Source organism: Osmerus mordax, chromosome 9 (genome assembly GCF_038355195.1).
Source record: "Osmerus mordax isolate fOsmMor3 chromosome 9, fOsmMor3.pri, whole genome shotgun sequence".
In the NCBI taxonomy this organism is placed as follows: Eukaryota; Metazoa; Chordata; class Actinopteri; order Osmeriformes; family Osmeridae; genus Osmerus; species Osmerus mordax.
In genome coordinates this window covers 14250933-14381958 of record NC_090058.1, presented here as the reverse complement: position 1 = coordinate 14381958, position 131026 = coordinate 14250933, and the positions used below count along the sequence as shown (strand labels likewise).

Genomic DNA, 131026 nt, shown 5'->3' with positions numbered 1-131026 from the left:
AGAGAGGCAGGGAGAGAGTTTGTGCGAGAGAGTTTGTGAGGGAGAGAGGCAAGGGAGAGAGTTTGCGCGAGATAGTTTGTGAGGGAGAGAGGCAAGGGAGAGAGTTTGTGCGAGAGAGTTTGTGAGGAAGAGAGGCAAGGGAGAGAGTTTGTGCGAGATAGTTTGTGAGGGAGAGAGGCAAGGGAGAGATTGAGCAGGAGGAGAGTTAGTGAGGCTGAGGAATAGAGAGGCAGGGATCGAGGGAGACCATATGGGAGCTGACAGGAGTGAGTTACGGACACAGGCAGACCAACATTGTGTTCAGCTCCTCAGGTATGCCTGGATCTGAGGCTGCACGAACAGCCATGATGGTTTCATGTCCGAAAAGCTTCTCCTGACTCTAAATCTTAGCTACATCTTTAAGAGCTCTGTCGAGGTCTAGCTAGCTGTGTTCAGGGGAGCTCTGGGCCCTCAAGCATGTTGTTAGGTGGAAGTGTCCCTGAGATATTTATTGTAGACATGCACTTTCATGAGGGTGTGTGTGTGTGCTGGGGGGTTAGAGTGTGTGTTTGTGTAAGGGGAGTTAGAAGGTGTGTGTGTGTGTGTGGGGGGGGGTACATTGTGTGTGGGGGAGGGGTGGTTAGAGAGTGTGTGTGTGTGTGTGTATGTAGGGGGGTTTACAGTGTGTTTGTGGGGGGGGTAGAGTGGGTGTAGGGGGGGTCACAATGTGTGTGTGTTTAGAGGGGCTTTAGAGTGTGTGCGTAGGGGGGTTAGAGTGTGTGTGTGAGGGCGACAAGCAAGGCAGGGAGGAGGGGGAGGGACTGGGGGAATGTTTGTGCGCTAGTGTGTGTGTATGTATGAGGGGTAACAGGAGGAGGGGCACTGCTGGGAGAGGCTGCTCCACTGTCTGGTGATGGTGGCGGGAGACACCTGGAAGTGTTGTGTCTTGGAGCACTGCTGAGGGTGATTAGGGCGGTGTTTATTTCTCAGTTGCGTGGAGACTCTGTACCAGGCCTGACGTCTACCGGGAACCAGGGTCATTCAGCATACATAGGGATAGCTCAGTGGTGGAGCGTGACTAGAGAGAGATTGACTGCGCATCGAGAGGTTACAGGTTCACATCCCCCCTGTAAGGATGAATGAATCCTGAGGGAGAATCAAGAGCGGGCAGCAGCTCAGGATTCCAGCCACACATGACCCCTGGGTCAGACACCTGAGTTCAAGAAAACACGCCCTTTCATCGAATCAATGATTACGTAATGATTGAGTTACATTATTCAGGGTGTAATGTAGCATGCTTCTGACACAGCAGGACATAACACGGTTCGCAATGCAGGTGTTGATCCTCGTATTGCTCTCGCTCACGGTGTTCTGTCCGAACAAGGAGAACCCATTCAGCATTACACGGACGTCTCACTGTTTAGGTCTACCAGGAACCAGTCCGGTAGGGTTCTGTTTTGATGGGCAGCTGCAGAACGTGTTCATAAATCACCTTCGATAAATTCAGAACAATCTTCAGCCAGCACTGCTCATTAAGTGTCCATGGAACACACACACAGGGCAGCTGTACCAACCTGCAGCAATGCTGTTGTCCCTGTGGCCCTGTGTGTGTGCTTGAGGATGTTTGTGTGTGCGCTTGAGGATGTGTGTGTGCGCTTGAGGATGTGTGTGTGTGAGCACTGTTGGTGTGTGTGTGTGTGAGCACTGTTGGTGTGTGTGTGTGTGTTAAGAGGCCTGCCTACTCTCTTGTCCTCCCTGTGTCTGTCCTGGCCTGACTGCCTGTCATTAGTCCAGTATGAATGGGCTCCATTATGGCCCAGTCTGGCAGTGAGGTTCCCTGGTCATTACTAGGCCTGTCCTCCCAGACTCAGAGCCAGCAGTAATGACCCTGCACCACTTGGGCTTTAATTACCCCTGACGTCAGGCTGATGGGCTGGGCTGTGTCTGCCGAGACACACTGCAAACCACTCACTGTGACGGTCCAGGCGCCATTTAGCTCCACACGGGGTTGAAAGGAGATAGGTGTAGCTCAGCGGCGGATCAAGAGCTTGTTCAAATCCTTGCTTGTTTGCTTCGTAAACACTGTGCCTGCTTTGTGGGAGGATGGAGCGTGTGCGGGTGACGCTGCGCACCCTACCCACAATGCAGCGTGGGATGCACTGTGCGGATGGCAGGCCGAGCTCAGCTGGTCTCCCTGGTTCTGGTTGCAGGTCTGCAGGTCTCCTCTCCTCAGCGTGGCGCTGCCCCTCGGCAGCTCCTGCAGGGGGGACCAGGACTCCAGAACCAGGCAGACCCAGGTGTCTGTCTGAGCTGGGCCCCAGGCGAGGGGAGGCCTTTCACAGGCAGAGAGATCTGCTTACAGCTCTGGCTGTCTGGGGGGGGGGGAATAGGGGGGGGGGTGCTGTGAAGGCTTTGTGTTGTTAATGGCATAGATATCTCGTCCTTGTTTGTGTGTGTGTGAGTATGGGAGATAGATAGAGAAGGAGAGTGTGTGTGTTGTGTGTGTGTGTGTGATAGACAAGAGAGAGTGTTTGTGTGTGAGCGAGAGAGAGAGAAAGTGTGTGTCGGGCCTCACAGAGCGTAGAGACATGGAAAGCCTGGTAATTGCTCGTCCAATTCAGACACCAGCTATCAGAAGACTCAACAGAGAGCTGTCTGTGCTGCAAGAACCAGACCTGCAACATCTAGAATCGGAGCTTACGTCAATGTTCACGTCTTCCTTCCTCCACTGGGCACAGAGCTACTCAGTTAACTAGGATTAGGAGGACAGCTATGAGAGTGGGAGCAGGTGTAAATCAGTGGTAGAAAATGGGACCAACAAACCAAGAGGCTTCAGGTTTAAATCGGCCACCTGTTTGCTGAAAGTGTCTGCTAAGTGCACACATTACTTTACATTATGAAGAAGACAGCGGTAGCATTTACAGTCTTGAACCACTGTGTCAGTGTTCAGTGTGTGGACTCATCATGAGGAAGATGCCAGATCTGAAGAACTGGTGTGTGCTGAGGAGCGGAGTCAGAACACACACACACACACACACAGTTACCATGTTCTTTCTCTTTACACACACACACACACACACAGTTACCATGTTCTTTCTCTTTACACACACACACACACACACACACACACACACACAGTTATCATGTTCTTTCTCTTTACACACACACACACACACACACACACACACACACACACACACACACACACACACACACACATATGTTCTATGTTCTTTGCATTCACACACACAAAACATGTTGAAACACTCAAACACTGTTCATCCTTGTTTCTTTGCACACATGGCTGGACATTAATGCATTTAAACACACACACACACACACACACACATGTTCCCCAGGCTCTGAAGGACCCCCTCTAATCCACCCCCCCCCAGCCTCCCCTATAAGGACAGCTCCAACTCTCCCCCCTCAGAGACATCTGTAAGCAATCTGGGATCTTTACCCATCCTCCCATTCTAGACTTCCCTCTCTCTTCCTCTGTCTTATTCTCCCTCTGTCTTTCACTCACTATGTCCCTCTCTCTCTCTCTCTCTCTCTCTCTCTCTCTCTCTCTCTCTCTCTCTCTCTCTCTCTCTCTCTCTCTCTCTCTCTCTCTCTCTCTCTCTATCTCTATCTTTCTCTTTCTCTCTTCTGTACAATTGATGGGCCCAAAAGGAGTCCCATCCAGTAAATGTGACCCCACACTGCTCTAGCCCCAGCCCCAGCCTCAGCCCCAGTCCCAGAGTGCATCCTCAGGCCTACAGCAGTCTCAGACCAGTGTAGCAGTACAGGTCCTGAGCAGGATACTACTGGGTCTTCCATGTCACCACGGTAACAAGATCCTCTCTGCATAGCTCTGCTTTGCTAACTGATGCCAGAGTAGACAAACAAGATTGAGACTCGCTGATTGAGAGAGAGGAGGGGAGGGAACGAGAGAGGAGGGAGGGAGCGAGAGAGGAGGGGAGGGAACGAGAGAGGAGGGAACGAGAGAGGAGGGGAGGCAGCGAGAGAGGAGGGGAGGGAGCGAGAGGAGGGAAGGGAACGAGAGAGGAGGGGAGGGAGCGAGAGAGGAGGGGATGGAACGAGAGAGGAGGGAGGAGAGGAAGGTAGCACCAACCACAGAGGATGTCGGTTTGCCACATGGTTCCTGGAAGACGCGCACACGCACGCACACAGACGCACACACACATGCGTGTCACACACAGGCTCATAAGCATATACACACGCACGTTTCCACAAACAGATACACACACACAGATACACACACACACGTTCAAACAAACTGAAAAACGGTATTGTGTCCTGCTGTCTCGATGACCCGCTGCCTCTCTCCATGCTTGTCGCCTCAGACACTGTCTCTGTGAGGGACCAGGGACTCGTGCGTGTTCATGTGTATTCATATGTATGAAGTCTATGAGTCTATCACAGCTTTTTGTGTGCCAGAGGGTGTGTGTGTAGGTCTGTGTCTGTTTGCGTGTGTGTGTTCCCGCATGTGTAAGCTTGAGCATGTCGAGGAATGCTGCGTCTTGTCACGCAATGGTTGTGTGTGTGTGTGTGTGAGCGCATCTGTACGCTGGATTCTGACTAGGCCCCCCCCCCCCCCTCCCTCATCTGTGTGTGTATTCCCAGTAGGGCGTCTGGTGTAAGGAAAGAAGGTTCCAGAAGCTGAGAGAGGAGAGCAGAGGGCACAGAGGGAAGACATCTTTACGCTCTCTGACACCAAACAGACAGACGGAGAAAACGAAGGAAGTTTCTGAGTGTAAAAAAAAAAAGAGAGAAAAAAAAGAGAAAAGAAAGAGCGAAAGAAGTGGGGCCAAAATGTTTGCACTTTTCCCTCCCGATGGTCCACGTCTCATCTGTTTGTAGGAGATTCCGAAGTCACCCGACGTGACTGGAGAGGTTTCGGGGGACAATTAAAGCATTTCTGTCTAGTAAAAAGAATCCCCTCTGATTCTCCACTCGAGAACCTTTCTCACGTTCCTGAGAGGGTCCCGCCAGCATTACCTGTAGCTACATCCATCTGCTCTTTCGCTGTGGCTATTGAAGATTTAAAGCGCAGATGCTAAACCATCTCCCGCCTGTAGAGGGGGCTAGTTCCAGTGAGCTACAGCTGTTTATCCTAACGCCCACCTACCCATCACCTTACAGAATTACAGTAGTTTTCTGAAGCCTTTTTAACATTGTTTCCCTCTATAGAGCATAGGAGGAGTGGAGCTGTAGTGAACCAATGCGAATGTTTGTTTTTCCTTCTTTTCTTTATCTACGTTGTTGTACACAAACTGCAATCTCGTTTGGTGAGCCTGTGTGAAAAGCATCCAGTCTGAAGCATTCAAGAGTCTCCTGGCACTGTGTCAACAGAACCATCGACACAAATCAAATACAGTTAGTCATCGCACGAGGAGCGGACGAGACTTAGATCTGAGCATGTTGTTCGATGCCACTCTGCTCCTCCATCACACGCTTTCTTTTTATTTCTTCAAGAGCTTAGGAGGGTATATCTCACCAGCCATACCACACCATAACCTTTTAATTGTTTGACTTTTATTTTTTCCAAAAAAAAAAATCATTACAAAACAGCACAAATAAACAGACTGAAAGGAATTTGTTTTCCCTCACTTGGAAATGAATCTGTCTTAATTGGAAAGCTGGGATGTTTGTTTGGATGTTAGTGTGTTTGTTTTACGTACATTGTTGATTGCTATGAGCTGTTGTATTGGCTCATGGAGGACGAGAGAGAGCTTTCCTTGTAAATATAATAGTCTGATCTGATACTCATCTGGTCTCTTCATCACTATGGGCCTTGGGTTTCCTTAAAGCAGTATCGGCTTCAGTTTGGCTCGTGTGTGTGTGTAGAAAACATTTGTTTCACTTATCTACAGCTATTGCTATTTTGCAGTGTACTGCTATGTGAGAGTGAAGAGTTTCTGTGACTGGTGTGTCTTCAGCAGTATGGGTCATCGTGTCCTGGCCTGTGCCATGCTAGGATCCTAGATCCTGTATACAGTAGTCATGTCATGTCTATACTGGATCCAACCTGGGGAGCACTTCCTTCTCTCCAACCACACCTGCTCCTACCCCCCTACCACACCTCCTACCCCCCTACCACACCTCCTACCCCCCCTACAACATTTTACATTTACATTTAGTCATTTAGCAGACGCTCTTATCCAGAGCGACTTACAGTGAGTACAGGGACATTCCCCCGGAAGCAAGTAGGGTGAAGTGCCTTGCCCAAGGACACAACGTCATTTGGCACGGCTGGGAATCGAACTTGCCAACCTAGCCCGACTCCCTCACCGCTCAGCCATCTGACTCCTACCCCCCTACTACACCTCCTCCTACCCCCCTACTACACCTCCTCCTACCCCCCTACTACACCTCCTCCTACCCCCTTACCACACCTCCTACCCCCCCTACCACACCTCCTCCTACCCCCCTACCAAACCTCCTACCCCTCCTACCACACCTCCTCCTACCCCCCTACCCCACCTCCTACCCCCCTACCACATCTCCTCCTACCCCCCCTACCAGACCTCCTCCTACCCCCATACTACAACTCCTCCTACTCCCATACCACACCTCCTCCTACCCCCCTACCACACCTCGTCCTACGTCCAGGTGCTGGTGAGAGAGGGAAAGAGAGAAAGGAAAAGTGAGAGAAAGACAGGTAAGAAAGAGAGAAGGAGAAAGAGGGAGAGAGTATTCCCATGGCATTAGGTCAAAAGCCCTTGTAAATGGTCAAATGACAGGTACTAGTTTCCATAGTTACTGCTCTACCCTCCCTGCTGGGTGTGTGAGGCCGGGGGCTCTCCAGGCAGAGCTCATTACTGACACCCAATGGTCAAGATGAGGCACTGCATTTTATAACTGTCACTAAAACCCAAGATTCTAGTCACCTTACCTTTTAGACAGGTAAACATGTTATAACATAAAGAGTTTACACAACATCTTTGACAAAGCCGTAAAATTGTAATAAACATTTCTAAAGAATAATATGTTTTTTTTGTTGCCTTGTATCTGTACAAACATCATAGTAGGCTGTCTTTCTTTTAAATAAACACAATTAAAATCAATATCAATCTGTGATCTGCCAACTAACACATGGAACCAGGATGCTCAGACTGAATGTTTGGAGGTGGTCTCAGTTCCCTGCATCTGGTTTGTGTGTGTATGTGTGTGTGGGGGGGGTGGGAGGAGGGTGGGAGGGGGAGGATGGAGTAGGTGGTAGGTGGTACAAAGGTGTCAGACATGCTGTTTCAGGGCAGTTATAAGGAAATAAAGGGGATGGTCGCAGAAAGGTGGTGGATCTTGTGTGATAGTGGTGGTGGTGGGGGGGGGGGTAGATTGGTGGAGGTGGAAGGAGGGAGGGAAGGAGGGTGGGTAGATTAGTGGAGGTGGAGGGAGGAAGGTAGGGAAGGGGGGGTAGGGGTAACCAAGATGAAATAGGAGCGGGGAGGCAGCTGCAGTACATCTGTCTTGCACTGACGCATGTGGCATTTGACTTCCAGTGTGAAGTTCAAAAGAGTTTTATAATGACGCAGCTGGTTAGGGATGTGTGTGTGTTTTCTCCTCTTTGTTGAGAGGGGTTGGGGGAGGGCTGGAGGGTAGCTCAGGGGGGCTCCTAGGTGGATAGGTGAGTTCTGGAATGTGAGGGGGTGAGGGTGTGTGGAGAGGATGTGGGAGCACCACAGGTGTCTCTGTTTTTACATACAATTTTTACAAGCTTTTGTACAGCCTTACATGTGGTGGAAGGTTGGACAGATGATGTATCTGTTAGTTTCATGCCCTCGACTCATCCTAAACAATGTTCGAATCAAAGTTAATAAAAAATAATAATAATGAAATTGAAATAGTATAAAATCATGACACAATAAGCCACTATCAATTACACGTCACAAATAATCGCCTCAGGCATCAGATGTGGATGGTTGGGCGTCATTATGCTGCAGAGCTAAAGGAGCATAGAACCACCATGACTCCGCTAAGAAAACAAGCCTTTTCAGATCAGTTAGTAACATGACGTAGTCCATTTAAATGCCCCTAGTCTCAAAGCTTTTCTATATATTCCCAAGATTTCCTTGATTCAGATGTCAGAAAAAGTTTGGAACGAGTCCCAACTGGCTCACACAATAGAACAGCTACCAGTTTCTGGTTTTTAAACTCATCATATGTAATTGGAGGAAATGACTGTTTGGTCATTTTTCTCCTGTGTGTGCATTGAAACGCTTAAAGACACATCAAACGCTATTAAGTATAATGGGAGCAGGGGCCCTTACGGTCCTTGATAGTGCTTAGCTCTGTGCTGGGGGGTGGGGTGAGGGGAGGTGTCCGAGGCAGGGTCGGAGGGGCACGGGTCCGAGGCCGAGAGACATTGTTCCCTGATGCTCTCCTCGTCTGCAGCAGCACCTGCCTGGCAGCTTAGCCTAGGGTCAGGGGTCAGGGGTTGAGGGTGGCCTGCCGGGAGGCAGAGGGTCAGGGGTCATGCGTATCCACACGCTGATTGAGAACTCAGCTGGAGGAACACAAGATCAGAATGTGCAGGTGGACAGATGTCCTCCCCCCCCCCCCCCACCCCCAAACCCTAAACCTCACCCCAACTCCCCCTCACAACCCAAACCCCCCACCACCACCTCAAAGTCACACCCAAAGGGTAGTGATCAGTAGACTATGAGAAAGAGAGAGAGAGAGAAAGAAAAAAAGAACAAAGGGAAGAAAGAAAGAAAAAATATATAGAGAGAGATAGAGAGCCTATTGTTTGAGACGTGTGTATGCACTGATATACAGATATAGAGATTTATTATAATGGTTGTAAAGTTGGGGGATTTCCATGGCACAATAAAAAACAATAGAGTGGAGAAGGAGTGTTAGGCAACCGCTTTAAGAACTGTTCTCAGTTCTCAACCCTAATAACATTGTCCTTTACTGAATATCGAATTATTACACATTTCAGTTGTAAAACAAACAGGACTACAGCCAGGACTCTCTTCTTCCTTGGTGTCCAAGATCAGATTACGATGACAAAAACATTGAACAAGCAAGAAGAAGAAGCACTACAAGAAAGTATGTAAATATTCCTTTTGGAAATGTGATTGCTGGATTATTCGAAAGTTTTTTTGTGGTCCTGGTATTTTAGAGATTTTGTTCCTGTCACACCAACAGTAGAATTTTACCCCTGAGGATTAAACTAAATTTATACTACTCTACTCTAATCTACTCTACTCTACTCTATCATACTCTGCTCTGTTCTGCTCTGCTCTACCCTCCTTGACTTGACTCAGCTTGGCTCTGACCTATTCTACTCTGCTCTATTCTGCTCTACAGACTCTATTCTACTCTGCATTATTCTGCTCTACAGACTCTGCTCTGCTCGTGTCAGGAGTTACCTCATCATGTTGTGACAGGCCTATGGCAGCCAAGCAGAATTGCCATGGAAAAGGCGGTTTTGGATGACCTGGATGCTCAGGAACTCCAATTCCCATAGGGTAGTTGGGCAGCATTTTATTGTGCTTTACTTTTTGTAAAACATTTTTATTGTAAGGATTTCTTTTGGAGCCAGCAGTGACGTGGTCTGGTCTGAGGAATGTCTCCATCGCCAGCCTCATCTTCAGGGCATGTTCCTCTGTTTGTTTACGTGCTTTCATCATGCAGGCTTGCAGTATGTACCATGACAACCTCTCTACCTCCCAGGAGACGTGGGAGGTGGTGGTATAGTGGTGTGTGTGTGTTTGTTTCTGTGTGTGTGAACTCCTGCTGATTCTATATGAACATGAGTTCCTACAGACATGACTCAGTACCAAAGCCTCTCAGAACACCCTTTCCTCAGCCAGTCAGCCAGTCAGCCAGCCAACCAGCCAGTCAGCCAGCCAGCCAACCAGCCAGTCAGCCAGTCAGCCAGCCAGTCAGCCAGCCAGCCAGCCAGCCAGTCAGCCAACCAGTCAGCCAGTCAGCCAACCAGTCAGTCAGCCAGTCAGCCAACCAACCACAGTCAGCTAGTCAATCAGCCAGCCAGCCAGTCAGTCAGTCAACCCAGAACTGAGTCTACACAAGCAGACTAAGATTCAAACAATGCATGCTATGCTATGCAACTATAAACCATGTACGCTGCCACTGACACACATATATGCATCGGACAGATTCTGAGAATGCGATCTCCCCTCACTCTGGACATGGTGCACAAACAATTATACCCTCGTGCACTGACATTGTCACATCTTAGTGAGGTGGGTGGAGCCTCTTGTTGCTATTCTAATTCCCAGAATGCACCTGTGAGCGTGGTCACAACAACGTCCTTAAATTCAAAGAACTGTAACCTGCATTGTGTACTGGTGAAATAATATAACAGACAACAACATTGGATGTGTTTACTATAAAAGCTTCAGTTTTGTCGCTGTGACGATAAATACTTTTTTTTTTACAATAGAAAAAAAGCTTTTATAAGAAAACCCATAAATGGTTTCTGCTGGAGAAAACTACAACATCATATACCAGCACAGTGTTAAACAGACTGCTGTCTTTAGTCCCAAGTAAGAGAATCTGGATGGTCACACAGATGGTCCATTTGCTACATGACAGTCTTGGCTAGTGCAGCTCGCTCGTTTACCAGTCTGGCAAGGTGTTCTTACCATGATGGCTGCCCACAGCGCCCAGAGGCCCAGGACGACCAGGGAGGCTCCGCTCCTCAGGCCCACCACGACTACAGCAGGCCCATGTCTGCCATTCTCTCAAGCCTGCCCCAAATTCACCAGACGGGTGTGACTTCATCACGGCTCTCATGGGGCCAAGGCTGCCAGGGGCATGGTCGAGTGCAGATTTGAGGGGAGGGATATGGGTAGAGAGGTTGTGTGTGTGTGTGGGGGGAGTGGGGGGGGGCAGCACGGGAGCTAACCTGTTGCTACTGAGGAGAAAGGCTCGACAAACTCCCAGATGAAGACAGGAAGCGTGCAGCAGGTTGAGAGGACGAGGGAAGACGACGCTCGGATTAAATAAACAAACGGATCAATAAAGGTGTCATCTGACGTCAACCACGGTGAGGTGAGCTGGAAGTGGAACTGGAATTATTATCATTTTTACATCTGTTAATGGTTTCTAATGTCCATGAGCATCTTATCGTGCAGCTTAAAAAATAGAAGACAAAAAAACAACAGTAAAATGAATGTACAGCACTTCTTAATATGTCAGAGTTAGTCATGAAACATTCAACCGGAAAATATGAATTTGTGACAAGATTTCTACCCCCAAAATCTTTTAAGCACATGCCATGAATGTGGGTGTTTAACTGCAACAGGTTTTGCATAGTGTGTTGCGTATGTATCACATGGTGTTTGTGACATGTTTTCAGGTCTTTATGCATGATGGAACGGCTACAGCCTTTTGAACCCTAATTTAGATGATCACATGATCACAGAGCATTCCATTGACAGGCTGAGTGCCAGCACGTTCTTACTTGTAAACTCTGATTCCCAGACGACCATCCTGTCATTTACACAACGTAATCTGGTCTTCCTGTGGGCTGTTGAAGCCTAGAGAGGAGGCCGACGGTAGATGCCCCTCGACCGACCCCGTGTGACATCACGTCCTTGCCAGATCCATGGCTTCTAGGGAGGTAAGTTCACGTCGGGTTCTCTCTCTCTGTTATTAAACGATTCAACTTCCCAAAGATGTGTGACAGGTCAGTGTGCTGTGCCTACACTGACCTCTGACCTGGCCTACTGTATGCACCCTGTAGTCACATGTCACGCTAACAGCCAAGGTCATTGGCTGTTGTGGGATTTGTCGCCTGTCTCTTACAGACTGCAGAAGCAAGGCTCAGGGTCATTGGCTGTTGTGTGATTGGACCCCTGTCTCTTGTTGGTTGCAGAGCCAGTTGACTGCCACGCTCCTGACCTCCATCTTGGCGGCGGTGTTTGGCTCACTCCAGATTGGCTACCACACAGGCAATGTCAACGCTCCCGCCAGGGTGAGGAGAGAGGCTGCTGGCAAGCCTGGTTCACTCCGTCCACATGCAAACATTGCACTGCCTCTATAAAACATTGAATAAACTTAACAATCCCATGCAGCTTTCCAGTCAAGGCCCGGTCTATTCCTCCCTGGCTGGGCTGGGGCTGTGTTTGCACACAGGTACTTAGGATAATGGGATCCATTCTGCTCACTGGCCGCGTGTGTGGGCTTTTCCGAGGCATGCAAGGTTCTAGATTTAGCCTTAATGATTAAACGTGGTTACAGGCAGCTGTAACTCATTTCAGTGGAGACTCCACACTTGATTTTGTAGTGAGCAGGTACAACGCAAACTACCACACCCCCCACTGGGTTAACACCAAGTTTAGTGACTTCAAATTCAGATTTAACTGGTTCCCCCTGTGAGTAAACAGCAGGCAAATACAGACCCTGAAAGACGCAAAAAGAAAATCCTTCCCTTCCCGTCTTTCTCAGATCATTGAGGAGTTCTTCAATGTAACCTGGAGGTCCAGACATAACCAGTCGATGCCCGATCACAGTCTGACCTTCCTGTGGTCCCTCTCGGTCAGCATCAAGGACTTCGGAGCCTTGCTTGGGTCCCTCGGGGTCAAATACCTGGCTGACTCCTACGGAAGGTAATGGATGCACTTTATCCTGGACTTGATGAAAACATCAGCCTCAATGTGTTTGTTTTTAATCCTGAATGGAATTGAGACCACACAATAAACTCAAACCACACCAATGTTCAGTTGAACAGAGAGTGTGACTCCTCCCCCTCCCCGTGTGACTCCTCCCCCTCCTCATGTGGCTCCTCCCCTTCCAAGGCGTAACTCCATCCTGATCGTCAACGCCCTTTCTGTGGTGGGCGCCTGTCTGATGTTCTCCTCCAAGGCCAGCGAGTCGTTCGAGGTCCTGATCGTGGGCCGGCTGGTGTTCGGCCTGTTCTGTGGCCTGGTCATGAGCCTCAACCCTCTTTACATCCAGGAAGTGTCGCCCACTAACCTGAGAGGGGCGTTCGCCACCCTCAACCAGGTCTCCTTTGCCACAGGCATCCTGCTCGGCATGGTGGGTCTGACTCTAACAGAGAAGTATTCAGAAGTGGTTCACCTCGTGTTTCTGAAATACTTTCTATTTGATTCAACCTGTAATTTGGCATGGTGAAACCAAAACTTACTCCATGATAGTCATTGTGTATGGACCCATCTGTATCAAAAAGGCAGCAATAAGTGAACACATACAATGACACTTGTTTTTTAAAGGTCCGTTCTTTAAGGTAGAATAACTACAGATAGAGGGATATGATCTGCAGTGAGACGCTGTAACCACTGAGCGGTCCCCATCCCAACACGTGTGTTTGTGTTGTAGCTGGCGGGCCTTGAGACAGTGCTGGGAACCGAGGAGTCCTGGGCCATGATGCTGTCCCTGTCCCTTATCCCTGCCCTGCTCCAGTACCTCAGCCTGCCCTTCTGCCCCGAGAGCCCCCGCTACCTGCTCATCAACCGGGGGGAGGAGAGCCAGGCCGAGAACGGTGGGTCACACACTGCTCTCCACACGGGGTGGAGTGGTGGTGGCTCTTTGTGTGTGTGTGTGTGGAGGGAGGGGGGGGAGGCGGTATTATGCATGATATTATAATATTGCATAAATGTAGTGGGGGGGGGGTCTCTGGTGATAGATGTGTGAGTTCGACAGTTACAGTAGTAAATGTAGTGAAGGGGGGGTTCTCTAGCCAAGGCACAGTGGTGTGTGTTTAAGTGTGTGTGTGTGTGTGGGGGGGGGGGGATTACAATGGTATCTGTAGTGTAGACTTGCAGCCTGTGTATTGCTGTACATGTTCTCATGATGTATGTCTGTGTAAACGTGTCATTGCCGGTGTGTGCAGCCTTGCTGAGGCTCAGAGGAAGGTCAGACAAGGTCTTCACAGAGCTGGAGGAGATGAAGGAGGAGGCAGCTCGCACCCAGACAGGGGTGACCATCAAGGAGTTCTTCATGAAGCGGAGCTACAGACAGCCAATCATCATCGTCCTCATTGTCAACCTGGGTAGCCAGTTGTCAGGCTTCAATGCGGTAAGTTCAGGAAGTATTTGGAAATCTGACCAGTCGGTCCTCCTTGGATGGTGTAGTATTCAGTTATATCTCTATTAACCCACTGGTTCTGGGTGCAGTGACCCAAATCTACCATCACTCTAGTCAGATCCAGTCAGGAAACAAAACCAGAACAACATTTGGATGTGGTTCCTGACTCATCTGATGAATATTCATGTGCATATTTGTGGTACTTATGTAAATAATTAATTCTGTGTTTTCTGAAACTCAGTGCTTCCCCTCCCTCTCTGGAGCAGATTATCTCCCCTGTCTGTGGAGCAGAATCTGGGGCAATCTGTCAAGATCAAACCCCAGGCTCCGTAGCCTAGCCTGATAGTCCTGATTGCTCATACAAAAAATAAAAAACGATTGTAAAGTTACTACAGAATTTGTTATCAAAATGTATTTAATCTAGTGTAATTATACATGTTGACAACCAGCTATACAGATATACAGACCTAAATCCACGTAGAGGGCCAATTCTGGCTTATCTTGCCATCCACCATAATTTAGTCAGTTAGCCAAAGCTGACCCCCATGTCGGTGTCCTGGAGCTTTTTTAATACAAAAAGGGTCATGGGGGATGAGTCAATGTGTCTCATCCTGCATATTTTCCTCCCAGACTGTTCTGCCCTTATTTCCTTCCAGATCATCAACTACTCCACCAAGATGTTTAACCAGTCCAGGATGGATGAGGCCAAGTACTTGACACTGGGGGTCGGGGCGGTCAACGTGACCTTCACCTTGGTGGCTGTGAGTGCCGAGCTCTTCTACAGTTCACCAGCTCAGTTACATTACGTTTTACATTTTGTCATGTAGAAGACGCTTTATCCAAAGCCACGTACAAATAGTACCGATAGAAAGAACAGCAGAAAATCAAGGATCGGAACAGAATGTGGTGGTCAGAGTGAAGGAGCGGTTTGTATTTACCAACACACTGCAGGACACTGCTGGTACCATATCTGAAACACTGGGTCACATACAGCAGCTTATTGAGTCAGATAGAGTATTTTGATAATCCATATAGTTATGGTAAGTCTTCACACTCAAATGTTAAGGTCAATTCCCTTATTTTGACAGTTTGTAAATTCTCCAGACTCAGTTGCAACGGCGTGTTATGGAATATGTTTTGTTTTTGTCTACTTCTAAAGACTATCTTCTTTTCTGTCTATGAGAGTCTTCTCTGAGGGTTCAGGTCAGTTGTAGGATCTGAGTGCATCTGTGATGCCCTCTGTGCTTCTGCTTGTAAAAAGACTGTAGAAACCGAGTGTGATCTGATTGGTCCCCTCTAGTTCTTCCTGATGGAGCGGGCGGGACGCAGGAAGCTGCTGCTGACTGGCTTCATATCTCTGGCAGCCTGCAACCTGCTCATGACCATCACAGACTCCCTGCTGGTGAGAGGACTTTACTGTGCAACAGTTTTATTCAACCATACTCTTCATGAGAGGACAGAGCACTCATCACTTCAGCCAGTTAGGTCAGCCTAGTGTACAATAACACTGCCTGATTTATTTTTTATTTTTTTATTATAAATTATTGTGTTTTTTTTTACAAATGATTTCCTGTGTCTGTGTGTATTTTATTTTTATTTTATTATATATATATAATTTGGCTAAATATAATTTTTCATCTTTTTTATATTTCCTGCTCCTGCTCCTGCTCTGGATGCATTAGTTTATGGTCCCGGAGCTGTGCAGCCTGCAGGTCCTGGTGGTGTTCTTCCTGATCTCGGCCTACGAGCTTGGCCCCGGGCCCATCTCCTGGTTCATAGCTGCCGAGCTGTTTGACCAACCAAGCAGGCCCATCGCCATGTCCTTCACCAGCATGCTCAACTGGGGAGGGAAGTTTCTGCTAGCCCTGCTCTTCCCCCCACTGCTGGTACGTCTTCAGCCACAGGGGCAGTAATCCTTCATATCACACCAACAGCGGTGACGCAAGGCGACAAGTTGCAATCTTTGTCAATGCAAAGTCTGTAATAGTTCCCGTAATATCTTTTTTATTTATTTATATATATTTAAACTGTCTGGTGTCATCTGAGCCATCATCACACTTTCGTCTAGATTTTGTAAAACAGACAATGCAAGGACCTAAATAGCTAGCTAGCTCTCTAGCTGCACGTTGCTTCCAACATGGTCAACTCCCACATGGATTTTATTTCATGCTAGCATTTCAGAGTGTGAAATTGCCACGCCGCAATGCTGTGGGTGTGAATGCCCTATTAAACTTCTGTCTCCTCTTGGATAGAAAGCATATTACAAACAAAAAGACATTTTAACAACGACATTTTAAGTTTGTGGACAGCCTTAAAAGAAAAGAAAGGAAATTCAAATGACCCCCATGACCCTAACTCTACTGAAGCAGTAATCATGCCTGTCCTTCTGCTGTGTCTCTGTGTAGAAAGTGTGTGGTGCCTACGTCTACCTCCTCTTCATGACGGTAGCCATCGTGGCGTTTACCTTCACGTGGCTACGCCTCCCAGAGACCAAGGGCCGCACCTTCGACGACATCGCAGCCGAGTTCCGCGGGGCTGAGGGCATCCCCCTGCACAACAAGACTGGCTTCAACACCTTCACCTGACCACCTCCAGAGCCTGGCCCCCATCCCACTATCACCACCACCTGACCCAGCCTCCCTCCAGCCTGGCTCCCATCCTACTGTCACCATCCTCCCCAGCCCACTCACCCTTCCAACCCAACAGCAGACTGGAGGTCTAGACTGGAGGACAAGCGTTCATGCAGTCAAACATGGACACCTCCGATCTATATATATACATATACACACAGAGATAGATATATAGTTACTGTCTAGATATAGATATAGATAGATATATACATGCTGTATATACATATACTTATAAACATAGATCTATTACACTAAATACTATGTGATTCCTACTGAGGCATTGTGTTTTTCTTTTCTCAGAGAACAGTACTTTAGCACATAAAAGATCGATTTTTCTGTCCCCTGAGCAGCAGCACTTGCAGACATAGCTCCATGTGGCACTCAGCCCAGGTGGACACCAGGTCTCTCCACCAGGTTTCTCCAAGTCACAACAGCTCTGGGAGATCTGCCACCCCTGTGTGTACATTGTAAGACAGGAAATGGAGGCCTGCCAAGTGATAAATAAATGCTGTATCCGATGTGTTCTGTTGTGGCTGGGAGGCAGTGGAGCTTGGGGGCAGTAGTGCTGCGGGGTGTGTGTGTGTGTGTGTGTGTGTGTGTGTGTGTGTGTGGGGGGGGGGGGCAGTGTAGTCTAGGGGGTGGTGGCAGTCTAGGGGAGTTAGGGGGGGTGGGGACAGTCTGTCTGCTTGTATAGGGGAGCGAAGATGAGGATGTGGCCTAAGGCTCGGCCTTGACCATCAAGTCTATCAAACGTACTCCTGTACTAGTAGTCCATCCTACAAGCAACATCACCTCAGGCTTCCCACTCATCTACAGATGTCCACAACATAACTCTCAGAAGGTTATAAAACGGACAGTCAGTTATCAGGAAAGGGAAGTGGATTACTGGGTACTGATGTGTTCAGCCTCCTAATGTCAATCACTAATCTGTCTCTGTTTTCTCTTATTGTTCTGTTGTTGCCATGATCATGTCGTGTTGATGACAGCTTGGATGTAAATACACATCTCTAGATGTGAGTTCACAAACTGCCACATCGTTGTTTGTTTCAAAAGAACTGCATAGAATAAGGAGTTCTTAAAATAGAGGTTAATCTGTACAATAAGAAAGGTTTAAAAATAGTTTATTGAGGACATGACACAGTGCACAGACAGTGAACTCAGAAAACACTGGATGTGTTCTATGTACAGATGCATGTTGTCTGTAACAAGGCTAACTAATTACTTAGTTACAAGAAAAGGGGGATTTTCTCATTAGCAGTGGAATCTATTAAACCAAACAATAGAGCTATTAGCACACATCTGATTCTGGAAAAATACAAACAGACCAAAACAAGACTTTAGATTTTTTTTACTGCTCAATTAACCCGACCTGTAAAAATATTAGTTTTTTTAACAGGTATTTTCCAAGCGTCCTTTCAAGTCTGATAATGAAAACCGTGCCTTCCTATCACATGGGTTCCATGAGGACAGTCCTCACTTGGTCTCCAGACATGCTGATAAACTCTTGTCACGCTCTCAGAGAAGGAGGGGTGGAGGGATAGAAGTGGAACAATGGGGGGATGGCGAGAGATGGGCGGACGGATGGAGGGAGGAATCGTAGGGAACGGAAGGATTGACGGAAGGATGAAGGGAGAGCTGGAGGTGTGGAAGGGTGGCGAGATGGAAAGACAATGGATGGAAGGATGGAGGGATGGAAGAAAGGAGGCGCAGGGGGCTGGAGGGATCGAAGGATAGAAGAATGGAAGGAAAGAAGGATGGAAAGATAGAGGGTTGGAAGAATGGAGGGGTGGAGGGAGAGAGGGGTGGAGAGATGATGTGTGGGGGGCTGGAGGCATAGAGGGATAGAAGGATAGATGGGTGGAGGAATGTAAGGAGGATCTTGCTGGTAAGGTTGATCTGGCCTCCCAGTCAGAGCATGTGTGAAAGCAACAATCCTAACATACCTCACCACACAGGGGACAATTAGAGCGCATCTGTCACTGAGTTCACAAATTCACACACACACGCACACACAGACACACACAGTCAAACACATGCAGGCACACACGCTCACACGTACATACATACACATGAACACAGACACATGTTTGTACTCACACATTCATACTCTCTCTCTCTCTCTCTCTCTCTCACACACACACTGATATTCCTATTACTCTAACTGACTTCTTAAAGTGTGCCCACAACGCCACCCACAGTGAGCAGTCATGTTGTGGAGTAGTGGCTGTAATACTGTAAATGTAACTGGTTCATCTTGTTTGCTGGTCTGTTCCTGTGATCACACACTATCATCTCAGTCATCTGATACAAAACGGCTGGAATATATACAGTACTGATATTCTGATGCGTTTCTACACTAGAAAGTGATCTGCTAGCATGCAGTATCATTAGTTCGAGTGAATACTATATGCAACACTGTGGAAACTATTGTTCAACAGCCTTTCTCGTTGAATGTACATTGAGGGGTTTACACGCCAAAAGTGGCAACTATTTTCAATCAAGCCCCACCTCAGCTGGAAGCGAAGGCCCAGGTAAATCTTGGGGGTATTGCAGCCAGGAAGCATCAACCCCCGAGGATGGGTTAGGATCTGGGGGTGTGGTGTCTGTGTGTTGAGGCAGGGTGAGTGTTGAGTCATCCTCTAGGTGTTCCAGAGACCACAGCAGCATCACACAACTCCAGCAGTCAGTCTATCTGTGAGCTTGAACAACTAGTGTCTCTGAGAGGCAATCTCTCTGAACATGGCTCTGAAAATGGCTGCCATGTGCCTTCTTCTCCAGCTTCTGCCACTAGATAAATATACAGGCCAATTAAACTTCATGAACAAAATGTGTGTGTGTTCAGGGTTCTAAAAGGGGATTACAAACGGCGCAGCCTCTCCTCATGCAGGTAGTTTGGATTTAACCGTTAATTCTGGAACATTCCTTTCCTCAGGTTCTGGGGTGGAACAGCCTCCAGGCCCTGCGCTGCTCCCAGATCAGCACCTCCTACAACAGCATACTCTGGTACCTCCAGAGACACGACCAGAACCACCTCAACCGGTGTCATGCAATGGTTGCGTGCATTGCCACAGTCTACCACTGTCCCTCACGGCGGGAGAAGGTTGAAACCCACCCTTACTATCCTCCATCTTGGACACAAAAGCACAGGCAAAAGCTGCAGTGTTCATCGTGTGATACCCTGCACCCATAAGAGGGAGGAACTTGATTGCAGACAGGTCTACATTGAGATTCTAATGAGCATGGCTATTGCTCAGAGGATCACTTGGAAGAACCATTGTCTAATGGTATGCAGACGTACCCTTGGTTAGCATATTCCTGCTACTTAAGTCCTTGTCCTGTTGCAGCAGAAAACACTTGAAGGACAGCATTTGGTTAACATTGAAAATGGTAAAGTTTGGAGTGGTCTGGTGTCTGAGAGAGTCAGATTGGATACAAATGGAAATTAGTGAGACAGTGTCCAAAAACTCAATGGAAAAAATAGGTGAACAACAGTCCTCCCTTTTGATAGATGAGAGGTACACAACCATATCATCTAGCATAGATTAAAATGGCAATTAAAGCAAAACTGTGTTCTTGGGTCAAAAAATAAACAAAACACAAATTAAACAGCAAGGATAAAAGAAATACAAGTTCAAGCAATCTACATTTACAGGTCAGGAGCCATTATGAGTTTAGTTAAAGCCTAGAACATTTACCATCAACTAAAACACACAAAGGTACATACTGATCCACAATACCTTAACTCATCCACTCAAACCAACATAGAAACCCATGGATGGACAAAATCTCCCAACTTGGCCCTGAATTAAGTAAATGTTAGATAAAATCGTACCTACTCTACCATGATCAATGTAAATCAGAGAGAAAGCAAGAGATGAGCAAGGAGTAGGACAGTAGGACAAGGGAGAAAAATGTATTACAATTACCTTTATACACAAGACCAACCAATCAAACCAAATCTTTACACAATGGGGTGTGAGAGCCATCAAGTAGAGAGTCCGTCCAGAAACTCCAGACTTTAGCATATGAGCGGTGGGGGCAGGTTGACACCCACCCTTACAGCCTCCTCCCTCTCAGTTAGTAAGCAGACTTCATGTGAACAGCACTTTTTGAAACATTACGAATTGCTTTAACTCTACCTTTATCAATCCAACAAACCAACACAGAATCAAAGCAAGACCCAGTAAAGACAACAGTGGTCCAGCAGTAACAGGTCAGAACAAGTCCCTGATTATCTGAGTGAAGCCTCACTGGTAGAGCTTCAGCAGAAATGATAATCCTGCTCATCAGCATATCCATTCATGCTGTCTGGGCTTCAGGTGAGTTTACATTCATACAATTGTTAATTCCTTTCCTTTTCAAACCGTTACAAAGTGCTGTATATTTATCAATCCAACAAACCAATATATTTTCCTGACTGTGTGACAGATAAAACAAGTTTCAACATAAAAACAAAATTACACTGCAGTTAACAAGGCTTCAATTCTTTAAAGAGAAAATAACTTCCTTGAAATATAACAATAAAAAGGCTTATAAAGGTGTCCATAGTCAGAGTAAAGGCCGTACTTCCCGCTAAATAGCATACGTGTAGCCTATGCATTCACAGGATGGCTGTCGCATGTATCCTGCGTTCAATTGAAAAAATATTATTGGGAAAAAGGAACGAGCCCAATGCAAAAAAGTAACCTACCTCACCACCAAGATCCATTGGGACTTTTTCTGAGGAGCTGAGGGTGGGGGGCTTGGCTAAACATGACAATAATTGCAATATGTCGACCGTTATTAGTTTACATTTATTTCCTCCAAAGCGACTTCTAAGAGAGAGCTTTACCAAAAGTGCATAGGTCTATGATCATAAACAACAAATGGCCGGGTTTCCCAGATTAGTTAAGAAGCTCTTAACGCTATGAGCTTCTTAGGAGCGTTCTAAGAGCGTTCTAGAGCGTTCTTAGAACGTTCCTAAGAAGCTCTTAGCGTTAAGAGCTTCTTAACGAATCTGGGAAACCCGGCCATTGTGAAAAGCAAATAAGTGCCAATGGGTACAACCAGAAGAGCATGTAGTTAAACAAATTACAATTAAACAACATGATCCTCAAAAGTGCAAGGGTTTACCTGGAGGAAACCAAGCAATAATATAATTCACAGCGAGTACAAGTAGTTAAATCAGTTAACTAACCAACAAGTGCAACAAGTCCCTCAATAAGTGTCATTGTGTTCCTGGAGGAAATAAACTAACATCGGATCTTTCTCAAGTACCGTTGTACTACCGGAACAAGTGCGTCTTTAGCCTTTTCTTGAAGGTGGAGACTGAGAGACAGTCAGTATCTCTGATGGAGGTGGGGAGATGATTCCACCATTGGGCAGCCAGACAGGAGAAGAGCTTGGGTTGGGAGCGGGCGCTCTGGGCGCTTATTACATGTAGTCAATATGAGGGGGCGCCGTTTATGAAACCCACAGGTGTAGTTTCTGAACATCCCCAAGAGTGTCTTCGCCGCAGCAGAACGCAGAATGAGGCGGGGTTGGATGAATGGTGCAGTAGGATGTCCGGAAGGCAGTCACCAGACTACGTGTCTCTCAAGGTATGTAGCTCTACTCCTGTTTAGTAAAGTTTTTTACTTTTACCGCTGTTGTTTTCTATTTTGTAATTCTACGTTTTTTAATAGAACTTGAAACACACGCAATAGAGACAGAGTATATTATTATTGGATTTAAAAATGTGCAATTCCAATCCAAAGTCATGTTATGGTTAATTCGCATATAATGCTTATTGTGTAGGCTAATCATATAGCCTATAAATATGAAGAAAAATTATTATAAAGAGGAGTTGTATGCCAAATAAGTTTTTGTCACAGTGTTGTGTTTCTCCAGTAAAAATAAACCTGAGAAACATACACCTCTCATCAAATGATCAACATTACATATGCAAAGTCGCCCATTATGACAGACAAAATATCTCATTCATATGTGAAAGCTGCAGATCTCCTACTGGCCAATCAAGAAGACACCTTAAGGCTCCAGAGAGACTACAAAGACTCAACCAGAGAGACTGCAGAGAGAGACTCAACCATAGAGAGCCTCAAACAGAAACAGCAGTAACCAGACAGAGGATCAACCAGAGAGAAACAAGCTTCTAGATACAGGATCCAGAGAGACCAGACAGAGAACAAAGAGAGAGCTGAATTATGGAGACACATCACTGTGATACATGTGGGAAGAGCCTTTCCACATCCAGTCACCTCAAGAGGCACATGAGGATCCACACTGGAGAGAAGCCCTACAGCTGTGACCTCTGTGGTAAAACCTTTAGCCAGGCTAGCAGTTTCGCAGTTCACTGCAGGATCCACACTGGAGAGAAGCCCTACAGCTGTGACCTCTGTGGTAAAACCTTTAGCCAGGCTAGCAGTTTCGCAGTTCACTGCAGGATCCACACTGGAGAGAAGCCCTACAGCTGTGACCTCTGTGGTAAAACCTTTAGACAGACTGGGGATTTAACAGTTCACCGCAGAATCCACACTGGAGAGAAGCCCTACAGCTGTGACTTCTGTGGTAAAACCTTTAGACAGACTGGGGATTTAACAGTTCACCGCAGAATCCACACTGGAGAGAAGCCCTACAGCTGTGACTTCTGTGGTAAAACCTTTAGCCGTAATAGCAGTTACACAGAACACCACATGATCCACACTGGAGAGAAGCCCTACAGCTGTGACCTTTGTGGTAAAAGCTTTAGCCACGCTAGCCATGTCACAGTTCACCGCAGGATTCACACTGGAGAGAAGCCCTACAGCTGTGACCTATGTGGTAAAACCTTTAGACAGACTGGGGAATTGACAGTTCACTGCAGAATCCACACTGGAGAGAAGCCCTACAGCTGTGACCTTTGTGGTAAAACCTTTATCCACGCTAGCCATGTCACAGCTCACCGCAGGATTCACACTGGAGAGAAGCCCTACAGCTGTGACCTCTGTGGTAAAACCTTTAGCCAGGCTGGTAGTCTCAGACATCACCGCAGGAAGCACACAGGAGAGAAGATCTAAGCAGCCCGCACTGACTATGTATGTGAAACAAATGACCTATTGAAGAGTTTCTTGCATATCTATGATAGAAAAACAAAAAGGGGTGAAGTTGTCCCAGCAGTCATCACCTGAGAGAACTTCTGTATGACCCACAGCTGGAAGAACAACTGGCCTGCACCTACTGGGACAGCACATTAACACAAGATCTACAGTCCAACATGACCAGACACAGGGAAGATACTCTACCCCTGTAACAGTGGAGGGGAAGCTGTGTCAGACTGGGTAGAATCTTGGTAAACACCGGCTGACACCTTTCAATTTTGAAGAACACATTTGTAATTTCATAAGAAACCCATCAAGGTGCTCAATATTAATTTCTGGTTGACCTCTTTATCTCTGCAGCCCTTTAGAGTGTCTGTGTTTTTGACCCATTTGTTGAGATTGGTTGGTTTGTTATTCTTTTAACTACAAGACCTGTTGAGGCTCGAGCAGGTTGTTCTTGAAACTGTATCTGTACTTTAAGGAATACAATACTTGAAGTAGTTCTGATGAAGACGGATAATTGTGTCAATACTGAAGGATTGTTAAGGATTTTACCATTAGCACCCCTATGCTTTGGAAAAACCTGTCTGAGGACTTTACATTATATTTCATTCACTCGATGTCAAGCTAAATACACCAGATAGTGCACATAGAAAGTACAGCAGAAGATCAAGAACCAGAACAAGCAAGACAGGCAAGAATTATACCTTATTTTTGTATTGTTGTTTACTATATATAATGTTTATAGTTTCATGATCGTGTTTTTATTGATTATCTAATTAAAGTCTTCATTTTGACACCATACTTTGCGTCAAGTTCCTCTATGGGTACAATGTTTTACATTTACACATTTACATTTACATTTAGTCATTTAGCAGACGCTCTTATCCAGAGCGACTTACAGTAGGTACAGGGACATTCCCCCGAGGCAAGTAGGGTGAAGTGCCTTGCCCAAGGACACAACGTCAGTTGGCATGACCGGGAATCGAACTGGCAACCTTCGGATTACTAGCCCGACTCCCTCACCGCTCAGCCAACTGACTCCCTATTTTACAATGTAATATAATTTTTTGTTAAGCTTGGCAACTGAAGTGTTGAGATACACAACTCATTAATGATTCCCTCTTTTGCTTTGAGAGGATTATTGAGTGTCCCAGCTGTGAACGATTTTATGAGGCAAGATTTACCCCCCAAAAATGCTCAATGCACCCCTTCAGCCCCGTTATGCTGGTGTCCTGAGTGCTCGAGCCAAGGACACTGGACATCAGGTAATAAGCGATAGATGGGTTCTGCCGCTTCCTCATAAAAGGAATAAATATTTCAAATGGTAATTTTAATCTGCGATACCATTGCGAGGTACATTTATGTAGGCAAAATACATTGAATTATGGAGAATAAAACATTGTGGTCTTTGGTCAAATTGCAAAGTAAGTTATTTTACCTGTGGCAGTTATTTGTCGCTTGAATTCTGCAATCTCTGTTATTGCCGCGACTAAACTTTGGATACTTTTTTCATTGTTTTCACACAGAATGCATTAAATGACTACAATTGTTTTAGTTGAAATCACTACAGTTACATTTTGTGAGACAGCTAATCCTGCCAGGACAATTAGCTCTCGAGGATCCTTATTGTTTTTGACCCTTTACCTCAGGGGTCCCCAAACTTTTTTCTGCAAGGGCCAGGAATGTTTTCATTTCTTTAATGTGGGTCCGGGTCGGTCTGTAACAGAAAATTGCATGGGCCGGAGTGACTACCAGTATTATTGTGGAGATTTTATTATGATTTTAAATGTATTTATTATGCTAGATTATAGTTTATTATTATTTTATTTTATTATTATATGCACCGTACATATCAAGGGATATATAGCCTATTAAAAGAGCATTATTACCATCGTAATGACCTTTTTTCATATTCATTGCTATTGAAATCAAAACATTTACTTACTTCTGCATATTTAAATATATATATTAAAAATAAATCTCTGGCATTGTTCAGAGGGCCGGTCCAAATGCGTGGGCGGGCCGTATTTGTCCCGCGGGCTGTAGTTTGGGGACACCTGCTTTAACTCATGTCAGATTTACATAACGATTTGGCGGCTGGCACACACCAGCGAGGAACACAATGTAGACTTACAATGGCCGGGCGTTCTAAAGCGTTCTTAGAACGCTCCTAAGAAGCTCTTAGCGTTAAGAGCTACTTAACAAATCTGGGAAACCCGGCCAATATCAATTGGTGCGTGAGTGTTCCCTATGAATATAATTCACAGCACAGAAGAGATTCTCAATGAGTTGACAGTGAGTAGGCCTACATGATCATATGTTGCCGTCTAGTGGCAGACTGTGGTAATGCACGCAACCAGACCGTGTACTGTACTGTCATGTGTGGAATAAATTATTTATGAAACCCCCACTGAGCAGTATGAAGTGCAGTGGTACACGTCCCATCGCAGCACCTTAATATGTTCTAGAAGAGGGGTCTCTTGTGTTGGGGTCTCTTGTGTTGGCCTCAGGGGCATGTATACCAGCACATGAAGTCAAGGCATCATTCTTCATGTTGAATTAACATTCACACAGAGAAGCCTGACTCACCTTCTGAAGGGTATGACTTACCTTCGTTCATCAGCTTCGTAGACAGAACCCAGTGACACTGCTGTCATGTTTTTATTTTTATTGAGTAAAAATCTGACATGAACACGTGCAGACTAAAAACCAGTGTAACAAATTCACCACAATCCTAAAAGGTTTGGAAATCAAGAGTCTGCATACAGCTGTAAAAAATATGGTTAATCTTTGCGTCTACAGAATACGGCTTTAGAAGAATGCAAGCTTGTCCAAATCATAGATCTAACAAACACAACCCGTGTAAGTTGTCTGTTATAGTCTATTTTTGCTTTTATAAATCAAAGCGTTCACAATACATCAGCAGTTTAAACCTTCTTTACACTGTAAATGTCATTTCCATAGTCAACTAATAACTTTACATTTATTTTCATACAATCTTGGCAGAACACTGAATCAACAGACGAAACATTGAGCACCGACCGACCAAGGCTACCATCATCGATGCAATCTTGGAAAGACTGACCGCGAGCGAGACCGCGAGCGAGACCGCGAGCGAGACCGCGAGCGAGACCGCGAGCGAGACCGCGAGCGAGACCGCGAGCGAGACCGCGAGCGAGACCGCGAGCGAGACCGCGAGCGAGACCGCGAGCGAGACCGCGAGCGAGACCGCGAGCGAGACCGCGAGCGCACAAGAGGAAGTCTTGTGTGCCCCGCCCCCGCCACTATTGCTGCGGCGACCCGGCGGCTTAGGTTTGCTGTTGTCGTGGTGGCTGGGTTTCGGCTTGAGGTGGGGTAGCAGCGGCGAGGGCGGGTGCTGCTGCGGCAACGGGCTGCGGCTGCAGGAACGAGAGTGGGAGCTGTAGGTGCCCGAGCAACTGCGTCTGCTGTTGTAACTACGGGGGAGGAGGGGGGAGAGAGAAGGGAAGACAGGAGAGAGGCGGAGCTTAAACAGGCCTACACCCAACTCATCTACATCAACTCCCAATAACCTCAGGTTAATGATGCAGGAAAGTGTCTTACTGTCTGCGGGGAGAGCGGGAACGCGTGTGAGAGCGTGTTCTGGACCGGGAGCCACTCCCACTCCTGCTGAAAAAAAAATATTATTATGAATTATTATTATCTTAAATACGTTTTTGTGCTCTAACGTGAGAGTTTGCAAACGTGTCTGTTAGTGACAGATGACAAACAATTACAGGTTTAAACAGTTTTAATATCCAGTGTCGCCATACACCTTTAACCAGGGGCTGTTCTACACAGGGGGCTACAGGGGCTAGTGCCCCTGTAAAAATGTCCCTGGCCCCCCCTGTGGCCCCCCTGAGCTGACTGAATTTTATTGTTTTTTTAAGTTGTTTTTCTTCTTCTTACATTTACATTTATTCATTTAGCAGACGCTTTTATCCAAAGCGACTTCCAAGAGAGAGCTTTACAAAGTGCATAGGTCACTGATCATAACAACAAGATAGCCACAAAACATTGCGAGTAGCCAAAACATGAAGCACACATTGTGACCAACCAAAATAAGTGCCAAAGGGAAGAACCATAAGAGCATGTAGTTAAACAAGTTACAATTAAACAACATGAACCGCTATAAGTGCAAGTGTACCTGTGGAAAAAGCAAGCAACAATAATAAAAACAATATATCACAGCGAGTACAAAAATTTAAGTCGGTTACCACTAACCACAAGAGCAACAAGTCTCTAAGCAAGAGTCATTGTGATCCTTGAGGAAACTAACATCGGGTCAAGCGAACCGTTCCTAAGTACCGTTGTACTCCCGGAACAAGTGCGTCTTGAGCCTTTTCTTGAAGGTGGAGAGACAGTCAGTGTCTCTGATGGAGGTGGGGAGTTGATTCCACCACTGGGGGGCCAGACAGGAGAAGAGCTTGTGTTGGGACCGGGCGGTCTTGAGCGGTGGGACCACCAGTGGTGGTGACTGAAAGGAGGGCAGTCTCTGTGGAGTGGCCAGTCTTGAAGCCCGATTGGTTGGGGTCAAGCAGGTTGTTCTGAGAGAGAAAGTTAGACAGTTGGTTAGATACAGCATGTTCAATTGTTTTTGAAAGGAAGGGTAACAGTGATACCGGTCTGTAGCTCTGGAGAACGGCAGGGTTAAGGGAGGGTTTTTTGAGTAGAGGGGTAACTCTAGCCTGTTTGAAGGCAGAGGGGAAGGTGCCAGAGGTGAGAGAGGAGTTTAGGACATGGAGAAGAAAAGTTATGATGGAGAGGGAGATGGTTTGAAAGAGAGGGGAGAGTATAGGATCAAGGGGACAGGAGGTGGGGCGATGAGAGAGAATGAGGTCAGAGATCTCTGCCTCAGACAGGGGAGAAAAGGAGTTTAGACATTTAGTTGGGTCAGTCATGGAGAGTGAGAGGGTAGGAAAGGTGGGTTTAGGGAACCGACTGCTAATGTCGGCGACTTTTTTCTCAAAGAAGGAGGAGAAGTCGTCTGCTTTCAGGGTGGAGGGGGGGGGGGGGGGTGGGGGAGGTGGGTTAAGAAGGGTGGAGAAGGTAGAGAAAAGTTTGTGGGGGTTTGAAGCAGAGTTAATTTTGTTCAGAAAGTAGAGGTAGTAGTCTTCTAGTAGTCATCATGAAACGAGGAAGGGACATTGCAGCCTTTTTTGCCCCAGTAAAAAGTGAGAGAAACATATCAAGGTATTGAGAGAGCTGAGGAGCTGGAAGAGGGAGAGTCCGAGCCATTTGTATGATTTTAATGTAAAGCTAAATTATTCAATGTTTAAATATCTTTTGTTTCCGTTTTTTAATAAGCCCCTCTGATTAAACACTGACCCCACCTTGGCCCCCCCAGTAAAATTTGTCTAGAACTGCCACCGCCTTTGGCCGCGTTTCCCAGATTTGTTACGCTCTTAGAACGCTCCTAAGAGCTTCTTAACGAATCTGGGAAACGCGGCCTTTAGTCTGCCAGTAAAACCAAAACAGAAGAAGTAGGTAGTTCATTTCATGGCGCAGATTTCAGTTTTTTCATTCATTCAATATTTTGTATAATAATAAATAAATGTGTTAATTGTTATTCAGTGAAATTAGTGATTTATTAGCCAGGGGGTTTAACACTTTTGCAAGGCACTGTATCCATGTCACATTCTCATTGGGGGCTGAGCCCCCCTAAAGGTCTGATCCTAGAATCGCCCCTGGCACCTGGTGACCTGTCCAAAGTCCATATTTGGTTTCTTGGGGGAGGGCCGAGCCAACTCACACACACCCAGTCAGACGAGTAGTCGAAACTCGGAAGAGAGCCATAACAAATCAATGCATTTTTAAAGACATTGTGGTTTAGGTATGATTTCATTTAATAATTTAATAATAATTGTTTTCACACCTATCATAGTCAAAGTCATAGTTAAAACTCTCTTCAGTCGTGTACGTCATTTCCCGAATTTCTATCCGGTGGTGTCCCAAGAAACGTTACCTAAGTTATTCCTGTGTTTCTCAAGGTATGTAGCTCTGTTCTGTATAGTAGAGTTTTATTTTACCGCTCTCGTGGTCATCATAAAATATTGCTGTATTGTTTCAGTGGATCTAATATGAATTGAGTGCTAATAAACCTTCTGTAATATATTTTCTATTTTGTAATTCTCTTTTTGAAATAGAACGTCAGACACACTATTTAAAACTTTGCAATTTCAATCCAAAGTCATTTTATTGTTAATTTGCATGTAATACGTGACAAAAAAAGTTTTTGTCCCAGTGTTTTGTGTTTCTCCAGTAAAAATAAACCTGAGAAACATACACTTCTCACCAATGATCAACATTACATATGCAAAGTGGCCCATTATGACAGACAAAATAGTTCCTTTATATGTGAAAGCTGAGTTCTCATTAACTTGGAACTGTTAATGAGAACACTGGATATAAGACACCTCAGGTTAAGCTGAGCGGAAAACACCACACTATAGGGTTGTCTTGACATTTTTGCCTCTCAGTGAAAAACTGAGAGAACATCACATATTTACTAAATGCTCACAAGAGATAATGAGAGGCACCCACGAGAGCTCAGACCTTGTACGAAGAACAGAGGGCAGGCCAAACTGACATTTTAGGGGTTTAGAAGATAAAACACACCATGGCAGGCTAAACTGCCATTTAGATAAGGGGCGTTCTGTGCACTATAAATGCTGTCTGTATTCAATTATTAAGTAGGCTCTCTATCTTGTGCTCGGAGAGACCTAACGTATGTTGCCTTTCTGACTTGATCAATAAACTTGCCATTGCATCTGAAAACTTGGACAGACTCCCTGCGTTCATCCTTTCGCACCTGTTCGGCTAAAAAGCTAGCCACCACATAGACTTTTCTCTGTTACATTACGTCATTTAGCAGACGCTCTTATCCAGAGCGACTTACAGTAAGTTTAAATGTACTTACTTATGCATATTAATCAGTGTGAACTTATTTTTTTTAATAAATAAATAAAATAAAAAAATTCTGGCATTGTTCAGAGGGCTGGTCCAAATGCGTGGGCGGGCCGAAGCCCGCGGGCCGTATTCATAGTTTTCACATGACATCATGTTCCAAGGGGCAAGCCCCCTTGGAGGGAAAAAAAGACAAAAGCAGAGAATGTCTGTGACAATAGTATGAACCAGAGCCATAGAAAAATATTTTTATTTCAGTGGTCCAGCAGTAACAGGTCACAACAAGTCCCTGATTATCTGAGTGAAGCCTCACTGGTAGAGCTTCAGCAGACAGGAGCACCATGATAATCCTGCTCATCAGCATATCCATTCATGCTGTCTGGGCTTCAGGTAACTTTACTTTCATGCGATTGTTTATTCCTTTGGCTACTTGTTATTTTTTTATGAAGTCAATAACATCTTGTCTTCCCTCATCTGCAGGTTCGTCTCTGAGTGACCAAGTTCACCAGATTCCTGCAGCCTTGCTCAAGGATCTGGGAGATTCTGCTGAACTGAATTGCAGACATGATATCCAGAATTACAATGTTATCCTCTGGTATAAACAATCCAACACATGAGAACTGGTGTATCTGGCATACATGCTAGGGACAACTGAATTTCCTGAAGCTGGGGTCAAGATGAAAGGAAGTGCAAACCAAGGCCAAACCTGCACATTAACCATAGAGCAGCTCTCTTCAGACAGCAGTGCAGTGTATTTCTGTGCTGCTAGTCTCCACAGTGGTGTAAATCCCCTCTGGTCAATACAAAAACGTCTCCCAGACTGCGCTGTCTGTGTGGTAGGACTCCTCCACACATCTGCATGACGCCACCGTCACCAGCTTTGATCCAGGGCCAGAACTCTGCTCAGCTATAAGGAGAGGAGGAGCTTTGAGGTGCAACAACACCTCAGATGATGCAGGTGGGGCCTCTGTAATGCCGCCCACCTCTTTCACACACACAAACACACACAAACCCTCCTGCCCTCCCAGTCCTACAGAAGATCAGTTTGGAGAAGGTGCACCAGTGGTTGTGTTCAGAGCAGCTCTCTCCAGATCTCGAGGGCCAGCATGACTCTCCAAGCTCTCATCTCAGTGTCTCTCTCTCTACTCTGGCTCACAGGTACTGTAGGGTCAGTGGCTACATAGGAAACATCTCCATGATAGACTAGATAACGCTCACACAGTGTAGATGTTTACAAGAGCATCACTTCCACTCTGCTATGATTATAATCTCCATCCCACAGGTCACTGCCAGAAGAGTGATGTCACACAGCAGCCAGGAACGATCTGGAGTCTTGCCAGGAAAACTGCAAAGATGAACTGCAGCCATGAGAAAGGCGTGGGTTACAATCAGATCAGATCAGATTCAACTTTATTGTCATTACACAAGTACAGGTACAAGGCAACGAAATGCAGTTTAGGTCTAAAAGATGTACTGGTTCAGACAGTGTCCAGGGGAGTCCATGATGCTCATCGTGTTCACAAGCGTTGGTCTGCAGCTGGACTACGGAGATCTCAGTAAAACCAAATACTCAGCTGTTAAATCTGTAGCTCAAAACGGAGCGTTCACTGTGAAGGACTTGACACCAGAGGACAGCGGGCTGTATTTCTGTGCTGTCAGCCAACACAGTGATACAAACTGATTGTACAGCTGAACAGAAACTGGTTTGTGACAGCCTTGGGTTTGTTTTCCTGCATCATCAGAACAGATGTGGTGTCTGTCCTGTAGGTGGAGCTACAGCTCAACAAGTCCTCCAGCACCAGGCTGGGGGTGAAGTCTTGTTCTGGATCACACCAGAGCTCAGAGCTCCTCAGTGTCCCTGAACATTTCTGGACTGGGAGTCAACATGATCACATGTCTCATACTCACAGTGATTTTCTTCATCCTGACCGGTAAATGTTCTACTATACTCAGAGTCATTACTGTTTAGATATGCTAAATGTGAATGATTTCTATATTGTAAAAAGTGTTTTTAAGACTTTTCTTGTGTGTCCACGTGGTGGTAATATCTTCTCTCTGTCTGTCCAGGTGTGTGTCAGACTGTGGAGGTCCACCAGACTCCCTCTGATCTCCTCAGCAGAGATGGAGATACTGTGCAGCTCATCTGCACCCACAGTAAAACAGATTATACAATGATGCTCTGGTACTTCCAGAAAACAGGGGACACAGCCCTCACACTCATCGGGTATTTGAGATATGGGACTCCAAACTTTGAAGGTTCAAATGAAGAACATTTCAGTTTCACTGGGGATCTCAGCGGTGAAAAGGCAAAGAATGCCTCTCTTGTCATTAAGAACCTGAGTGTAAACAGCCACAGTGCAGTTTATTACTGTGCTGCCAGCTATGCACAGTGCTACAGATCCCCTTTGTTCTCTACAAAAACCCTCCTCTCTCATCCAGGAGTGGTTTGTGTGTCAGAGTGAAACACCTGCATCTGAGGTCTGAATTAGATCCAGCAACATCATATCAGCACAGTCGGCTTACATCACTTCCTGTTCGTGCTCCAACTCCAAGAAGTGATGCTAAGTCCTCAGTTGGTCCTCCAGGCTCAGCACTGATGGTCAACATGATCAGACTTCTCACTATCTTCTCTGTTCCTTTGTTCTGGATCACAGGTAAGCCTGCTGACCTTAAAGATCATTACATTTTGATGATGCTACTAAAATGCCTTTAAACTGTAGTGTAGTAACGTTACATGATTAATCAAATCTGTGTGGCAAAATTTAAGGTTGTTATCATTCAATGTTACAGTAATAGGGAGTCAGGTGGCTGAGCGGTGAGGGAGTCGGACTAGTAATCCGAAGGTTGACAGTTCGATTCCCGGTCATGCAAACTGACGTTGTGTCCTTGGGCAAGGCACTTCACCCTACTTGCCTCGGGGGAATGTCCCTGTACTTACTGTAAGTCGCTCTGGATAAGAGCGTCTGCTAAATGACTAAATGGAAATGACTAAATGGAAATGTAATATCCTCTCCTTCTCACTCCACAGGAGTGTCACTCAGTCCAGAGGTGAACCAGAGGTGACTCCCTCTACTCTCCTGCGGAAGCCAGAAGAGAAGATCCAACTGAGCTGCAGTCATAACATTCCTGATTACTACACTATACTCTGGTACCAGAGTACCAAAACAACAAAAAAATACTAAATGTACCAGCGCTCAGTCGTAGACATTGCCCTGAAACTAATAGCCTACAGTAGCTCACAACATTTGTATGAACATTTGAAAGCCCTAGATCTGGGGACTGGGGCTCAACTGCTAAACTTCTCCAGCTGGAAGAACTGCCCGAAACTGAACCACATCAAATCCTGCTCGTTTTCTGTGCTGTGAACATCAAAACTAAATGTTAATAATAATAATAATTGTGGTTAATGGATTTTGAAAAGACCCAAAATAAAGGAAATTAAAATGGCCACAACGACCTTAACTGATAAGATAGGCCTACAGCTAAAGCCAGTAAGTAATAGTAGTGTAGGAACTGTGATGAACTCTGAATGATTAGGCCTAGTTCTTGCAAAAATAGAGGTAGCCAGAATGCGAAATATCAGATGTCTTGTGTTTAAGGTCAACTTAAACTGCCAAACAGCCTGTACAATTCCTTGCCAGTGGCGAGTATTTATAACGTGAGTTGGTGCTTTGTGATGCGGCAGACATGTTAGCGATTGTGTTTTGTAATTTTGAAGTGAAGTGCAGACAGGACCGGTCTGTGTCCTACAGAGTCTAACCAATGGTGACGCATTCTAAACTTTGTCATTGTGACGTCATGAACCTCAGAAGTTTTGCAACATTATGTTGTGCCAACACTGTGTTCTACTGTCATTTCAGAGAAGATTCAAGTGAATGTAGTTAACTTTTGCTACTAATGGTTTGTGATCATGATCAGGAAGATGGAAGTATTGAGGTGAGGACAAAGACATTAAGTGGCACAATTGAGACATTTCCTATTAATAAGCATGTTTGCTTGGGGAGAAAGGTTTAAATAACAATATGGCAGACCATGATGGAATGGATAGACAGAAAAACCAGAAACAAAAGAAGCTTCAAGTATAAAATGTATAAAAAATACATATGAACAAATATGTTTAGTTATTGCTAAGGATTTGGGATGCACACTCAATAGTAGGCTACAACTGACTGTAAAGGGGAAAAAATGTGCAGCAAGATTTAAACCAAGTCATATGCTGTATGGTGCTGTAACAATAATGCTGTTCATAATTTAGCGACTAATGACTTTAACAATCAGCCTGCTCTTCCACAGCAACTCACAATGCTGCTTACTGACCAAGATCAACATTTTCATGCATTTATGTATTTAGTATCAGTGACCTGTTGTTCAGTGATAAGAGCAGTAAGCTCTGATGAATACTTCACCCTACTTTCCTAGGGGGGAATGTCCCTGTACTTACGGTAAGTCGCTCTGGATAAGAGCGTCTGCTAAATGACTAAATGTAATAACATTAAAACTAACTTATAATAATAGTTATTGTGATTAATGAATTTTGAGAAGCCCCAAAAGAAAGGAAATTTAAATGGCCACAACGACATTAACTCAACAGATGACTAAAGATTAACTTAAACTGTAACAGGTGTAATAGTAGCATCGGTACTGTAATTAACTCTGATTAGAATATTAGACCTAATTGTAATCGCGCAAAAATGGAGCTTGCCAGAAACAAACGTAAACACAAACTGACAAACAGATATGTAGGTACAATTGCTCGCTAGTGGCGGTTTGTTTTTTCAACTTGAGGTGGGACTTTGTGAGATGGCAGACATGTTAGAGCGATTGTGTGTAGTAATTTTGAAATAAAGTGCCGAAAGAATCCATTATGGACGCGGCGGTCTGAGTCCAACAGAGTCTAACCAATGGCGGCGCATTCTAAACTTTGGCATTGTGACGTCTGAACATGACATGAAAGTTTTTTGGCATTATGTTGCATTCTACTGTCATTTCAGAGAAGATTCAAGTGAATGTAAATGACTTTTGCTACTCACGGTTTGTGATCATGATCAGGAAGAAGGAAGTATTGAGGTTAGGACAGAGATGAGTATTTCCTACTAATACACGTTTGCTTGGGGGGAACGATTTACATAACATCAGGGGGGTGGGGGGGGGGGTGTTGGTGATGCTCTTATTGACATTTAACTATGTATATCTGACAACTATCATATCGGCAGACATCTTCCCTCGCCTGCGCCTCGTCCATTGATTTTATAGCGGGACTAGTTATCCCTTACTTCTCAGCGTGAGAAATGTTTGACAATCGTGTGAAATACAAGGTGTGAGAAATGTGTGAGTCTCACGACGAATGCGTGAGACTTGAGAGCCCATGGCAGACAGACCAAGATGGAATTAACATACCAATAATAATGTATTTGTTAAAGACAGGAAAACACAGAAACAAAAGAAGCCTAAAGCATTAAATGTTACAAAATACGAATGAACAAATACGTTTTAAATAATGATTTGCTAAGGATTTGAGATGCAGACTAAATAGTAGGCTACAACTGACAGCAAAGGAATGTGTAGCAAGATTTAAACCATGTCATGCTGTATGGTGCTGTAACAATAATGCAATTCATAATTTAGCAACGAATGACTTGAATGTACCATTTATTATTAAGGGGAGTTTGTATTGCTCATTTAGCTTAGACATAAAGTTGATGCTGAAACCTTGTTGCTGCTTCCTGTATCTTGACCTTCCTGTGTTTTATTTGTTACAGAACAAAACATTTGATTTGGTATTGACTTTCCCTTGTCATGTGTTTCTTTACAGAGAAGGGAAAACATGAATTGAAAAATGCCAAGGAAGATGTAAGTTCTTTCTTACAAAATATTTCTGAGATGCTATTTTAGATTCTTTCTGTTTTTAGACTTTAACAATCTTTTCTAGTTACGATGAATCATGTTGTCTAAGTTGTTGTGTGTATGTGTGTTGAAACAGAGAAAAGGTGGCTCTCTACTCTGGGGAGTTACCTAAAGCTCTCTTTTGGAAGAGGGGGAGTCGAAAGTAAGTCCCCACTAAAATAGAGTTAATACTGCAAGCCTAGTAGTTGTCAGGTCAGGGTTTGGAGGTCTGATGTGTTTTAGTTGATTTATTACAAGAATACAGAACGTTCATTTGGATGGTGTGTTCTTCCAAATTGTACATTGAGTGCAATAGACTGTTGATGTGTAGACCTCTATCTGCATGTCACCTGTGTACAATAACACATGCTGGATGTGTGTGTTTCTCTCCACAGGGCTGATGAACCCTCCTCCTTCAGAGCACTCTCACCTGGACAGATCCCAGACATGAGGATGTTGAATAACATACGGTAAGACAGGGTTGCCTCAACAGGATTGTAGGAATATCCGGGCGTCCAAATGACCGCTACGTTTAGGGTTGAAGTTTGGGTTTGATATGATGGTTTTAAGGCTGGCCAGAGACTAAATGCCAGTATTGTCTATTTTGGAAAGAGGTTAAAACACAACTGTGATGTGATGTCCGGTCTGTCGTGTTTGAATGTGAGTTGATAATCTGCTGCCTGTGATGTGTCCATGTTACTGCAGAGGGGAGAGGTTCTATCTTGGAACCATCACTCTGGGGCTCAGTGACTCTGAGAGTTCCTCTGACGAGATCTCTTCCTTCTCGTCTGAAAGACTTCCCTGTCAACTTCCTGTAGCCACAAGGGGGTGTCCTCAAATGAACCAGTAAGTCTCCTCTTCACAAGACACACACACTAAATGGTACAAAATTATTATGCATAAGAAATATTAGGAAGGATTGCTTGACATGTAGAGTGAACTACAAGGATATTGACCATGTTGTAATGGGTCTCATTCAGCGGGAAGATAAAGGAGCTAGAACACCTGGTGGAGGATTTGAGGAAAAACATAAAAGAGCTTAAACTAAAAAATCTTTGTTTGACAAACTCGGTTGAGAAATTCCAGCGAGTTAGAACCAAGAACAAAGCTGAGATGAAGAATCTCAAGATGGAGGTATGACAATGTTACTTACTACTTCCTCACCACATACCCAAAGTTATGCAAAATAAACAATAATCTCATTGTGCTCTAGCATTGTTAGTTGCAAGATTCTTTAAGGTTGTAAATACAAAAGAAAAAGTTACCATAGGGACACACGGAAGAGTTACCATGGGGACACATAGGTGTCCCTATTCAGTTTTTGTCATTTGTGAGTTCAATGCTTATAGAGGACAGCATAGGCCACCTTGTGTATAGTGTTTCATTGACCTTTTACGCATGCAGGTGCAGACACTCAGACAAGCAGCATGTAATGGTGCTTGTCATAGAGGTCTGGACAGGAAGAGGGTAGACAACAGTAGAGAGAGAGTGACCAAGAGAAGGGAAGAAAGAGAGATGTACAGTGATGAGATGTACACAGAGACAAAGGTTGATAAGCAGACAAAGCAGGATATTGACAAGAGGAAGATAGGGATAGACAGCTTGCGAGAAAAGGAGAAAGAGACACTGAGTGATGTGGAGGAACTGGACAACATGAAGAGGCACAGAGACAAGCTGCAGTGTGAGATCAAGGGGCTGAAAAGTGAACTTCTGCAGAAGAAAATGAAGAGGGAGAAGGCCCAAGAAAAATATGAGAAGGATCAAATAAAAGCAAGGCAAGATGAAGAAAGAAACACACCAGAGTCACAGTGCCGGGCAGGAAAACGCAGAGAAGTGTTGGGAAGGGGAGAAATGGAGAGACGGTTGAAAGAGCAATCGTTAGAAAAACAAAGAGAGCATGAGACACAGAGGGGGATGGAAAGGAGAGAAGAAGAGCTGACACAAAGAGAGGCTGGGAGACAAAAGGAGAGACCAAAAGCTCTGGACACAGAAGGGGAGGACCTGCAAAGAAAACTAGAAAGAGAGCATGATAGACAGAGAGATATAGACAGACAGCGAGCGCAAGTGAGACAGGAAGAGGAGGACAGACAGAAAGAACTAGAGAGAGCGGGGGAGGATGCAAGACAAAAACAAGATCATCAGAAGGAACTTGAAAGACAGAAGAAAATTGACAGAAAGGCTAAACAGGAGTTGGAGGAGGCAAGAGAAAAAGAAGCACTGAAAAGGGAAGTTGAAAGACTTGAAGAGATGGAGAGACGAGAGAAGGAGAGGGAGAGACAGAGAGAACTAGAAAGAGAGAGTGAGGCAGCAAGACAAAAAGAGGATCTTCAGAGGGAAATTGAAAGACTTAAAGAGAATGTAAAACAAAGCGACATTGAACGTCAACAAGAACAAGAGAGACAAGAGGAGGAGGAAAAGAGACAGAAAGAACTACAAATATATAGGGAGGATGTAAGACAAAAAAAGGCACTGAAAAGGGAAGTTGAAAGACTTGTAGAGATGGAGAGACAGAATGAGACTGAAAGACAGCAAGAACAGGAGATACGAGAGAAGGAGAGACAAAAAGAACTAGAAAGAGAGAGGGAGGATGCAAGACAAAAAGAGTATATTGAGAAAGAACTTGAAAGACAGAAGAAAATTGACAGAAAGGGCAAACAGGAGATGGAGGAGGCAAGAGAAAAAGAAGCACTGAAAAGGGAAGTTGAAAGACTTGAAGAGATGGAGAGACAGAAAGAGACTGAAAGACAGCAGGAACAGGAGATACGAGAGAAGGAGATGGAGAGACAGAGAGAGCTAGAAAGAGAGAGTGAGGATGCCAGACAAAAAGAAGATCTTCAGAGGGAAATTGAAAGACTTGAAGAGATGGAGAGACAGAAAAAGACTGAAAGACAGCAGGAACAGGAGAGACGAGAGAAGGAGAGGGAGAGACAGAGAGAACTAGAAAGAGAGAGTGAGGACGCAAGACAAAAACAGGTTCTTCAGAAGGAAATTGAAAGACTTGAAGAGAATGCAAGGCAAAGAGAGAATGAAAGTCAACAAGATAAAATGAGACTAGAAAAGGAGGAAGAGAGACAAAAACAGATGGGCAAAACGAGTGAGGAGGCAAGAGAAACAGAAGCACTGCAGAGGGACCTTGAAAGACCGAGAGAGACAGAAAGAAAGTACCATCAGGAGAGACAAGAGGAGGAAGAGAGACAGAAAGAGATGGAGCTAAAGATGGATGCAGCAAAACACAAAGAAGAGCGTCAGAGGGACATTGAGAGTTTTGACGGGCTTGCAGAACATCGACAGATTGAGATGAAGGGAGAACAGCTGACGGGGGAGAGGAAAGAGAAAGGACGAAAAGAAATGGAGAGAGCAAAGGAGGAGGCCAGACAAGAAGAAGACCTGCAGAGGGAAGTTAAGAGACTGAAAGAGACTGAAAGACAGCAAGAACAGGAGAGACGAGAGAAGGAGATGGAGAGACAGAGAGAACTAGAAAGAGAGAGGGAAGATGCAAGAGAAAAAGAAGCACAGAAAAGGGAAGTTGAAAGACTTGTAGAGATGGAGAGACAGAATGAGACTGAAAGACAGCAAGAACAAGAGAGACGAGAGAGGGAGAGACAAAAAGAACTAGAAAGAGAGAGGGAGGACGCAAGACAAAAAGAGGATATTGAGAAAGAACTTGAAAGACAAAAGAAAATTGACAGAAAGGGCAAACAAGAGATGGAGGAGGCAAGAGAAAAAGAAGCACTGAAAAGGGAAGTTGAAAGACTTGAAGAGATGGAGAGACGAGAGAAGGAGAGGGAGAGACAGAGAGAACTAGAAAGAGAGAGTGAGGATGCCAGACAAAAACAGGATTTTTGGAAGGAAATTGAAAGACTTGAAGAGATGGAGAGACGAGAGAAGGAGAGGGAGAGGGAGAGAGAACTAGAAAGAGAGAGGGCGGATGCCAGACAAAAACAGGATTTTCGGAAGGAAATTGAAAGACTTGAAGAGAATGCAAGGCAAAGAGAGAATGAAAGTCAACCAGATAAAATGAGACTAGAAAAGGAGGAAGAGAGACAGAAAGAGATGGAGCTAAAGATGGATGCAGGAAAACACAAAGAAGAGCGTCAGAGGGACATTGAGAGATTTGACGGGCTTGCAGAACATCGAGGGATTGAGATGAAGGGAGAACGGCTGACGGGGGAGAGGAAAAAGAAAAGACAAAAAGAAATGGAGAGAGCAAAGGAGGAGGCCAGACAAGAAAAAGACCTGCAGAGGGAAGTTAAGAGACTGAAAGACAATGAGAGACTACAAGAACAGGACAGACAAGAGAAGGAGGAAGAGAGACAGAAAGAACTAGAAAAAGAGAGTGAGGCAGCAAGACAAAAACAGGATTTTCGGAAGGAATGTGAAAGACTTAAAGAGAATGCAAGGCAAAGAGAGAATGAAAGTCAACCAGATAAAATGAGACTAGAAAAGGAGGAAGAGAGACAAAAACAGATGGGCAAAACGAGTGAGGAGGCAAGAGAAACAGAAGCACTGCAGAGGGACCTTGAAAGACCGAGAGAGACAAAAAGAAAGTACCATCAGGAGAGACAAGAGGAGGAAGAGAGACAGAAAGAGATGGAGCTAAAGATGCATGCAGCAAAACACAAAGAAGAGCGTCAGAGGGACATTGAGAGATTTGACGGGCTTGCAGAACATCGAGGGATTGAGATGAAGGGAGAGCGGCTGACGGGGGAGAGGAAAGAGAAAAGACAAAAAGAAATGGAGAGAGCAAAGGAGGAGGCCAGACAAGAAGAAGACCTGCAGAGGGAAGTTAAGAGACTGAAAGACAATGAGAGACTGCAAGAACAGGACAGACAAGAGAAGGAGGAAGAGAGACAGAAAGAACTAGAGAGAGAGAGGGAGGAGGAGAGACACAAAGCAGACCTGCAGAGGGAACTTGAAAAAAAGGGTGAAATCCAAGAAGAGCAGCGGACTGAAGCAGAGGACCACAGACTTGCCATGGAGACAGAGCAACAACAAGCGGTCACTGAGGAAGAAAGGGGTGAGGTTGGAGAAATGGAACAATCTGAGCAAGACAGCGAGCAGGAAAGGAAAAGGCTGGAGACGGAAAGGCAAGAGGAGGAGAGAAAAAGAGAGATGGAAATAAAAATGGAGGACAGGAGGCAGAGAGAAGAGAATAGAAAAGCCATGGAGCTGAGATGGAGACAAAAAGGAGACAGGAGATGGAAAGAGAAAGAACTGAAGAGACAGAAAGAGCTTGAGAAAAAGTCAGAGGAAGAGGTAAAACAACATGAGGAGAAAGGAGACGAGGAGAAAGAGAGGAAGGAGGCGGAAATGGAGAGACTAAGAGAGAGGGACAAAACCCAGTTGGCCAAGTTATATGACATGAAAGAAAAAGCTGCAGATAACTTTTGGCTCCAAACAACATTGGACAAGCAAATAGAGTTAGTTAAAGATAGGGAGAGAATTATGAGAGAGGATGAGAAAATGAAAGAATCAGAGAAGAGATGGGAGGAGGAGGATAGACAACGGCAGGAATGCAGACAACAGTCAGATGAGGCAACACGACAGTGGCAGGAGAAGCATAGACTAGCAGTCATGAGGAGAAAGGAGAAAGAGAATAGGAGAGCCATCGAAGAAAGGAGTCAGTACAGGAGAGAAGAGGAGCAGAGAAAAAAGGAGATGGAACAAGAAATGAAGAGGGAAGAGAAACGTAAGGAGGAGAGAATAGCAGATACCAAGGAGGATTGCACAGAAGTTAAGGAGGACGATGCAGAAATGAAACAGAAAAGCAGAGAGAAGGTTAAGAATGCGTGGGAGCCAGAGAAGGAAGTGACAGAAAAGGAAGTGACAGAGAAGGAAGTGACAGAGAAGGAAGTGACAGAGAAGGACGTGTCAGAGAAGGAAGTGACAGAGAAGGAAGTGACAGAGAAGGAAGTGTCAGAGAAGGAAGAGTCAGAGACAAGTAAGAACATTTTCTTGTGATGTGAAAGTGTACTATATAATATCTCTAATGCTCAGAAATAAACAAGGCCACGTGCAGGACATTGTAGCAATTGAAATATTGATTTATAACACTTTTCCAAGTCATGTCAGAATGATTTCATTGAGACACTGTTGTAGGCTATTAGTAGTTAGACTGTGTGCTCTAGACCACGTTGAAGTACTTAATGCTTGTGTCTTGTAAACAGAGAAGGAGAAGAAACATGGTTTCTTGAGCCAGTTCTGGCAGAAGGTAAAACCAAAAAAGAAGGCAACAAAAGAGGAGAAAAAAAGAGCCAGACTGGCTGAGATTGAAGCGTATGTGGACAAACTGAACAAGGAGGCTGACCGTAACATACAGGCCTTTGAGGATGAGTAGTCTACACCTTCAGTTGGGGCCTCAGATCAGTCATGGCGACCGCCTGAAGGGAAATCAACATAGGGTAAAATAAAAAATGCCTGTATATAGATCTAATGAGGAAAATGTAATGGGAGAACCCTTCAACACATTTTTTGATGTAGCTCCTAAAAGAAGGGATACTAACCCAATGCTCTCCCCTGCTACAGCTCTATATCGTGTCTAGAAGGATGGACGACATTCTGCTGCTGACCGTGATCAACGGGAACTCTGCAACCTCTCCACTACATCTACAGAATTTTCCTCAAACATGAACCTTATCAACCTTGAACCAATGAACCTTAATAAAGTTGATGTTTTGACCACATGCTTCTACAGTGCAATGTTGATTCAAAGTAAAGATTTTATTGATGCATGGCAACAACAACAAAGAACATCATCAACCGTTAACCTACGCTAACCAACACTTCCTCCTTCAGGGTCCATGAACTACCATGTGATGACACAGCAGGAGTTGGGTTTAGCTCAGTGGAAGACAGCCTGGAAGAAACCAGGCTAACCACATTGTGGGAGCTCACCCTCTCCCTGAATGTGCTGCTTTGGATGTAAAGCTGTTAAATGTTAGATTGTGTGTATGTAATGAGGAGATGGGTTCAACACTGAGTCAGCAGGGGGAGACAGAAGTAAATTGATGATTGAGGATGTTGGTACTGAGGTGACAGTTGTGATGTCACTCTGGTAGCCCCGCCCTCCTCCTCTTCATGTACAGGACCATGCTGACTGCCAGCAGGTCATCAGGTCGTCACACAACTGAAGACTGTTCACCATGATCCTAGCCTTCATCCTCTGCTCTCTCTGTCTGTCCTGCATCAAGGGTGAGCAGAACAACATTTCAGAGAGAAAACAGAGAGAGTTATAGTTTTAGTTTTTCTCATCACCACTGTTTCTCTCCACAGGTTCCTCTGCCAGTCCCACAGTTCAGCAGACCCCCTCTGCTCTGATCAAGAACCTGGGAGACTCTGTTGACAAAGAGATCCTTTGTTCACACAGCATTCAAAACTATGATCGTATCCTCTGGTACAAACAACATGTAGATGGTGCTCTCCAGCTACTTGGTTATATGAATGTAAATTTTCCATATCCAGAAGAAGATGTGAAAGGACAAATCAGCTTTGAGGGAGATGGGCGTAGCGAGGCAAAGCTCTCCATCTCCAAACTCTCTCCAAGTGACGGAGCAGTGTATTTCTGTGCTGCTAGTCTGCACAGTGATTCACCCTCCCTCTCTCCTCTACAAAAACCCTCCTGTGATAAGAGTGGTGATCAGTGTGTGTGAGCAGCCAGTCTGAGGCTGGCTCCCTCCCAACACCTGGGGCTCACGTCTGCCAGGGAATCAGGAGCAGCACTTTGATCCACGCTCACACACCACCACACTGGTGATCTGCTGATAAAGGTTCAACTGCAGTCTGACTTGTTCTGAGGACACGTCTGAAGAGCCCCACAGACAAACAGCATCTAACCTGGTGAGGAGGTGACAGGACTGGAGGTGGAGATCAGGAGGGCTTCTTCAGCGTCACGTCATTTCCTCCCTCCAGAGAGAGAAGCACAGCTCAGCCTTTTTCCTGTTCAGTTGCTGAGATGTGTTCAGCTCTGACGTCCTCATCCATGATCTCTCTTGTCATCCCAGTGTCTCTGTTGCTACTGGGGGCTGCAGGTACTGTCCAGGAACTGTTCTCTCTGCTACAGTGTGGAGAGATTCATTCTAAGGTCTAGTTGAGCTGGTGGACCTCAACGGAGGGTTATCAAGTCGTCCTCATGTCCTGGTTTTGGTCTCTGTGTCTCCAGGTCTCTCTGAGGGGAGTGATGTCACCCAGACCCCAAGCATCCTCTGGTCAATCAAGGGGCAGCCTGCTGAGATGGACTGCAGTCACACTAAGGGTGCTTCATACTACCAGATGTACTGGTACAGACAGCTACCAGGACAGGGCATGAAGCAGGTTGTGTACAGTGTGCCCAACAGTAAGCCTGACTATGGAGAGTTTGGTGAAGTCAAATTCTCTGCAAACAAGACTGTAGCAGAGAGAGGATCTTTCACAGTGAAGAACTCTTCACCAGAAGACAACGGCATGTACTTCTGTGCTGTTTATGAACACAGTGATACAGACATCATGTGCAGCTGCACAAAAACCCCCAGTGAGTTTTTTTCTTAATTCAGAATGATGAACCATCTGATGATGTTTATCCCCATCATGGACTGTAGGGGGCTCTCTAGTTCCACCAATCCTCACGTTTCTAACGTTGTTGCTGTTCTCTTAAAACTTCAGACTTCTCATGAAAGGCCCTGAGTGACGTCATGTGAGATGACAGTGTGTTCTGCTGACACTCCCTCCATCCACCTCCTCTGGGCAGAGTCACTGTGACACAGCAGGGGGGGGTGTAGCTCAGGGGTAGACAGCCTCCTCCCTCTCAGTTAGTAAGCAGACTTCGTGAACAGTACTTTTCAAACCGTTACATAGTGCTTTCCTGTACATTTATCAATCCAACAAACCAACACAGAATCAAAGCAAGACCCAGTAAAGACAACAGTGGTCCAGCAGTAACAGGTCACTGATTATCTGAGTGAAGCCTCACTGGTAGAGCTTCAGCAAACAGGAACACCATGATAATCCTGCTCATCAGCATATCCATTCATGCTGTCTGTGCTTCTGGTATCTTTAATTTCATGCGATTGTTAATTCCTTTGGCTTCTTGTTATTTTTTTTAATAAAGGTAATAACATATTTTCTTCCCTCATCTGCAGGTTCGTCTCTGAGTGACCAAGTTCACCAGACTCCTGCAGCCTTGATTAAGAACCTGGGAGATTCTGCTGAACTGAACTGCAGACATAATATCCAGAGTTACAATGTTATCCTCTGGTATAAACAATCCAACACAGGAGAACTGGTGTATCTGGGATACATGCTAGCAACCTCAGACAATCCTGAAGCTGGGTTCAAAATCACAGGAAATGCAAACCAAGACAAAAACTGCATATTAACCATAGAGCAGCTCTCTTCAGACAGCAGTGCAGTGTATTTCTGTGCTGCTAGTCTCCACAGTGGTGTAAATCCCCTCTGTTCAATACAAAAACGTCTCCCAGACTGTGCTCTCTGTGTGGTAGGACTCCACACACCTGCATGAAGCCACCGTCACCAGCTTTGATCCAGGGCCAGAACTCTGCTCAGCTATGAGGAGAGGAGGAACTTCCTGATGCAACAACACCTCAGATGATGCAGGTGGGGCGTCTGTAATGCCGCCCACCTCTTTCACACACACACACACACACACACACACACACACACACACACACACACAAACCCTCCTGCCCTCCCAGTCCTACAGAAGATCAGTTTGGAGAAGGTGCACCAGTGGTTGTGTTCAGAGCAGCTCTCTCCAGATCTCGAGGGCCAGCATGACTCTCCAAGCTCTCATCCCAGTGTCTCTCTCTCTACTCTGGCTCACAGGTACTGTAGGGTCAGTGGCTACACAGGAAACATCTCCATGATAGACTAGATAACGCTCACACGCTGTAGATGGTTACAAGAGCATCATTTCCACTCTGCTATGATTATAATCTCCATCCCACAGGTCACTGCCAGAAGAGTGATGTCACACAGCAGCCAGGAACCATCTGGAGTCTTGCCAGGAAAACTGCAGAGATGAACTGCAGCCATGAGAAAGGCGTGGGTCACAATCAGATGTACTGGTTCAGACAGCGTCCAGGGGAGTCCATGAGGCTCATCGTGTTCACAAGCGTTGGTCTGCAGCCGGACTACGGAGATCTCAGTAAAACCAAATACTCAGCTGTTAAATCTGTAGCTCAAAACGGAGCGTTCACTGTGAAGGACTTGACACCAGAGGACAGCGGGCTGTATTTCTGTGCTGTCAGCCAACACAGTGATACAAACTGATTGTACAGCTGAACAAAAACTGGTTTGTGTAAGCCTTGGTTTTTCCTGCATCATCAGAACAGATGTGGTGTCTGTCTTGTAGGTGGAGCTACAGCTCAACAAGTCCTCCAGCACCAGGCTGGGGGTGAAGTCTTGTTCTGGATCACACCAGAGCTCAGAGGTCCTCAGAGTACCTGAACATTTCTGGACTGGGAGTCAACATGATCACATGTCTCATACTCACAGTGATTTTCTTCATCCTGACCAGTAAATGTTATATATTCCTCTTAGAGTCATGACTGTTTAGATATTCAAAATGTGAATGATTTCTATATTGTAATAAAGTGTTTTTAAGTCTCGTGTGTCCATGTGGTGGCAATATCTTCTCTCTGTCTGTCCAGGTGTGTGTCAGACTGTGGAGGTCCAGCAGACTCCCTCTGATCTCCTCAGCAGAGATGGAGATACTGTGCCACTCATCTGCACCCACAGTAAAACAGACTATAGATTGATGCTCTGGTACTTCCAGAAACCAGGGGACACAGCTCTCACACTCATCGGGTATTTGAATTATGGGACTCCAAACTTGGACGGTTCAAATGAAGAACATTTAAGTTTCTCTGGGGATCTCAGTGGTGACAAGTCAAATAATTCTTCTCCCCTCATTAAGAACCTGAGTGTAAACATCCAAGTTGCAGTTTATTACTATGCTAGCTATGCACAATGCTACAGATCCCCTCTGTTATCTACAAAACCCCTCCTCTCTCATCCAGGAGTGGTTTGTGTGTCAGAGTGAAACACCTGCATCTGAGGTCTGAATTAGATCCAGTAACAGCATATCAGTAAGTGATGCTAAGTCTTCAGTTGGTCCTCCAGACTCAGCACTGATGGTCACCATGATCAGACTTCTCACTATCTTCTCTGTTCCTTTGTTCGCAGGTAAGCCTGCTGACCTCCCCACTCCACTGAGTTGGACATTTGCGAAAGAGAATTTCTAATATCTGACTGCAAGCGAATGCAGCACTAGACGACTCCCCCCTCCCCACTCCGCAGAGTCCGACATTTGCGAGAGCGAATTTCTAATATACAAGCCCAAACTTTTTCATTTTCCACGGTTATTCAGATTGAAAATCTGCAGAATTCCGACAGCCTTCCTGTTCTTGTGTTGGAGCGACCGAAGTTGTTCCACAACAGTTTCACGCCGAATATGAATTAATGTTGACAGACTTTGCAGAAAACTAAGTATTGATCCATCCTTATAAAGATCGCCTGAAAACTCCCTGGCCCTGTCTATTCCTGTAATTTTGGTTAATTAAGTGTTTCTGAGTCAATTCTTCAGGGCTGAATCTGGCATTTTTGACTAACGTTTTAATATTGCCTACGGTAGCTGGTGTAACGTGAACGTTACTGTATCAGTTTCAGGGTTGACAGACTTCTGCTATCACAGACCTACTACCTACACTGGTGGCAATGGGCTCTATTTACAGGCTAAATATTTCGAAAGAATAGAGACGTAATGTATGGAGGACTAAAAGTGCCACAATGAATTAAATAAATACACCATTAAATAAATACACCATTAAATAATTACTTAAATGTGTCATGAATTAATTAAAATAGACATTAAATACATAAATGTGTTCTTAAATGTGTCATGAATTAATTAAACTACCAATTCATTTAATGTAAAATACATATATAATTATTTCACTATTTAAGTATTTCATGCTACATTTCATGCTACATTTCATGCTACATTTCACAACGAGTTGTGTTGCAGTGCTTCATTAATTGTGTTATCTGTCAAACTCGCCCATCAAAGTCAGTGGGTGGGGCTAGCGCGAATCTAGTCTGATCCATTGCGTTGGTCTGAAGTAGAGTGCCTGGATGGAGACGATGGAGGATCTTCATGAACTTTCTAGGGAGTTGGTGAGAGACATTTTAGACTTAGCTGACGATGTGGAAGCAGGACCTGCTGACCCAGAGCATGTAGCGAGTAAAGCAGAGGAACTTCTTCGAATATTCGAAATTCAACAAACATTCATATTCGTACCTCTCTGTCATATTTAGGGACCGGGGTAAAAGAGTAGAGAGCCTGAATGCCGAAAAACCTAGCAGACATTTGAATACACACAATTTTTTGTGTTTGTTCAATATCTTTGTCAAAATCGATCATACAAACTTCAAACTTGTTGCACATTCTTCTACTACTAGTTGGCTAAGTTGTCCAACCTTAGGTTTGGTGACACCGTTTATTATTGATTAACCTGTAGCCGATGTGTATCGGTGAAACTCACTCCTCAGGTATGTAACAGGCCACCCGTGTCAACGAATTGCTAGCTTTTCATTGGCGTAGTTGGTAGTGGTGGCGTAGATTTATGTGAATAACACCATTAATATTAATACATTTAATATAACTGTGCCTACTAATAACATCAATTCAATATTACCTGTGGTTCAATAAACCAGACTCCTCTTCTCCTAAAATCATTGTCCATGCAGGTAAAATCAATGGTGTAGGCACTGTACACTGGCATCCGATATCTTGTGGAATATAGGGAAGCGTAGTAGTCGGTGCTGGCAGATTTTTTCAGCATTCTGATCTATGCCTGTGGGTTCAGTGTTTTTGTAAAAGAATTGCTTACATGTTGAAAAGTCTTGAACCACACGAGCTTCTAAGCCAAGAGGCCAAGCAACAAGTGCTGAGAAGAGAAACAGAACCAGAGGAGCCATTGAGAAATAGAAAACCCTGCCTGTCATACTGACACAACACTTTATATAGTCACTCGGTATCCCACATAAGATGGCCTTGATTTTCTGTTATTGTACAACTTTGTCTAAGCCGACTGGTTATGTATGTTTATTCTAGTTTGTTAGCAGCTGTGTAACTGATGCATTAGGCCAAGAATAACATGAAAACACAAATACATGGTCACTCTACAAACACATTTTCAACACGCAGCAAAATCAAGAAACTCCCAAACAACCTTGCCTCTTAATCAGCCTGTAGCCCTTCCTCACCTCCCTGTACCTCACCTCCCTGTACCTCACCTCCCTGTACCTCACCTCCCTGTACCTCACCTCCCTGTACCTAACCTCCCTGTACCTCACCTCCCTGTACCTAACTTCCCTGTACCTCACCTCCCTGTACCTAACCTCCCTGTACCTCGCCTCCCTGTACCTCGCCTCCCTGTACCTCGCCTCCCTGTACCTCGCCTCCCTGTACCTCACCTCCCTGTACCTCACCTCCCTGTACCTAACCTCCCTGTACCTCACCTCCCTGTACCTAACCTCCCTGTACCTCACCTCCCTGTACCTAACCTCCCTGTACCTAACCTCCCTGTACCTAACTTCCCTGTACCTCACCTCCCTGTACCTAACCTCCCTGTACCTCGCCTCCCTGTACCTCGCCTCCCTGTACCTCGCCTCCCTGTACCTCACCTCCCTGTACCTAACCTCCCTGTACCTCGCCTCCCTGTACCTCGCCTCCCTGTACCTCGCCTCCCTGTACCTCGCCTCCCTGTACCTCACCTCCCTGTACCTCACCTCCCTGTACCTAACCTCCCTGTACCTCACCTCCCTGTACCTAACCTCCCTGTACCTCACCTCCCTGTACCTAACTTCCCTGTACCTAACCTCCCTGTACCTAACCTCCCTGTACCTAACCTCCCTGTACCTAACCTCCCTGTACCTAACTTCCCTGTACCTCACCTCCCTGTACCTAACCTCCCTGTACCTCGCCTCCCTGTACCTCACCTCCCTGTACCTAACCTCCCTGTACCTCACCTCCCTGTACCTAACTTCCCTGTACCTCACCTCCCTGTACCTAACCTCCCTGTACCTAACCTCCCTGTACCTCGCCTCCCTGTACCTCGCCTCCCTGTACCTCGCCTCCCTGTACCTCGCCTCCCTGTACCTCACCTCCCTGTACCTAACCTCCCTGTACCTAACCTCCCTGTACCTAACTTCCCTGTACCTCACCTCCCTGTACCTAACCTCCCTGTACCTCGCCTCCCTGTACCTCACCTCCATGTACCTCACCTCCATGTACCTCGCCTCCCTGTACCTCGCCTCCCTGTACCTCACGTCCTGCTGACTGGATTGACCAAGATCTGTTTGTCTAAAGAGCAGTATGGACAACTGGGCTGTATCAAAACTACATATTAAAGGCAAAACAAAGTGACAACAACCCATTATGATTTGTCATGGAATTCCATACAGAAATGTGAAACTATCTCTGTTTCTCTTTGCTGTGTTAGATTTTCACTGTTTTATACACAGTATCAATGGCAATTCCTTACCAAAAAGCAATTGATTTATGTTTATGTTCAATTGTGGAGAAACCTCGTGATTCACCTGAGATATAATTTTTTTTTTGTTAGAAGTGAGTGAGAGCGCAGTGATTTAATAAGCAGAGTAAGAGAGCAGGGATTTAATAAGTAGAAAGAGCAGTGATTAAAAAAAGTATTGATCGCTAACGCACAAACATTGTTTGCGTAAAACATCCTCACTAAACCATGTAGCCAATTCCCAGCAGAAAGACGTTTGATCCCAGTCTAAACATTTTTTTCTTTACTACACTTCAAACAAGGTACAGATGAAACCAATACGACCTAATAATAGAGATGAAAAACCAACAAGAAGGAAAATGGGGCCTCTCGTGCAGCACGGTGGCTCAGTGGTTAGCACTGTCGCCTCACAGCAAGAAGTTGGAAAGGTTGACTGTTGTGTCTGAATGAATGCTGGAATCTGTAAAGCGACCTTGAGTACTCTGAGTAGTAGAAAGCACTATATGAGATCAATGATATATATAGTGGCCAACAGAACTCCACAACCCTACCCCGTCCACACACACACTTCTAAGAATGGCTCCTGACGTTCCTCCCAGGACGATCAGGGCGACACTCCCTGATCAACTCGGGGTCCAAGAAGTCCCAGGAAGAGACCCAGGAGTGCTCCTATGGGCCATAGCCTTCCCAGTCCACCAGAAACTGAAGAGAACTCTTATCAATGATGATCCAAAATCCAATAAACTGTGTACGCAGGCCAGCCTCCAATGTTTCGAGGTGGAGGTCTGACTGCGGGAGCAAAAGGAGACGAGACAACAGGTTTTAATAAAGATACATGTATAAAAATATGATTGGATTTATTCTTAGAGACCAGGGTTTAGTATAAACAGCAGGTAACCGGAAATACCATCGGTGTGATGCAGAAAGGACCAATGAAACATTGAGCCAGCTTGCAGGACTCCACATGCAGCGGCATGTTCCTAATTGAAAGCCACACCTGTTGGCAGGTGAGTATGTTAATTACCATCCCCAATTAACACACACACACACACACTTGTCCACTGCATCTGTCAAACCTGTAGAGTGCTACAGGTGCTCTAATCAAAACAGAATCAGTTGCTTTTTTTTGTTCTTTGAATTTGTTCTGAGAATCTGAACATCTTGTTAAACTAGCTTGCATCGTTCCATTTGACCTCCCAGGGATATTCAGTTTATTTAACCGTTAACCGGCCAGCTGTCATGATCTGGAATAGTGGCTGTGTCATTTTACTGTGTCTATGCCTATGTGTTTCTTGTTTTATGTTTATGTTGTTGTTAGTGTTGTAACGTATCTATTGTTTTAAGCTATCAATCTGCTAGGGACTGCAGATGAAAATTAGCCTGTATGGATAAATATGGCACATTTACTGTTGAATGTTGAACTCTGTGCTCATGTTGATTAATGTGCATTGTCCCTTTTAAATTAGCTGTTTAATCACTTTAAATCAATACTTTTCGGGAATAAAATGATTCTGAGGATCTAGTCCCAGCTCAGAATGACTGTAGGCTAGTTTCATTGTTTTCATCCTTTCATTACTCTGTAATTATTGTGAAATGAAATAATATTTTGATTAACTCTGTTTTGACTGTTTTTAAGTATCCACCTTTATCTAGTATGTCGCTTAGGATAAAAGCACCTGAAAAATGAATACAATTTAAATGCAATTTCATGTGCATCTGCACCAGTGCTACGTTTTAGAAGCGTTCAGAAGGGAGATACCACCTGTTACCACTAGAGGTCCTGCGAGACCCTGAACCCAAACCTGTTCTAACCATATTCCAGATAGTTTACCCATAAGTGTAAACAGTCAGTCATTCAGTTCCCCTGGACCAACTATGAAGACTCTTCTCTGTTTCCTGCTGCTTAAATGTGAGAAAACACATCCACTTTAATAACCATACCAAGTAGAGTTTGTCTGAAATCCGTACCTCTCTCTTCATCAGTGTTACGTTAACTCGTCCCTCTACCCCTCCAGACATAGAGGGCATGGACGTCCAGCAGCATCCTCCCAGCCAGGTTCTGTCTCCTCTCTCCCCCGTGAAGTTGGATGGGTGTAATGTATGTGCTCAAACCAGTGTTATTAGCAGTGTAGAGTGTAGTACACTGGTACAGTGTCACATGTAGAAGACGGCTGTGTGAAACGTGTGGTACTCTGGGCCGTGTAACACAACTGTCATCTCAGGAATGGAGCTTGAGGCCTCATTTATCCTTATCTAATACTGTAATATGTTGTGTTCATTTAGGAGGCACTTTTATCTAAAGCAATATACTGGGAGGGATTTGAACCTGGGACCTCTGGATCTGCAATCAAATGTTCTAACCCCTTAGCTGTACCCATCCCCATCTGCCTCTCCCTGCCTCACCTTCCTTGACTCACCCTGCCTCTCCCTGTCTCACCGGCCCTGCCTCACCCTGCCTTTCTCTGCTTTACCCTGTCTCTCCCTGCTTCACCCTGCCTCTCCCTGTCTCACCGGCCCTGCCTCTCCCTGCCTTACCCTGTCTCTCCCTGCTTCACCCTGCCTCACCCTGCCTCTCCCTGCCTTACCCTGCCTCTCCCTGCCTCTCCCTGCCTCACCCTGCCTCACCCTGCCTCTCCCTGCCTCACCCTGCCTCTCCCTGCCTCACCCTGCCTCTCCCTGCTTCACCCTGCCTTACTCTGTCTCTCCCTGCTTCACCCTGCCTCACCCTGTGTCAGCCTCCCATACTGTAATTGTTTCTGCACAAACCTAGTGGGTGGAGGAGCAGAGCTGCGTGGCTGCAGGTGTGTGTGTGTGGGGGTGGTGAGGTGCAAGGTCACACACACAATGTTTCTGTGCACATGGGCCTGAGGCTATGCTGCACTCTGTGACCACTTCCTGACCTTGGCTGGCGCTCGACAGGAAGAGAACATCTTCTTCCTGTTGTCAGGTGCGACTCTGTGCTAGATTCACTACGACAGTCATGTGCATGGCAGTCTCAAAAATATGTAGATCACTAGCTGTTCTACAGATCAACATTCAATATACAGATCAACATTCAATATACAGATCAACATTCAATATACAGATCAACATTCACTATACCTATCAACATTCAATATACAGGTCAATATTAATTGTGGAAGAAAAGTAATCTGTTCTCCACAAACACATTTGTTATTCTCATATTATTCTTGAATAAGTCCAGAACCTAAACTTCAAGTTTCAAGTCTTTTATTGTCAGATGCACAGAACAACACAGGGTCAGACTGGGCACTGAAATTCTTAGGACAAGACAATGCAAAGCAACCTGGCATAACATAACATATAAGTACAAAGAACATAGATTACATCTGAAGCCACACTGTTAATGGAGACTGACCTTTTTTCTTCCACAATTATTCAAATCAACATTCATCATACAGATCAACATTAGTTTATTAAATGGCTAGATTCCTATTTCTTAAGAAACTCGGTGGGACTTCATGCACAAGAGCACGGTATTAGACTAGAGTGATGTCCATTGTTGGCAACAATCATTTTGTCTTTGACTATCAAATACAGTTAACCTGACATAATATAACCTAGAGTTTATGTAATGAAAGAAAAGAAAATGCACGGGACAGTGCAGATATTAACCTAACTTATCCACCCCTGGAAAAAACTCAGAAAAGATTTGTTAGGGGGCCATACAATGTGTTTTGAATGTAAGCAGGGTTTGAGAGAAATTCTAAATCTTATGAAAGTATTTAGCAGCACCCCAAGTTATGTCATGGGACATGGGAAAGCATGTCCTAGAGGGGACGTTGTAGGGATGACTGTAGGGCAACATTTCATTTTCTTCAGTGGGATTTTTCTTCTCTCTATTGCAAGAGCACTTCATCATGTTTTCTCACTTGGAAGGGCACAAAATTGGGCACGCTTTTCTCACCTGTAAAAGTACCCTATACCGCACTGCACAGCCCCCCCAGAGTACACCAATGGTACAGATCAAATATTCATTATACAGATCAATATTTATCTATCTATCTAACAGATTATCATTCCTTAACTCATGTCATTTTCGTTTTAATACTGCTGGTGAAATGGAAAAGATATGTGGTGATGAAAACACAATACCCAAACTAAATGTCAGAGATCCAGTTTAGCTTAGTGGAAAAAGTCAGACGAGCAATCGTGCCTCGCAGCACTTTGCAGCACTTTGCAGCGCTACCAGGAAACCGCATCGCCGTGTGGGCGCTGAGCAGGGCATGTTTCTCAGAAACGTAGTCACACATCAGAATGAGAACATCTGCTCTGAATATCCTGCTCTCAGGTGCACTTCCTGTGGAAATACTGTAATACAGCTTCGAACACAAGTTGAAGGAGTACTACTTTCCTTCCAGTGGCCTTTGTATAAGTTTGAACTCTCATTGTTGAATTGAAAGTTTCACCCACTCTTCATTCATTTTAAAACGGTATTATTGACTAAATGTCTGAATAACAATAATAATAACTATCACTCAAAATGTATTTGACAACTTTATTAATGATGAAATATCTGAATATTAATTATGCTAGCAGATGCAGCTGCTATGTTGAATACAAACATACACTATTATGGTTAATTCATTTCAAAAAGTTGGAGAACAAACGTTTGTCTTCACAATGTTCTTTCTATAGAGGCTTGAGGTTATTTCAGAAATCCCTATTAACAAAGCCCTCTTTACTCTGCAATCATCTCTATATACAGTACATGTCGATTGTTGTATCACTTCTTTATGAACTGTGAGATTTTAGGTTGACAAGCAGGTTTTATTCTATTTACATTACATCTACGCGTCTATGTAAACTGCAGAACACTAGTTGATCTGAAATGATGGGTCATCTAGGGAGACATATTATATGCATATTCTGCATATTATAATCCCACATCAGCAACGCCACACCATCCAGACCATCACCATCCCGGTCAACACAGGTTTCCTGTTCTGGCCTCAGGTGAAATGCTTCCCAGATTTACCCTGTGGAGGAGAGAGGAGACAGGTGGCAGGCACACACCGTCTGCTGTTACTTTCAAAACATTACAGAACCTTTTATCAACTGCCTAGGAATGAGAGAATATATAGGAATCATAATAATGTGTTATTTAGAAGAAGACTGATATAAGCGTAGTTAGGGGGATTTGAACCTCTTGATCTGCTGTTAAAATGCTCTGACCACTCAGCAAACCCATAAATGCATTCATTTAAAATAGTTTTGAAAATAGTGTAGTAATAATAATTTAGGCATTATATTCTTAGTGTGCCCTTTATTGTCAAGGTAATCTCAGGGCTCTTAAGCATACTATAGTATAGCATAAACAGTGTAGTGTTTCCATAGCTGTTGCAGGGGTGGAGTGGTTGGTTAGTGTAGAACAGTCACCTGGAGCTTCCACACGAAGACGACCACGAAGAACCCATACAGGCTGCTTTTAGCGATGAACACGATGTACGCCAGTTTAGCTGTCTGAGTGCTCTTCACGTAGTTCTCTGTGGAAAACAACACACTTCCATGAGCCTGGGTGGCAATGTGGTTTTACCATGGCAGAGTCAAAGATAGTCTACCTCTTTCACACAATTCGAGCTTTTAAAAATATGTGCGAAACATACCTGTTGTCATGCCTCCAGTTGACGGAGCTGTCAGAAACAAAAAATAGCCAACCTTAGATATAGTAACATTCACCATCATATTACATTAAATATATTTACCACAATAACACACATGGCACAGTACCATTACGTTAAGCCTTTATTGTTGTTTTATTTATTTGTATTTCACTGCTTTAGATATATTTTGAAGATCTCAAGTCATTCGTTTAACGTACCTTTATCTCCCATAACAGAAGCTTCAAAGGGTATGTATTCAGTACCATTAAAGAAGAGGACAGTACAGTTGAACTCATTGGAGTCTGTGTACCACACTCCGGCAGGAACTCTCAAGCGGCTGGTGATGCTGTACTTTGTTTCGTTGTTCCACACGGCCGAGTTGTCCGTCCCCACTCCATCGAACACATTCTCGCCATTGATCTTCCAGGACACGCTGACGTGATCCGGGTAGAAGCCGGTGGCCACGCACACCAGGGTCTTCTTGTTTTTGTTGTCTTTTGCATCCTTACACTCGTGTATGGAGGGGGTCAGAACAGTGACGTTCGGTTGGATGGCTTTGTCTGATATATCGGGATCTGCAATGAGGGAATACAAAATTCTCAATACAGAATAATCACATTGTTCTGTAACGCCACAAAATTCTCAATACAGAATAATCACATTGTTCTGTAACGCCAAGCATTTTCGGGTCAAATTGAAGGAGCATTAAAAAAAGATTTCTTACCGAGCACTGTTAGCTTAGTCCCCCCTCCGAAATAAGCAGGATAACTACCGGAGCACACCACATACGCACTAGCAGAAAACTATAGCCTGCCCGTTTTCTAAGGCTGTTCAGAAAACATTATTTTCGAATGTTCACATTCCATGTGTAGGAAACGATACTACTCTTTCAGATAATCTAACACTTATCCTACATTTGAGACATAGGATTAATAGACAGTTCCAGCATCTGTCATTAACATGGGAATTCATACACCTCACAGCCACAGTTTAAACACTGAAATCTAAGGTTTCTCACCTAGGACCGTGAGTTTGGTCCCGCCGCCAAAGAAAGCAGGGTCGTAGTTCACACTGATAAACGGCTACAGAAAAAACACCCTGCTTTCCGTCCTCTGTTCCTCCACATGCCCGTCCGCGTGCTCTTAACTACTGTAAGATCATTTCTCACTATTCTACACAACACGGATATTGATAGAACCTCATATTTTACATCCTGATTCATCTGACCAACAACAACAATTATCAGCTGTATTGTATTCCTGATTGAAGGACAAATGTTTTCCACAAACATTTAACAAAAATAACCTTCCCAACTTCTATCAGCCTTATTCGATCACTGCAAATAGGCTACAGTAGGCTATCCCTGAGACATTTATGAGAAAATTAAGTCGTTTTTGTTTATGTCTTACCTAAGACGGTGAGTTTGGTTCCATTCCCAAAATAAGCCTCATTGAAACCCACAGTCGCTAACAGAGATATAAACTCATTCTTCTAGTGCACCAGGATCTGGGCATAGAGCCAAGTCTTGCACATAATCACCGCAATAACCTACTATGATGGCAGAGCACAGGCAGCTGCTATAAACTATAAGAAGCTCTAGTGCTTATATAGTTTATAAATCCTACAAAGCTATATAGGCTACTTTTACAGTTTCAAAATGCAACATCCATTTGTCATTTCAACCAAATGGTCGTAATCAGCTAAATGTTTGTACAATACTGATTATGACCTTACCGGAAAGCTTTACACACATATCATAACGATTTACAACATTTTTTCTTACCTAAAACTGTAAGTTTTGTTCCAGCTCCAAAGTATGCCTGGGAGTACGAGCACAGAGTGTCTACGCTGTTACAAAAACCGTCTTTACAAATTCTCCTGATCTCACTCTACCTTTAGAAAACGTTCTCCGTCTTTGTGACTCTTTGCGGGAAAGAGATCATGATGAGATCAGAGTATGACCTGACAGAGATCAGCCTTCCTTTGATGCAGTTTCTACATACGTAAAATTCTATTTCATTTAATTTTGTATATTTTAGTGTTGTTGTTGATGTTGTCGTTTTTTTTTGTATCTAGCAATCACCATGTCACAATCTATCAGTCAACCTGCTTCCAGATTGTCCCAACACATTGTTATTATCCAACACAAAGGACTCCAATTTACACTTTTAATCATACTATCCTGTGTTGGCTGTGAACAGAATTGAAAGCAAATCTGGTCTCACCTAGGACAGTCAGCCTGGTTCCTCCACCAAAGTAAGCTTCTCTGCCAGAGTCACAGCTCTCCAGACCTCAACTCTAATTCACCCATCTCTCACTGCGGCCTTCCTCTCTACAGTACATTTTATTCCAACTACATTTTAATCATGTTATTCTCTTGATGGACTCCTACAACACCATGACACAGTACAACCACTTTGCCAAACACAAGCGGACACAAACTGAAACGCTAATATTTAAACAACAGAAATATTCAGCTAGGTTTGGGTATTTCAGCTCACCTACTGTACACCTGCAGTTACAACCCACATATTTCACAAGGATTACTCACCCAGAACCGTCAGTTTTGTGCCGGGACCAAAGTAGGCTTGATAATTGGCACAGTGCACAAGCTTAACATCAAAAACGACCAAGTGGAAATCTACAAGCATCCTTCACCATACAGTATCAACCCCCCACATCGCAGTTCAACTGCTCCAAACAAAGAGACATTGTGCAGTTTCTTACCCAAAACCGTCAGTTTGGTTCCAGCTCCAAAGTATGCTGGGTTGGCATTGTACACACTGGTGGGGTTTAGCATAATATGCTAACTATGCCCCGTCCTCTCTAACCTCCTGTTCTACAACAGTCCCATCCCTAACTCCACACTAACAAGACCCTAACAGACATGGGAAATAAGGACAAATGTTTTCAAGCATTTTCAACATATTTACCTAAAACTGTGAGTTTGGTTCCGTTGCCAAAGAAGGCTGGTTGAGTGGTCACAGTGTTTTCACACCAACCCATTAGTGGAACTTTTGACAGAACCCAACATCTCTCATGACAACTTCATTATTCTTTCCGGTGTTTTAGATTAATTACAGTGTTGGGACTTTGAAGGAGCTGAACTTACCTAAAACAGTCAGTTTTGTTCCATTCCCAAAGTAGGCTTGACTTCCAGTGTCACATTGAAAATGTCCTCTTCCAAAAAGGCCCAGTTCACTCCAAAATCAAGACTTGGCGGGATGTTTCAAGACTGTTGGTATCCACGACCAACTGAAGAAATGTATTTCTTCATTCCAAACAGAAGTAGATGTTGTGAGACTGAAGGATACAATCACTTGTACCTGTCTGATAGAATCTCCAACAATTCTGCATATTATTCCAAATATTCACTTTTAAAGTTTATTTTGTGAATGTCAGAGGTCTTAGTTGTTGTAGGCTCCATGGTCACTAAGGAAGTCTGTGCATCCCCCCGCCCCAGGCCGCTGCAGTGCTCTCCTCTATAGAAGTTGATGGCAGGAGGTTTTTGTACGGCGGCTCAATAGGAATGTATCACCGTGGCCCCCTGTCCCCACGGTGTTAAACCATCACACAAAAACACAGTTTCTCTCTTTTGCAACAGTGTCACTCCTCCCTACCCCCCTCATCTCCACACTCTTCCATATCTACCCCTCCATCTCTCTGAGGCCGGCGCCGAGAGCAGGTGCGCTGGCAGGAGCCTCTGAGGTGGGAGACAGCTCTGCATGGGCTGCTTCTATTTCTGTGAGCGCTAAGAAAAGCAACAGAGAGGAGGGGAGAACAAGGGAGGAGAATAGGAGGGGAGGAGAGGATAGGGGAGGACAGGGGAGGAGGGAGGAGACGAGGAAGGGAGGAGGGAAGGAGGGAAGGACAAAGGGTAGAGGGAAGGAGAGGAAAGGGGGGGAGGAGAGGAGGGAAGGATAGGGGAGGATGGAGGGAGAGTAAGAGAGGAGGAAGGAAGGAGGGAGGGGAGGATTAGGAGGGGAGGACAGGTACAAAGGAGTTGACAGCTGTCACCCTGTTAACACCCCCACCATCTTGGTACAGCTTACATCCAACAATAGGACCACATACAGTACACAGTACTCAATCATACTGAAACATTCCATTGTTTTGGTTAGTATCAATTGTATAAACACTACCGGTACTGCCTGACAGAGACATGGTATGGTTATAAGTTGCTTAGACATCTGTTCCAATCTGAGTATTTAGATGTGATCTTAGATGTTTTACCTTTAGAAACAGTATGTAGATCGTTTAGATTTAATATGTGCTTTTTTAGTATCTCAAGCTGATTTTTCTAGTTGTGGATTACAGCCTTTGGTCTCTGTAATGGAAAACCAAGTCTCATACAGTCCAATCAAATCCAGATCAAAAGTTATTCATATTACTGACCCTAAACCTGTTTATATTCTCACGTTGAACAGGCCCTCTAAAACCGACCCCTCTGAGAGGTGAGAAGGGAACCAGGAAGAGGAGGAACAGCTGAGTTTCTTTCATGTCGTAATAATAATATATTCATTTAGCAGACGCTTTTATCCAAAGCAATTTTAACCTGTGACTTCTTGATCTGCAGACAAATGTTCAACTTCAGAACTACAGTATATTCTGTCATATAAACTATAAACATATTACATTTTTTATTTGATGTACTTACATACTTCTCCCATAGAGGTCAGTCTATGATCATGATTGAGATTTTTTCTGAAGTGAATCTGGTTGAGCTGACAGTTGAGACAGCTGACGTGTTGCTAAGCGACTGTAGCGTGCCCCTCTCCAGCATGGACTGAGGGACTGTAGCTTGCTCCGGTTCAGGTAGACACCTGTGCTATCAGATCTGTCACCTGTCATCAGAGTGGGAAGTCGAAGTTCGATATGAAAATTGATGAGAAGTTTTTTTACATAGAAATATAGCAACATAACAATGTAATCAGAATGTTACTTTTTTGAATGACAACTCTGTCTTCATACACCCTCCCGCCCTTCCCCTCCTTCTCCCCCACTTCTCCCTCCTCTCCCCCCACCTAGCGCACCCATCCTTCCTGCCCCCTCCTCCTCCCCCCTCCCCACACTCCACGGTGTGGTTTCTAGGTTGTTGTCGCGCCATGTGGCTGCTCTGAGTCAGCGTGCCAGTAGTAGAGGCACAGAGATACACCGCAGAGTCCTGGCCCTCCAGCTGTCTGATCTCCAGGGAGGAGTAAGTCAGGTTAGGACGAGACATGGCATATCTGGGTCCAGCCTCCACGCTGGACACATTCTTGCCCATGGAGGACGCAAGCATGCGCATGTGGCTGCCTGTCTGTTGGTACCAGAACATGTAGTAAAAGTTGCTGTCATCGTGTTCACAGTCCAGAGTCACGGACTCCGCTTGACGTAGCGCTGCGTGTCGGGGCCTCTGCTGAACATTCACAGCTGAGCAGAACTCTGGGAAATGAAATAACAGCCATTTAGTTGTTGATGGAATGTTCTGGAATGCATGTCTATGTCACACTTCAGTTTGTGGAAAGTCCTCTATCTGAACACACTCTTTAGATGGGCACATAACCCGCTGTGTGTGAGAAGAGGGTTGCTATTACCGGCAGTGAGGTGGAGAGCTACTAACACACAGAGCAGCTCCATGGCGTCAGAGAGAGAGAGAGTGAGAACGTCCAGGTCTCTGTTCCCCAGCCCTGCTCTGCCTCCTCCCTTGTATCCTCACTGCCTCCCCATACCTGGAGGGAGGTCGTCTACTGACATCACCAAGAAACTGATACACACGGGAGGGGTGTGTGTGTATGTGTGTGTGGGGGGGGTCATGTGGTCACGCCTCAGAGACAGGAAATTCAGACGTTGCCGGATTTTAGCAGTTGTGTGTAAAAATGATGTGTGTTGATTTAGCAGAGCCTTTCATCCAAAGCAAAATTTGGCAAAATTGCAACCTCTATGTGGTTGCAATTGAAAAAAAGTGGCCCGGGAGCAGTGCCGGTCCTAGCACATTCCGCGCCCTAGGCGAGATGTATCAACAGCACCCCCCCCCCTCCCCCCACCGGGGCCGCTAAGCGAGGTGCGCCCCCGGGCCGCCCACCCAAACGCAACACGGAGATATGACGTGGCGCGGTTGGCGCCCTCTGTTGGTTGTGCGGGAGGGTTAACTTGCGAAAATGCCGCCCCCTCTTCATGCCGCCCTAGGCGGCTGCCTATGTCGCCTGTAGGAAGGACCGTCTCTGCCCGGGAGTTACGGTCACTGACCGGCCCACTCAGTACACGGCGCGCGGCCTTGCACGTTGCATTGCACGTATCGACCATCGGTCATTGGCCTACTTGGAAAAATACCCATACACTTAACATTATTTTGGATGATTACAAAGAAATTACATCATATATGTTTCATTTCTTACGTTGAACTTCCGAAGTCCGTAAGAACACATTTCAGAAGACACTTCAGAAATGTTTTGAAAAATAGGCACCATGAGTGTTAAATACAGATCGCGAGGAGGAGTATAAACCGCTTGTGTACTATAAAGGTCTTAGAGCAATTTATACGTGTTCAAGCTGTGTAATATGGAAAATAGTTGGAGGTGCTGGCGATGTCAGAGGGAGGGCCGGTTAGTGATGGCAGTGGGCTGGTGTTTTGGACCATCCCAACCCCGTCGGCCCAACCCCGTCGGCCCACCGGGGATTCTCCCAGTAGCCCCGATGGCCAGTCCGCCCCTGTGTAACGGGTGTGAACCTGTGAAACTCACTCCTCAGGTATGCAACATGCCACCCGCGTCAACGAATAGCTAGCTTTTCTTTGGTGTAGTTGGTAGTGGTCACGCTTGGCAAGTCGGAGGTCGTGCGTTCGAGCCCAGTGAGTGGCGAACGAGCTTTGTCGTGACGGAGCGTGGCTACAGCTGTAACATACCCGTCACACCTGCACGGCAATGAAAATTAAGCACAAGGATCTTATTGGATGAGTAGGTGTGGTTTTGTAAAGTATGACATCCAAAATCCTCAATAAACTCCAGCACATCCAGAACTCCGCCGCACATCTGCTCACTCACACCCGCTCCCGTGACCACATCACCCCCGTCCTCCAGAACCTCCACTGGCTCCCCGTGCCACAACGCATTCACTTTAAAATCCTTCTTCTCACTCACAAAGCCCTTCACAACCAGGCCCCCGCTACCTCACGACCTGCTCCACCACCACACTCCCTCCCGCTCCCTCCGTTCCTCTGATGCCAACCTCCTGTCCACCCCACTCAGGACCAAGCCCCAAACCTGGGGTGACAGAGCTTTCTCCATCGCCGCTCCCTCCCTCTGGAACTCACTCCCCAAACCCATCAGAGACTGCACCAACCTGTCAACTTTTAAATCATTAGTCAAAACGCACCTTTTTAGATCTGCTTTTAATGTGTAATTAATGCTGTGATTTTATATGATGTCCTTGTTTTATGTTTGTCTGGCTACCTATCATGGCCCGTATCAGATTCAAGACCCTGGTACTGACCTTCCGAGCAGTGAACGGGACTGCACCCGTCTACATCAAGTCTCTCCTGCAGCCTTACACCCCCACACGTCACCTACGGTCTTCTTCAGACAACCGCCTGGTGGTCCCACCGCTCAAGACCGCCCGGTCCCAACACAAGCTATTCTCCTGTCTGGCCCCCCAGTGGTGGAATCAACTCCCCACCTCCATCAGAGACACTGACTGTCTCTCCACCTTCAAGAAAAGGCTCAAGGCGCACTTGTTCCGGGAGTACAACGGTACTTAGGAATGGTTCGCTTGACCCGATGTTAGTTTACTCAAGGATCACAATGACTCTTGCTTAGAGACTTGTTGCTCTTGTGGTTAGGGTAACTCATTTAACAATTTTGTACTCGCTGTGATATATTGTTTTTATTATTATTGCTTGTTTTTTACCACAGGTACACTTGCACTTATAGCGGTTCATGTTGTTTAATTGTAACTTGTTTAACTACATGTTCTTATGGTTCTTCCCTTTGGCACTTACTTTGGTTGTTCACAATGTGTGCTTCATGTTTTGGCTACTCGCAATGTTTTTGTGGCTATCTTGTTGTTATGATCAGTGACCTATGCACTTTGTAAAGCTCTCTCTTGGAAGTCGCTTTGGATAAAAGCGTCTGCTAAATGAATAAATGTAAATGTAAATGTTTATTTTAACCATGTACCATTTTAACCATGTACCATTTTAACCATGTACCATTTTAACCATGTACAGCGACTTTGAGAACTTTGAAAAGCGCTATATAAATAAAATGTATTATTATTATTATGACTCGTGGATCCTCTAGAGTGGCTAGTTCATGCTGTCACATCAGTTTTTGTTGACATTGTTGACAAGACTGAGGTGGCTGTAACCCATCTGCCTCCTATGCTGGCCCAACAACCTCAAAACCTTCTCCTCCTCTATCACAATGAAACGCCCCTCAGAAGGTTCCCAGCTGAACATACAGACAACCGCGCCGCCAACACACCGTTACACCAGCCCGCTCACTAACAAAACCAGAAGAGCCACAACACCTTCCTGCACATCTCTGATCAGCCTTTCATGCATTCTAATGTCATTAGCCTCAGATGATGTATTTGCATGGCTCCCAGTCTGCTTTGCAGCACTGTGACTGGCAGCACAGAGGTAGGTGCTGCTGTCATCCGGAGACAGCTCTGATATCCGCAGGGTGAAGCTGTTGCTGGACGTGTCGATAGAGGGCTGGAGGCGGCCCTCGGGAGTCTCGTACTCCTTGGTGAGGTACTCTATCGGAGCCCCGGGGCCAGCCTGGCGGTACCACAGCATGGTGTAGCTGCTCATGCTGAAGCCGGGACCCACGCTGCACTGCAGGGTCACCTGGTCTCTCTGCCCAGCGTGGAGGACAAGGTCTCTGGGTGCCTGGAGGACCGTGGGGCCTGAACCCTCGCCTACCCAACACCAAAGAAGAAGAAACAGCATTCAGGAGATCAGGTAACAGATGTGGAGGATGGAAACATTCTCGAATCTGTGGATGAAATATGATTTAAGTATTTCCAGTTTAGTATGCAGTACTGTGCATGCTCCAGTACAAGTTGTGTTAATTGTTTTGTGTGCAAAAGTACCAGAACATTCCTTTTCTGCACTCACATGAGTAGATCAGAGTCAGAAGAAGTCCCAGGACTGTGACTAGCATGTTGCTGGTAACCACTTCCCCTGCTGAATGATGTTACATCCACACCACGGTCTCACCAGTTCACGGTAAACCAGCTGGCAGGTCACGTGACCAATAGTTGGTGTTGCTTGGAGATTAGCTCTTGCTCTGTGGTGCCGTGTGGCTCTTGTGTCTGGTGCAGTGAGGTGATGGATCAGTGACATGAGTGTAGTAATGCAGGGTCTCGCTGTGTTAGGGTCTGAGGGTTGGTGCTTGGTAGGGGTACTGTAGGACATGAATCTGAGGATAGGCTTAAAGGACAGTTCAGAGGTTAGAGTATGTGAGTGCAGGTCAAGAGGTTGCAGGTTAAAATACCTTCTGTACGTCGCTTTGGATAAAAGCGCCTGCTGGATTAATATGTTACATGACATGCTCAGTTATAAAGGAAGATGGAGGAGAGGTACAGAGGTTAGAAAGACTAAATGAGTTGGGACTGGCTCCAGCGTAAAGTTACGACCACTCAGAAGGCTCTCCCTCACTCCTCATGAGAACACGAGACTCATTTCACTTTGTTGTCGGGAAAGTTGTGAACAAAACTAATGTGAATTAACTCCCAGTATTTAGATATATGCTATATGATATACATATAACATAATTCACACTGAGAATACAACTTTATCAATTCCTCCACAGAAACGTCTAAAACAAAACAACCAAACTCCCTAACAGCAGTGAGGTGGTTTTCCTGTGTGACTGAGCGCACCAGGGTTTTGGTGAGGCGGTGGCATCAAGCCACATCACTGTGTACTGGCAGCACAGAAATACACGGCCGAGTCTGCAGGAGCTGCGCGGGGGAGGAGGAGCGCTCCTCTCAGGGTGTCCTCTCTGGTGAGCTGGAAGCTCTCCTGGAACTGACCCTCGTAGCTGGGATCGGAGGTCGCATAGCCGTACCCGATGAGGGTCATATCCCGAGACACAGGTCGCTGCTGGTACCACAGCATGATCACCAAGCTGCTGTCGTCATGGCTACACGAGATTTTTACCCTGGCGTTCTCCGTAACCATGACGGACGGAGACTGCTGGAAGGTCACGCTTTTCACAGCACCTACGGAGATAACAGGGTGAACACAGAGAAGGAGACAAACAGGACATGGAGAGAGAAAGCAATGTATTTCACCAACATACCTTTTAATAAAGGTTTTACATCTCTTGAAGCAATAAGTCAGAGCTTTGGTAGCCTGAGGAAAAGCTTACATGGAAATAAGATGAAGAAACCGAGACATCTCAGAACAATCATGGCCACGAGGGCATCAGCAAGTCTGGAGAGACTCACAGTTAGACACCTCTGCTGTCTGTAGAGACTCACAGCTAGACACCTCTGCTGTATGTAGAGAGACTCACAGTTAGACACCTCTGCTGTCTGTAGATAGACTCACAGCTAGACACCTCTGCTGTATGTAGAGACTCACAGCTAGACACCTCTGCTGTATGTAGAGAGACTCACAGTTAGACACCTCTGCTGTATGTAGAGAGACTCACAGCTAGACACCTCTGCTGTCTGTAGAGACTCACAGTTAGACACCTCTGCTGTCTGTAGAGACTCACAGTTAGACACCTCTGCTGTATGTAGAGACTCACAGTCACCAGATAGAGATGTTTAATCCCTAACCACATACTCCACATGACAGCATCTGGGCTCCCTCTATTGTCGTTGACACGTTATTGTTGTACTATACTAATGATAATAACTTACATTTGTTGTGCCTTTCAAGACACCCAAGGGCACTTTTCACATAGTAAGGCAACAGTAATTTTGTCCTTGAAATGTTATTGTTGCACTATGTAATATAGCTGAGATGTTATTGTTGCTGGTACTATGTAATATAGTTGAAATGGTATACTATGTAATATTGTACTTGAGATATTATTGGTGTCCTGTGGTGAATATATATTATTGTTGAACTGAGATGTTCTCAGACTTTTTGGGGCCAGGGACCCCTTACAGGGGAGAACATTTTCCAAAGACCCCCTCCCCCTCCCATAGTCGTACCACCCATTCAGCATACCCTTTTTGCTCTTAAATGGACGCAATGTTCTTGTTTTATTGGTGCAAATGGTCCCCATCTGTAGATTATTATATATTTTTTCACTTTTTAATGATACAGCAATTTTATAATTTATGGCAAATTATGTCGCAGACCCCACTTTGAGAACCACTGCTGTAGTGAATATATATTATTGTTGAACTGAGATGTTACTTTGCATTGTGCCTGATAAATACAGACTGTTCCTTGACTCTAACCCCCGAAATAAAGTTAGATTAATGTAATTCAGATCTTTGATCTGCTGTATTTTCAAAATGTAGTATTTGTATGTCATTTTGGATTAAAGCATCTGCTAAATGAATTACGTGTCAAGTAACACAGATACATGACCCATGTTGTCCTGTTCCTCATGGCTACAGAAAGTTCTCATTCATGAGGATTTGTCTATGGTTGGTTTCTGCCCAAACATGTTCTGGCTTTAAGTCAGAATTAAAATAAATCAACAAAGTATTTTGGTGACACTTTATAAGTCAACGCTTTTTGGCATTTACAAAGTGTTAACTAATAGTTAATTCTTTATAAAACATTTTGAAACATTAACAATACATTATTACATATTTAATAAGCTCATTATTAAACACTATGTTAATCATTAATAAACGCTGTTAAAAAGAATGTGTTTGATTCATAATACAATTCATAAGGTGTTTGATAACTGCATTACCATACTGTATAGACAGCTTGTTAATACAGTTGCAAACCTGAAGTTTATAAGCTGGTACAAGAGCTGGTATAGAAAGCATCAGCAAATCCTGAACAAACCATTTACATTACCTTTACAAAACATGAGTAAATAACTAGTAAGTAAGTAAGTAAGACTTTATTTATATAGCACTTTTCATACAAGACAACATATTTACTTATTTCTTTAACTAATGTATACCAAGTCAAATACATAATGTACACTAATACTTAGCAGATATCTAAACAACTATTTTATAAACACTTACTAATGATGCAACTTGTGATTCGTAATGCAAGTTCTAAAGCATTTACTAACTGTTAGACTTTTCCCAAGTTGCATCATTAGTAAGTGTACCATTAAGTGTAAGTGTACCAAAGTAACTATAAAATAGTTGTTAAGATATCTGCTAAGTATTAGTGTACATTATGTATTCGACTTGGCGTATATTAATTAAAGTAAGTAAATATGTTGTTAGTTAATCTAAATGGTTTGTTCACCATTTGCTAATGCTTTCTATACCAGCTCATGTACCATTAACAACTTACAAACTACTGGTTTGCAACTATATTAACAAGCTATCTATAAAATATGGTAATGAAGTTATCAAACACCTTATGAATTGTATTATGAATTAAATACATAATTTTTGTTTATTAATGATTAACATAGTGTTTAATAATAAGCTTTTTAACTATTTAATAATGTATTGTTAATGTTTCAATTTTTTTTATAAAGGATTAATTAACTATTAATTAACACTTTGTAAATGCCAAAAAGCGTTGACAGGTGTTACCAGTATTTTTTTTTCCTCTGGAGGTAGATAAGGTAACTGCCTATTTAGGAAGACACACTCTTTTCCACCACCAGTGAGCAGGCTGGGCCATGAACAGCAGGTGTCAGAGCCTCCTGGCACCCTCCCAGGGAGGGATATTGTCTCAGAGCTCCGTGACTCTGCAGCACCGTGCTGACTGGCAGCGCACAGATACACCGCCTCGTCAGTAATGCGCACCGCCTCCACGGCCAGAGACCACATCTTTTTCTCCGAGCTTGACACTCCAAAGCCAGAATCAAATCCAGGTTCGTAGCTCGGAGAGCCAGCTACGAGAGTAGCCATCAGCACGGGCTCCTTCCCTCTCTGCTGCCTGTACCAGGACATGTAGTGATGGTCTGTGTTGTTCTGGTAACAGTGCATCTTCACCGAGGCGTCAGGCTGGCTGGAGATGTAGCCTGGCCACTGGGTGATCAGCACAGTCTGGCTCCAACCTGAGGAGAATCAGGAGTTAGACACTCAGAACCGGAGGTAGATGAGAATCAGGAGTTAGACACTCAGAACCGGAGGTAGATGAGAAGCAGGAGTTAGACACTCAGAACCGGAGGTAGATGAGAAGCAGGAGTTAGACACTCAGAACCGGAGGTAGATGAGAACCAGGAGTTAGGTCCAAGTGAGTCTCTAACTTTTTCTGTCACAAGCACAAGACAAAGAATGAGGTAATTCAGTGGTGTGAAGGCAGAGGGTGAATGCTTGTTGTACCTGTGTGCCAGAGAGCAAATACACTGATGGTGAGGGCTGGGAACATGTTGATGTTGAAGTCAGACACAAACAAAGTATAAACACTGACAAGTACAGAACACGGCAGGCATGCAGGAAATAACAATCAGTTCAACCACCACAGTAAAACATGTCACTTCCTGAATAAAAATTATACAGAGGAGCCACCCACAAGCACCAAATAAAAGTGAATATTTATGAAAAGAACACTTTAATCGTGCTCCGCAAGTGCACTAGTCAGTCCTCCTGAAACAAACATCATAGAAGGGGTTTATGTTGAGGAAGTGGGGCATCTTTCGCAGTGCCCTCGACTGACTGCACAGAAGGACTCTATAGTGAACCTTGAGATGTGTGCGTGTACACGGTCCTGGAGGCTGTGGTTGGCTGTGGCTCCAGGCTGGAGAGGGCAATGTACAGCATGCCCAGAGGAGGCAGGACTCCACCACTGGCTCCAATAGCCGCTAGGAAACAGTATTGCCTAACGCAATGAGGGAGATCAGAACCACAATTTCCCACACAAAAGACCACGCACGAATACAGTGAGCTAAAAGCCACGCAATATTGGTTAAGTTCCATCAATCTTTGCCTTTAAACTAAACCTCACACTTCAATAAATCGTTTCATCCAAAAATAACCGTAGTGTTCACGGATACAAGTTTGGACCAGTTGAGTTTTTGTTAAGGGAAGTGGAGGATTGGTTTCACTGTGGTCGTTGCTGTGCAAAAATAAACACCGCTGTCCTTTACTGAGGCGTTTGAAATGACCAACAAGCCGCTTGAAGTTGCCGTCCCGGCCATGGATAACCGCTTGTCGACGTCCTTTTCCATGACGTATTGCGAGTAGAAGAGTCTGCCAAGGAATTGGAGCTCCCCCATCGCAGATTGCTGGTACCAGTAAATACAATCAGCGCCTGTCTGCTTGTGATTGCAGCGTAGCTCGACATTCTCTCCATGGTCACTAATTAAAGCGTGTGGGATCTGGTACACCTTGCTAGTCACAGAGGAACAACCTGGGATATAATAAATAATTATTATATACCTCTTTCAGATTAACATTACTCATGCAGTGAGTTACTACGCAGTGTATCTAAAACTATTGTTTTCAAATGTGTAGTGTTGCTTATGTTGTTTACCTGTAGTCAGGAGACAAGTGACAAGTGACAACGGTGACAAGACCAGAAGAATGAGAAGGCCAGCTTTAGCCATTGTCATGGCTGAGAGATGTGAATATGACATTCAGTCCTATTTGTACACATAGCTGGATGTTGGCACTGGGATGTCATGAAAAAACTTGTGGCTGCGCCTGCCCCCTGCTGTTAAGTACTTTTAAAATATATGTTGAAAACGTATTATTGAAATCTGCGATGCTGTCTCTTACCTATCTTTCTTTTTACTCATTATTACACACATTCTCTCTGTTAGTTAGCAGACTGCAGGACACCATGTTGAGTTATTTAGGTATGTAGCCTATGATGTGTTTTCATTGTGAAAGACTAAACTGACTCCACCACACATGGCCGGTCCTTCCTATAGGCAACATAGGCAGCCGCCTAGGGCGGTATGAAGAGGGGGGCGGCATTTTCTGAAGTGCATTCATTAATTAACCCTTGCGCACTACCAGTAAGGGCGCCAACTGCCACCACACTATCAGTGCAGTTTTAGAACGGTGGTGGCTTGTCAGGCGTGTGGCTTTGGCACACGACTTTTTGTCACAGAGGGAACAGAGATGTAACACTGTACTGACTCGCTGCACAGAAATACACAGCACTGTCATCCGCGGACATGTTGGAGATGACCAGGGCGGCCTTGCCCTTAGAGTGGCCCGTTATGTTGAAGCGTCCTGAGGGGAATTTCTTCTCCAGGTCTGCGTTTTCATAGTGTAGCAACCCAATCAGCTCCACGGCCCCCTGGCCATCTCTTTGTTGGTACCACAGCATGTAAGGGTAGTTGTTTTCACCGTGGTGACAATCGAGCCGTCCCTGATGGCGTTGAGGCATCACCAGAAGATGCTGAGGGGTCTGCTGGATGATGAGGGCTGAGAGGACTTCCTCTGCAAGAGACACAGAGACAACACCAGCTTAGAGGGCCATGGTGGAGAGACACTTCCCTGGACAGGAAGGGGATGTTTCTGACACACTTACCTGTAAGGTAGAGGGACAGGGAAATAAACACAGAGAGGAAGACTGAGAACATTGTGTGACTTCCGAGACAGCTAGATGTATTTGAGCTTCATGAATTCAGTTGAACGGTTCTCAGTTGTCATTAGCAGATGAGTGGGTGGTAGATAGACAACTGCTGTCACCATCTGGGTTCAGCAGTAGGCTGGTGTTTAATGAGAGAGGGGGAGGAGGAGAGAGGGGGAGGAGGAGGAGATAAGGGAAGAGGAGGGGCGGTAGAGGGGGGTTTTGTGTAACGTGGAGAGAGGAGCTGCCTCACCGTGCTCTACCCACAGCACAGTAGTACACAGCCCTGTCCTCAGCTCTCACTGCAGACGCCTCCAGGAAGCCCTCGGCCTCAGCGTCACCTGACATGGTGAAGGGTTCTGGAGCGCCTTCTGTGTTTTGGAACATACTTTCTAGAAGCATCTGCTTGAAGGACAGGAAGCCCAGGAGCTGAAACTCCTGCCCAGACCCCTGCCTGTACCAGAAAATCTTATCGTATTTTTTATCATGGTGGCTGCAGGTGAGGTTGATGGCATCTCCTAGCTTCACAACAAGTTCCCGTGGCGACTGTTGAACAAAGTTTGTTGAGAAGCCGGATGCCGTGGCGATCCAGAGGAGAGGGAGGACAGCTCCCAACAGTTCTAACCCGGTACCAGTCCTGACCGTGGGACAAGATACAGAACCTCCCCCTGGGACCCCCAGTCTCCAGACACAGGCCACCACAAGAGCTGTAGTCATGGTGATTGTCAGCTTCACAGAGAGGGGAGTAGATTAGAAACACACCTAAACTCAGTTTGATCTTTAAACTTTTGGATGTGGGAGGAGCTAGGGGATCTAAACTCTATTGGATCTTCATACTTCCTGGTGTGGGAGAGTTATAGCTGCTACAGCCTCACAGCTAGTGTTGTGCTACTGCTCTCTACTGGATGTGTTTCATTACTGTATTGCTAAGAAGGAAGTGATGTTCCAAGTTAGACATAACATTACAGAATACCGTGAGTTAATTTAGCTGACCAAACAAGTTGACACACCAAGACCAGTGCTGATGTGTGGGTATGTGTTCTCAGATTTCTATTTGATGCGTTCATAATTTATTCGTAATGAATTTATTTTATTTATCCTTTATTGAGTAAAGCCAACCGAAGGTGGCCCTAGGCCTCTTTTTTAAAGTGAACACAAAATAAAAAACAACCAGAATACAGCAAACAGAGTTCCAGAACGTAAACAGCCATCTGCGGCCGTAGGAACAACAAGAGCAGACATTATGATCTTCCACTTGCAATACACAAGCAAACCTACACCAGCTAACCTACACCAACTAACGTACACTAGCTAACCTACACCAACTAACGTACACTAACTAACCTACACCAACTAATGTAAACTAGCTAACCTACACCAACTAACGTACACTAGCTAACCTAGACTAGCTACCCTACACTGCTACATGGATCTCATTGGTGGAGACAGGATACAGCAGTGTCTCCCACTGAGCGCTGGTACCAGAGTATAGTGTAGTAATCAGGAATGTTATGACTGCAGCTCAGTTGGATCTTCTCTTCTGGCTTCCCCAGGAGAGTAGAGGGAGTCTGGTTCACATCTTGACTGAGTGACACTCCTGTGGAAAGAGAAGAATACAGTTTTACTGTAAAAAATTTGCCATACAGATTTGATTATTTCTGGAAAACTACAACACTACAGTTTCAAGGTATTTTAGTAGCAGCGTCACAGTGTAATGTCCTGTAAGGTCAGCAGGCTTACCTGAGATCCAGAACAAAGGAACAGAGAAGATAGTGAGAAGTCTGATCATGGTGACCATCAGTGCTGAGCCTGGAGGACCAACTGAGGACTTAGCATCACTTCTTGGAGTTGGAGCACGAACAGGAAGTGATGTAAGCCAACTGTGCTGATATGATGTTGCTGGATCTAATTCAGACCTCAGGTGCAGGTGTTTCACTCTGACACACAAACCACTCCTGGAGGAGAGAGGAGGGTTTCTGTAGATAACAGAAGGGATCTGTAGCACTGTGCTTCTCTAGCAGCACTGTAATAAACTGCACTGTGGCTGTTTACACTAAGGTTTTTAATGACAAGAGACGCGTTCTTTGCCTTGTTATTGCCGAGATCCCCAGTGAAACTGAAATGTTCTTCATTTGAACCTTCAAAGTTTGAAGTCCCAAAATCCAAATACCCGATGAGTGTGAGGGCTGTGTCCCCTGGTTTCTCGAAGTACCAGAGCATCTTTGTATAATCTGTTTTACTGTGGGTGCAGACGAGCTACACAGTATCTCCATCTCTGCTGAGGAGATCAGAGGGAGTCTGGTGGACCTCCACAGTCTGACACACACCTGGACAGACAGAGAGAAGATATTACCACCACATGGACATACAAAAAACACTTCTTACAATATAGAAATCATTCACATTCAGCATATCTAAACAGTAATGACTCTGAGAGGAATATATAACATTTACCGGTCAGAATGAAGAAAATCACTGTGAGTATGAGACATGTGATCATGTTGACTCCCAGTCCAGAAATGTTCAGGGACTCTGAGGAGCTCTGAGCTCTGATGTGATCCAGAACAAGACTTCACCCCCAGCCTGGTGCTGGAGGACTTGTTGAGCTGTAACTCCACCTACAGGACAGATGACACATGTATATTTGTGATGACGATACCCATCTCGTCTGAGTACAGGCCTGTTATTGTGGTCTGATACAGGTGCGCCTTGATATTGTCTGAAAGGTTTTTGTAGAGCGGAGTACAGTTCTCTACCACTGTGTCATATAAGCTGCACAGAAATATTGTCCATCATCTTTAGGTTGCCTCAGTTTGAGGAGATGAAGGTAGGCTTCTTTCGCACCATCTCCACTCACATCGAAGAGGCCCTGATATGGAGACTCAACAGTGGGATTTGTGTATGAAACATACGCTATTAGTTTCAGGGCAGTGTCTTCCACTGAGCGCTGGTACCAGAGTATAGTGTCATAATTAGGAATGTTATGACTGCAGCTCAGTTGGATCTTCTCTTCTGGCTTCCACAGGAGAGTAGAGGGAGTCTGGTTCACCTTTTGACTGAGTGACTCTCCTGTGGAAAGAGAAGGAGAGTAACACTGACTTATAGAATCCCTAAAGCTTGCCACACGGATTTGAGTAATCATGTAAGTTTACTACACTACAGTTTAAAGTCATTTTAGTAGCAGTGTGAAAGTGTAATGTCCTGTAAGGTCAAGCCGGATTACCTGTGATCCAGAACAAAGGAACAGAGAAGATAATGAGAAGTCTGATCATGGTGACCATCAGTGCTGAGCCTGGAGGACCACTGAGGACTTAGCATCACTTTGTGGAGTTGGAGCAGGAACAGGAAGTGATGTCATCCGACTGTGCTGATATGATGTTGCTGGATCTAATTCAGACCTCAGATGCAGGTGTTTCACTCTGACACACAAACCACTCCTGGATGAGAGAGGAGGGTTTTTGTAGATAACAGAAGGGATCTGTAGCACTGCATAGCTGGCAGCACAGTAATAAACTGCACTGTGGCTGTTTACACTAAGGCTTCTAATGACAAGAGAGGCGTTCTTTGCCTTGTCACTGCTGAGATCCCCAGTGAAACTGAAATGTTCTTCATTTGAACCTTCAAAGTTTGGAGTCCCATAATTCAAATACCCGATGAGTGTGAGAGCTGTGTCCCCTGGTGTCTGGAAGTACCAGAGCATCATTGTATAATCTGTTTTACTGTGGGTGCAGATGAGCTGCACAGTATCTCCATCTCTGCTGAGGAGATCAGAGGGAGTCTGCTGGACCTCCACAGTATGACACACACCTGGACAGACAGAGAGAAGATATTACCACCACAGGGACAGACTTATAAAACACTTTTTACTATATAGCCTGGTGCTGGAGGACTTGTTGAGCTGTAGCTCTACCTACAGGACAGACACCACATCTGTTCTGATGATGCAGGAAAAAAAAACCAAGGCTGTCACAAACCAGTTTTTGTTCAGCTGTACAATCAGTTTGTATCACTGTGTTGGCTGACAGCACAGAAATACAGCCCGCTGTCCTCTGGTGTCAAGTCCTTCACAGTGAACGCTCCGTTCTGAGCTACAGATTTAACAGCTGAGTATTTGGTTTTACTGAGATCTCCGTAGTCCGGCTGCAGACCAACGCTTGTGAACACGATGAGCATCATGGACTCCCCTGGACGCTGTCTGAACCAGTACATATGAACATGACCCGCGTCTTTCTCATGGCTGCAGTTCATCTCTGCAGTTTTCCTGGCAAGACTCCAGATCGTTCCTGGCTGCTGTGTGACATCACTCTTCTGGCAGTGACCTGTGGGATGGAGATTATAATCATAGCAGAGTGGAAGTGATGCTCTTGTAACCATCTACAGCGTGTGAGCGTTATCTAGTCTATCATGGAGATGTTTCCTGTGTAGCCACTGACCCTACAGTACCTGTGAGCCAGAGTAGAGAGAGAGACACTGGGATGAGAGATTGGAGAGTCATGCTGGCCCTCGAGATCTGGAGAGAGCTGCTCTGAACACAACCACTGGTGCACCTTCTCCAAACTGAGCTTCTGTAGGACTGGGAGGGTGGGAGGTTGTGTGTGTGTGTGTGAGTGAGTGAAAGGCCTGCATCATCTGAGGTGTTGTTGCATCAGGAAGCTCCTCCTCTCCTCATAGCTGAGCAGAGTTCTGGCCCTGGATCAAAGCTGGTGACGGTGGCTTCATGCAGGTGTGTGGAGGAGTCCTACCACACAGACAGCGCAGTCTGGGAGACGTTTTTGTATTGAACAGAGGGGATTTACACCACTGTGGAGACTAGCAGCACAGAAATACACTGCACTACTGTCTGAAGAGAGCTGCTCTATGGTTAATGTGCAGTTTTGACCTTGGTTTGCATTTCCTGTGATTTTGAACCCAGCTTCAGGATTGTCTGAGGTTGTAACTATGGATATCAGGTCTGCAGTTCAGTTCAGCAGAATCTCCCAGGTTCTTAATCAAGGCTGCAGGAGTCTGGTGAACTTTGTCACTCAGAGACGAACCTGCAGATGAGGGAAGAAAACATGTTATTACCTTTATAAAAAAAATAACAAGAAGCCAAAGGAATTAACAATCGCATGAAAGTAAAGATACCTGAAGCCCAGACAGCATGAATGGATATGCTGATGAGCAGGATGATCATGGTGTTCCTGTTTGCTGAAGCTCTACCAGTGAGGCTTCACTCAGATAATCAGTGACCTGTTACTGCTGGACCACTGTTGTCTTTACTGGGTCTTGCTTTGATTCTGTGTTGGTTTGTTGGATTGATAAATGTACAGGAAAGCACTTTGTAACGGTTTGAAAAGTACTGTTCACAAAGTCTGCTTACTAACTGAGAGGGAGGAGGCTGTCTACCCCTGAGCTACACCCCCCCCTGCTGTGTCACAGTGACTCTGCCCAGAGGAGGTGGATGGAGGGAGTGTCAGCAGAACACACTGTCATCTCACATGACGTCACTCAGGGCCTTTCATGAGAAGTCTGAAGTTTTAAGAGAACAGCAACGTTAGAGACGTGAGGATTGGTGGAACTAGAGAGCCCCCTACAGTCCATGATGGGGATAAACATCATCACATGGTTCATCATTCTGAATTAAGATCAAAACTCACTGGGGGTTTTTGTGCAGCTGCACATGATGTCTGTATCACTGTGTTCACTCACAGCACAGAAGTACATGCCGTTGTCTTCTGGTGAAGAGTTCTTCACTGTGAAAGATCCTCTCTCTGCTACAGTCTTGTTTGCAGAGAATTTGACTTCACCGAACTCTCCAAAGTCAGGCTTACTGTTGGGCACACTGTACACAACCTGCTTCATGCCCTGTCCTGGTAGCTGTCTGTACCAGTACATCTGGTAGTATGAAGCACCCTTAGTGTGACTGCAGTCCATCTCAGCAGGCTGCCCCTTGATTGACCAGAGGATGCTGGGGGTCTGGGTGACATCACTCCCCTCAGAGAGACCTGGAGACACAGAGACCAAAACCAGGACATGAGGATGACTTGATCCCACCGTTGAGGTCCACCAGCTCAGCTAGACCTGACAATGAATCTCTCCACACTGCAGCAGAGAGAACAGTTCCTGGACAGTACCTGCAGCCCCCAGTAGCAACAGGGACACTGGGATGACAAGAGAGATCATGGATGAGGACGTCAGAGCTGAACACATCTCAGCAACTGAACAGGAAAAAGGCTGAGCTGTGCTTCTCTCTCTGGAGGGAGGAAATGACGTGACTCTGAAGAAGCCCTCCTGATCTCCACCTCCAGTCCTGTCACCTCCTCCACCAGGTTAGATGCTGTTTCTCTGTGGGGCTCTTCAGAGGTGTCCTCAGAACAAGTCAGACTGCAGTTGAACCGTTATCAGCAGAGCACCAGTGTGGTGGTGTGTGAGCGATGTTCAAAGTGCTGCTCCTGATTCCCTGGCAGACGTGAGCCCCAGGTGTTGAGATGGGGGGTCAGATGGCTGAGCGGTTAGGGAATCGGGCTATTAATCAAAACATTCAGTGAGGACCCAACGGGATATCAATTCTACAGAGTAACAACTGTTAAACCATGTGGGATATAATGCAATTATTTACATCAGTGTATTGTTATTACTCAAGGCCATCTGCAACCGTGTTCTTGCATACATAGAAGCGTTGTGAAGAATGCAATGTGATTCTTTGCGTTGTGTGTAATGTGTGAAATCTCTGTAATTGTGAGGAATGTTACAGGTGGCCAAAAAACACCAATTGAAAGCATTCCATGGTTAATTTCTGCCCAGATCAAACAGCATTCACTTTCTAAGCAGTTAAGCACCCCCTGTTGGCTAACAATAGTAGCTACACCATCATGCATCACATCCTCTCAAAGTAAGAACCCTCAACAAAAGTAGCATTTGTAGTTGTGATGACGATATCCTTCTCCTCTGAGTACATTACTGTTATTGTGGTTCAGGCAGGAGGACTGAGTAGTTTTGTTACCGATACTTTATTCCACATGATACAATACATCATTGTAATATTTGATTTGGCGTATGGTTGTGCTCGCGGCGGGTCCCTGCCGCACCCAACGGAGACACCGTCTCCTGGACACCGTCTCGACATCCGGGCAGAGAGCAGCGAACGCATTCCCCCTGCGAAGGAAGAAAAGAGAACCAGACAAAGGGAGGAGGCCGGGGCGGCGGAGGCCGCAGGAGACCGAGAGAGTCTGTGACGCACTAGCAATGCAGTAGCCAGGATCCCTGCTATATACCCTATAGGAGGGTGTGCCTTGACGCGTGATGGTGATTGCTAATGACGGGCTAGGTCTCGCGTCCCCTGCATGAACCAGCTTCGCTTGTTTTGATACAGGTGTGCTGAAGGGCCTGTTAATCTCTGAAAGGTTTTTGTAGAGTGGAGCTAAGCTCTGTACCACTGTGTAGCTGGCTGCACATAAATATTGTCCATCATCTTTAGGTTGCCTCAGTTTGAGGAGATGAAGGTAGGCTTCTTTCTTACCATCTCCACTCAGTAATAAACTGCACTATCTTCTGACATAGACAGGTTTTTAATAGACAGTGAGCCATTCTTGGTTCCACTCCCACTGAAATCACCCGTCATTGTAAAATATTTTCCGTATGAATCCTCATATGTGGGACTCTGAGAGTAAATATATCCAATCAGTGTGAGAGCTGTGTCCCCTGGTTTCTGGAAGTACCAGAGCATCACTCTGTAGTCAGTCTGGTCGTGGGTGCAGACGAGCTGCACAGTATCTCCATCTCTGCTGAGGAGATCAGAGGGAGTCTGGTGGACCTCCACAGTCTGACACACAACTGGACAGACAGAGAGAAGATATTACCACCACATGGACACACAAGACAAAAAGACTTTAATACAATATAAAAATCATTTACATTTAGCATATCTAAACAGTAATGACTCTGAGAGGGATATATAACATTTACCAGTCAGGATGAAGAAAATCACAGTGAGTATGAGACATGTGATCATGTTGACTCTCAGTCCAGAAATGTTCAGAGACTGTGAGAAGATCTGAGCTCTGGAGTCCTCCAGAACAAGACTTCACCCCCAGCCTGGTCCTGGAGGACTTGTTGAGCTGTAACTCCACCTACAGGACAGATGACAGATGTATATTTGTGATGACGATACCCATCTCGTCTGAGTACAGGCCTGTTATTGTGGTCTGATACAGGTGCGCCTTGATAGTGTCTGGAAGGTTTTTGTAGAGCGGAGTACAGTTCTGTACCACTGTGTCATATAAGCTGCACAGAAATATTGTCCATCTTCTTCAGGTTGCCTCAGTTTGAGGAGATGAAGGTAGGCTTCTTTCGCACCATCTCCACTCACATTGAAGAGGCCCTGATATGGAGACTCAACAGTGGGACTTTTGGATAAAACATACCCTACTAGTTTCAGGGCAGTGTCTCCCACTGAGCGCTGGTACCAGAGTATAGTGTAGTAATTAGGAATGTTATGACTGCAGCTCAGTTGGATCTTCTCTTCTGGCTTCCCCAGGAGAGTAGAGGGAGTCTGGTTCACCTCTTGACTGAGTGACATTCCTGTGGAAAGAGAAGGAGAGTAACACTGATTTATACAATCTTTAAAGCTTGCCACACATATTTAATTAATCATGTTACTACACTACAGTTTAAAGGCATTTAAGTAGCAGTGTCAAAGTATAATGTCCTGTATAGTCAGCAAGGTTACCTGTGATCCAAATGCACTTTGTTCCTTTGTTTGAACAAACAAAGGAACAAAGTAGATAATGAGAAGTCTGATCATTATTATCGATTAATTAATTTCAAAATGTGCGATTAATTCGTTAATTCTTTTTAATCGATTGACAGCCCTAATTTTCAAATTTACTCTCACTATAGGTAATTGTCAAATAACAGATATTGATTATGGTCTTATGGTCTTTTAATTTATAGAGATTAAAGAGATTTCAGCTATACAGCAAGCACAAGAAGTCATGGCACAGGTTCAACACAGACTTGAAAAGAAAATCAAAACCCATACCAAGACCAACAAAGAATTTTTGAACTTCATCAGGTACATTGCCTGTTTCAGTAAAATAGCACTAATTAACATGCATGATAATGTTTTCCTGAATCTGCTGTTAATTAGAACAAACTATCTATCTATGATTTGTTTTGTTGCTGTTAATTACAACAAACTATCTATCTATCTATGACTTGTTTGTTTGTTGTGTCCAGGGACAATATGACAGATCTGCTAAATAAATCGATACAGAAAACCACTATTGGTGTGTTTGGAAAGACAGGAGATGGTAAAAGCTCCCTGATAAATGCCATCCTAGATGAGGAGGAGCTGTTACCAACAGGGACACTCGATGCCTGTACATCAGTCATCATACAAGTGGAGGCTGGGGCTGAGAGAGACCAGTACACAGCAACTATTGAATTCATCTCAAAAGAGGTTTCTTACAACTGTTACATTACCACTGTCATACTGTAATGTAACAACTCACATCCTACGTTTAAAATGAATACTGAAAAATACTTCATGTTCATTTGTAGGCCTGGGAAGATGAGCTAAAGAGCCTGCTAGGTTTTCTAGCGGAACGAAAGGAGAGGGATGAAACCATCGGCACAATGGCAGAAGACAAGATTGAAGCACTGTATGGAAAGAATGCAACTGCAAAAAGCTTTGATGAACTCATGAACGACGATCGTTCACCAGTTATTGCAACCCTGCTCAGGTTAACCACTAAAACCATCTCAAAGTTTCAGGTTAGTTACAGTTCTTGTAGCTGTAAATTGTAATTATATTTGAGTTCAAGTGAGTTTATTTACAGCTCATATTTGTGAAAAATGATTCTAATTCCATGCTCAAACAGGCCTCAGATCTCTCTGAAGCAATCAGGCCTTATATTCAACATCATGAGTCTGACCTTGGGGGATTCTATTGGCCACTAGTGAAGACTGTGAGAATCAAAGTGCCAGATCACAAAGGGTTTCTACAGAACATCGTGCTAGTTGATCTCCCTGGAAATGGAGACTGTAATCAGACCAGAGACGAGATGTGGAAATCAGTAAGTGCTCACTGCAGTGCTCTTTGTCACAAACTGAAGGAGATTCTGGATGCATGTGCAGGTTAGCGCCCAACTTATTTTAATATATGTATAAGGAACTCAAAGGATTCTTGTCAGACCTCAAGTTTAGACATCATATTGACAGTACAATTCCACACCCAATCAAACAAGTGAAAATGAGGAGTATTGATACAAAACAGAAGAAAGCCAGATAAAGCAAAAACAGGTGCAGTTAATGATTTGACTACCAAGGTTAACTGAGGGGCAGCAATATAAACAAACCCAACATAGAATGACCAGCAGGGGGAGAGAACCAGGGTGTGACTCATCATTAAACAAACAATTTTTTCCATTCATATATGAATTCATTAATAGCATTCATTATTATTCATATGTATTCATGTGTGCTATTATCTTAGCAAAGCTACAGGTTTTTTTTTTGGGGGGGAGGAATATAATTTATGATTTCAATACAATTTATATAGGTACAGACACCTATTTAATTTTTCAAACTTAATAGATGAAAAGGGTTTGGATCATACTGAACTACTTGTTTATCTATCCCATTAAACCAAATAAACAACAAAAACAATATTTTTTCCCCCAGATGTTAAGGGAGTGCACAGCTGTTTGGGTTGTGAGTGATATCAATCGAGCCACATCTGACAAGTCAGCCTGGGAGATCCTGAAGAGCAGCATGACAGATATGGTACAGGGAGGGGCATGCACTCGCATCTCTTTCATCTGCACCAAAACTGATAATATTGATCCCCAGTCTTACATTGGATCAAAAAGGTCAGTCTTTCTTTTTAACCTACGTTTTTTCTATGTAATTGTATGCAGTACTAAATAGTTCGTTCAGTGTATTATTAGTTTGGTTTATTAGGTTTTTGGGTTTAAAACATTATGCATAAAACTACAAAAATGAGGTATTTGATTTTCACCACACTGAGACTACAAATCACAGCGGAAAATGTAAGTGAAAAAAGGATACAAACAGACACCGCTTTATTAGATGATAGATCTATGCCAGATGAAATACAAAGTGAATTATTATTCTCCCTATGTCCCAGGTGTCAGAGAGAAAGTATAAATGCATACAGCACAGGAATAACATGGCCAAGAATCGAGTGAAACAAACCTTTGAAAAACAATGTTAACTCCAGGTATTTTTCTCAGCCAGGGGGTGTTTTGATAGATTTTTGTGATCATATAGTTGGCTGATTTACGTATTGTGATTTTTTTCAGAAATATTACATCAGACGCTTTTCAGTGTTTACTGTAAGTTCACAGGAGTTCTTCTGAAAGGAGCCATATCTGAAACAGGAGGACACAGGTAGAGCATCATCAGTTTTAGTAGTTGTCTCTTTTTTTCCATTAGAGGAGTGTGTGCTGTTCATCAACACCCATAAAGGGAGTTTGTGTATTTCATGAAGTGAGCACTCTTGTCAATGTAGTCATTATAGCTGACAATGTATTTTCTTAATTGATTTCTTTGGGGAAAAACCCCGCTAGAGATACCAAAGCTGAGAGAGGTGCTGAGGAGATTTAACCACAGTCATGCCAACAGAGTGGCCTCACAGTATTTTACAAGTGCCACAGGGATCCTGTCCCTCATACAGACATCCAAAGATAACAACGCATAGATGGTAAGTGGCACAATTAATGGAGGTGTCCTTGTGTTGTCTGTACATTAGTCTTATCTTGATGAGAAACTCAGACGGTTCTGTGGTATGTGTTTCAGAATATGGACAAAGTTAAGCTGCACAATGAGCTGAATAAGAAGCTGGATGATCAACTGAAATGTCTATGGGTTGATCATTTAGAGCCATGTCACGATGAACTGGAGAAGTACCTCTCAGATGGAGTTAAGAAGTCAGTGATGAAATGTGCTGAAATAACCAAGACAACCATGGCTGTACCAGTAAGCACTACTCCTTGGCAGATTACCAAAGTTATTTTATAGTATGATATGTAAAACTGCTACAGATCTACCATACTTAATCCACACACATTTAATTAATTTACCATTCAATATTATTTCCTTAGGCAGGCAAAGATGGACGTGGACACCATCAGACTCTATCAGCCTTGTGCAGAAATAAAGGTTACCTCAGGTCAAGATATGGAGAAACAAGAGACATGAACAAGTCTTTGGCTGAAATTATGTATGAAAGAATCAATGAAAAGTTTAACGCCTTCTTCCCGTAAGTATTCTTACAGTAGACTTAAAAGTGTTAGTCATCCACAACCTCTGTGTGTGACGTGTCCAATGTTATGTGTGCAGAAATGAAGGGGAAACTAGCCTGTCAGTGCGGGAGAAGGTTAAACGATTCAGTATCTTCTCGATCAGTGTCACCGAGGGCTACAGCAACCCTGCCGCAATGACTCACATTCTGAGGTTCTTAAAAGCTGAGGTAAGCGAGAGTGTTTACACCGCTCTATCTCTATCTTTGTGGTAAATATATCAACAAACACTGAGGTAAGAAAAAAGAAAAACTAGCCACAATAGGCTATAAGTACAGTAAAAATATCAGTACCACGTCCGATGGCTATGGGGGGGAAAAACACACTTCAACATTCATTTGTAAAATGAATTTTCCTATTATGTGTCCCACATTTGACTAGTGTGGTGAGACCATTAACATTCCATGAATTCATTTAACTTTAGTGAAATTGCCATGTATGTTCATAAAGCCTTATTGCTTCATTTGGAAACTTCTGTTGGCCTTCTAGTACTGTTTCATTAGAGCTCTCTAGTACTTGCACTGTTATATAATATACTATTGTTTGCTGAATGCAATATTTAATTTATTTCTCATGAAAATATACAGGAAGCCAAGCTGAAGCATTTGATATATATAGAGATTGCGCAACAAAAGAAGGAAATATATGCATCAATCACAGATACCATCAAAGAAGAGATAGTTCCTGGCTACAACAGTAAGTCAGTGGAATTGTGCTTAATTCCAGAAAGACTTATTTGAAGAGTTATGTGATTATGTAATTTCGGTAATATAAACCAAATGTTGCTTGTTTGGTTGCAGAGGCTGAAGAATGTGTTGGAACGAGATCCATGACGGTGAAGCAGAGAGTACTGATACAACATACTGAGTCACTGAAGCACACCATGTTCAACAAAGCAAAGGACAGGATGCTGGATTCGTTCAAAAAGCTGACGGTTTGTTCACTTTTACATGTGAAGTTCAAAAATGAAAATTCTTTAGGATTTCGGAATTCTTTAGGAAGATTCAGTTACTCAGGTGAATCGATTACTTCGGGAATATTTAAACAAATGTTTGTTTGACTTGAATCTTTTTTTTTCTTTCTTTGCAAGAATGATCGTATGGAGATCATGTTGAGAAAGAAGCTACTGGAAGCTATGGCTCATGCACTGACTGAATCCAACTTCCCGTTTAGCTTGGGTAAGTCAGGATCTCCACAGATCTTCATCATAATCCATATCCATCTGCCTGAACAGTAAACTCACATTCCAAAGCCTTGCTTGGACACTGATGTTTGTAAATCTGATCAAAATGCTTTCTCAGGGGTCTTTGGCACTGGGATCATTCAGCTGTCATAAATCACACGAGAAAGACTGACTGTGTTCTTCTTTGTTGTAGATGTCAGCTCTGAAATTAGAGAGCTGGAGATGTTATCTGCCCCAACTGATGAATAACAGCGCCAAGAATCTAATGAAGAGTTGGTGCGGAAAACAGGTTTTTGTGTAGCCATGTAAATGTTCATGGCTGGGCAGACAGTGCAGAAAATTACATATATAAATCTTCTATAGATCATGTAGATACAATGTGTTACAAACTAGTGAGATATGGCTAGGATGGTCCGTCTTTGTCATGAAGGTCTGTGGTTGTACTGTCTCATAGAACTCTGTAGGACGACATAAACAACACAACATTCGTACATCAGTCTCAGCTGTGTGTTAAGCTTGAGCTGGAACAACCCCAAAAGGAATGACAGACGTTGTCATAAGTGTTCTATCATAATGTAATCCAAGAGAAATGCCATCAACCAGATTATTTGATCCTAATTAGGCCTGTAGGGGGCTGGAGCCAATTCCAGTGCTCATTGGGTAAAAGGCAGGGAAACACACTTGACAGATCGCCAGTCCACACAAACACATTCACACCTAGGGGCAATTTACTATCTCCAGTTCACCTGACTTACGTGTCTTTGGACTGTGGGGAGTGTGGATTTTATTTGAATGATATATAGAATTGTTTGGAACTTAGGGTAGTATGTTTGGCACTGAAATGATTTAAGAATGTTAGATATAGTGTTAGATATAGAAAACAGGCCCTGGGCTCTGTAAAGGCTTGGCACTTAAATGTTTTAAGAATTTAAGAATGTAAGATATAGAATGTTAGATATAGAAAACAGGCCCTGGGCTCTGTAAAGGCTTGGCACTTAAATGTTTTAAGAATTTAAGAATGTAAGACATAGAATGTTAGATATAGAAAACAGGCCCTGGGCTCTGTAAAGGCTTGGCACTTAAATGTTTTAAGAATTTAAGAATGTAAGATATAGAATGTTAGATATAGAAAACAGGCCCTGGGCTCTGTAAAGGCTTGGCACTTAAATGTTTTAAGAATTTAAGAATGTAAGATATAGAATGTTAGATATAGAAAACAGGCCCTGGGCTCTGTAAAGCGCCTTGAGATAATTGTATTGTTTTGGCGCTATATAAATTAAATTGAATTAAATTGAAAACATGACCCAGTTTAAAATAAATGTAGATCCCATTAGTATATAGAGTTTGCTTCATTACAAGTGCAGAATGAAGAGGCTGAAAAGTTGTCCTCTGTGGCTGATTATTACTCACTTTGACATTACATAATTCAAATTCAGACGTGCTGTTTTAGTGAATCTCTTTAATGTAACTACTGTCTATGAACCTCCTGCCTATTTAATGAAATACGTATTTTATACATTTTATTCTATTTTTAATTTTTAATTTTATGCTTCATTTAAACTAAGAATATGTAACTTTTTAACCTTAAAATAACAGCTTGAAAAAAATGGTGCCGCTACAATTGCCATTGCCATCGGGCAATGTTGTGGTGGTCACATGTATGGAGGTCTTCCATACATGTCCTTACATTAGTAAACTAACACACTCACACATAGGCAGAGATACACACAAGAACTCTCACTCACACACAAACACACACTCACACATATACACACACTCACACAGAGATACACAAAATAACTCTCTCTAACAAAACCAGCTGCCTTTGCTTCCTTAATAAACAAATTTAGCTGGTTTGACTCTTCACTGGTTAATGAGGACAGTAAGATTTATTTTGTGCGAGAGAAGCAGAAAAGTCGGCACTAGGCATGTTCAAACTTATGATCTGAGAAGTGTGCTCAGGCTTAAACATGGTGTCTCACACAGGGTGTGGGAAGCAGGCTGTTCTTTGTGTCTCTCTTCATTTTCAGAAACAACCTTGAAACCGGGTGGAGACGGCACCCGAGCAGGTGGGACGCGTAGGCAAAAACAACTCCCTGATGCACGAGAGAACAAGCTCAACCCTCTTTTCATCTTTCTGTTTTAATTGCACTGTATAAATATATGCTGGGGAGGGACAGATAGCCAGTTGGACTTTGTGAACCAACCCAAACTCTGTTGCGGGTAGGGAAACGTAGACAACCCCAGAGCTCTGTACTTATTGATTTCCAACTGCTGCATTAAAGCTGATATTATGGGACCTCTGCGACTCCAGACCACTCTTTCTAGAACACAGATTTGTGTAATTGAATACCATCATTACATATTGGAATAGACGCAAAATAATTCAAATCCTTCAAATGGTGACCCCGACGCTGAAAATAGGGAGTCCAGAGGGTTCCGGCCCGACCGACAGAACGGGAGAGAGACCCATACACCGGTACGAGGAGGCAGATGTAATCGTCAGAGGCGCCTCAACATAAAAAAGGTAAGCAGACACCTGTTAATTCAAGTACTGCTATTCGGAACTGAGAACCAATTTTAGACGATTACTATGTTTCATCGTACCTAATCAAACCAACAGTGGTGGGAAATAGTTTTTGTGTTTTGTCTTTGTCAAGGGGAGGTTAGAGTTCTCTCCAAAAGGGTGGAAGTCCCTACACGTGTTTTGTCCTTGTCAAGGAGAGGTTAGAGTCCTCTTCAAATGGGTGAGAGTCCCTATACGTGTTTTGTCTTTGTCAACGAGAGGTTAGAGTCCTCTTCAAAAGGGTGAGAGTCCTAGCACGTGGCTTGTCTTTGTCAAGGAGAGGTTAGAGTCCTCTTCAAAAGGGTGAGAGTCCCTGCACGTTTGTCTTTGTCAAGGAGAGGTTAGAGTCCTCTCCAAAAGGGTGGAAGTCCCTATACGTGTTTTGTCTTTGTCAACGAGAGGTTAGAGTCCTCTTCAAAAGGGTGAGAGTCCTAGCACGTGTTTTGTCTTTGTGAAGTAGAGGTTAGAGTCCTCTTCAAAAAGGGTGAGAGTCCCTGTAGGCCTACGTGTTTTGTGTTTATAAAAAAGGAGAGGGTAAAATCCTGATGTCGGTAGACAACTTCAAGTTCCACAGTGTATTGTTGTGACTACTAAGAGACCAGACATGTTGTTGTATTCTAAGTGTGAGCACATCGTTTACTATATTGATTTAACAATTCCCTTTTGAGGAAGCACTTGAAAGAAGGAAGCTAATGTATGCAAACGTGGTAGTGGAAGCTAGGCAACGAGGTTGGAAAGCCAGCCACACAAGACCGGTGGATATGGGTGTGTCAGAGGCTTTGTATGGAACGCCGAGTTCCACTTGAGCGGGAAGCGTTAGATCTGGTTTAAACCAGATCCATAACCAGATCTAACGCTTCCTGCTCAAGTTCCCAGAAAATGAAACTTAAATTCAGCACTTCATTTAACATAAGCGTAAACCAGAATTTCCCTTGAAGGAAGGAAGGATTTTTTGGAATGTAGCCTAGAATGTCCTGTACATATAAGATAATACCCGATGCCATAGTCTGAGTAATTCATTTCGTCGTCACCTGAACAAGGTGAACTTAAATGCGTTTGGAAGTTCCAAAGCAAAAGTCTATCAGACAAATTCTAATTCAGTGCTACATTGAACATAAGCTTAAGCAAAACAAGCAGAAGAAGAAGCAGAAGAAGCAACAATTAACCGCCAAACAGTAAGTAATTAACTCCATCCAGTTTTTTCTGCGTATTTCTTACTGCATAAATTGCGCATAAAATAGAGGAAAACAACACTTAATGTTAAATTACATTTTTTTACCCGTCTATTCTGCCCTCCTGATGGTGGTGTAAAGTTATGCGTAGTCTGTCTCAACCACTGCCACTGCCTTTCCCAGTCCTTTGGTGTCAGGTGAATACACATGTCAACTTTTACGGATTTATTGCAGCATTTAAATTGCTTACGGAAATATACATGAAATTATACGGAGTGATTGACGCGGTTGGTATATGACACCCCCTTTATGCCACAAAAGCGATTCAGGCCTTATAAATTACACATTTTCTTACAGCTGATATTATGAGAATTTTATCACTGTATGGAGGAGGCACAAGAGTTTGGATTTTACCCCGTTTTGAACGCACCCTTTGTTCCCTTAGCTACGCTTGAACATCATGAATACACGTGATATAGGCCCATAGTGTATGACGTGGTTGTCTCAGTTGGTAGGATACATGAGAGCCCCTATATGCCACGAAATGAACTATACACATTGAGTCTGTGGTCTCCACCCCCTGCAACTCAGAACACCACTGCACCTGGATTGAGAGAAAAAATAATTTAAATAGTTCTCACAATGTGTTAGTCATTTTGATTGCAATTTTTTTAATTAATTTGGTTAAAAAAAAATGAGCAAGAGAAAAAACTAAATGTATTTTTATTTGGAGTTTAATTGTAATTTGTTTTTAAGTTTTATTTGAGAGTTTTATCAGAGCCTGGCATACTGTTTGGGATAAACAGTTAGGCTGTGATAATGTTGTATTAATGAATGGTATTAGTGCATGAAGAGGGTTATTATAACATTCAGTTCTGAAAATAATTTGGGAAGACTCATCACGTCTGATAAATTGTGGTTATGATGGTTTGAGCTAATTGGCTCGTTTTGAACTGCAGCAAAACGAGTTATGAAGTTCTACCTATCTGACCTTTATAGAAGATATAGTTGGGGAAAATGTTTGGTTAATAGCTTTCCAGTAGGCCTAGGCCTACTGGAAAATGGGTGCAGGATTGGAGAATGCTGGCTGATGTCGGTAGACAACTTCAAGTTCCACAGTGTATTGTTGTGACTACTAAGAGACCAGACATGTTGTTGTATTCTAAGTGTGAGCACATCGTTTACTATATTGATTTAACAATTCCCTTTTGAGGAAGCACTTGAAAGAAGGAAGCTAATGTATGCAAACGTGGTAGTGGAAGCTAGGCAACGAGGTTGGAAAGCCAGCCACACAAGACCGGTGGATATGGGTGTGTCAGAGGCTTTGTATGGAACGCCGAGTTCCACTTGAGCGGGAAGCGTTAGATCTGGTTAAACCAGATCTAACGCTTCCTGCTCAAGTTCCCAGAAAATGAAACTTAAATTCAGCACTTCATTTAACATAAGCGTAAACCAGAATTTCCCTTGAAGGAAGGAAGGATTTTTTGGAATGTAGCCTAGAATGTCCTGTACATATAAGATAATACCCGATGCCATAGTCTGAGTAATTCATTTCGTCGTCACCTGAACAAGGTGAACTTAAATGCGTTTGGAAGTTCCAAAGCAAAAGTCTATCAGACAAATTCTAATTCAGTGCTACATTGAACATAAGCTTAAGCAAAACAAGCAGAAGAAGAAGCAGAAGAAGCAACAATTAACCGCCAAACAGTAAGTAATTAACTCCATCCAGTTTTTTCTGCGTATTTCTTACTGCATAAATTGCGCATAAAATAGAGGAAAACAACACTTAATGTTAAATTACATTTTTTTACCCGTCTATTCTGCCCTCCTGATGGTGGTGTAAAGTTATGCGTAGTCTGTCTCAACCACTGCCACTGCCTTTCCCAGTCCTTTGGTGTCAGGTGAATACACATGTCAACTTTTACGGATTTATTGCAGCATTTAAATTGCTTACGGAAATATACATGAAATTATACGGAGTGATTGACGCGGTTGGTATATGACACCCCCTTTATGCCACAAAAGCGATTCAGGCCTTATAAATTACACATTTTCTTACAGCTGATATTATGAGAATTTTATCACTGTATGGAGGAGGCACAAGAGTTTGGATTTTACCCCGTTTTGAACGCACCCTTTGTTCCCTTAGCTACGCTTGAACATCATGAATACACGTGATATAGGCCCATAGTGTATGACGTGGTTGTCTCAGTTGGTAGGATACATGAGAGCCCCTATATGCCACGAAATGAACTATACACATTGAGTCTGTGGTCTCCACCCCCTGCAACTCAGAACACCACTGCACCTGGATTGAGAGAAAAAATAATTTAAATAGTTCTCACAATGTGTTAGTCATTTTGATTGCAATTTTTTTAATTAATTTGGTTAAAAAAAAATGAGCAAGAGAAAAAACTAAATGTATTTTTATTTGGAGTTTAATTGTAATTTGTTTTTAAGTTTTATTTGAGAGTTTTATCAGAGCCTGGCATACTGTTTGGGATAAACAGTTAGGCTGTGATAATGTTGTATTAATGAATGGTATTAGTGCATGAAGAGGGTTATTATAACATTCAGTTCTGAAAATAATTTGGGAAGACTCATCACGTCTGATAAATTGTGGTTATGATGGTTTGAGCTAATTGGCTCGTTTTGAACTGCAGCAAAACGAGTTATGAAGTTCTACCTATCTGACCTTTATAGAAGATATAGTTGGGGAAAATGTTTGGTTAATAGCTTTCCAGTAGGCCTAGGCCTACTGGAAAATGGGTGCAGGATTGGAGAATGCTGGCTGATGTCGGTAGACAACTTCAAGTTCCACAGTGTATTGTTGTGACTACTAAGAGACCAGACATGTTGTTGTATTCTAAGTGTGAGCACATCGTTTACTATATTGATTTAACAATTCCCTTTTGAGGAAGCACTTGAAAGAAGGAAGCTAATGTATGCAAACGTGGTAGTGGAAGCTAGGCAACGAGGTTGGAAAGCCAGCCACACAAGACCGGTGGATATGGGTGTGTCAGAGGCTTTGTATGGAACGCCGAGTTCCACTTGAGCGGGAAGCGTTAGATCTGGTTAAACCAGATCTAACGCTTCCTGCTCAAGTTCCCAGAAAATGAAACTTAAATTCAGCACTTCATTTAACATAAGCGTAAACCAGAATTTCCCTTGAAGGAAGGAAGGATTTTTTGGAATGTAGCCTAGAATGTCCTGTACATATAAGATAATACCCGATGCCATAGTCTGAGTAATTCATTTCGTCGTCACCTGAACAAGGTGAACTTAAATGCGTTTGGAAGTTCCAAAGCAAAAGTCTATCAGACAAATTCTAATTCAGTGCTACATTGAACATAAGCTTAAGCAAAACAAGCAGAAGAAGAAGCAGAAGAAGCAACAATTAACCGCCAAACAGTAAGTAATTAACTCCATCCAGTTTTTTCTGCGTATTTCTTACTGCATAAATTGCGCATAAAATAGAGGAAAACAACACTTAATGTTAAATTACATTTTTTTACCCGTCTATTCTGCCCTCCTGATGGTGGTGTAAAGTTATGCGTAGTCTGTCTCAACCACTGCCACTGCCTTTCCCAGTCCTTTGGTGTCAGGTGAATACACATGTCAACTTTTACGGATTTATTGCAGCATTTAAATTGCTTACGGAAATATACATGAAATTATACGGAGTGATTGACGCGGTTGGTATATGACACCCCCTTTATGCCACAAAAGCGATTCAGGCCTTATAAATTACACATTTTCTTACAGCTGATATTATGAGAATTTTATCACTGTATGGAGGAGGCACAAGAGTTTGGATTTTACCCCGTTTTGAACGCACCCTTTGTTCCCTTAGCTACGCTTGAACATCATGAATACACGTGATATAGGCCCATAGTGTATGACGTGGTTGTCTCAGTTGGTAGGATACATGAGAGCCCCTATATGCCACGAAATGAACTATACACATTGAGTCTGTGGTCTCCACCCCCTGCAACTCAGAACACCACTGCACCTGGATTGAGAGAAAAAATAATTTAAATAGTTCTCACAATGTGTTAGTCATTTTGATTGCAATTTTTTAAATTAATTTGGTTAAAAAAAAATGAGCAAGAGAAAAAACTAAATGTATTTTTATTTGGAGTTTAATTGTAATTTGTTTTTAAGTTTTATTTGAGAGTTTTATCAGAGCCTGGCATACTGTTTGGGATAAACAGTTAGGCTGTGATAATGTTGTATTAATGAATGGTATTAGTGCATGAAGAGGGTTATTATAACATTCAGTTCTGAAAATAATTTGGGAAGACTCATCACGTCTGATAAATTGTGGTTATGATGGTTTGAGCTAATTGGCTCGTTTTGAACTGCAGCAAAACGAGTTATGAAGTTCTACCTATCTGACCTTTATAGAAGATATAGTTGGGGAAAATGTTTGGTTAATAGCTTTCCAGTAGGCCTAGGCCTACTGGAAAATGGGTGCAGGATTGGAGAATGCTGGCTGATGTCGGTAGACAACTTCAAGTTCCACAGTGTATTGTTGTGACTACTAAGAGACCAGACATGTTGTTGTATTCTAAGTGTGAGCACATCGTTTACTATATTGATTTAACAATTCCCTTTTGAGGAAGCACTTGAAAGAAGGAAGCTAATGTATGCAAACGTGGTAGTGGAAGCTAGGCAACGAGGTTGGAAAGCCAGCCACACAAGACCGGTGGATATGGGTGTGTCAGAGGCTTTGTATGGAACGCCGAGTTCCACTTGAGCGGGAAGCGTTAGATCTGGTTAAACCAGATCTAACGCTTCCTGCTCAAGTTCCCAGAAAATGAAACTTAAATTCAGCACTTCATTTAACATAAGCGTAAACCAGAATTTCCCTTGAAGGAAGGAAGGATTTTTTGGAATGTAGCCTAGAATGTCCTGTACATATAAGATAATACCCGATGCCATAGTCTGAGTAATTCATTTCGTCGTCACCTGAACAAGGTGAACTTAAATGCGTTTGGAAGTTCCAAAGCAAAAGTCTATCAGACAAATTCTAATTCAGTGCTACATTGAACATAAGCTTAAGCAAAACAAGCAGAAGAAGAAGCAGAAGAAGCAACAATTAACCGCCAAACAGTAAGTAATTAACTCCATCCAGTTTTTTCTGCGTATTTCTTACTGCATAAATTGCGCATAAAATAGAGGAAAACAACACTTAATGTTAAATTACATTTTTTTACCCGTCTATTCTGCCCTCCTGATGGTGGTGTAAAGTTATGCGTAGTCTGTCTCAACCACTGCCACTGCCTTTCCCAGTCCTTTGGTGTCAGGTGAATACACATGTCAACTTTTACGGATTTATTGCAGCATTTAAATTGCTTACGGAAATATACATGAAATTATACGGAGTGATTGACGCGGTTGGTATATGACACCCCCTTTATGCCACAAAAGCGATTCAGGCCTTATAAATTACACATTTTCTTACAGCTGATATTATGAGAATTTTATCACTGTATGGAGGAGGCACAAGAGTTTGGATTTTACCCCGTTTTGAACGCACCCTTTGTTCCCTTAGCTACGCTTGAACATCATGAATACACGTGATATAGGCCCATAGTGTATGACGTGGTTGTCTCAGTTGGTAGGATACATGAGAGCCCCTATATGCCACGAAATGAACTATACACATTGAGTCTGTGGTCTCCACCCCCTGCAACTCAGAACACCACTGCACCTGGATTGAGAGAAAAAATAATTTAAATAGTTCTCACAATGTGTTAGTCATTTTGATTGCAATTTTTTTAATTAATTTGGTTAAAAAAAAATGAGCAAGAGAAAAAACTAAATGTATTTTTATTTGGAGTTTAATTGTAATTTGTTTTTAAGTTTTATTTGAGAGTTTTATCAGAGCCTGGCATACTGTTTGGGATAAACAGTTAGGCTGTGATAATGTTGTATTAATGAATGGTATTAGTGCATGAAGAGGGTTATTATAACATTCAGTTCTGAAAATAATTTGGGAAGACTCATCACGTCTGATAAATTGTGGTTATGATGGTTTGAGCTAATTGGCTCGTTTTGAACTGTAGCAAAACGAGTTATGAAGTTCTACCTATCTGACCTTTATAGAAGATATAGTTGGGGAAAATGTTTGGTTAATAGCTTTCCAGTAGGCCTAGGCCTACTGGAAAATGGGTGCAGGATTGGAGAATGCTGGCTGATGTCGGTAGACAACTTCAAGTTCCACAGTGTATTGTTGTGACTACTAAGAGACCAGACATGTTGTTGTATTCTAAGTGTGAGCACATCGTTTACTATATTGATTTAACAATTCCCTTTTGAGGAAGCACTTGAAAGAAGGAAGCTAATGTATGCAAACGTGGTAGTGGAAGCTAGGCAACGAGGTTGGAAAGCCAGCCACACAAGACCGGTGGATATGGGTGTGTCAGAGGCTTTGTATGGAACGCCGAGTTCCACTTGAGCGGGAAGCGTTAGATCTGGTTAAACCAGATCTAACGCTTCCTGCTCAAGTTCCCAGAAAATGAAACTTAAATTCAGCACTTCATTTAACATAAGCGTAAACCAGAATTTCCCTTGAAGGAAGGAAGGATTTTTTGGAATGTAGCCTAGAATGTCCTGTACATATAAGATAATACCCGATGCCATAGTCTGAGTAATTCATTTCGTCGTCACCTGAACAAGGTGAACTTAAATGCGTTTGGAAGTTCCAAAGCAAAAGTCTATCAGACAAATTCTAATTCAGTGCTACATTGAACATAAGCTTAAGCAAAACAAGCAGAAGAAGAAGCAGAAGAAGCAACAATTAACCGCCAAACAGTAAGTAATTAACTCCATCCAGTTTTTTCTGCGTATTTCTTACTGCATAAATTGCGCATAAAATAGAGGAAAACAACACTTAATGTTAAATTACATTTTTTTACCCGTCTATTCTGCCCTCCTGATGGTGGTGTAAAGTTATGCGTAGTCTGTCTCAACCACTGCCACTGCCTTTCCCAGTCCTTTGGTGTCAGGTGAATACACATGTCAACTTTTACGGATTTATTGCAGCATTTAAATTGCTTACGGAAATATACATGAAATTATACGGAGTGATTGACGCGGTTGGTATATGACACCCCCTTTATGCCACAAAAGCGATTCAGGCCTTATAAATTACACATTTTCTTACAGCTGATATTATGAGAATTTTATCACTGTATGGAGGGGGCACAAGAGTTTGGATTTTACCCCGTTTTGAACGCACCCTTTGTTCCCTTAGCTACGCTTGAACATCATGAATACACGTGATATAGGCCCATAGTGTATGACGTGGTTGTCTCAGTTGGTAGGATACATGAGAGCCCCTATATGCCACGAAATGAACTATACACATTGAGTCTGTGGTCTCCACCCCCTGCAACTCAGAACACCACTGCACCTGGATTGAGAGAAAAAATAATTTAAATAGTTCTCACAATGTGTTAGTCATTTTGATTGCAATTTTTTAAATTAATTTGGTTAAAAAAAAATGAGCAAGAGAAAAAACTAAATGTATTTTTATTTGGAGTTTAATTGTAATTTGTTTTTAAGTTTTATTTGAGAGTTTTATCAGAGCCTGGCATACTGTTTGGGATAAACAGTTAGGCTGTGATAATGTTGTATTAATGAATGGTATTAGTGCATGAAGAGGGTTATTATAACATTCAGTTCTGAAAATAATTTGGGAAGACTCATCACGTCTGATAAATTGTGGTTATGATGGTTTGAGCTAATTGGCTCGTTTTGAACTGCAGCAAAACGAGTTATGAAGTTCTACCTATCTGACCCTTATAGAAGATATAGTTGGGGAAAATGTTTGGTTAATAGCTTTCCAGTAGGCCTAGGCCTACTGGAAAATGGGTGCAGGATTGGAGAATGCTGGCTGATGTCGGTAGACAACTTCAAGTTCCACAGTGTATTGTTGTGACTACTAAGAGACCAGACATGTTGTTGTATTCTAAGTGTGAGCACATCGTTTACTATATTGATTTAACAATTCCCTTTTGAGGAAGCACTTGAAAGAAGGAAGCTAATGTATGCAAACGTGGTAGTGGAAGCTAGGCAACGAGGTTGGAAAGCCAGCCACACAAGACCGGTGGATATGGGTGTGTCAGAGGCTTTGTATGGAACGCCGAGTTCCACTTGAGCGGGAAGCGTTAGATCTGGTTTAAACCAGATCCAGATCTAACCAGATCTAACGCTTCCCGCTCAAGTTCCCAGAAAATGAAACTTAAATTCAGCACTTCATTTAACATAAGCGTAAACCAGAATTTCCCTTGAAGGAAGGAAGGATTTTTTGGAATGTAGCCTAGAATGTCCTGTACATGTAAGATAATACCCGATGCCATAGTCTGAGTAATTCATTTCGTCGTCACCTGAACAAGGTGAACTTAAATGCGTTTGGAAGTTCCAAAGCAAAAGTCTATCAGACAAATTCTAATTCAGTGCTACATTGAACATAAGCTTAAGCAAAACAAGCAGAAGAAGAAGCAGAAGAAGCAACAATTAACCGCCAAACAATAAGTAATTAACTCCATCCAGTTTTTTCTGCGTATTTCTTACTGCATAAATTGCGCATAAAATAGAGGAAAACAACACTTAATGTTAAATTACATTTTTCTACCCGTCTATTCTGCCCTCCTGATGGTGGTGTAAAGTTATGCGTAGTCTGTCTCAACCACTGCCACTGCCTTTCCCAGTCCTTTGGTGTCAGGTGAATACACATGTCAACTTTTACGGATTTATTGCAGTATTTAAATTGCTTACGGAAATATACATGAAATTATACGGAGTGATTGACGCGGTTGGTATATGACACCCCCTTTATGCCACAAAAGCGATTCAGGCCTTATAAATTACACATTTTCTTACAGCTGATATTATGAGAATTTTATCACTGTATGGAGGGGGCACAAGAGTTTGGATTTTTGAACGCACCCTTTGTTCCCTTAGCTACGCTTGAACATCATGAATACACGTGATATAGGCCCATAGTGTATGACGTGGTTGTCTCAGTTGGTAGGCTACATGAGAGCCCCTATATGCCACGAAATGAACTATACACATTGAGTCTGTGGTCTCCACCCCCTGCAACTCAGAACACCACTGCACCTGGATTGAGAGAAAAAATGATTTAAATAGTTCTCACAATATTTTAGCTATTTTGATTGCAAAAAAAATAAAAACGAATTGCAAAATCTTGAAGGGACTGGTTATTTTAGCACATATTTGAACAGAGGCTGTTTACGACAGATAACAGATAAATGTGCCAAAATTCATAGTTTCTTCAAAAGATTATCTTAATTTTGCTCAATCTTAATTCCAGTGGTTTAGATGAATTGTGAATTAAGGTTATACTGTTATATTGCAATTGGTTTAATCTTCTGCAGTGAGGCTTGTGTTGCTGGGGAAGAATGAACTGGACAATGGCCGAGTGGGAAACCTCATCCTTGGAAGAGATGCATTTCAGACTGAAGCCCTTGAGGTTTGTGAAGAACATGTAAGTGAGAGAGTCAGAGGACAGGTGGAGGGAAGACCCATCACAGTCATTAACACTCCTGACCTATTTCATCCCCAACGCACACAACATGAGCTCTCGGTGGCAGTGAAAGAGTGTGTGGCCCTGTCTGCTCCAGGGCCTCATGTATTTCTAGTGGTGCTGCAGCCTGACAGCTTCTCAGAGGAGGACAGACACAAAGTGAAAGCCATACTGAACTTGTTCAGCAATGAGGCCATGAACTATACCATTGTACTAACTACTGTTAGAAGTGCGCGACATGTCTCTACAACTTACGCTGGTGAAAAAGAAGACCCTTTAGGCCTGATCATACAGGAGTGTAAGATGAGGCATCACATATTTGATAAGATTTACAGATTTGACAAGAGTCAAGTTCTTAAACTCTTTGAGAAGATAGACAAGATGATGGAAGAGAATGGGAGAAGACATCTCACCTGTGAGGAAATTGGGGTGATACCAGGGGGCTCATTACTTCCAGAGAGCAAACAGAAAGCAAAAAGTGGAAGAGAGAGTGATTCTTACAAAGACAAAGAATGGAAGAAGAAGAGAACAGCAGGTAGGAACCTGTGATAAATAATTTGTTTAATCACTTTCATTAAAAAATGACTGTTCTGAATGAAGAATGGCTCTTCTGTGGGTTACCATATGGTCCCATAACAGACAAGTTACTGATAGTGTCATCATTCCATGGTAAATACTGTGTCACATCCATCTGTTCCACAAATTAAATTATGGTGATAAATAATAAAACAATGGTAATAGCTGAATAATAACAAGATCAACACGATGGTTTGTTAGTTTTGGAACGTTTTGGTTTTGCACATATCCAAACAGCCCTATGACTTCATCCAATCCATTCACAATCATTCTCATCTAAATCTTAGATTAAAGGATTAGTCAAACCTGTCTGGATACTGTGGTCAGATCTGGCAAAAAAAACATGGACTTTCACATTTACTCTCACTACAGGTAATTGTCAAATAACAGATATTGTTTATGGTTTTATGGTCTATTAATTTATAGAGATTAAAGACATTGCAGCCATACAGCAAGCACAAGAAGTCATGGCAAAGGTTCAACACAAACTTGAGGAGAAAATCAACCACCATGCCACGACCAACACAAACACATTTATGAACTTCATCAGGTACATTGCCTGTTTCAGTAAAATAGCACTAATTAACATGCATGATAATGTTTTCCTGAATCTGCTGTTAATTAAAACAAACAATCTATTTTTATGTATGTCTATCTAGCCATTGATCTATGACTTGTGTGTTTGTTGTGTCCAGGGACCTTATGGAAGATCTGCTAAAGAAAACGATACAGAAAACCACTATTGGTGTGTTTGGAAAGACAGGAGATGGTAAAAGCTCCCTGATAAATGCCATCCTAGATGAGGAGGAGCTGTTACCAACAGGGACACTCGATGCCTGTACATCAGTCATCATACAAGTGGAGGCTGGGGCTGAGAGAGACCAGTACACAGCAACTATTGAATTCATCTCAAAAGAGGTTTCTTACAACTGTTACATTACCACTGTCATACTGTAATGTAACAACTCACATCCTACGTTTAAAATGAATACTGAAAAATACTTCATGTTTATTTGTAGGCCTGGGAAGATGAGCTAAAGAGCCTGCTAGGTTTTCTAGCAGAACATGAGGAGAGGGATGAAAACATCTGCAAAATGGCAGAAGACAAGATTGAAGCACTGTATGGAAAGAATGCAACTGCAAAAAGCTTTGATGAACTGATGAAGGATGATCGTTCAACAGATATTGCTGGCCTGCTCAAGCGAAAGGAAAAATTCATCTCAACGTTGCAGGTAAGTTACAGTTCTTGTAGCTGTAAATTGTAATTGTATGTGAGTTCAAGTTACTTTATTTACAGCTCATATTTGTGAAAATGATTACCTTCTAAGTCTAATTCCATGCTCAAACAGGCCTCAGATCTCTCTGAAGCAATCAGGCCTTATATTCAACATCAAGAGTCTGATCTTGGGGGACTCTATTGGCCACTAGTGAAGACTGTGAGAATCAAAGTGCCAGATCACAAAGAGCTTCTCCAGAACATTGTGCTAGTTGATCTCCCTGGAAATGGAGACTGTAATCAGACCAGAGACGAGATGTGGAAATCGGTAAGTGCTCACTGTAGTGCTCTTTGTCACAAACTGAAGGAGATTCTGGATGTATGTGCAGCACCCAACTTATTTGAATGAAACAAATTACTTAAAGGAACTTACAAGATTCTTGTGTCAGACCTCAAGTTTAGACACCATATTGACAGTACAATTCCACACCCAAACAAGTGAAAATTAGGAGTATTGATACAAAACAGAAGAAAGACAGAATAAGCAAAAACAGGTGCAGTTAATGATTTGACTACCAAGGTTAACTGAGGGGCAGCAATATAAACAAACCCAACATAGAATGACCAGCAGGGGGAGAGAACCAGGGTGTGACATCATTAAACAAACAATTTTTTTACATTCATATATGAATTCATTAATAGCATTTATTTGTATTCATATGTATTCATGCTATTATTTTAGCAAAGCTACAGGTTTCAATTACACTACCATTCAAAAGTTTGGGGTCACTTAAAAATGTCCTTATTTTTAAAAGAAAAGCACTGTTTTTTTCAATGAAGATAACGTTAAATTAATCAGAAATACACTATACATTGTTAATGTGGTAAATGACTATTCTAGGTGGAAACGTCTGGTTTTTAATGAAATATCTACATAGGTGTATAGAGGCCCATTTCCAGCAACTATTACTGTAGGTGTTCGAATGGTACATTGTGTTTGCTAGTTCCCTTAGAAGACTAATGGATGATTAGAAGGATTAGAATTAGAATGCCAAAGGTCTGCAATGTTGTAATTGCTGCAAATGGAGCATTATTTGACGAAAGCAAAGTTTGAAGAACAAAATGTATATTTCAAATAAAAATAATTATTTCTAATAATAATAATTAACCTTGTAAATGTCTTGACTATATTTTCTATTCATTTTGAAAGTTATTTGATAAATAAAAGTGTGAGTTTTCATGGAAAACATGAAATTGTCTGGGTGACCCCAAAACTTTTGAACGGTAGTGTACATAAACACATTTGGATTTCTTTTTTTGGGAGAAAATATAGTTTATAGTTTCAATACACTGACAAATTATATAGGTACAGGCGCTTATTTTATTTTTCATATTGAATAGATAGAAACGGGTTTGGATTATACTGTACTAGTTGTTTGTAATGAGAAAACTATTCCATTAAACCAAACGAACAACAAAAACAATAACTTTCTTTTCCAGATGTTAAGGGAGTGCACAGCTGTTTGGGTTGTGAGTGATATCAATCGAGCCGCATCTGACAAAGCAGCCTGGGAGATCCTGAAGAGCAGCATGACAGATATGGTACAGGGAGGGGCATGCACTGGCATCTCTTTCATCTGCACCAAAACTGATAATATGGATCCCCAGTCTTACATGAGATCATTAAGGTCAGTCTTTTTTTTATCCTCGATTTTGTGTATGTAAGTGTATGCAGTACTAAAGAGTGTTCAGTGTACTATTAGTTTGTTTATTATGTTATTAGGTTTGAAACAGTATGCAGAAAACTACAAAAATTACATATTTGATTTTCACATCCCTTAGACTGAACAATGAAAATCTACAAATCACAGCGGAAAATGTAAGTGAAAAATGGATACAAACCGACACCACTTCATTAGATGATCTATCTATGCCAGATGAAATACAAAGTGATTTATTATTCTCCCCATTTCCCAGGAGTCAGAGAAAAAGCTTAAATGCATACAGCACAGGAATAAAAAGGCCAAGAATCGAGTGAAACAAGACTTTGAAAAACAGGTATTTCTCTCACCCAGGAGGTGTTTGTGATACATTTTTCTGATCATACAGCTGGCTGATTGACCTATTGTGATTTTTTTTCAGAAATATTACATTCAAAGCATTGAAGTGTTTACTGTAAGTTCACAGGAGTTCTGCTCAAAGGAGCCATATCTGAAACAGGAGGACACAGGTAGAGCATCATCAGTTTTAGTAGTTGTCTCTTTTTTTCCATTAGAGGAGTGTGCTGTTCATCAACACCCATAAAGGGAGTTTGTGTATTTCTTGAAGTGAGCACAAACAGAGCAGATTCACATGTCAATGTAGTCATTATAGCTGACACTACACTATGTATTTTCTTTATTTCTTTGGAAAAAAAAACTGAAGAGATACAACTGCTGAGAAATGTGCTGAGAAGGTTTAACCACAGTCACACAAACAGAGTGGCCTCACAGTATTTGACAAGTGCCACAGGGATCCTGTCCCTCATACAGACATCCAAAGATAACAACGAGGAGATGGTAAGTGTCACCATTAATGAAGGTGTCCTTGTGTTGTCTGTAAATTAGTCTTATCTTGAAGAAAAACTCAGATGGTTCTGTGGTATGTGTTTCAGAATATGGACAAAGCTAAGCTGCACAATGAGCTGAGGAAGAAGCTGGACGATGAACTGAAATGTCTATGGGTTGATCATTTAGAGCCATGTCACGATGAACTGGAGAAGTACCTCTCAGATGGAGTTAAGAAGTCAGAGATGAAATGTGCTGAAATAATCAAGAAAAACGTGGAAGTACCAGTAAGCACTACTACTTGGCAGATTAAGTTATTTTATGGTATTATATTTAAAACTGCTACAGATCTGCCATGTTTTAATCCACACACATTTAATGAATTAAACATTCAATATAATTTCCTTAGGTTGAAAAAAATGGACGTGGATACCATCAGACTCTATCCGCCTTGTGCAGAAATAACGGTTTCTTCAGGTCAAACGATGGAGAAACAAGAGACCTGAACAAGTCTTTGGCTGAAATGATGTATGAAAGCATCAATGAAAAGTTTAATGCCTTGTTCCCGTAAGTATTCTTACAGTAGTCTTAAAAGTGTTATTCATCCACCACCTCTGTGTGTGACGTGTCCAATGTTATGTGTGCAGAAATAAAGAGGAAACTAGCCTGTCAGTGTGGGAGAAGGTTAAACGATTCAGTATCTTCTCGATCAGTGTCACCGAGGGCTACAGCAACCCTGCCGCAATGACTCACATTCTGAGGTTCTTAAAAGCTGAGGTAAGCGAGAGTGTTTACACCGCTCTATCTCTTTCTTTGTGGTAAATATATCACCAAACACTGAGGTAAAAAAAAGAAAAACTAGCCACAATATGCTACAATAAATTAAGTACAATAAACACATAAGTACCACTTCTAATAGCTATGGGGGGAAACACACTTCAACATTCGTTTGTAAAATTAATTTCCCTATTATGTGTCCCACATTTGACTAGTGTGGTGAAACAATGAACATTCCACAAATTCATTTAACTTTAGTGAAGTTGCCATGTATGTTCACAGTGTAACTCCTCTCTAAAGCCTTATTGCTTCATTTGGAAACTTCCGTTGGCCTTCTAGTACTTTTTTATTAGTACTCTCACATCGTTGCACAAACCTACACTTAACTATGCATTATTTTGTCATTTTGCTAGACAACAAAGTGTACTGAAAGTGTAAAAATTGTTTTGAAATGCTACAATTATTATAAAATTAAGTGATGCAAGATAGTAAGGTTGGAAAATGGAAATCCATGCTTCTTAAAACAATCTGACACTTTTCAGTCTCACAACCACTTGTTTTTGAGTCTCTGAATGGAAGCGATCCTCTTTTCAACTGGAATTTGGTGTTTCTTTAGTAATGCTGATTAATAGTTAGCCAAAAAAAGAAACCAATGATGTTTTCAAAATGTACTATTGTTTTCTAAATGTAATATTTCATTGATTTCTCATGAAAATATACAGGAAGCCAAACTGAAGCTTTTGATAAATATAGAGATTGCGCAACAAAAGAAGAAAATATATGCATCAATCACAGATACCATCAAAGAAGAGATGGTTCCTGGCTACAACAGTAAGTCAGTGGAATTGTGCTTAATTCCAGAAAGACTTATTTGAAGAGTTATGTGATTATGTAATTTCGGCAATATAAACCAAATGTTGCTTGTTTGGTTGCAGAGGCTGAAGATTGTGTTGGAACGAGATCCATGACGCTGAAGCAGAGAGTACTGATACAACATACGGAGTCACTGAAGCACACCATGTTCAACAAAGCAAAGAACAGGATGCTGACTTTGTTCAAAAATCTGACGGTTTGTTCACTTTTACATGTGAAGTTCAAAAATGAAAATTCTTTAGGATTTCGGAATTCTTTTAGGAAGATTCAGTTACTCAGGTGAATCGATTACTTTGGGAATATTTAAACAAATGTTTGTTTGACTTGAATCTTTTTCTTTCTTTGCAAGGAACAAATCGAGATGATGTTGAGAAAGGAGCTACTAGAAGCTATGGCTCATGCACTGACTAAATCCAACTTCCCGTTTAGCTTGGGTAAGTCAGGATCTCCACAGATCTTCATCATAATCCATATCCATCTGCCTGAACAGTAAACTCACATTCCAAAGCCTTGCTTGGACACTGATGTTTGTAAATCTGATCAAAATGCTTTCTCAGGGGTCTTTGGCACTGGGATCATTCAGCTGTCATAAATCACACGAGAAAGACTGACTGTGTTCTTCTTTGTTGTAGATGTCAGCTCTGAAATTAGAGAGCTGGAGATGTTATCTGCCCCAACTGATGAATAACAGCGCCAAGAATCTAATGAAGAGTTGGTCTTTGTCATGAAGGTCTGTGGTTGTATTGTCTCATAGAACTCTGTAGGACGACATAAACAACACAACATTCGTACATCAGTCTCAGCTGTGTGTTAAGCTTGAGCTGGAACAACCCCAAAAGGAATGACAGACATTGTCATAAGTGTTCTATCATAATGTAATCCAACAGAAATGCCATCAACCAGATTATTTGATCCTAATTAGGCCTGTAGGGGGCTGGAGCCAATTCCAGTGCTCATTGGGTAAAAGGCAGGGAAACACACTGGACAGATCGCCAGTCCACACAAACACATTCACACCTAGGGGCAATTTACCATCTCCAGTTCACCTGACTTACGTGTCTTTGGACTGTGGGGAGTGTGGATTTTATTTGAATGATATATAGAATTGTTTGGAACTTAGGGTAGTATGTTTGGCACTGAAATGATTTAAGAATGTTAGATATAGTGTTAGATATAGAAAACAGGCCCTGGGCTCTGTAAAGGCTTGGCACTTAAATGTTTTAAGAATTTAAGAATGTAAGATATAGAATGTTAGATATAGAAAACAGGCCCTGGGCTCTGTAAAGGCTTGGCACTTAAATGTTTTAAGAATTTAAGAATGTAAGATATAGAATGTTAGATATAGAAAACAGGCCCTGGGCTCTGTAAAGCGCCTTGAGATAATTGTATTGTTTTGGCGCTATATAAATTGAATTGAATTAAATTGAAAACATGACCCAGTTTAAAATAAATGTAGATCCCATTAGTATATAGAGTTTGCTTCATTACAAGTGCAGAATGAAGAGGCTGAAAAGTTGTCCTTTGTGGCTGATTATTACTCACTTTGACATTACATAATTCAAATTCAGACGTGCTGTTTTAGTGAATCTCTTTAATGAAACTACTGTCTATGAACCTCCTGCCTATTTAATGAAATACTTATTTTATACATTTTATTCTATTTTTCACTTTTAATTTTATGCTTCATTTAAAGTAACAATATGTAACTTTTTTACCTTAAAATAACAGCTTGAAAAAAATGGTGCCGCTACAATTGCCATTGCCATCGGGGGTCTGTAGGGAAAATACTGCGGTATGTAAGATTTCTGGAGCTTTGTGTCTGAGCATGCACGACTAGGATCGGGGTAGTCACAGTCACTATCGGAACAGCTTTTACTCGTTGGCGAGAGCTGAAAGACACATTTGGATACAAGTTCGATTTAGAGCTAGCCATCTTTTCTTGACTGTGTTAGCAAAATTGTTGACTCGCTAGTTTGTCATAAACAAGGAAAGCAAATTCCAACAAGTTTCACCGCTAGGGGGAGCTACAAGCCAAAAACTACTTATTGCTGCTTTAACATTTCTGTGCTCAAACATTTTTTATGCCAATATACACATAAATGTCAAGATGGTGGCACGCATGGGTGTGGCGGCTCCTTGCTCTCCAGTTTGGTGTTTTGTTTGTACTAGGGATGGGCAAACGATGCCTTGTGAAGCTTTGGTGGTTTCTTCCGGATTGTGCCGAACCAAAAAGCCGAACTATTGGCGCATTGAAATTGGAGAGCACAGTGACATCTAGTGGTCAGCTAAAATTATAGCAGCCGTTTAAACTAACTGAATGAGATGTACCAGTAGTTTCTGACGGTACTTCGCCTGTTAATTATTCAATGTCGTTCATTTTTGCAAGGCTACGTGATGGTCTAATATTCGTGTTCATTCATTAAAACCATACATGTGTATTTGAGAACTGTGTAATTTTCATACAATAAATATGTTTTACTGTGATGTTCAACTAGTCTACATTTATTCATTTAGCATTTAGCAGACGCTTTGGATAAAAGCGTCTGCTAAATGAATAAATGTCTACACCACACTTTGTAATGTTCAGCCAACAGTATAAGGGCGGTAGAATGCTTAAGTGTATGGAAGTATTAAATCTATGTAATCTTTATAAATAATAAGTATGCATTTTTATATAAAATATACAGAAATATCAGTTGTAAAAATGTCATTCAAAAACGGACCCCTGTGCAACGGACGCAAGCAAGCACACCCTACAATTTCCCCAGAAATTGTACCCTCTCTAGTTGCTTTATGGACTCTCTTGGATTAGTCAAACTGCTAAATGTGTGTTTTCAGTCTTTTTTATATTCTCTGTGAACAAGGGGTTTTGGTTTATCTGATTCAGCAGGATAACTGAATGCTCATTAATGAATGAAAAAAATAAAAATGTCAATTTATTAACAAATGTTTTAATATATAATCATATTGTTTGTTTGGATACCATTGAGTATTTTTTTTAGCGAACACAATTGATTTTTGAGGGGTTTGGCAGTTATTTTACTCTCACAGTTTCATAAACAGGTTTTAGGTATGTTTGGTATGCAGTCTGTCTGTTGCTTTCTGGGTGTTTGATTCTGGGTGTTTGATTCTGGGTGTTATATGAATCTCTGCAGTTTCTCCTGGTCCATCAGGGCCTGAGTAGGGTGACATAAGTGCACATGCGCTGGTAATGAGGGGTAGTAAATCACACGGTAACCGGTGGAGCCCCTGGGCCACATTTAGAGAGCTGAACTGAGCGTGGACCAAAAAAACGGAGTCACCATTACACTGATTTGTGGCTGTGGCTTTTGTATAAACGCTAACACCTTTTGGTCACACGTGCGAAGGACTTCCACACAGCTCCCCCGAGTCTTTACCCCAAGGAAACACTAGCACACAAACACACACATTCACACACAGTTGAACCGTCCATGGAATGCGCACAGAGCTCACGCAACATGCCACCCAGTGGCGTTTCTACATTAGGGGCACGTGGGGAGCGTGAACCACACAGGCCAAAGTTAACATTGGGAGATGGGGCACTTTCAGATGTGCCCCATGAAATCTGCCTAGCAACTGGAATATTGCAAAAACCGCGAGAACTGTACAATAAAAAATAAAACATAATCCGATCATATCAGACAGACCAATGCCAATAACATTACTGCTAGTTAGCTATCGCTAGTTTTCGAGTATTTTGGAAGTGTTTTAATTCAGACTACAATGAATAATGTCGACTATTTGTTGAGGGTGCAATTTAGTACATTGTCGGAAGAGAAATTAGAAATAAAACGTTTGGGGCCACACAGACCAGATGACTATCGACGATCCTGCTGCAGCCTGGTGAGAAAGCTTTCAAGATGGAATGGTATGACAGAAAGACATGGCTAACTGCTAGCACTGTTCTGTTTCCCATGCCTTCTTTTTGGAATTGGTACTAATGCAGACTCAGTTTGGACAACGGATGGATTCAAAGACCTGAAGCATCTGGCAGAAAGAACAGTGAAACACGAAAGCTGTAAAACCCATATCAATTGCGCCCTGAAATTGGGACTATTGGGGCGGGTCAACATCATGGCACAGCTAGATAGTGCATATCAGCAGACCATTTTAGAGCACAACAAACAGACGGAGGAGAATCGTTATGTACTGGGGAGGCTGATGTTGTGCATAAATCTCTGTGGGAAGTGCATACTGGGCCTGTGTGGTCACGACAAGTCAGCTGACTCAGTAAACCCAGGCATTTTTGAGATGATGTGCGAGGCCGACACCAGGTTGAAAAGACACTACGATTCGTTGAGTCAAACTTTTTTTTTTGGAGCTGATGGATGTATCAATGCAATCTGCAAGGATCGTCTTTTTACAAAGTTTTGTTCATTTAGCAGCAGCATGTTTTGTTGCTGTTATTTGTTTCAGTTGTGCCTTTTGCTTCATATTGTATGCCACACGTGTGCCACAAGCTTAATAAATTATGCAAGTTATTTGAGCTATGTGTCCGTCTAATCTTTTTACTTTGTTGCAATCATTTTACTTTAATGCTGTATTATAGGCAACATCTTTGTGTTGCGCTGAGCACTGAAGCATGTGAAATGTATTTGAAATAGGATTTCTGCTCCCTGCTGGCACTCAAAATGCAGCCCATAGTATATCTTACTGGTATATATAGGCCTACTGCTTATAATAATCAGCTACCTCTATTTTTGTGACGGTGACATGACATCATACAAAATTGCCCCACCAGACATTTCAGGCTAAAATCGCAACTGATGCCACCACTCCACATGGCTGAGCAAACATCAAAATGATCGCACTAGAGAGGGCCTTTCACCTTTTTATGGCACCTGCCAGCCACTGTAGCTTCTCTTAATAATGCATTTTGTGCCCTTAACACAATAACATCAACAATAACTAGAGATGTGATTGTGAAGTGTGATTGCTCAACAGCAGCAGGGGATCGCAAACATTAACCACACAGATCAGACATGGGAATAAAAGCAGTGCACAGACTGTCAGCAATGAGGATGCTGTCATGGAGGTCACATGACCGGGTCCCTGTGTGAGGGGGGTCACATGACCAGTCCCCTGTATCTGTGTGAAAGAGGGGACGGCACTGGCCCTGGATCAAAGCTGATGACGGTGGCTTCATGCAGGTGTGTGGAGTCCTACCACACAGACAGCACAGTCTGGGAGACGTTTTTGTATTGACCAGAGGGGATTTACACCACTGTGGAGACTAGCAGCACAGAAATACACTGCACTGCTGTCTGAAGAGAGCTGCTCTATTGTTAATGTGCAGGTTTGGCCTTGGTTTGCATTTCCTGTGATTTTAAACCCAGCTTCAGGATTGTCTGAGGTTGCTACCATGTATCCCAGATACACCAGTTCTCCTGTGTTGGATTGTTTGTACCAGAGGATAACATTGTAATTAGCATAATCATGTCTGCAGTTCAGTTCAGCAGAATCTCCCAGGTTCTTAATCAAGGCTGCAGGAGTCTGGTGAACTTTGTCACTCAGAGACGAACCTGCAGATGAGGGAAGAAAACATGTTATTACCTTTATTAAAAAAATAACAAGAAGCCAAAGGAATTAACAATCGCATGAAAGTAAAGATACCTGAAGTCCAGACAGCATGAATGGATATGCTGATGAGCAGGATGATCATGGTGTTCCTGTTTGCTGAAGCTCTACCAGTGAGGCTTCACTCAGATAATCAGTGACCTGTTACTGCTGGACCACTGTTGTCTTTACTGGGTCTTGCTTTGATTCTGTGTTGGTTTGTTGGATTGATAAATGTACAGGAAAGCACTTTGTCACGGTTTGAAAAGTACTGTTCACGAAGTCTGCTTACTAACTGAGAGGGAGGAGGCTGTCTACCCCTGAGCTACACCCCCCCCCTGCTGTGTCACAGTGACTCTGCCCAGAGGAGGTGGATGGAGGGAGTGTCAGCAGAACACACTGTCATCTCACATGACGTCACTCAGGGCCTTTCATGAGAAGTCTGAAGTTTTAAGAGAACAGCAACAACGTTAGAGACGTGAGGATTGGTGGAACTAGAGAGCCCCCTACAGTCCATGATGGGGATAAACATCATCAGATGGTTCATCATTCTGAATTAAGAAAAAAAACTCACTGGGGGTTTTTGTGCAGCTGCACATGATGTCTGTATCACTGTGTTCACTCACAGCACAGAAGTACATGCCATTGTCTTCTGGTGAAGAGTTCTTCACTGTGAAAGATCCTCTCTCTGCTACAGTCTTGTTTGCAGAGAATTTGACTTCACCAAACTCTCCAAAGTCAGGTTTGCTGCTGGGCACACTGAACACAACCAGCTTCATCCCCTGTCCTGGTAGCTGTCTGTACCAGTACATCTGGTAGTATGAAGCACCCTTAGTGTGACTGCAGTCCATCTCAGCAGGCTGCCCCATGATTGACCAGAGGATCCTGGGGGTCTGGGTGACATCACTCCCCTCAGAGAGACCTGGAGACACAGAGACCAAAACCAGGACATGAGGACGACTTGATAACCCTCCGTTGAGGTCCACCAGCTCAGATAGACCTGACAATGAATCTCTCCATACTGTAGCAGAGAGAACAGTTCCTGGACAGTACCTGCAGCCCCCAGTAGTAACAGAGACACTGGGATGACAAGAGAGATCATGGATGAGGACGTCAGAGCTGAACACATCTCAGCAACTGAACAGGAAAAAGGCTGAGCCGTGCTTCTCTCTCTGGAGGGAGGAAATGACATAACTCTGAAGAAGCCCTCCTGATCTCCACCTCCAGTCCTGTCACCTCCTCCACAAGGTTAGATGCTGTTTCTCTGTGGGGCTTTTCAGACGTGTCCTCAGAACAAGTCAGACTGCAGTTGAACCTTTATCAGCAGATCACCAGTGTGGTGGTGTGTGAGCGTTGATCAAAGTGCTGCTCCTGATTCCCTGGCAGACGTGAGCCCCAGGTGTTGAGAGGGAGCCAGCCTCAGACTGGCTGCTCACACACACTGATCACCACTCTTATCACAGGAGGGTTTTTGTAGAGGAGAGAGGGAGGGTGAATCACTGTGCAGACTAGCAGCACAGAAATACACTGCTCCGTCACTTGGAGAGAGTTTGGAGATGGAGAGCTTTGCCTCGCTACGCCCATTTCCCTCAAAGCTGATTTGTCCTTTCACATCTTCTTCTGGATATGGAGAATCAAGATACAGAAGACCAAGTAGCTGGAGAGCACCATCTAAATGTTGTTTGTACCAGAGGATACAATCATAGTTTTGAATGCTGTGTGAACAAAGGATCTCTTTGTCAACAGAGTCTCCCAGGTTCTTGATCAGAGCAGAGGGGGTCTGCTGAACTGTGGGACTGGCAGAGGAACCTGTGGAGAGAAACAGTGGTGATGAGAAAAACTAAAACTATAACTCTCTCTGTTTTCTCTCTGAAATGTTGTTCTGCTCACCCTTGATGCAGGACAGACAGAGAGAGCAGAGGATGAAGGCTAGGATCATGGTGAACAGTCTTCAGTTGTGTGACGACCTGATGATCTGCTGGCAGTCAGCATGGTCCTGTACATGAAGAGGAGGAGGGCGGGGCTACCAGAGTGACATCACAACTGTCACCTCAGTACCAACATCCTCAATCATCAATTTACTTCTGTCTCCCCCTGCTGACTCAGTGTTGAACCCATCTCCTCATTACATACACACAATCTAACATTTAACAGCTTTACATCCAAAGCAGCACATTCAGGGAGAGGGCGATCTCCCACAATGTGGTTAGCCTGGTTTCTTCCAGGCTGTCTTCCACTGAGCTAAACCCAACTCCTGCTGTGTCATCACATGGTAGTTCATGGACCCTGAAGGAGGAAGTGTTGGTTAGCGTAGGTTAACGGTTGATGATGTTCTTTGTTGTTGTTGTCATGCATCAATAAAACCTTTACTTTGAATCAACATTGCACTGTAGAAGCATGTGGTCAAAACATCAACTTTATTAAGGTTCATTGGTTCGAGGTTGATAAGGTTCATGTTTGAGGAAAATTCTGTAGATGTAGTGGAGAGGTTGCAGAGTTCCCGTTGATCACGGTCAGCAGCAGAATGTCGTCCATCCTTCTAGACACGATATAGAGCTGTAGCAGGGGAGAGCATTGGGTTAGTATCCCTTCTTTTAGGAGCTACATCAAAAAATGTGTTGAAGGGTTCTCCCATTACATTTTCCTCACTAGATCTATACACAGGCATTTTTTATTTTACCCTATGTTGATTTCCCTCCAGGCGGTCGCCATGACTGATCTGAGGCCCCAACTGAAGGTGTAGACTACTCATCCTCAAAGGCCTGTATGTTACGGTCGGCCTCCTTGTTCAGTTTGTCCACATACGCTTCAATCTCAGCCAGTCTGGCTCTTTTTTTCTCCTCTTTTGTTGCCTTCTTTTTTGGTTTTACCTTCTGCCAGAACTGGCTCAAGAAACCATGTTTCTTCTCCTTCTCTGTTTACAAGACACAAGCATTAAGTACTTCAACGTGGTCTAGAGCACACAGTCTAACTACTAATAGCCTACAACAGTGTCTCAATGAAATCATTCTGACATGACTTGGAAAAGTGTTATAAATCAATATTTCAATTGCTACAATGTCCTGCACGTGGCCTTGTTTATTTCTGAGCATTAGAGATATTATATAGTACACTTTCACATCACAAGAAAATGTTCTTACTTGTCTCTGACTCTTCCTTCTCTGACACTTCCTTCTCTGTCACTTCCTTCTCTGTCACTTCCTTCTCTGTCACTTCCTTCTCTGACACGTCCTTCTCTGTCACTTCCTTCTCTGTCACTTCCTTTTCTGTCACTTCCTTCTCTGGCTCCCACGCATTCTTAACCTTCTCTCTGCTTTTCTGTTTCATTTCTGCATCGTCCTCCTTAACTTCTGTGCAATCCTCCTTGGTATCTGCTATTCTCTCCTCCTTACGTTTCTCTTCCCTCTTCATTTCTTGTTCCATCTCCTTTTTTCTCTGCTCCTCTCTCCTGTACTGACTCCTTTCCTCGATGGCTCTCCTATTCTCTTTCTCCTTTCTCCTCATGACTGCTAGTCTATGCTTCTCCTGCCACTGTCGTGTTGCCTCATCTGACTGTTGTCCGCATTCCTGCCGTTGTCTATCCTCCTCCTCCCATCTCTTCTCTGATTCTTTCATTTTCTCATCCTCTCTCATAATTCTCTCCCTATCTTTAACTAACTCTATTTGCTTGTCCAATGTTGTTTGGAGCCAAAAGTTATCTGAAGCTTTTTCTTTCATGTCATATAACTTGGCCAACTGGGTTTTGTCCCTCTCTCTTAGTCTCTCCATTTCCGCCTCCTTCCTCTCTTTCTCCTCGTCTCCTTTCTCCTCATGTTGTTTTACCTCTTCCTCTGACTTTTTCTCAAGCTCTTTCTGTCTCTTCAGTTCTTTCTCTTTCCATCTCCTGTCTCCTTTTTGTCTCCATCTCAGCTCCATGGCTTTTCTATTCTCTTCTCTCTGCCTCCTGTCCTCCATTTTTATTTCCATCTCTCTTTTTCTCTCCTCCTCTTGCCTTTCCGTCTCCAGCCTTTTCCTTTCCTGCTCGCTGTCTTGCTCAGATTGTTCCATTTCTCCAACCTCACCCCTTTCTTCCTCAGTGACCGCTTGTTGTTGCTCTGTCTCCATGGCAAGTCTGTGGTCCTCTGCTTCAGTCCGCTGCTCTTCTTGGATTTCACCCTTTTTTTCAAGTTCCCTCTGCAGGTCTGCTTTGTGTCTCTCCTCCTCCCTCTCTCTCTCTAGTTCTTTCTGTCTCTCTTCCTCCTCCTTCTCTTGTCTGTCCTGTTCTTGCAGTCTCTCATTGTCTTTCAGTCTCTTAACTTCCCTCTGCAGGTCTTCTTCTTGTCTGGCCTCCTCCTTTGCTCTCTCCATTTCTTTTTGTCTTTTCTCTTTCCTCTCCCCCGTCAGCCGCTCTCCCTTCATCTCAATCCTTCGATGTTCTGCAAGCCCGTCAAATCTCTCAATGTCCCTCTGACGCTCTTCTTTGTGTTTTGCTGCATGCATCTTTAGCTCCATCTCTTTCTGTCTCTCTTCCTCCTCTTGTCTCTCCTGATGGTACTTTCTTTTTGTCTCTCTCGGTCTTTCAAGGTCCCTCTGCAGTGCTTCTGTTTCTCTTGCCTCCTCACTCGTTTTGCCCATCTGTTTTGGTCTCTCTTCCTCCTTTTCTAGTCTCATTTTATCTGGTTGACTTTCATTCTCTCTTTGCCTTGCATTCTCTTCAAGTCTTTCAAATTCCTTCCGAAAATCCTGTTTTTGTCTTGCTGCCTCACTCTCTCTTTCTAGTTCTTTCTGTCTCTCTTCCTCCTTCTCTTGTCTGTCCTGTTCTTGCAGTCTCTCATTGTCTTTCAGTCTCTTAACTTCCCTCTGCAGGTCTCTTTCTTGTCTGGCCTCCTCCTTTGCTCTCTCCATTTCTTTTTGTCTTTTCTCTTTCCTCTCCCCCGTCAGCCGTTCTCCCTTCATCTCAATCCCTCGATGTTCTACAAGCCCGTCAAATCTCTCAATGTCCCTCTGACGCTCTTCTTTGTGTTTTGCTGCATCCATCTTTAGCTCCATCTCTTTCTGTCTCTCTTCCTCCTCTTGTCTCTCCTGATGGTACTTTCTTTTTGTCTCTCTCGGTCTTTCAAGGTCCCTCTGCAGTGCTTCTGTTTCTCTTGCCTCCTCACTCGTTTTGTCCATCTGTTTTTGTCTCTCTTCCTCCTTTTCTAGTCTCATTTTATCTGGTTGACTTTCATTCTCTCTTTGCCTTGCATTCTCTTCAAGTCTTTCAAATTCCTTCCGAAAATCCTGTTTTTGTCTTGCTGCCTCACTCTCGCTTTCTTGTTCTTTCTGTCTCTCTTCCTCCTTCTCTTGTCTGTCCTGTTCTTGTAGTCTCTCATTGTCTTTCAGTCTCTTAACTTCCCTCTGCAGGTCTTCTTCTTGTCTGGCCTCCTCCTTTGCTCTCTCCATTTCTTTTTGTCTTTTCTTTTTCCTCTCCCCCGTCAGCCGTTCTCCCTTCATCTCAATCCCTCGATGTTCTGCAAGCCCGTCAAATCTCTCAATGTCCCTCTGACGCTCTTCTTTGTGTTTTGCTGCATCCATCTTTAGCTCCATCTCTTTCTGTCTCTCTTCCTCCTCTTGTCTCTCCTGATGGTACTTTCTTTTTGTCTCTCTCGGTCTTTCAAGGTCCCTCTGCAGTGCTTCTGTTTCTCTTGCCTCCTCACTCGTTTTGTCCATCTGTTTTTGTCTCTCTTCCTCCTTTTCTAGTCTCATTTTATCTGGTTGACTTTCATTCTCTCTTTGCCTTGCATTCTCTTCAAGTCTTTCAATTTCCTTCCGAAAATCCTGTTTTTGTCTGGCATCCGCCCTCTCTCTTTCTAGTTCTCTCTCCCTCTCCCTCTCCTTCTCTCGTCTCTCCATCTCTACAAGTCTTTCAATTTCCTTCCGAAAATCCTGTTTTTGTCTGGCATCCTCACTCTCTCTTTCTAGTTCTCTCTGTCTCTCCCTCTCCTTCTCTCGTCTCTCCATCTCTTCAAGTCTTTCAACTTCCCTTTTCAGTGCTTCTTTTTCTCTTGCCTCCTCCATCTCTTGTTTGCCCTTTCTGTCAATTTTCTTTTGTCTTTCAAGTTCTTTCTCAATATCCTCTTTTTGTCTTGCGTCCTCCCTCTCTCTTTCTAGTTCTTTTTGTCTCTCCCTCTCTCGTCTCTCTTGTTCTTGCTGTCTTTCAGTCTCATTCTGTCTCTCCATCTCTACAAGTCTTTCAACTTCCCTTTTCTGTGCTTCTTTTTCTCTTGCATCTTCCCTCTCTCTTTCTAGTTCTCTCTGTCTCTCCATCTCCTTCTCTCGTCTCTCCTGTTCTTGCTGTCTTTCAGTCTCTTTCAGTCTCTTAACTTCCCTCTGCAGGTCTTCTTCTTGTCTGGCCTCCTCCTTTGCTCTCTCCATTTCTTTTCGTCCTTTCTCTTTCCTCTCCCCCGTCAGCTGTTCTCCCTTCATCTCAATCTGTCGATGTTCTGCAAGCCCGTCAAAACTCTCAATGTCCCTCTGACGCTCTTCTTTGTGTTTTGCTGCATCCATCTTTAGCTCCATCTCTTTCTGTCTCTCTTCCTCCTCTTGTCTCTCCTGATGGTACTTTCTTTCTGTCTCTCTCGGTCTTTCAAGGTCCCTCTGCAGTGCTTCTGTTTCTCTTGCCTCCTCACTCGTTTTGCCCATCTGTTTTTGTCTCTCTTCCTCCTTTTCTAGTCTCATTTTATCTTGTTGACTTTCATTCTCTCTTTGCCTTGCATTCTCTTCAAGTCTTTCAATTTCCCTCTGAAGATCTTCTTTTTGTCTGGCATCCTCACTCTCTCTTTCTAGCTCTCTCTGTCTCTCCCTCTCCTTCTCTCGTCTCTCCTGTTCTTGCTGTCTTTCAGTCTCATTCTGTCTCTCCATCTGTTCAAGTCTTTCAACTTCCCTTTTCAGTGCCTTTTTTTGTCTTACATCCTCCCTATATATTTGTAGTTCTTTCTGTCTCTTTTCCTCCTCCTCTTGTCTCTCTTGTTCTTGTTGACGTTCAATGTCGCTTTGTTTTACATTCTCTTTAAGTCTTTCAATTTCCCTCTGAAGATCCTCTTTTTGTCTCGCTGCCTCACTCTCTCTTTCTAGTTCTCTCTGTCTCTCCCTCTCCTTCTCTCGTATCTCCTGTTTCTGCTGTCTTTCAGTCTCTTTCTGTCTCTCCATCTGTTCAAGTCTTTCAACTTCCCTTTTCAGTGCTTCTTTTTCTCTTGCCTCCTCCATCTCCTGTTTGCCCTTTCTGTCAATTTTCTTCTGTCTTTCAAGTTCTTTCTCAATATACTCTTTTTGTCTTGCGTCCTCCCTCACTCTTTCTAGTTCTTTTTGTCTCTCCTTCTCTCGTCTCTCCTGTTCTTGCTGTCTTTCAGTCTCATTCTGTCTCTCAATCTGTTCAAGTCTTTCAACTTCCCTTTTCAGTGCCTTTTTTTGTCTTACATCCTCCCTATATATTTGTAGTTCTTTTTGTCTCTTTTCCTCCTCCTCTTGTCTCTCTTGTTCTTGTTGACGTTCAATGTCGCTTTGTTTTACATTCTCTTTAAGTCTTTCAATTTCCCTCTGAAGATCCTCTTTTTGTCTTGCTGCCTCACTCTCTCTTTCTAGTTCTCTCTGTCTCTCCCTCTCCTTCTCTCGTCTCTCCATCTCTTCAAGTCTTTCAACTTCCCTTTTCAGTGCTTCTTTTTCTCTTGCCTCCTCCAACTCCTGTTTAGCCTTTCTGTCAATTTTCTTCTGTCTTTCAAGTTCCTTCTGATGATCTTGTTTTTGTCTTGCATCCTCCCCCGCTCTCTCTAGTTCTTTCTGTCTGTCCTCCTCTTCCTGTCTCACTTGCGCTCGCTGTCTGTCTTTATCTCTCTGTCTATCATGCTCTCTTTCTAGTTTTCTTTGCAGGTCCTCCCCTTCTGTGTCCAGAGCTTTTGGTCTCTCCTTTTGTCTCCCAGCCTCTCTTTGCGTCAGCTCTTCTTCTCTCCTTTCCATCCCCCTCTGTGTCTCATGCTCTCTTTGTTTTTCTAACGATTGCTCTTTCAACCGTCTCTCCATTTCTCCCCTTCCCAACACTTCTCTGCGTTTTCCTGCCCGGCACTGTGACTCTGTTGTGTTTCTTTCTTCATCTTGCCTTGCTTTTATTTTATCCTTCTCATATTTTTCTTGGGCCTTCTCCCTCTTCATTTTCTTCTGCAGAAGTTCACTTTTCAGCCCCTTGATCTCACACTGCAGCTTGTCTCTGTGCCTCTTCATGTTGTCCAGTTCCTCCACATCACTCAGTGTCTCTTTCTCCTTTTCTCGCAAGCTGTCTATCCCTATTTTCCTCTTGTCAATATCCTGCTTTGTCTGCTTATCAACCTTTGTCTCTGTGTACATCTCATCACTGTACATCTCTCTTTCTTCCCTTCTCTTGGTCACTCTCTCTCTACTGTTGTCTACCCTCTTCCTGTCCAGACCTCTATGACAAGCACCATTACATGCTGCTTGTCTGAGTGTCTGCACCTGCATGCGTAAAAGGTCAATGAAACACTATACACGAGGTGGCCTATGCTGTCCTCTATAAGCATTGAACTCACAAATGACAAAAACTGAATAGGGACACCTATGTGTCCCCATGGTAACTCTTCCGTGTGTCCCTATGGTAACTTTTTCTTTTGTATTTACAACCTTAAAGAATCTTGCAACTAACAATGCTAGAGCACAATGAGATTATTGTTTATTTTGCATAACTTTGGGTATGTGGTGAGGAAGTAGTAAGTAACATTGTCATACCTCCATCTTGAGATTCTTCATCTCAGCTTTGTTCTTGGTTCTAACTCGCTGGAATTTCTCAACCGAGTTTGTCAAACAAAGATTTTTTAGTTTAAGCTCTTTTATGTTTTTCCTCAAATCCTCCACCAGGTGTTCTAGCTCCTTTATCTTCCCGCTGAATGAGACCCATTACAACATGGTCAATATCCTTGTAGTTCACTCTACATGTCAAGCAATCCTTCCTAATATTTCTTATGCATAATCATTTTGTACCATTTAGTGTGTGTGTCTTGTGAAGAGGAGACTTACTGGTTCATTTGAGGACACCCCCTTGTGGCTACAGGAAGTTGACAGGGAAGTCTTTCAGACGAGAAGGAAGAGATCTCGTCAGAGGAACTCTCAGAGTCACTGAGCCCCAGAGTGATGGTTCCAAGATAGAACCTCTCCCCTCTGCAGTAACATGGACACATCACAGGCAGCAGATTATCAACTCACATTCAAACACGACAGACCGGACATCACATCACAGTTGTGTTTTAACCTCTTTCCAAAATAGACAATACTGGCATTTAGTCTCTGGCCAGCCTTAAAACCATCATATCAAACCCAAACTTCAACCCTAAACGTAGCGGTCATTTGGACGCCCGGATATTCCTACGATCCTGTTGAGGCAACCCTGTCTTACCGTATGTTATTCAACATCCTCATGTCTGGGATCTGTCCAGGTGAGAGTGCTCTGAAGGAGGAGGGTTCATCAGCCCTGTGGAGAGAAACACACACATCCAGCATGTGTTATTGTACACAGGTGACATGCAGATAGAGGTCTACACATCAACAGTCTATTGCACTCAATGTACAATTTGGAAGAACACACCATCCAAATGAACGTTCTGTATTCTTGTAATAAATCAACTAAAACACATCAGACCTCCAAACCCTGACCTGACAACTACTAGGCTTGCAGTATTAACTCTATTTTAGTGGGGACTTACTTTCGACTCCCCCTCTTCCAAAAGAGAGCTTTAGGTAACTCCCCAGAGTAGAGAGCCACCTTCTCTCTGTTTCAACACACATACACACAACAACTTAGACAACATGATTCATCATAACTAGAAAAGATTGTTAAAGTCTAAAAACAGAAAAAATCTAAAATAGCATCTCAGAAATATTTTGTAAGAAAGAACTTACATCTTCCTTGGCATTTTTCAATTCATGTTTTCCCTTCTCTGTAAAGAAACACATGACAAGGGAAAGTCAATACCAAATCAAATGTTTTGTTCTGTAACAAATAAAACACAGGAAGGTCAAGATACAGGAAGCAGCAACAAGGTTTCAGCATCAACTTTATGTCTAAGCTAAATGAGCAATACAAACTCCCCTTAATAATAAATGGTACATTCAAGTCATTCGTTGCTAAATTATGAATTGCATTATTGTTACAGCACCATACAGCATGACATGGTTTAAATCTTGCTACACATTCCTTTGCTGTCAGTTGTAGCCTACTATTTAGTCTGCATCTCAAATCCTTAGCAAATCATTATTTAAAACGTATTTGTTCATTCGTATTTTGTAACATTTAATGCTTTAGGCTTCTTTTGTTTCTGTGTTTTCCTGTCTTTAACAAATACATTATTATTGGTATGTTAATTCCATCTTGGTCTGTCTGCCATGGGCTCTCAAGTCTCACGCATTCGTCGTGAGACTCACACATTTCAGCTATTTCTCACACCTTGTATTTCACACGATTGTCAAACATTTCTCACGCTGAGAAGTAAGGGATAACTAGTCCCGCTATAAAATCAATGGACGAGGCGCAGGCGAACACCCCCCCCCCCCCCCCCCCTGATGTTATGTAAATCGTTCCCCCCAAGCAAACGTGTATTAGTAGGAAATACTAATCTCTGTCCTAACCTCAATACTTCCATCTTCCTGATCATGATCACAAACCGTGAGTAGCAAAAGTCAACTACATTCACTTGAATCTTCTCTGAAATGACAGTATAATGCAACATAATGCCAAAAAACTTTCATGTCATGTTCAGACGTCACAATGCCAAAGTTTTGAATGCGCCGCCATTGGTTAGACTCTGTTGGACTCAGACCGCCGCGTCCATAATGGATTCTTTCGGCACTTTATTTCAAAATTACCACACACAATCGCTATAACATGTCTGCCGTCTCACAAAGTCCCACCTCAAGTTGAAAAAACAAACCGCCACTAGCGAGCAATTGTACCTACATATCTGTTTGTCAGTTTGTGTTTACGTTTGTTTCTGGCAAGCTCCATTTTTGCGCGATTACAATTAGGTCTAATATTCCAATCAGAGTTAATTACAGTACCGATGCTACTATTACACCTGTTACAGTTTAAGTTAATCTTTAGTCATCTGTTGAGTTAATGTCGTTGTGGCCATTTAAATTTCCTTTCTTTTGGGGCTTCTCAAAATTCATTAATCACAATAACTATTATTATAATTTAGTTTTAATGTTATTACATTTACATTTAGTCATTTAGCAGACGCTCTTATCCAGAGCGACTTACAGTAAGTACAGGGACATTCCCCCCTAGGCAAGTAGGGGGAAGTGCCTTGCCCAAGGACACAACGTCAATTTGGTACGGCCAGGAATTGAACTGGTAACCTTCAGATTACTAGCCCGCTTCCCTAACCGCTCAGCCACCTGACTCCGTTATTACATCAGCCTCAGTGTGGATCAGGGAGTTACATATTCATCAGAGCTTACTGCTCTTATCACTGAACAACAACAGGTCACTGATACTAAATACATAAATGCATGAAAATGTTGATCTTGGTCAGTAAGCAGCATTGTGAGTTGCTGTGGAAGAGCAGGCTGACTGATATAAGTCATTAGTCGCTAAATTATGAACAGCATTATTGTTACAGCACCATACAGCATATGACTTGGTTTAAATCTTGCTGCACATTTTTAATGTTCACATCACAGAAAACGAGCAGGACTTGATGTGGTTCAGTTTCGGGCAGTTCTTCCAGCTGGAGAAGTTTAGCAGTTGAGCCCCAGTCCCCAGATCTAGGGCTTTCAAATGTTCATACAAATGTTGTGAGCTACTGTAGGCTATTACTTTCAGGGCAGTGTCTACGACTGAGCGCTGGTACATTTAGTCTTTTTTTTTTTTTTGGTACTCTGGTACCAGAGTATAGTGTAGTGATCAGGAATGTTATGACTGCAGCTCAGTTGGATCTTCTCTTCTGGCTTCCCCACAGGAAAGTAGAGGGAGTCTGGTTCACCTCTGGACTGAGTGACACTCCTGTGGAGTGAGAAGGAGAGGGTATTACTGTAACATTGAATGATACCAACCTTAAATCTTGCCACACAGATTTGATTAATCATGTAACGTTAATACACTACAGTTTAAAGGCATTTTAGTAGCATCATCAAAATGTAATGATCTTTAAGGTCAGCAGGCTTACCTGTGATCCAGAACAAAGGAACAGAGAAGATGGTGAGAAGTCTGATCATGGTGACCATCAGTGCTGAGTCTGGGGGACCAACTGAGGACTTAGCATCACTTCTTGGAGTTGGAGCTGGAACAGGAAGTGATGTAAGCCGACTGTGCTGATATGATGTTGCTGTATGTAATTCAGACTTAAAAAACACTCTGAGTACATTACTGTTATTGTGGTTTGATACAGGTGTGCTGAAGGGCCTGTTAATCTCTGAAAGGTTTTTGTAGAGCGGAGCTGAGCTCTGTACCACTGTGTAGCTGGCTGCACAGAAATATTGTCCATCATCTTCAGGTTGCCTCAGTTTGAGGAGATGAAGGTAGGCTTCTTTCGCACCATCTCCACTCACATCGAAGATGCCCTGATATAGAGACTCAACAGTGGGATTTTCGTAATAAACATACCCTATTAGTTTCAGGGCAGTGTCTCCCACTGAGCGCTGGTACCACAAAATAATGTTGTAACTTGGAATGTTATGACTGCAGCTCAGTTGGATCTTCTCTTCTGGCTTCCCCAGGAGAGTAGAGGGAGTCTGGTTCACCTCTTGACTGAGTGACACTCCTGTGGAGTGAGAAGGAGAGGATATTACTGTAACATTAAATGATACTAACCTTAAATCTTGCCACACAGATTTGATTAATCATGTAAGGTTACTCCACTACATAAAAGCATTTTAGTAGCAGCGTCAAAGTGTAATGTCCGGTAAGGTCAGCAGGCTTACCTGTGATCCAGAACAAAGGTACAGAGAAGATAGTGAGAAGTCTGATCATGGTGACCATCAGTGCTGAGCCTGGAGGACCAACTGAGGACTTAGCTTCACTTCCTGGAGTTGGAGCAGGAACAGGAAGTGATGTCATCTGACTGTAATGATAAGATGTTGCTGGATCTAATTCAGACCTCAGATGCAGGTGTTTCACTCTGACACACAAACAACTCCTGGAGGAGAGAGGAGGGTTTTTGTAGAGAAGAGTGGGGATCTGTAGCACTGTGCTTGTCTAGCAGCACAGTAATAAACTGCACTATCTTCTGACAGAGACAGGCTTCTAATAGACAGTGAGCCATTCTTGGTTCCACTCCCACTGAAATCACCCGTCATTGTAAAATATTTTCCGTATGAATCCTCATATGTGGGACTCTGAGAGTAAATATATCCAATCAGTGTGAGTGCTGTGTCCCCTGGTTTTTGGAAGTACCAGAGCATCACTCTGTAGTCAGTCTGGTCGTGGGTGCAGACGAGCTGCACAGTATCTCCATCTCTGCTGAGGAGATCAGAGGGAGTCTGCTGGACCTCCACAGTCTGACACACACCTGGACAGACAGAGAGAAGATATTACCACCACATGGACACACAAGACATAAAAACACTTTATTACAATATATAAATCATTCACATTTAGCATATCTAAACAGTAATGAATCTGAGAGGGATATATAACATTTACCGGTCAGGATGAAGAAAATCACTGTGAGTATGAGACATGTGATCATGTTGACTCCCAGTCCAGAAATGTTCAGGGACTCTGAGGAGCTCTGAGCTCTGGTGTGATCCAGAACAAGACTTCACCCCCAGCCTGGTGCTGGAGGACTTGTTGAGCTGTAGCTCCACCTACAGGACAGATGACAGATGTATATTTGTGATGACGATACCCATCTCCTCATTACACACACATTATCTAGGTTTTTATTTAACAGCTTTAATCCAAAGCATCACATTCAGGAGAGATTTGAACTTGGGATCTCTTGATCTGCATTCAATTGCTCAACCACTGAGACATATCACCTCTTTGTACTCGTTTGGTTAATACATTATGTGGATGTGGTAGGATAAAAACGTTTTAACAACTGTAACACCATTTGGGTTAGGATGGAATTATTTACAGAAGTGTATTATTATTGCTTGTTGATGATACACTATTGTCGGGCCGCCTATTAGTCTGTGTAGCAGACAGACGCGTAAAGAAAGACTGTTGTACCAATGCAGACCCTCTTAAAAGTTCGGAATTATGAATGCAAATGTGTGAAATCTCCGTATGTAATTATAAGGAATGTCACAGGTGACCAATGAAAACCAGTGGAAAGCAATGTCATGGTTAATTTATGTCCACTGCACAGTCTCAAAAACAACTTTCACATTCAAAGCAGTCTGCCAACTCCTACAGACTAACATCTGTAACTACCCATCATGCATCACATCCTCTCAAAGTAAGAACCCTCAACTGAAGTAACATCTGTAGTTGTGTTGACGGTATCCATCTCCTCTGAGTACATTACTGTTATTGTGGTTTGATACAGGTGTGCTGAAGGGCCTGTTAATCTCTGAAAGGTTTTTGTAGAGCGGAGCTGAGCTCTGTACCACTGTGTAGCTGGCTGCACAGAAATATTGTCCATCATCTTCAGGTTGCCTCAGTTTGAGGAGATGAAGGTAGGCTTCTTTCTCACCATCTCCACTCACATCGAAGATGCCCTGATATAGAGACTCAACAGTGGGATTTTTTAAGAAAACATACCCTATTAGTTTCAGGGCAGTGTCTCCCACTGAGCGCTGGTACCAGACAATAACGTTGTAACTTGGAATGTTATGACTGCAGCTCAGTTGGATCTTCTCTTCTGGCTTCCCCAGGAGAGTAGAGGGAGTCTGGTTCACCTCTTGTCTGAGTGACACTCCTGTGGAGTGAGAAGAAGAGTAAAACTGATTTATAGAATCATTAAAGCTTGACACACGGATTTGATTATTCCTGTAAAACTAAAACACTAAAGTTTAAAGTCATTTTAGTAGCAGTGTGAAAGTGTAATGTCCTGTAAGGTCAGCAGGCTTACCTGTGATCCAGAACAAAGGAACAGAGAAGATAATGAGAAGTCTGATCATGGTGACCATCAGTGCTGAGCCTGGAGGACCAACTGAGAACTTAGCTTCACTTGGAGTTGGAGCACGAACAGGAAGTGATGTAAGCCGACTGTGCTGATATGCTGTTGCTGGATCTAATTCAGACGTCAGATGCAGGTGTTTCACTCTGACACACAAACCACTCCTGGAGGAGAGAGGAGGGTTTTTGTAGAGAACAGAGGGGATCTGCAGCACTGTGCTTGTCTAGCAGCACAGTAATAAACTGCACTGTGGCTGTTTACACTCAGTTTCTTTATGAGAAGAGAGGCGTTCTTTGCTTTTCACCACTGAGATCCCCAGTGAAACTGAAATGTTCTTCATTTGAATCTAGAAAGTTTAGAGTCCCATAATTCAAATACCCGATGAGTGTGAGAGCTGTGTCCACTGATGTCTGGAAGTATCAGAGCATCTTTGTATTTTCTTATTTACTGTGGGTGCAGACGAGCTGCACTGTATCTCCATCTCTGCTGAGGAGATTAGAGGGAGTCTGGTGGACCTCCACAGTCTGACACACACCTGGACAGACAGAGAGAAGATATTACCACCACATGGACACACAAGAAAAGTCTTTAAAACACTTTTTACAATATAGAAATAATTCACATTCAGCATATCTAAACAGTAATGACTCTGAGAGGGATATATAACATTTACCGGTCAGGATGAAGAAAATCACTGTGCCTATGAGACATGTGATCATGTTAACTCTCAGTCCAGAAATGTTCAGGGACTCTGAGGAGCTCTGAGCTCTGGTGTGATCCAGAACAAGACTTCACCCCCAGTCTGGTGCTGGAGGACTTGTTGAGCTGTAGCTCCACCTACAAGACAGACACCACATCTGTTCTGATGATGCAGGAAAACAAACCCAAGGCTGTCACAAACCAGTTTCTGTTCAGCTGTACAATCAGTTTGTATCACTGTGTTGGCTGACAGCACAGAAATACAGCCCGCTGTCCTCTGGTGTCAAGTCCTTCACAGTGAATGCTCCGTTTTGAGCTACAGATTTAACAGCTGAGTATTTGGTTTTACTGAGATCTCCGTAGTCCGGCTGCAGACCAACGCTTGTGAACACGATGAGCTGTGGAGACTAGCAGCACAGAAATACACTGCACTACTGTCTGAAGAGAGCTGCTCTATGGTTAATGTGCAGTTTTGGCCTTGGTTTGCATTTCCTGTGATTTTAAACCCAGCTTCAGAATTTTCAGAGTTTGCTAGCATGTATCCCAGATACACGAGTTCTCCTGTGTTGGATTGTTTGTACCAGTAAATGCGATTGTAACTCTGGATATCATGTCTGCAGTTCAGTTCAGCAGAATCTCCCAGGTCCTTGAGCAAGGCTGCAGGAGTCTGGTGAACTTTGTCACTCAGAGACGAACCTGCAGATGAGGGAAGACAAGATGTTATTGCCTTCTTTAAAAAATAACAAGTAGCCAAAGGAATTAACAATCGCATGAATGTAACCTCACCTGAAGCCCAGACAGCATGAATGGATATGCTGATGAGCAGGATTATCATGGTGCTCCTGTCTGCTGAAGCTCTACCAGTGAGGCTTCACTCAGATAATCAGGGACTTGTTCTGACCTGTTACTGCTGGACCACTGTTGTCTTTACTGGGTCTTGCTTTGATTCTGTGTTGGCTTGTTGGATTGATGAATGTACAGTGATAGCAATTTGTAAAGTTTCTAAAGTCTGCTTACTAACTGAGAGGGAGGAGGCTGTCTACCACTGAGCTACACCCCCCCCCTGTCGTGTCACAGTGACTCTGCCCAGAGGAGGTGGATGGAGGGAGTGTCAGCAGAACACACTGTCATCTCACATGACGTCACTTAACCCTTGTGTTATCTTCGGGTCATTCTGACCCATCAGTCATTGTGACCCACCTTCGTATTGCGACAAATTTACGTCATACAAAAACAAAGTGAAGCATTTTCTTTTAACTGTCGGGCTGTCTCAGACCCCCCACATTGGAATGGTTAAAAGAAAATTATTTTTATTTGTTTTTGTATTGGGTAAAATTGGGTAAACACAACGATGGTTCGTTATGAACCTTTGGGTCATGTGACCCGAAGGCAGCACGAGGGTTAAGACCTTTCATGAGAAGTCTGAGGTTTTAAAAGAACAGCAACGTTAGAGACGTGAGGATTGGTGGAACTAGAGAGCCCCCTACAGTCATGATGGGGATAAACATCATCAGATGGTTCATCATTCTGAATTAAGATAAAAACTCACTGGGGGTTTTTGTGCAGCTGCACATGATGTCTGTATCACTGTGTTCACTCACAGCACAGAAGTAAATGCCGTTGTCTTCTGTTGAAGAGTTCTTCACTGTGAAAGATCCTCTCTCTGCTCCTGTCCTGGTGATTGAGAATTTGTGCTCACTGAACTCTCCAAAGTCAGGCTTACTGTTGGGCACACTGTACACAACCTGCTTCATCCCCTGTCCTGGTAGCTGTCTGTACCAGTACATCTGGTAGTACCCAACACCCTTGGTGTGACTGCAGTCCATCTCAGCAGGCTGCCCCTTGATTGACCAGAGGATACTGGGGGTCTGGGTGACATCACTCCCCTCAGAGAGACCTGGAGACACAGAGACCAAAACCAGGACATGAGGATGACTTGATAAACCACCGTTGAGGTCCACCAGCTCAGCTAGACCTGACAATGAATCTCTCCATACTGTAGCAGAGAGAACAGTTCCTGGACAGTACCTGCAGCCCCCAGTAGTAACAGAGACACTGGGATGACAAGAGAGATCATGGATGAGGAAGTCAGAGCTGAACACATCTCAGCAACTGAACAGGAAAAAGGCTGAGCTGTGCTTCTCTCTCTGGAGGGAGGAAATGACGTGACTCTGAAGAAGCCCTCCTGATCTCCACCTCCAGTCCTGTCACCTCCTCCACCAGGTTAGATGCTGTTTCTCTGTGGGGCTCTTCAGAGGTGTCCTCAGAACAAGTCAGACTGCAGTTGAACCGTTATCAGCAGATCACCAGTGTGGTGGTGTGTGAGCGTGGATCAAAGTGCTGCTCCTGATTCCCTGGCAGACGTGAGCCCCAGGTGTTGAGAGGGAGCCAGCCTCAGACTGGCTGCTCACACACACTGATCACCACTCTTATCACAGGAGGGTTTTTGTAGAGAAGAGAGGGAGGGTGCATCACTGTGCAGACTAGCAGCACAGAAATACACTGCTCCGTCACTTGGAGAGAGTTTGGAGATGGAGAGCTTTGCCTCGCTACGCCCATCTCCCTCAAAGCTGATTTGTCCTTTCACATCTTCTTCTGGATATGGATAATTAAGATTCAGATAACCAAGTAGCTGGAGAGCCCCATCTAAATGTTGTTTGTACCAGAGGATACAATCATAGTTTTGAATGCTGTGTGAACAAAGGATCTCTTTGTCAACAGAGTCTCCCAGGTTCTTGATCAGAGCAGAGGGGGTCTGCTGAACTGTGGGACTGGCAGAGGAAGCTGTGGAGAGAAACAGTGGTGATGAGAAAAACTAAAACTATAACTCTCTCTGTTTTCTCTCTGAAATGTTGTTCTGCTCACCCTTGATGCAGGACAGACAGAGAGAGCAGAGGATGAAGGCTAGGATCATGGTGAACAGTCTTCAGTTGTGTGACGACCTGATGACCTGCTGGCAGTCAGCATGGTCCTGTACATGAAGAGGAGGAGGGCGGGGCTACCAGAGTGACATCACAACTGTCACCTCAGTACCAACATCCTCAATCATCAATTTAGTTCTGTCTCCCCCTGCTGACTCAGTGTTGAACCCATCTCCTCATTACATACACACAATCTAACATTTAACAGCTTTACATCCAAAGCAGCACATTCAGGGAGAGGGTGAGCTCCCACAATGTGGTTAGCCTGGTTTCTTCCAGGCTGTCTTCCACTGAGCTAAACCCAACTCCTGCTGTGTCATCACATGGTAGTTCATGGACCCTGAAGGAGGAAGTGTTGGTTAGCGTAGGTTAACGGTTGATGATGTTCTTTGTTGTTGTTGCCATGCATCAATAAAACCTTTACTTTGAATCAACATTGCACTGTAGAAGCATGTGGTCAAAACATCAACTTTATTAAGGTTCATTGGTTCAAGGTTGATAAGGTTCATGTTTGAGGAAAATTCTGTAGATGTAGTGGAGAGGTTGCAGAGTTCCCGTTGAACCAGTCCCAGGTTCTTGATCAGAGCAGAGGGGGTCTGCTGAACTGTGGGACTGGCAGAGGAACCTGTGGAGAGAAACAGTGGTGATGAGAAAAACTAAAACTATAACTCTCTCTGTTTTCTCTCTGAAATGTTGTTCTGCTCACCCTTGATGCGGGGCAGACAGAGAGAGAAGAGGATGAAGGCTAGGATCATGGTGAACAGTCTTCAGTTGTGTGACGACCTGATGATCTGCTGGCAGTCAGCATGGTCCTGTACATGAAGAGGAGGAGGGCTACCAGAGTCACATCACAACTGTCACCTCAGTGCCAACATCCTCAATCATCAGAAGTTTGACTCTGTCTCTCCCTGCTGGGTTAGAGTTGAACTAATTTCTATGTACAGATGGATTTCCTTCGGAGCAGTATTGGCAGAGTAACCTTCTGGTGACTCAGAGGGGCATGAAACCACAGCAGCTTATCTGTCATCAGTTCATGTTGTGTGCACACGTGCTATTTTCACCCTGAAGATGATTGTATCAGTTTTTGTTGAGGCATCTGCCTCAGCTCTACCACTGTGCTTCCTGTTTGACACAGAAGTAGACCCCGTTGTCTGAGCTGTTGGCGGTTGTCACGGTGAGATCCAGTGCAGTCCCGCGTCGCGTGGCCGAGTATCTGACCTCCAACCCCTCACTCATGGTCACCATGTTGACGTATGCGTGGACTATGAGAGTGAGGTGATTCTGGCCGTGTCTCTGGAGGTACCAAAGCATGCTGTTGTAGGAGGTGCTGATCTGGGAGCAGCGCAGGGTCGTATTCAGGCCCTCAGCCACGAGCACGTCGGGGAGCTGATTCACCCCAGAACCTAAGTAAAAGAATGTTCCAGAACTACCGGTTAAGAGCCTGAGCTGTTTGCTTTTCTCCATCAGAACCCGGAACAAACACACATCCACACACTCATTTTGTTTATACAGTTTAATCGGCTTCTATAGTTACCTAATGGCAGAAGCTGGAGAAGAAGGCACATGGCAGCCATTTTCAGAGCCATGTTCAGAGAGATTGCCTCTCAGAGACACTAGTTGTTCAAGCTCACAGATAGACTGACTGCTGGAGTTGTGTGATGCTGCTGTGGTCTCTGGAACACCTAGAGGATGACTCAACACTC

At 43.5% G+C, this 131026-nt stretch overlaps 8 protein-coding genes and 2 long non-coding RNA genes across 14 annotated transcripts in view; 7 read left to right on the top strand and 3 right to left on the bottom strand.

Moving 5' to 3' along the window:
* smoc1 (SPARC related modular calcium binding 1) overlaps positions 1 to 6313 on the top strand; it is a 36793-nt gene extending 30480 nt beyond the window's left edge. For 3 of the 4 annotated variants that reach the window (XM_067243865.1, XM_067243862.1, XM_067243863.1), the window contains one exon: positions 4609 to 6313. In XM_067243865.1, the coding sequence (XP_067099966.1) occupies positions 4609 to 4648 (40 nt within the window). In that variant the 3' untranslated portion in view covers positions 4649 to 6313. The remainder of the gene's footprint in view (positions 1 to 4608) is intronic. The other variant, XM_067243864.1, reaches the window with a different exon arrangement.
* A 5253-nt stretch (positions 6314 to 11566) lies between these two features.
* LOC136948950 (solute carrier family 2, facilitated glucose transporter member 1) lies at positions 11567 to 16592 on the top strand. The gene is made up of 10 exons (XM_067243111.1): positions 11567 to 11581; positions 11837 to 11935; positions 12409 to 12569; positions 12759 to 12999; positions 13300 to 13462; positions 13814 to 13998; positions 14664 to 14768; positions 15308 to 15409; positions 15690 to 15893; positions 16413 to 16592. Exons 1-10 carry the CDS (start codon positions 11567 to 11569, stop codon positions 16590 to 16592), a joined length of 1455 nt encoding a protein of 484 aa, XP_067099212.1.
* Positions 16593 to 22819: 6227 nt separating this feature from the next.
* Positions 22820 to 23671, top strand: LOC136949154 (zinc finger protein 678-like). Its single transcript, XM_067243361.1, has one exon. It carries the CDS (start codon positions 22820 to 22822, stop codon positions 23669 to 23671), a length of 852 nt encoding a protein of 283 aa, XP_067099462.1.
* A 12784-nt stretch (positions 23672 to 36455) lies between these two features.
* Positions 36456 to 42839, top strand: LOC136949152 (trichohyalin-like). The gene is made up of 7 exons (XM_067243359.1): positions 36456 to 36469; positions 36600 to 36665; positions 36898 to 36972; positions 37208 to 37348; positions 37483 to 37636; positions 37907 to 42443; positions 42670 to 42839. Exons 1-7 carry the CDS (start codon positions 36456 to 36458, stop codon positions 42837 to 42839), a joined length of 5157 nt encoding a protein of 1718 aa, XP_067099460.1.
* Positions 42840 to 55535: 12696 nt separating this feature from the next.
* Positions 55536 to 123661, bottom strand: LOC136948662 (M1-specific T cell receptor beta chain-like). 2 transcript variants are annotated; one of them, XM_067242593.1, is made up of 7 exons: positions 123560 to 123661; positions 123092 to 123399; positions 58880 to 58937; positions 56873 to 57229; positions 56658 to 56684; positions 56431 to 56537; positions 55536 to 56030 (listed from the first exon to the last, which is right to left on the bottom strand). In XM_067242593.1, the coding sequence occupies exons 1-7, from the start codon at positions 123615 to 123617 to the stop codon at positions 56004 to 56006; spliced, it is 942 nt and encodes a 313-aa protein (XP_067098694.1). In that variant the 5' UTR covers positions 123618 to 123661; the 3' UTR covers positions 55536 to 56003. The 2 variants fall into 2 exon arrangements, with proteins under 2 accessions (XP_067098694.1, XP_067098695.1); XM_067242594.1 differs by lacking the exons at positions 58880 to 58937; positions 123092 to 123399; positions 123560 to 123661 and adding exons at positions 58064 to 58120; positions 69515 to 69808; positions 70077 to 70122.
* Positions 79275 to 84256, top strand: LOC136948997 (nuclear GTPase SLIP-GC-like). The gene is made up of 10 exons (XM_067243180.1): positions 79275 to 79482; positions 79971 to 80075; positions 80279 to 80438; positions 81493 to 81715; positions 81817 to 82029; positions 82137 to 82331; positions 82939 to 83126; positions 83580 to 83667; positions 83843 to 83980; positions 84076 to 84256. Exons 1-8 carry the CDS (start codon positions 79275 to 79277, stop codon positions 83614 to 83616), a joined length of 1329 nt encoding a protein of 442 aa, XP_067099281.1. The 3' UTR covers positions 83617 to 83667; positions 83843 to 83980; positions 84076 to 84256.
* LOC136948664 (uncharacterized) lies at positions 85613 to 86747 on the top strand. Its single transcript, XR_010877379.1, has 3 exons — positions 85613 to 85756; positions 85955 to 86589; positions 86664 to 86747. It is a non-coding gene; the product is annotated as an uncharacterized lncRNA (long non-coding RNA).
* LOC136948663 (nuclear GTPase SLIP-GC-like) lies at positions 96228 to 107530 on the top strand. The gene is made up of 19 exons (XM_067242595.1): positions 96228 to 96318; positions 98910 to 99593; positions 100061 to 100184; positions 100330 to 100552; positions 100654 to 100866; positions 100984 to 101178; positions 102351 to 102538; positions 102693 to 102729; positions 102828 to 102907; positions 102986 to 103080; positions 103275 to 103408; positions 103504 to 103683; positions 103806 to 103963; positions 104044 to 104173; positions 104896 to 105004; positions 105109 to 105242; positions 105396 to 105480; positions 105679 to 106174; positions 106333 to 107530. Coding segments are annotated over exons 1-18 (2826 nt in total). The 5' UTR covers positions 96228 to 96317; the 3' UTR covers positions 105735 to 106174; positions 106333 to 107530.
* LOC136948704 (trichohyalin-like) lies at positions 113368 to 120555 on the bottom strand. The gene is made up of 8 exons (XM_067242681.1): positions 120542 to 120555; positions 120346 to 120411; positions 120039 to 120113; positions 119663 to 119803; positions 119375 to 119528; positions 118445 to 119104; positions 113764 to 117073; positions 113368 to 113537 (listed from the first exon to the last, which is right to left on the bottom strand). The coding sequence occupies exons 1-8, from the start codon at positions 120553 to 120555 to the stop codon at positions 113368 to 113370; spliced, it is 4590 nt and encodes a 1529-aa protein (XP_067098782.1).
* Positions 123662 to 125195: 1534 nt separating the features above from the next.
* LOC136948665 (uncharacterized) lies at positions 125196 to 125839 on the bottom strand. The gene is made up of 3 exons (XR_010877380.1): positions 125656 to 125839; positions 125393 to 125502; positions 125196 to 125314 (listed from the first exon to the last, which is right to left on the bottom strand). It is a non-coding gene; the product is annotated as an uncharacterized lncRNA (long non-coding RNA).
* Between the last annotated feature and the right edge of the window lie 5187 nt (positions 125840 to 131026).

Bases quoted from the DNA above. Each gene is read 5' to 3' on its own strand.
- LOC136948704 (XM_067242681.1), bottom strand. The intron at 120,114-120,345 runs GTAAGTCCCCAC...TTCTCTCCACAG, and splicing joins TGGAAGAGGGGGAGTCGAAA to GGCTGATGAACCCTCCTCCT. The intron at 119,105-119,374 runs GTATGACAATGT...TTACGCATGCAG, and splicing joins TGAAGAATCTCAAGATGGAG to GTGCAGACACTCAGACAAGC.
- LOC136949152 (XM_067243359.1), top strand. The intron at 37,349-37,482 runs GTAAGTCTCCTC...GGTCTCATTCAG, and splicing joins GGGTGTCCTCAAATGAACCA to CGGGAAGATAAAGGAGCTAG. The intron at 37,637-37,906 runs GTATGACAATGT...TTACGCATGCAG, and splicing joins TGAAGAATCTCAAGATGGAG to GTGCAGACACTCAGACAAGC.
- LOC136948662 (XM_067242593.1), bottom strand. From the start codon at position 123,617: ATGGTCACCATGATCAGACTTCTCACTATCTTCTCTGTACCTTTGTTC. The intron at 123,400-123,559 runs GTAAGCCTGCTG...CTCACTCCACAG, and splicing joins ACCTTTGTTCTGGATCACAG to GAGTGTCACTCAGTCAAGAG. The intron at 58,938-123,091 runs GTGGTACAGAGC...TGAGGTCTGGAG, and splicing joins TCTGTGCAGCCAGCTACACA to AGCTGTGACTCTGGCAGAGA.
- LOC136948997 (XM_067243180.1), top strand. From the start codon at position 79,275: ATGATACAATACATCATTGTAATATTTGATTTGGCGTATGGTTGTGCT. The intron at 79,483-79,970 runs GTCTGTGACGCA...GGTTTCTGGAAG, and splicing joins GGCCGCAGGAGACCGAGAGA to TACCAGAGCATCACTCTGTA. The intron at 80,439-81,492 runs GTACAGGCCTGT...TGTTGTGTCCAG, and splicing joins ACGATACCCATCTCGTCTGA to GGACAATATGACAGATCTGC.
- LOC136948950 (XM_067243111.1), top strand. The intron at 12,570-12,758 runs GTAATGGATGCA...TCCCCTTCCAAG, and splicing joins CTGGCTGACTCCTACGGAAG to GCGTAACTCCATCCTGATCG. The intron at 15,894-16,412 runs GTACGTCTTCAG...GTCTCTGTGTAG, and splicing joins TGCTCTTCCCCCCACTGCTG to AAAGTGTGTGGTGCCTACGT.
- LOC136949154 (XM_067243361.1), top strand. From the start codon at position 22,820: ATGGAGACACATCACTGTGATACATGTGGGAAGAGCCTTTCCACATCC.
- LOC136948663 (XM_067242595.1), top strand. The intron at 100,867-100,983 runs GTAAGTTACAGT...ATGCTCAAACAG, and splicing joins AATTCATCTCAACGTTGCAG to GCCTCAGATCTCTCTGAAGC. The intron at 105,005-105,108 runs GTAAGTCAGTGG...GTTTGGTTGCAG, and splicing joins GATGGTTCCTGGCTACAACA to AGGCTGAAGATTGTGTTGGA.